A 106653-nucleotide genomic window follows, 5' to 3' on the forward strand; every position below is an offset into this window, starting at 1 on the left:
CCTGCAAAAAAACCCGCACCACCGCTGCCCTCCCACGGCGCGCGCGCTCCTCCTGCTTATGGAGGGGACGCTGTGAGCTCCTCAGTGGCTGCAGAGAGCGAGCGAGCGGTGGCGGTGGCAGCGGCCATAGCTGAAGCCTTCAGCTATGGCCGCTGCTGCTGCCTCCGCCGCTCGCTCGCTGCAGCCGCTGAGGAGCTCACAGCGTCCCCTCCATAGGCGGGAGGGCACTGAGCTCTCCTTTTGGCTTGCGCTCCTCCCACCTATGGAGGGGACACAGGGGCATCAGTGGCATTGTGCGAGGGGCATGACACATGCGTCATGACGCATGTGCCGGGGGGCGCCAGAAGGCGATTTTGCCTAGGGTGCAAAAAGCCCTAGCACCGGCCCTGCTTTCTGTAGAGGGAAGTGAGGGGCAGATGGGGCTCGCCAACCTGAGAAGGTAGCCCATCTAGGAGAAGGAAAACTCTGGTCCTAAACCTCTGCTGCCTTGCGGGATATATTTGGGAGAAGAAAATTCTAAGGAGTACACCCTACACAATTCATAGTGGACTCCCTAAGATGGTTGGATGGTGCCTTGTACACCTCCTTCCAAGTTGGTGCCAAACGTATTGCTCTTCTTTCCTCTGGACCACATCAGTGAGGCTGGTATTGTTGTCTGGGCATCCCAGGGCCTCCATACACACTGCCCAGGCTTGCGCCCCAGGGAGGCCGATTTGGTACTCGCAGTGATTTGACTTCACCCCCAGCGGTGCATGCCATTGCCTCTCGAGACAGAAGGATGCCAACAAAAACAAACGGCAAGCTAATATTCTGTAGGGATGGATTCACTCCTGTGTTCCATTAAATGCCCAGCACATTGCTAAAGTAAATACACCCAAAGCTGTAACAGGGATCCTCTAGGGATGAACAAAGAGGAGCAGTGGACAGAAGGAACCTTACTGACCACCCCGGAACTAATATTTATTGATGGGCAGCATATATACTCTTAAAATAAATGCTCTCTGAGAAAACATGGGTGTAGACAGGGGGGGCAGGAGGGGGCAGCTGCCCCCCCCTAGAAGCAAAAAATTATTGTATTTTACAGACCATAACCAGCACTTTCCCCCTCCAAAAATTGAAGTGGAAAGGGCTTTGCTTTAGCAAGAGCAGCTCTCCACTTGCTGGGGGCGGGGGGGGGGGGAACACAGCTGTAACAAAAACACATCAAATAAATAAAGCAAAGTGGCTACCGGTACTTAAGCAGTTAAGACAATGGAGCAGAATATCCCTTCAGGCAAGGTTCACCCTATTCACCCTATTGTTATTCAGTGGGAGTTGTTAATGAGCATTCAGGGATCGCATTAACAGTTCTATTGGCGATTTAATGAGGGTGCAGAGGATTCAATTTGACTAAGGTGGCCCTGCAAGGCTAAAAGGAAGTGAATAAGAAGGGGGGTGTAGCTTTGATAGACACAGTGATGTTTATAAAAAGCAGTGGTGTTCCAGTCTGCCCCTCCTCCAGCATCTGTATACTGTAAATCAGGGGTGGCCACCTCCCAAGAGACTCTGATCTACTCACAGAGTTAAAAACTGGGAGTGATCTACCCCCTTTTGGGGGGTTCAGGTCAAAGCTGTTGAGTTTTTTTAAGGAAGGGAAGCCCTGTTTTGGGGGGTTTAGGTCAAACTTGTTGAGCTTCTTTTAGGAGGGAGGGAGGCCCATTTTTGTTTAGGGCTTCAGGTCATAGTTCAGCTTTTTTTAGGGAGGAGGAAAATTTTGGGTGAGCTTTTTTTAGGGGTGCCAGTGATCTAGCAGTGATCTACCACAGACATCCAGTGATCTACTGGTAGATCACAATCTACCTGTTGGACGTGCCTGCTGTAAATCAAGCAGAGAGAAAGCTGCTTACAAGGCTCCTGTACAGGTGTACCGGTATCTTCCTCTTGCTGCAGAGTTCTAGCATCACAGCGTCACCCAGAGGCACCCACAAATATGAGTTATCCCTCTCTCTATTTCTTCCTTCCTTTCCTCCCTCTTCCATCCTCAATAAAATACTGGGGGGGGGCAGATAAGCTCCACATAGAAAGCCCATCAACATGGGGGGGATGACTCTTTAAAATACAGTATTTACCAGTAATTCTTTTGGGGGGGGGCACCTAGGCCTCTAGGATTTGGCTGCTATGCCTAGGACAATTCAAGAAAGCAGAATGATGCATATGCTATGATAATATATCAATAGAATCATGGAATAGTAGTCGGAAGGGACCACAAGGGTCATCTAGTCCAACCCCCTGCAATGCAGGAATTTTTCCCCAATGTGGGGCTTGAACCCACAACATGGTTGAAATATTATGCTGATATGTAGCAACGCCTCGGAGCCATCGAGACTGCGGCCCTGTCTTGCCTCACCCTCGCCCGCCCTGCCACCCCCTCTCCCCTGCCCGACCCTCCCATCCTCTTGCTGCAGAGTTCCAGCTTCACAGCATCACCCAGAGGCACCCACAAATATGAGGTATCCCTCTCTCTATTATTCCTTCCTTCCCTCCCTCTTCCATCCTTAATAAAATACTGGGGGGGGGCAGATAAGCCCCACATAGAAAGCCCATCAAAATGGGGGGGGTTGACTCTTTCAAATACGGTATTTACCAGTAATTGGGGGGGGGGGGAGAGAGGCACCTAGGCCTCTAGGATTTGGCTGCTATGCCTAGGAGTAGGACAATTCAAGAAAGCAGAATGATGCGTATGCTATCCTATATAATAATTTCCAAGTTGTCCCTGCGTCCAAGCTGTCCCGTGTGTCCCTGGGTCACTGCGCATGTCCCCCAGGGACACAGGGATTGGACAGCAGAGACTGGACACACACGCGCGCGCTCTCTCCCCCCCACCTACCGTTTCCCTGCGGCCGCCAACCGCTGATCCCAGCCGGACTGAGCGTTGGCGGGGGGGGGGGAGAGAGCGCGCGCGTGTGTGTCCAGCAATGTCTCCTTCCTGTCACTTCCCGTTTCCCGGCGGCGGCGGACCAAGGGGACCACGTTTCCCGTAGGCGACGGGGAAAGCCTGGCCGCCCTTGAGGAGCCCGGCGCCTCGCGGACAACCCTCCCTGTCTCCTTGCTGTCGGCGGCTGCGGGAGAGGTACGGAGGAGGAGAAAGCAGCGCTTTCTCCTCCTCCGTTCCTGTCCCCCTGCCGCCAACAGCAAGGACAGCAAGGACAGGTCCCAGGGTTCGGAGAAGCGCTTGCGCAAGCGCTTCTCCAAACCCTGGGATGTCTCCTTGCTGTCGGTGGCTGCGGGAGAGGTACGGAGGAGGAGAAAGCAGTGCTTTCTCCTCCTCCGTTCCTGTCCCCCTGCCGCCAACAGCAAGGACAGGTCCCAGGGTTCGGAGAAGCGCTTGCGCAAGCGCTTCTCCGAACCCTGGGATGTCTCCTTGCTGTCGGTGGCTGCGGGAGAGGTACGGAGGAGGAGAAAGCAGTGCTTTCTCCTCCTCCGTTCCTGTCCCCCTGCCGCCAACAGCAAGGACAGGTCCCAGGGTTCGGAGAAGCGCTTGCGCAAGCGCTTCTCCGAACCCTGGGATGTCTCCTTGCTGTCGGTGGCTGCGGGAGAGGTACGGAGGAGGAGAAAGCAGCGCTTTCTCCTCCTCGGTTCCTGTCCCCCTGCCGCCAACAGCAAGGACAGGTCCCAGGGTTCGGAGAAGCGCTTGCGCAAGCGCTTCTCCGAACCCTGGGATGTCTCCTTGCTGTCGGTGGCTGCGGGAGAGGTACGGAGGAGGAGAAAGCAGCGCTTTCTCCTCCTCCGTTCCTGTCCCCCTGCCGCCGACAGCAAGGACAGGTCCCAGGGTTCGGAGAAGCGCTGCGCAAGCGCTTCTCCGAACCCCAGGATGTTCTAGCGCCCGTTATTGAACGGGCTGAAATACACTAGTGGTAATATATCAATGGAATCATAGAATTGTAGTTGGAAGGGACCACAAGGGTCATCTATTCCAACCCCCTGCAATTCAGGAATTTTTTCCTAAGGTGGGGCTTGAACCCACAACATGGTTGAAATATTATGCTGATATGCAGCAACGCCTCGGAGCCGTCGTGACTGCGGCCGTGCCTCGCCTCGCCCTCGCCCACCCTGTCACCCCCTCTCGCCTGCCCGACCCTCCCGTCCTCTCCAGCCAAGCAGGGTAGCCGCCGCCGTTGCCAGCCCCAGAAGCACAAGGTGGCCGCTGCCGCCCCTGCCGCCACCACAATGTCATCAGGCCAGCTGGCCCTGTAGCCCCGCCCACATTCCCACTTTGTGGCCCCGCCCCTGAATGACCATGGCTTGCCCCCCCCCCTAGTTTTGATCCTGGCTACGCCCCTGTGAGAAAACCTTGCTTCCTAAACCTAAACAATGCAAACAGGCAAACACTTTTTGCTTCTCCTGTCACTGTTTCAGATTATTGGTTGGTAGGAGCAGGGATGCAGTATTTTCCAGAAATTAGGCAAATGAAGTATGCTGCTCCAAAAGCACACTTAATTTGCATGATTATCTTTGATTTGCCTGTTATGCAAACTGCATTGCAGAGATTTTTTTTCTTTCTACTTTCCTTTTTTGTTTTTTTGTTTTTTATTACTGGGAGGTTGTGATAACTGCAACTTAACAGTCTGCCGATGATGTTTTCATCCCACCTGCTATTGAGCATAGGGAGAGTCTATCTAGGCATTATCTTGTGAGTCCTTGGCTTACACTTGTATTTCAGGCAGGAAAGTTCTGAAATGATGGAATCAACTGTAGTTCATCAGATTAGTTAAACTACGGAACTCGTTCCCATAGGAGGCAGCGACGGTCACTAACTTAAATGGCTTTAAGAGTACTGTACACAAATTCATGGAGACGAATATCCATGACTATTAGCCATCATGGCTATGCTCTGCCTCCGCACTAGGGGGCAGTACTGTAATGCTTCTGAGTACCAATTGCTGTAAATTGCTCGGGCCTTCAGGTCATGCTTAAGGCTTTCCGACAGGGATCTGGGTGGCCACGTGGAGAACGGGATGCTGCAATAGTTGGGCCATTGGCCTGATCCAGCTCCTCAAGTCAGTTGGAATGAAGACTTCCTTCCGGAGATCTTGCATTTAGTAGTGTTGTCAATTGGTTTGTTGGATCAATCCATTTAAAAATATTTGTCTAAGCAGATGCTCCCGATGAATCAGGGGCTCTTCTGATTGTGAGGCATGGTATTTTTGAACGTTCCCTTTTGTTCAAACACCCCCTGCAAATAGAAAGCTAGCACCACAGCAAGAAGCAACTTAAAACTAGAAATGTTTATGCGTGATGGGCTGGCTTTCTGTTTGCAGGGGGTTCAAAAACAAATAGGCGAGAGGTGATTAAAAATGATCATCTCCCTACCCAAGTGGAGTGTGGTTCCCCCCCCCTTTTTCTTTTTGCAAAGTCTTTTATTATTATTTCATTTAAGTGGAGCGGTATTAACCTCAATCCGCTGCACACGTGTAAAACCGAGCGTCGTTTCTTTCTTATAAAACTCGCAACGTGCCAGTGCCAAAGCCAACGCAGCAGCCACCGAATGGGCAAACCAACCAGCCACAAGGAACAGCAGTCGGCAAACTTGAGCGAAAAACGGAGTCCGGTCGCCAGGGGGCGCCGCAGCCTCCGCAAGCACAACGAGGAAACGCAAAAGGGGAGGAAGAGGCGTCTCTAGCCGCCGAGCGAAAAAGTTCCTCTATGGTTACATGCCGGAGGCGCCAGAGCGGAAGTGGGACGCCGGGCAGCGGCGGTATCTTGGTAACGCTGGAGAAGGGGCGGGTGGGGGAGGGGGAGCGCTGCTGGTGGGGATGGCGGTTGGTGGTGGTGCCTGTCGGGACTGGATCACGTGGCTGGATCAGGGCTGGGAAGGAGGAAGGGCACCCCTCGCCCTCCCACCAGAGAGGTCCCATGGGAGATGATGAGCCTCATGGACCCACTTGCCCTATTCCCTCTCTCCCCGACCCTTGGGAGTCCGGGGCTGGGTGTGGAGAGAGGGCCTCTGGGGCGAGGGATCCTGTGATGGTGGCTAAGAGGAGGATGCGATGAGAGGGTTAGAGGCAGCTAAGGTCAGGCTGGAGGAAATAAGAAGCTTAAGCAAACTGCTGCCATGCCTGTGGGATATCTCAGCTGGTAGAGCATGACACACACACACTTTCTCTCTCCATATATATATAATTAAGGTGATTTCAGTTAAAAGAAATCAAGTGATAGGCCTACAGGAAAAAAAGAAGGAAAAGTGAGAGGGAGAAAAAACAAACAAAGATACATATAAAAGCGAAAATACACACAGACACAAGGAAATATTCGATATTCCCATACATTATTGTATAAATTGGTATTGTGTTATTAAGAGCGTGAGATTCTTAATCTCAGGGTTGTGGGTTCGAACCCCATGGTGAACAACAAGATTCCTGCATTGCAGGCGGTTGGACTAGGTTGACCCTCGTGGTCCCTTCCAACTCTACAAATCTATGATTCTGTGACTTGTGTGGGCTGACCTGTGGGACTCCCCGAACTGGTAATCTCCAGCCTTGCAGTACAGGTTTACCCTGCTGCAGATCCGCTCGGCTGTGTTCGGTGAGCTTTATTCCCAAGTTAGGGTGTGTACATAAAAGAGGGCAGCCTTAGGGTTCAGGAGCTGGCTTGAAAGCAACAAGTGCCGTTAAGCACAGCGGAACTGCTGGCCAACCTTGTGCAAGTCTCTGGTTAATTTGCTTGGTTTTTAAGCTAAGGCGGGTTTGTGTAGGAGTAAAGAACAGAGTAGAATATTTAGCTTTCTCCTGATACTTGCGAGAAAATATTGGGTGGTTCTGTTTTGCCTTTGATGTGGAATAACAGTCCTCCTTACATATTGTATGAAATGTATTTGCCAGAGGTGGAAATAAAAACATCAGTTGCATTGCCCTTCTTTGGATCAGACCAAAAATCAATCAAGTCCTCTCCAACTGGCTATCTTGTTTTGCTTTTGGAAAACAGAAGCAGGAAGAATGGGAGGTAGACTCTCCATTAATCACATGGTAATCAGAAATACACATAGAGAAGATCTCTGAACGTTCTTGCAAACAAATGTGCCCTGAATGCTGAGGTTCCATGTTAAATTGTGGCAAGTAGTGGACTCTGAGTGGTAGACTCTACCTTCATATGTTTGGCAGCAGCCAATCCTTTTTTGAAGAACCCCTCTCTCTGCTAATTGTTTCCCACAAATCTTGTGACAATGATTTTGTTTGTGAGCAGGTGGCTATGGAATTTCCGCAAGCTGTTGCTTTTGGTTGTCTGCTTATGTGGGACAGAGTGAGTGTACACCAACACATCAGGTAGGAGAGGAAACAGATGAGCAAGGTATGGTGGGAATTAGTGGTTGGGCAGTTTGAAAGAGGGACATAAAGAACCCCAGGAGAAGCTTCAGGTGAATCTAAGGCGCTGGGTGTATCATCCTGGTCAGGCCTTGTATGCTGGAGTCTCTAGTTCCTGAATTGACAGCATCTACTGGTGGGTAAGAGGGACGTGGGTGGCGCTGAAGTCTAAACCACAGAGCCTAGGGTTTGCCAATCAGAAGGTCGGCTGTTCGAATTCCCACGACGGGGTGAGCTCACATTGCTCTGTCCCAGCTCCTGCCAACCTAGCAGTTTGAAAGCATGTCAAAGTGCAAGTAGATAAATAGGTACCGCTCTGGCGGGAAGGTAAACGGCGTTTCCGTGTGCTGCTCTGGTTTCGCCAGAAGAAGCTTAGTCATGCTGGCCACATGACCCGGAAGCTGTCTGCGGACAAATGCCAGCTCCCTCGGCCAGTAAAGCGAGATGAGCGCCGCAACCCCAGAGTTGTTCACGACTGGTCTTAAGTCAGGGGTCCCTTTACCTTTACTGGTGGGTAAAGTGTTGGATTCAGCCTGACAGACTAGAAACCTTGTTTATTTTAGTGATTACCGTATTTTTTTGTTTATAAGACAAGGTTTTTTTAATTATAAAACAATGCTAAAAATTAGGGGTCTTCTTATACACGGATAGTGCAGAGGTGGGATGGGCGATTGGTGGCCGCCATGAGTAGGAGATTGTCAGTGGCGTTTGGGCAGGTGATTGGTGGCTGTGTCGTCAAGGTATGCTGATGATTTGCTGCTGCGGCAATTGGGTGGGCAATTGGTGGCTGCTGGCAGTGAGTGGGCAGACGATTGGTGGCTTCCTTGATGTGTGCGATTGGCAGTGGCAGTCAGACGGGTGTGTGATTGTCGGCAATCCCCCCCCCCCAAAAGCTCAACAACTCTGGGCAATCTCCTCCCATTTCCTCAATTTGGAGTCCCAAAAAATAGGGGTTGTCTTATACACGGTGTGTGTGTGTGTGTGTGTGTGTGTGTGTGTGTGTGTGTGTGTGTGTGTTATACACAGATAAGTATGGTATATAGCATTTTAGAATAAATTTACCAGACGCAGTAGATAAGAGAGTAGGTTGCTTGTGTGATCTAAAAAAACCATGTGAGAGGAAGGGTCATTTCTCAATGGCAGAGCATGTGTTTTGAGTGCAGAATTTTCCCTAGCATCTCCAGGTTCTGAAAACCTTGGGACGCCACCGCCAGTCATTATTGATCATCTTGAGCTAGAAGTAGCAGTTGGGTAAAAAGGCAGCTTCCTGTGTTCCTTCCTAAAACTAGAGTTCAGAACCAGCTCAGTTATTGATCAATTGATTAATTAGAGGCAGGTTTCTATAAATGCATATCTTTCAATGTACCTTCTTGCTGGTTTCTTCTCACACATGCAAACCTCAGGAAGTCAATACGCTTTCTCCACAGTATGATAGCTTTGCTAAATTTGTGGATTGGCTTTCGCTGGGGTGGTCTGGGGAAAGTAAACATTTTTTTCTGCTTCAATCTCCCATCTGTAAAAAGAAATGGCACAAATTAGCTCAGGGTGCAGATTATGAAGTTGATCAGAGCACACTGTTTTATTCCCACAATGCCTCAGTCTCAACAATTCACCATGCTGAGTAGTAGAAAGTCCATGTAGTGGGGCTTTGTAGCTGACTGAACCTGGATCTAATTATATAAGCTTCTGCTTCACATTGAACCACCTGTCTCCTTGATCCTTGCCCATCCTGGCTTATAAAAGCCAGCCGGGAAGGGCTGGGGGATGGGCTTCGTGGGTTGGTGAATGCTTCTCTCTGCGAGGGAGCCTTCCCAGTCCCGCTGAAAGAGGCGGTTATTATACCGCTTCTTAAAAAACCATCTTTAGATGCGGCCAATATGGCCAACTATCACCCAGTCTCAAATCTTCCATTCTTGGGCAAGGTGATTGAGCGAGTGGTTGCTGAACAACTCCAGGCACGCCTGGAAGAAGCGGACCATTTGGATCCCTTCCAGTCGGGATTCAGGCCTCATCATGGGACTGAAACTGCCTTGGTCGCACTGGTTGATGATCTCCGGCGGGCTAGGGACAAAGGTGAGAGCTGTTTCCTAGCTCTGCTGGATCTCTCAGTGGCTTTTGACACCATCGACCATAACATCCTTCTGGACCGTCTAGAGGGGCTGGGAACTGGGGGCACTGTCATACAGTGGTTCCGCTCCTTCCTCCTGGGCCGTGTTCAGAAAGTGGTGGTGGGGGATGAGTGTTCAGACCCCTGGGATCTCACTTGTGGGGTGCCTCAGGGTTCTGTCCTCTCCCCCATGCTTTTTAACATCTACATGCAGCCGCTGGGAGAGATCATCAGGGGGTCGGGGCTGGGTGTTCATCAATATGCGGATGATACCCAGCTCTACCTCTCTTTCAAATCAAAACCAGTGAATGCGGTGAAGGTCCTGTGTGAGTGCCTGAAGGCGGTTGGAGGATGGATGGTGGCTAACAGATTGAGGTTGAATCCTGACAAGACAGAAGTACTGTTTGTGGGGGACAGCAGGTGTGGAGGACTCCCTGGTCCTGAATGGGGTAACTGTGCCCCTGAAGGACCAGGTGTGCAGCCTGGGAGTCATTTTGGACTCACAGCTGTCCATGGAGGCGCAGGTCAATTCTGTGTCCAGGGCAGCTGTTTATCAGCTCCATCTGGTATGCAGGCTGAGACCCTACCTGCCTGCAGACTGTCTTGCCAGAGTGGTGCATGCCCTAGTTATCTCCGGCTTGGACTACTGCAATGCGCTCTACATGGGGCTACCTTTGAAGGTGACCCAGAAACTACAACTAATCCAGAATGCGGCAGTTAGACTGGTGACTGGGAGCGGCCGCTGAGACCACATAACACCGGTCTTGAAAGGTCTACATTGGCTCCCAGTACGTTTCCGAGCACAATTCAAAGTGTTGGTGCTGACCTTTAAAGCGCTAAATGGCCTCGGTCCAGTATACCTGAAGGAGCGTCTCCATCCTATCGTTCTGCCTGGACACTGAGGTCCAGCACCGAGGGCCTTCTGGCGGTTCTCTCGTTGCGAGAAGCCAAGTTGCAGGGAACCAGGCAGAGGGCCTTCTCGGCAGTGGCACCCGCCCTGTGGAACGCCCTCTTATCAGATGTCAAGGAAATAAACAACAATCTGACTTTTAGAAGGCACCTGAAGGCAGCCCTGTTTAGGGAGGCTTTTAATGTTTACTAGATTATTTTATTTTATTTTTCTGTTGGAAGTCTCCCAGAGTGGCTGGGGAAACCCAGCCAGATGGGCGGGGTATAAATAATAAGTTGTTGTTGTTGTTGTTGTTGTTGTTGTTGTTGTTGTTGTTGTTGTTGTTGTTGTTGTTATATGACATAGGGGGAAATAGTGACTCTTTACTCTTCTTGTCCATACAGTTGAGCCTGAGGCGACATCTCCCTCCTAATTCATCCCAGCCCATGAGTGACCCAACAGCTTCAAGGGAGAGAGATCTCTCTGGCAGCTGCACTGCAGGAGATGATATTTCCAACACCGATCCGAACGATTTGAAACCCAAGCTGATGACCATATGTGCAGAGATGGCTCCTGGAATAGTTGGCACACAGTCCGTCTCCAGTAGCGCCAGCTCGCTGAAAAGAAAAAAATCTCATTCTGAGACTGACGGTCTTGGGAATGGCGTACGGAATTCTGCAGAGGAGGACCAGGTCGCCAGTCTCAGCTGTGCAGAAGGGCAACATGGCCAGTCTGCCCAAAGAGAAGAAGGTGAAGAAATGGACTGCCAGCAGCCAAGAACTAGCACCAGCTTAGTCCCTCTTTCCGGAGTGAGCTTAAGCCCTAAGAAACGGAAGCTGGTTCTACACATAGACTTAAACAACACGATCGTAGTGTCTGATGCTGTCACTGGTCAGGACCCCAGAGCTGCTCTAAACTATTTCCTGAGCACTGTGACCTGGGGGGAAATCAGCCCAACAGGTAAGACCATGCGAGCAGCTGAAATCCCAGTTCCTGTGACATAAAACCTAAGTTCAATGGCTGGATGAAACACTGCAAGAAAGAAGAATTGCTTGGTGTGTTTTTTTAAAAAATCATTTCTGATTTTCAGGATAGGTGATGCAGAGAAACACAGTATGGCCAAGGGGTGTGTAGGGAAGGAGGCAGAAGCCTGGGGGGATAATTTAATGTAGGGCTAAGGAGATTGCTCTGTTAGCACAAGCATCTCTCCTTGTCTGATGGAACAGTCTCCCTTCTCCTACCCCCATGTGCTGTTCTGTGGGGAGGAGGTGGGGCTGGGGGAAGCCCCCCCCCCCGTGGTGCTAGTGTGTTGATTCTCAAGCTTTTTTCTCTGGGCCATCCTTTCAGAATAAATTTTTTACAACCCCCCGTTTTTTAGATATTAAAAAAGTTCGCAAGCAAACCACCAAAAACAAAGTGACAACCCTCACAAGCTGTTGAAGAAAATAGTATTCATTTATTTACAAATGCGGGGACCCAGGTGGCGCTGTGGGCTAAACCACTGAGCCTAGGGCTTGCTGATCAGAAGGTCGGCGGTTTGAATCCCCGCAACGGGGTGAGCTCCCGTTGCTCGGTCCCAGCTCCTGCCAACCTAGCAGTTCGAAAGCACATCAAAATGCAAGTAGATGAATAGGAACCGCTATAGCGGGAAGGTAAACGGCGTTTCCATGTGCTGCTCTGGTTTGCCAGAAGCGGCTTTGTCATGCTGGCCACATGACCTGGAAGCTATACGCCGGCTCCCTCGGCCAATAATGCGAGATGAGCGCGCAACCCCAGAGTCGGTCACGACTGGAGCTAATGGTCAGGGGTCCCTTTACCTTTACCTTTATTTACAAATGCACTCCCAGTTTTCTATTATTGTGCCTAACACATTTTCAGGTATGGTGTCCTGTTCATCAGAGGCAACAAGCGTTACTTGTGGGGGTTTCTCTTGTCTCTTAAGAGAGCACTCCAGATGCATTATACGTAATGATAGAAATTTGAGTGTTTTTGTAAATAAAAAAAGTTTTCTTCGACATCTTTGGATGATTGCCTTGCTTTCCCCCCACCTTGAGTTGGTACTGCCCTCTTTCTGGCAAGCTGCGAGCTCCCAACCTGTACTCTGCATCCCACAGAGGAAAAGGGGGTTGGACAGGGAGGTGGGAAGGTGGGTTAAAAATGGACTGGAAGTAGCCACCCACCCTCTCACAACACCTCCGGTTGCCCTCCCCTCTCAGCATCAGCATTGAAAAGCAAACGGGGCAGTCCTGCCCATTGTATCTCATCTCAGGCTCAGGGCCAACTTGCTTACATCCTCGGCTCCCTGGATCTGGACCAAGAGACTACTACTGTAGCCTGGCACTCTGCTGCAAGGCAGCGCCATGCCCCTATTATGCCGCCCACGAGCCAGCTCTCCTTATAGATCAGGCTCTTTTGTTCTCTGCGAAGGGAACCTCATCAAAGGAGCTGTTGCATCCTGTATCTCTCCCAGGCACATTTACGTATTGTTGGTCTCTTCAGAATTAGGTTAAAGCTGCCTGCCAACACTCTCGCATGCACACATGCAGGAGCACCAAGAAGTTAAAATTAACATGTACTTAGCTAAGCTGTTTGACTTCAGGTGCCCTCTGTCTGAACTATTGCCACTTGCCTGAGAGATTTGTATTCTGCTGCACTGCGCATTGTTCTCTTCCTTCCACTGCCCCCCCTTTTTAAAAAAGGTGTTCAATAAAAGGCTGTTGCGGAAACACTGAAGCAGCCTTTGCCAACCTGGTGCCCTCCAGGTGTTTTGGACTCCCTATTCCCATTAGGATGTGCTAGCTGGGGCCGATCAGCATCATAGACCAAAACATCCGGAGGGCTGGCAAAGGTTGCTGCAAAGGAGGTCCTTATTTAGGGCACTCTAGGCCAGGCATTCCCAAACTTCAGCCCTCCAGATGTTTTGGACTACAATTCCCATCATCCCTGACTACTGGTCCTCATAGCGAGGGATCATGGGAGTTGTAGGCAAAAACATCTGGAGGGCCGCAGTTTGGGGGTGCCTGCTCTAGGCACTGGCACTGGCTTTCCAGGATTTCATGCAGGGAGTCTTTCCCAGCCGAACTCTGAGATTCTGCAGGAGGGGAGAGTGCTCTTGTGCTCAAATCCCGCACCTGGTTGGCCACTGTGAGAACAGGATGCTGGACCGGGGGGGGGGGCATTGGTCTGATCCAGCAGGCTCTTATTTTCCTATGAGATGCTGGTGCCTTCTGCATGCCAAGCAGATGTTCTGTTGGCAAGCTCTGTCCCCTTCCCAGGCTTCGGGGTTGGCTCTGAAGGTGTAAGCGAAGCTGTGCTGGGACTTTGGGCCCAGGATAGAGTGTGAGCCCATCAATGGAAGAGAGAGAGAGAGAGAGAGAGTTCCTCCTTCCTTTAGTCCCTAAACTCACCTCCTTCCTCTTTCCTTCCAGGCAAGTGGCAGTGGCTGAGCGAGTCTCCCTCCTTGCTCCCTCCCTGCCCGGGGGCCGTGACTTTTTACTCCCAGTACGGCCGTAACACCCGATTCACAGACACGCCGCACGGGCGGAAGTTCCGCGATCTTCTCAAGCGCCACCTGCAGCTTCTGGAGTGGCAGGGGCCTCCTCACCCGCTGCTCTCCACCCCCGGTGAGCGTGGCAAGCACTACCACTTGGTGCTGCCTTCCTTCTTCCGCCTCTTGGAGAGCCTGCACCGGGAAGGGAGGCACTTTGCCGTCGTCTTCCGCACCTTTGGCACGGACTTGGCTCGCGTCCTGAAGGCAGTGCGCTGTGCCCTGGAGGGGGAGCACCCCCACTTCCCTGCGCTGCGGGATGTCTCGGTGAGTGGGCAGAATAAGAGCACCCTGGGACAGACTCCCTCAGGGAGCTGTGGACTCTCCTTCCTTGGAGGTTTTTAAGCAGAGGCTGGGTGGCCATCTGTCATGGATGTTTTAGATCAGGCACCCCCAAACTCACCCCCCCAAGATGTTTTGGGACTACAATTCCCATCATCCCTGACCACTGGTCCTCTTAGCTAGGGATGATGGGAGTTGTAGTCCCAAAACATCTGGAGGGCCGAGTTTGGGGGTGCCTCTTTTAGATTCCTGCATTGCAGGGGGTTGGACTAGATGATGCTTGAGGTCCTTTCCAATTCGACAATTCTATGATTCTATGGATTCCTCCATTGCTTTTGCTCTTTTAGTCACGACCTGCCTTTTCCGCAAGCCTAGCAGGTGTTCAAGCAGCTCTCTCGGCTGAGGCTTATTGATCCCAGTGCCCTCTGCTTTTTTTGTTTGTTCAGTTAGTTTTCTAGATGCCTTTCAGCTGAAGACACCTTTTTATTTATTGCCTTTGTATCCCACCAAGGAACTCAAGGTGGCGTACCTGGTTCTCCCCTTCATCCCTACAACAACCCTGTGGGGTAGGTTAGGCTCAGAGGCAGTGAGTGGCCCAAGGCCACCTGGTGAGCTCCATGGCTGAGGGGGGATTTGAACCCTGGTCTGCCATGTCCCAGCCTTCCATGCAGCCTCTCGGCAGGCTTTAGGAGTCTCTTGTTGGCGTCCCATGAGATGCAGGTTGTGACTGCCTGATTCTACACCCCTTCCCTTCTCTAGGAAATCCTGCCAAGCTCACAGCTGATTGCTTCCTCTCTCTGAAGGGCAGCCAAAATTAAATCCGGCATTATTTAATTAGGTTGCCCGATAAGAAATGAATATAATACCGGAGGTGTGGAGCTTTGGATTTGATAGGGACTCTCCTTTGCGCTTTGGGGACCAAGGCTGCCAACATTATACATTGCAATATCTCGTTGGAAAGTGAAGAATCCTGGTGGCTTTGCTGGAATCCTGGAGGAATTCAGCTTTCATTAAAAATAGCAGGTTTTTGGTCTCTGTACTTCCAAAGTGAAGCTTCTGAATAACGGGCAGAGCCCACTAAATATTGAGGAACCGGGGAAAGCCTGGTTATGACTTAAACGATCTTGGGGTGGTCTGTTTATAGCTTGCAGATTGCTATGGGCCCCTGTACTGTACCTACCTTTCCATTCTTAAGCACCTGTGCATCCTCCATTTGTCACATTTCTCTGAATCCTAGGTCCTATTTTATTTAGCTAGGTGTGTGAGCATGGGGCCATTAAGAATTATAATGGGTAGAGCACTGCAGACTTTAGCTTGTGCTCCTTGTGCAGCTTGGGGCACTTAACGTTCCCATTTTACAGATGAGAAACTGAAGCAAACAACAATGAGCTTGCCAAGGCCACCGCATCAAGATTGTGACTAAGGCGGCATATGATTGAAGTCCAAAACACTGTCCACAAGATTGGACCGTGCTGGCTCTCCGCTTAGACAGAAGGCATTTGATGCATGAAAAGAAATGCTTAGTTGATGCTTAGTGGGATTTGAGAGGACCAAATAAATATTTTTGACACCGCTAAAGCCTTCCTTTATAATTGGAATTAAATGTGAGTAAAATTCAGTGTTGTTAAGGACTGAACTTTTGCCACATTCATCAGTTCTGGTGCACTGCCAGCTGCCGAGAGAATTCAGCTATGGCAACCTTTGTGATCTGTTAGGGGATGTTTGATGATAATGCAATTGTATTTATTACTTAATGTATTACATTTCTATCTCACCATTCCTCCATTGTGCTCAGGGGGCGATCCCATTTTTATACTTCTGAGGTAGAGGCATCTGGTTATGGGAAAGGGAATTCTAAAGCCCGCTTGGCCCTTGCATCCATTTCAGCACCAGGCTTAACATGCAACGCTGTTTGCTGGGGGGAAGACCATTCACACGCAAGTCGAGAAAGTTTCTGTTGGTCACATGGAAGCAGCCCAGCCGAGTGCCCAATGTTGTTGAACTCCAACTCGTGGCATCCTAACCATTTGCCAAATTGGCAGGGGCTGATGGGAGTTGTAGTCCAAAACAGGGGCAGAGCACTAGGTTGGGGAAGGCTGAAGGAGCCCTTAATCCATTTGGTGGGACAGCCCCCTTCTGCATCCAGGTGGTGCAAGGCGGGGCTAGCCAGCCCGCGGGGTGGGGCTAGTCGCCCATGCGATGAGCATCGAGGGGGGCGCTGCTAGCCGCCTGCGGCAGCATCGTTCCTAGCAGCCCACCGCCCACGCAGTGAGCATCTGGGGGGGGCCGCCCACTCAGCAAGTGGGGGTGGGTGGCACAGCGATGTCACGCGCCCTCATGGCTGGCTCCCGGTGCCCACCGCACCTGCCTTCCTCCGCCAGTGCAACGCCCTTGATCCCCAGGTGCAGCTCAGGGTGATTCCTCATCTCAATGCACACAACGCTCTGCTTTGATGACCTCAAGTTTGCTGCTGAGAGCTTGACAGGAGAGTGATCTGTGTTTCATTTGCTTTTTTTCACCCCTCCTCTGCCTCCCTGCTACGCTATGGCAGCTGCCGGTGGACATCAGTCCTGGAACGATACGTTGCAGCAAGCGAAAGGTGGTGTTGACCCAGGGAGCAGGGCGGCTCTCCAGTGAAGATGGCGACAGGGAACTGTACCTCTACATCAGCTCCAGGGAAGGCCTTTGTGGCTTCCAGGATCACTTTGACTGGTGAGGAATAAGAACGGCAGCCTGCTTCTTAGCCTATAGTGACTGATGTGCTTTTACTTAGGGTGATGTCACTGATTCATTTATACAGGCTTTCAAAAAAACCCCAGCTTGGCCAGACTTTTAAAATTGCCCCATCAGCACACAAATTTCTTGCCTCCTGGCCTTGCGTGACAGTCGACAGTCGCTTCTGAGCCAGGCAAATGACTGTGGTCTAAAACCGCCTTCCCAACGTGTCCCCCCCCCCCGGATGCTGTTGGACTATAACTCCCATTATCCCTGATTATCCTGGCTGGGACTGTGGGGGTTGTCGTCAGGAACAGTTGTAGAGCATCAGGTAGGGGACGGCTGGTATAAATTAGGGTATTTTTGAGCGTCCAATGTTTTTAGAAGTTTTAATTGCATTAGTATTGTAGGGCGGGATTCAGCTAAGTTGCTGCATGCATGGATCAAGGTCCCTTTGTGCAATGGGACTCCCACCCCACCCCCCACCCCCACACCTGTGCCCCTAAATCTGCTCTGGCAGGTTGGAGGAAAACCCAGAGCAGGTTTAAGGGGCATAGGGTAGTAGGATTGGGGAAAAGTCTCAGTGCACAAGGAGACTTTGTTGCATGCACACAGTTAGCGCTTAGTTGAATTTCACCCAATGCATTGGGCTCCTTTGGAGAAAGATGGTGGGTATAAATCCTAATGATAATAAATAAATAAATAAATAAATAAATAAATAAATAAATAAATAAATAATAGAAGAAGAAGAAGAAGAAGAAGAAGAAGAAGAAGAAGAAGAAGAAGAAGAAGAAGAAGAAGAAGAAGAAGAAGAAAGTGATTCTTCCCTTTTTCCCTGTCTCCAGCCTGACATTCCTGCAGGGTTGAGACATGTTTGCTTGCCTCTTCCTTTTCTTTACTGCCAGGATAAAGAACCTGATGCTCTTGGACTCCAACTCCCATGATCCCTGACCAAAGGCCATGTTGAGTGGGCCTGATGGAAACTGTAGTCCAAAGACATCTGGTGGTCCATAGGTTCGCCACCTCTCCCTTACTGAACTCACATCTGCCAAGAGCAATTGTTTAAAATGCAAAGTCACCATTGGTTCTTTAAGATCCACCTGACTCTGCCTTGTTCTGCTGCTGAGATTAGGACTGAGGACTCATGTCCTGTACCAGAGAGAGAGAGAGAGGGAGAGAGAGGGAGGGAGGGAGGGAGGGAATGAACTGTGCTAAATCCAGATAGTTCTGTTGGGAATAACTCTCTTGCTTCAACATGCAGCCTGAGCCACTGGAAGCTTTGAGCAAACCTGTTAGTTTTGTGATCTAGAGCAGTGTTTCCCAACCTTGTGCCTCCAGCTGTTTTCGGACTACAATTCCCATCATTCCTGACCACTGGTCTTGCTAGCTAGGGATGATGGGAATTGTAGTCTCAAAACATCTGGAGGCACAAGGTTGGGAAACACTGATCTAGAGAAGATGGACTCTTGGGCCATCTGGCAATGTAGCCAGCCAAAGCTGAGCACAACCCAGTTGTAATATTTGAGCATCTATTTGTTTTGAGTACTGGAAGGCTTGCCCTAAGCCCTTCAGCAGACACTGCCAGCCCTTCCTGCACCCTTTTCTGGGTTCTGTTCTGTGGTACACGGAGCACAAACAGCTGCCATTGCATGTGAAGTCCTGCACTGAGAATTATGCATACCCCTCCTATGCAGGGTCCTGTGGTGGTAGCATAAGAAGCTTTTCAAATATGATTTTGAAGAAGCAGGTTTCTTTTGCACAGGAGCTTGGAAATATTTTTGCATTCTCACGGGAGAGCTCTGAAATGAGAGGGAGGTTCCCGTGGTGAAGAGCTGGGTCGTGAACAGCCAGGGCAACTTCTATCTGTCTTTTGTGGCTCTTAGTCCCTGTCCCCCATCAACTCTGCTGTCCTCCACCTGAATCTCTTCTTTTTTCTATCATCTCATTCCTTGTCAAAAGTAATCTAAATCTTCTCAAATGCTGAACCGTGAAAGCAGAATAAATTGTGTGGGATAAGAATAGATGTATTAATTGAGTTGGTATTTGTATGTGGAAAGAATATGCCAGCTTGACCCTTATGATCACGGCATTCAATACATTTCTTGCCTTCTTGTTTCCGTTTGTTGCATTGGAGGGGACAAGGTGGGCTGGTGGGGTCTTTGCTAAGATTCATTGCAGACTCTCACTTCAACAACCTAGGAAAAATCCCCATAGAAGTTCTGATCCCCCCCCTCCTCTCTCTCTCTCCCCCCATGTGTGTGTTTGTTCCAGGTGGGCCAGGAACCAGTTCTCCAGCCGAGGAGGGAAGCCCCTTTGGATTGACCCTCACGACACAAGCACCCACCATATCTGTATCGATGACAACATTCGCCTGAACGATTCCGACACCATCATCCACCCTCGGGTATCGTTGCCATGGATCGTTGCTCTAAAATATTTCAGTGTGGAAATAAACAAAAACCACCCCACTTAATCAGATCATATCCTCTTTATAATTCTCTCTTCCTCACGACAGCCCTGGGAGGTAGGCTAGACTGGGCTGGTGAAGGATTGTGGCCAGAGCTTTGAGGCAGAGCAAAGGCATGCGCCTCTGACATCCACCTCTGGAACCCTGTGCCGCCCTTAGATGGCAGAGCTGCCTTCCAAACGCCTAGCTTGGTGAGAGGAAACCCTTGGGCAGCCCCAAAGGAGTTGCAGAACTGGGTGGAAGGGATAAGCTAGCTGCCTGTTTTAACCACAGGTGAGTAGAGGAGACTTTGCTGGCGCAGAGCAGCCGGTGCGTGCTGCCTGCTCTTGCTGGCGTGAGTCATCCCCGCTGCCTGCCGTAGCCCAGCATCCTGCCTCCGAGCGGTCTGAAGCTCATTCGCAGCCCTCTGTGCTTAAAGGGCAGCTTCCCCAGAGGAGCATGCTCAGAAGTGAGATTCCAGGGAGAGGAGTGGGAAGGATCTGGCCATTGTGGCAGCTCCCTTTGTACATGACTGAGAGTGCGCCCTCCCAAGAAGAGGAGAGGGCATGGGAGGGAATGCGCTGGCAGTGGCTGGACTGGCAGAATGAGGAACGGCTGGGCAGGAAAGGTTAATTGGTTCCTGCTGGAGTCCAGCCACCACAGTGGCCTCCTAGGGCTCTCTGCTGCGCATGGGAAGGGATGCTGTCGGCCCCTCAGTGCTGTTTTGGGAATAAAGGAAGTTTCCTTCCTTTGCATTCAGTACTTAATAGCCGATCTTTGCACTAGAGGCGAGGAGCTCCCAGCACCTCCTCTGCCCTATCTGCAGAAGGTTGGAGCCCCTGTTTTGCTGAGCAGGGCAGCAGTTCCTCATCCCCACCCCCACCCCCCCAGCCGCATGACCCTGGGCCAGATTATATTTAGAGAGAACGCTGTGGAGGTGACCTCTGGCGCTTCTGGAGACTCCCGATCAAATCTCTTGGCTTCGGAGGCCAGCCTCAATCTCGATCCCGCTTTTTCCTCTTCGGTGCGTGGATCACACTCCTTTATTTCTGGCCGTTGCTATTTTTATCGCCGGTTTTACCGTCTGGGCTATTTCTGTTTTTATTGTGCAAGTCGCTTTGAGACACCTTAGCGTAAAAATGTGGCAGATAATAATGACTGTAATAATACAACGTGCTCCAGCTTGCTCTCCTCTGGCTATAGCTTTTTGGCCTGCTCTTTGCATCCTGGAACTTGCTTGCTGGATTCAGGACAAGAGAGGGCTGCTACGCATTTCCTAGCTGTGCAGAAGGGAAGACTGGGGGCCTGTGCATGTTTTCAGTCAAGGGCTCCAGCAAGAGAGGTGATGTCGGTCCAGTTTCCCCTTCCGCAGCCCGATGCTTCTACAGATCGGGCTACTTTAGGTGCTGTTCAGTAAGGACATGAACCAAGATTGACGATTATACTGTACAGGGAACAACGTTCTGTGTTTTCCTTAGGAGTAGTCTATATGCAGATCGGGGCAGGAGAGGATCCCGCTGCCACGCAAGCTGAGAGCCAATGCATTTGAAGGGCTTTGCCATTCTGCATCTTCCACAAGGAGTGCTTTCAGGAAGAGTGGCTTGCAGAGTTCCTTCTAGTGCAATGGATTCAAACTTCAAGAAAGAAGATTCCACCTAAACATTAGGAAGAACTTCCTGACAGTAAGAGCTGTTCGGCAGTGGAATTTGCTACCAAGGAGTGTGGTGGAGTCTCCTTCTTTGGAGGTCTTTAAGCAGAGGCTTGACAGGCATATGTCAAGAATGCTTTGATGGTGTTTCCTGCTTGGCAGGGGGTTAGACTGGATGGCCCTTGTGGTCTCTTCCAACTCTATGATTCTATGATTCTAGTGAGAGGGAACCCAAAGCAAGTTACTACAAATTCTCCCCCCTCTCTGCCCTCCCATACGAGTTTGAGCCACAGCTTGCAGCATTCGGTCCCCAAAGGCCGCTCTTGAGACCCCGGGACTTGAGCCGCTTGTGATGTATTTGTTGGGATGTAGGACACTCTCTTGACTGAATGCTTGCTGGAGGAAATAGTGTCCGAGAGGCTGAAAGTTCCCTTTCCCTACTGTTGTCCTAGCCAGCCTCAGTTTCTAATGAGGACGCAGGCCTGCTGGAAGCCACAGGCTCTGTTCTGGAATTCCTTCCTCCTAACCCCTGATCATAGGCAGGTAGGTTCTTATTTCTCTCTGTATTGAGGGGGTGCCACTCTGCACACGCTCAGTGGCATCCTCTGCCATTACTACTTGTGTTCCAAGAGCCTTAATCTGTTTCCCGTTCCTTGGGTTGGACCATCTCCAATTTTGCGGCACCCAGACTGGCAGGCTTCTGAAGAGAATGGGCTTCTGGGTTACCCACCTCTCTGTCTCAACAAAGGAGCCATGTTGCCACCCAGAGTGAAAGAGGAGAGGGGTGGGCTGGCTGGCTGCTTGTTCTTCTGGTGCCACCTTCTTTGGGCTCCTCTGTCGCACCCACAGCCTCAGAACTCTGGCTCTCTCTCTTCTTTTACCTGGCAGGTGTTCTCAGGGCAAGGAAGCAGCTGTCTCCGCACGACCCCCACCTCCGAGCTGTACGACATCTGCCTGGTTCAAACAGACCTCCTGGGGGCCATTGCCGACCCAAGCTATTTCTGCCGCTGCGTCCGACGGTGCGAGGAGAACTATGAGAGCTACCTGGCCAGTGCTGGGGGGAGTTGTTGCACCTAAAGTGGGGCTGGCCTGCGGGAAAGTCTCCCCTCGTGTACCATGTGGAGTTTGCAAGAGGAGAATCTTCTGTTTGGCACCTCTCTCTGGGTGTCGGGGGTTCCCACTGGAGTCGCCATGCTTCCTTTTGCTTCCGGCTCAGAGCCCTGCGTGGGAAATTCTTTGGTACAGCCTGCAAGCCCAGAAAGCAGGTTTTCTGGTGCTGTCTGAACCTGATCACCTGAACAGAGGCTTTCTTCCTATTAATATTGATTCAGATGTCGGAGGACGAGCTCATGGAGAGATGGCTGACCTGGGCAAACCTCTGTCTTGAAGCACTTGCAACTGGCCCGTGGGCCCAACCTCGCTGGTCTCAGCCACAGCGTGGAGAAAAACCGCTGGCCTGTGAACACAGCCCGCCTTTCCAAGCATTAAACTCCACTCCAGCTGCTCTTGTTTGTTTTTTGCCTGCAGCAGTGGCTGACCCCAGCGCATAAAACCTATTGCTAAGTGGGTCCCCATGGGAGAGGTCCAGGGGTTAAGGCTTTTTTTCCCCTGGCACAGCTGAGCTAACTGAAGTTCGGCTGCTTGTGAATTTTCCCCGTTTAGAGGATTGTTCATCTCTTCCCTGTTCAGGAACAGGACAGCTGCGAGATCATCCAGCAACCACCTTCCAAAACCTTTTGCTTTCAGAAACGAGAGCTTCACTTCATTTCTCTCTGTGTGTGCATGGACAGAAAGAAGCCGGTCCTCATGATGCTAGGGGGAGCTCCTAAGTCCCTGTGGTCCAGGGAAGGTTCTGTGGCTCAGTGGTAGAGCATCTGCTTTACATTCAGAAGGTCCCAGGTGTTCAATCCTTGACATCTCCAGGTAGGCCTGTAGAGACCCCTTTCTGAAATCCTGGAGAGCTTCTGCCAATCAGTGCGGGCACACTGAGCTGGATGGCGGACAGTCGGATTCGGTATTTTTTATTTGTTTTGTTTCTTCATCGCTTTTCATTCAAATGAATCCCAAAGCGGCTTACACACAATATTCGTTATTTATTTATTTATTTATTTAAACCAATCTTCATCAACACAATACACACAATATTCATTCATTCATTATTTATTTTATCTATCTATCTATCTATCTATTTATTTTAGCCGATCTTCATCGAGAGATCTCGGGGCAGTTCACGGAATAAAATAATAAATAAATAATAATAACACGATAGAATGTAAAAGCCCATCACAAATGCAGCATAAAACATATGGAACAATTAACAAATCGCCAGTGAGGCAACGCCGCTAACCGAGCAGCAAACTGAAAAATTAGCTGAACATCACAGCTAAAGCAAAAGTTGCACCATGTGATGAACAAGCAACACAGCCCTTATGAGCTATAAAACAATATCAACAACATGAATAGAACAGCAGCCAAAAACACAAACTTAGCACTAGGTTCGCGCACAGCCCCATGGCTCATAATCTGCCACTGTCTAGCTCCTTCCTTCTGGAAGCTCCTTGGGCTGGAGGTGGGGCAGCCCAGGTGAAACCAGCCACCCTTGATGGCAAACAGAGCCTCTCCCCTCTGGAAACAGCTCCCTTGCAAAGGCTCCCAGGGCTGGAGGGTGGGGCAGGTCAGGTGGGAAAAGCCATTGCCTTGTGGCCAGCAGCGATTCTCTCTCACACACATCGTACAGTATCTCATACGGCAGCTTCCTAGCTTCCCATCAGCCCCAGTGAGCCTGGCCCAACGGCTGGGGTGATAGATGTGCTCTAAGGACAGCGGAGGGCCCCATGTTTGCCATCCTTGCCTCAATTCTGCTTGCTTGCCCAGCTCTTCCTGTTGTACGGGAGGAGGGTTTTTCTTAAAAAGCAAGCAAGCAAACAAAACCCGCACCCAATTCTTTATAGAACAGCGAGAGCAGCCTTCTGACTGTTGTAGCTCTTTGTGGCGAGCTCTTGTGCTAGCAGGATTCCCACCCACCCCGCCGAGAGGCTGGCTGTGCCTATTGCTGCTGCTGCAAGGCCACAGCTCCTGTTTGCTGCTTGAAAGAGGAGTTTGACAGAAGAGCTTTACCTCCCCAGCAGCGGGAGGCTGAGCCCAACTCCTTTGCCCAGGCATTGGCAGAAAGCCGGCAGAGGACCAGCTTGGGGAAGCTATTGTTCCTAGTCGGCTTCAAGTCTTTTCAGGTTGTACACACACACACACACACACACACACACACACACACACACACACACACACCCTTTTGCTGAGCTGCTGAGCCAAATGTAGCATAAAGTGCGAAAGAGCCTTGAGAGAGCAGGGATTTTGCTCATTTGAAGATTGTCTTGAAGGCGAGATCGTAGAATCGTAGAGTTGGAAGGAACCCCAAGGGGCATCTAGTCCAACCCTCTGCAATGCAGGAATCTTGGCAAAAGCATCCATGGCAGATGACAACCCAGCCTCTGCTTAAAAACCTCCAAGGAAGGAGAGCCCACCACCTTCCCAGAGAGTCCGTTCCACTGTCGAACAGCTCTTACTAGCAGAAAGGCCTTCCTGATGTTGAGTGAGAATCTCTTCTTCCCTTCCGCCTGCATATGCCACAGAAGAGCTTCCAGCAGGCAGTTTCAAAGTTGGAACAGAAACCTGGTGGATTTTCACAGACCAAACCAGCTTATTCCTTTCTGTTAGGTCCATCTCTATCGCACCCCTTTTTGACTGTCACAGGCTTTTAGGAAGAGAAGCATCTCAAAATATATGTTAGATATGCAACTAAAGAAACTGCATGGGCACTAAATGCTATCTTGCATTTGCCTCTTGGAGGTTGTTATGTTTTGTTTTACCTTTAAAAACTCATTGGATGGATTTGAGGAGGATACACGGATCCATGATGATTAACCATATTAGGTAAAAAAAACCAACCCCTCCATATTCAGAGATGATATACCCCCGGATATTGAGCCCTGCAGAAGTCCTCTTGCTTCCATGCTTTGTTCCTGCATGTCTCAGTGGCATCTGTCAGGACAAGGGGTGCTGGGTTCGATGGATCCTCGCTTTGGTCCAGCTTGTTCTTTGGCTCTTTGGAAGAAGGGTGCGCCAGAGCCTGGGGAGAAGCCATCAAGTGTACTTTTCTGGGTGTCATTCCTGTTCATAATGTGTGGAGGAGAATGCAGTTAAGGGGTTGCCAAGGAGTTGTCAATAGGAGTATAGCATCTAGATCTAGGGAAGTAATAGTACCACTGTATTCTGCTCTGGTCAGACCTCACCTGGAGTACTGTGTCCAGTTCTGGGCACCACAGTTCAAGAAGGATACTTACAAGCTGTAACGTGTCCAGAAGAGAGCAACCAAAATGGTCAAAGGCCTGGAAATGATGTCTTATGAGGAACGGCTTAGGGAGCTGGGTATGTTTAGCCTGGAGAAGAGAAGGTTAAGGGGTGATATGATAGCCATGTTCAAATATACAAAAGGATGTCATATGGAGGAGGGAGAAATATTGTTTACTGCTGCTCCATAGAAGCAGACACGGAGCAATGGATTCAAACTACAAGAAAGAAGATTCCACCTAAACATTAGGAAGAACTTCCTGACAGTAAGAGCTGTTCGGCAGTGGAATTTGCTACCAAGGAGTGTGGTGGAGTCTCCTCCTTTGGAGGTCTTTAAGCAGAGGCTTGACAGGCATATGTCAAGAATGCTTTGATGGTGTTTCCTGCTTGGCAGGGGGTTGGACTGGATGGCCCTTGTGGTCTCTTCCAACTCTATGATTCTATGATTCTAAGGAAGCAGAGGGGAGGAGGTGACTTATTTAGTGCATAGGATTCAAGGTGTTGCTGGCATAAAAGGTTCGTCAAGCAGGCAACAGACATAACCAGCGTGCTCCGTCCTAAGGGTGTCTGTGTGTAGATGGGAAAGCATGGAGAACCAGCCTGATCCCATGAAGGCAGCTGCAGAATCAGCTCAGATTTCCACCTCGGTCTGATTTGGGCCCACCCACACATCCACGCCGAGGCCGGAAATACGGGTTGGGTGGATCTATGCAAAGCGCAATGCGTGTTTTGATTCTTCTTCCAGCTTATAGGGGCACCAGTGCTTGCTGTGTCACCTCCAGCTCCCTTCTGCAGCAGCGCACTGAGTGGCAGCTGGGCGACCCACAAGGGCTTCCCCACCAGCTGAAACCTGGGCACGCTCCTGCTGCTGTGGGCACGGCATCAGCTGCGAATGGAAATGAGTAATCTCCTGTCTCACAGGAGTATTATGGAGATGCTTGAGGCTCTTGCAGGGCAGTTTGCACATTTAAAAAGTGTTCTGCAAACTGTCCTCTCGGGGTGACTGATTCAAGGTGTTTGCCTCCCTATTTTTGCCCCCAAAGATACCCAGAAGCGGCTCGCTACCTTGGCTGTTGGCAGCGGCTGCAATAATAATAATAATAATAATTTATTTATACCCGCCCTCCCCAGTCAAAACCAGGCTCAGGGCGGCTAACACCAATAAAATTAAAATAAGACATAAAAAGCAATTAATTAAAATACAGATTAAAATACAATATTAAAATTTAAAATGCAGCCTCATTTTAAGTAGTCCATAAATCCAAACCATGAGGGAGGAAAACACAGGGGCCAGACTGAATCCAACCCAAAGGCCAGGCGGAACAGCTCTGTCTTGCAGGCCCTGCGGAAAGATGACAAATCCCTCAGGGCCCTGGTCTCCTGTGAATCATAGAATCATAGAGTTGGAAGAGACCACAAGGGCCATCCAGTCCAACCCCCTGCCAAGCAGGAAACACCATCAAAGCATTCTTGACATCTTTAAGCCTCTGCTTAAAGACCTCTGCTGAAAGAGTGTTCCACCAAGTTGGGGCCAATACTGAAAAGGCCCTGGCCCTAGTTGAGGCCAATCTAGCCGCCTTATGGCTCGGGATCTCCAGAATATTGTTGTTTGTGGACCTTAAGGTCCTCCGCAGGGCATACCAGGAGAGGCGGTCCCGTAGGTACGAGGGTCCCAAGCCGCATAGGGATTTATCATCTGTTTTGAAACCAGTCCGAATGGAAAGACCCAGTCGCTTAATATTGCGCCAGGGCTGTGCTGGAGTGCGGGGGGAATGGCACAGTTCCACTTGCCCCCATTTGGCCGGGGGACTATCTTTGAAAAAAGGGCCTTGTTGTTCTGTGTGCCAGATGCAAATTCCCTCTCCAAGCAGAGCGCTGCTCCTTCAGGAAGTGTGTGGTCCTGTCCCTCCACCTGTTTCCCTGCCTGACAAGTGACTGACAGCTCTCTCCCCGAAGCCTCTCCTCATCAATTACGAATTCAGTTGCCATCGAGACTGAGGGATTAAGGCAGCTGGAGGCTTCCGATTTCGCAGCCTGCCGTGCAAGGAGGCACCTGTGCAGAGGTGGCACTCGGCAGCCCTCGGCTCTTGGGCAAGAAGGAGAATGCCGCGATTCTCCTGGGCTGCCATTTCTGAAGTGGCCCCTTGGCAAACAGACCCACTCATCTAGCAGCGCCAGCGCCCAGATCGTATCTTTTATTTCAAGGCTGATTAATCCCAAACAAGTACCGCTCCCCCGGCTCCACAATCTCAGCTGCTGTGCACACAAGACACTTAAGACAGGGCTAGTGACCATTTGTTTCTATGTCCAGGGTTGTGGCGGGCGGCGTGTTTGAATTTTGTTGGGGGGTGAAACCAAAGCTATCAGTGAGAGCATACAGAGCCCAAAGAGGGCGCCCCATTTCTCTCTCTTGTCCCTTTTCTCTCCCTTTTCCTCTGTCTCACACATTTTCCCCACCACCTTGTTCTCTGCCCATAGCTGCCAAGTTATCCCTTTTTTAAAGGGATTTTCCCTTATGCTGAATAGGCTTCCTCGCGAGAAAAGGGAAAACTTGGCAGCTATGTCTCTGCCTCTTTGTGTGACACCCCCCTTTTCTCTCTCTCCAACATCCCCTTTTCTCTCTCTTCAACATCCCCTTTTCTTTGGATACACACAAAACACCTTTTGAATGCATGCTCAAAACCTGAGCTCTTGCTTTTAACCCACCCTTTTATATTCGCAACCCACATAGCAAGAGTCCATTTGCCCCCCCCCCTCTTTTCAATGTTACCTTGGTAATGGGAATTCTAAATGCTTTTAGGCTGCACAGTCCAATACATCCCTGGGGGTAAGTCTCCCTCAACTCAACGAAACTTACTTTTAAGTCGTTACACGGATAGGATTGTACCGGTAGCAGTTTTGATTGAAGACTTGGGTGCCATCGTTATGCCAGATGTCACAGCATCATCCCATTTGCTCCAGATGAAACAAGAAGAGGGACATGCAAACTGCTCTCCAAGCATAAACGTGCATCTAAAGGCTTTTCGTGTACAGAGCAGGGCAGGATCATTCCAATTTTTGCCACCCTAATAATAATACTAACAATAATAACAATAACAACAACAACAACAATAACAACAACAACAACAATAATAATAATAATTTATTATTTATACCCCGCCCATCTGGCTGGGTTTCCCCAGCCACTCTGGGCGGCTTACAACAGAAAAATGAAATAAAACAATTAAACATTAAAAGCCTCCCTGAACAGGGCTGCCTTCAGATGTCTTCTAAAAATCTGGTAGCTGTTTTTCTCTTTGACATCTGATGGGAGGGCGTTCCACAGGGCAGGCGCCACCACCGAGAAGGCCCTCTGCCTGGTTCCCTGCAACTTGGCTTCTCGCAACGAGGGAACCATCAGAAGGCCCTCGGCACTGGACCTCAGACATTATGAATTTGTCAAGGATTAACCCTGGGGCATTGTAAATTATAGCACTTTCTTACATCTGGGATAACTCGGTCGGTTGAGCATGAGACTCTTAATTTCAGGGTCATGGGTTTGAGCCCCACTTTGGGCAAAAGATTCCTGAATTTGCAGGGGGGCTTCCACTGCAGTTCTATGATTCCCAGGGAGGCCAGCAGGAGCCATAACCTTGTTTTTGAAACAAAATTTAAAAAATCCTTCCAGTAGCACCTTAGAGACCAACTAAGTTTGTCATAGGTATGAGCTTTCGTGTGCATGCACACTTCTTCAGATACACTGAAACAGAAGTCACCAGATCCTGGTTGGTCTCTAAGGTGCTACTGGAAGGATTTTTTTTTTTTTACTACGTCAGACCAACACGGCTACCTGTAACTTGTTTTTGAAGGCAGGTTTATTCAAGCACTCTATTGATCTGAGATATTTATGTTGAGCCAGCAGGCATGGCCAAACTCGGCCCTCCAGAAGTTTTGGGACTGCAATTCCCATCATTCCTGACCACTGGTCCTGTTAGCAAGGGATGATGGGAGTTGTAGTCCCAAAACATCTGGAGGGCCAAGTTTGGCCATGCCTGGGCCGCAAGCATTTATAGGGGCCCTTTTATAAGTGTTTACATCGGAAGTTTGTTCCTCGTGGCGTTCGCTGCGCCAGGTTTCTGTCGAAAAAGAAAACTTTTATTCTAGAAATAAAAGTGATGTTGGTATGTGTACCCCCATCTAATAAGTATGGGCCCCTCCCTGCTCCTTTCTCCTTACCCATTTCTCATCTTGGGAGTTAATCATCCATTTTCACCCTCTGTGTCTGAGCATCATTCCAGGACTTGCCTCCTCCATGCAGTGGATTACGCAGCTTCTGTTGCAAGGGTTGTATTTCATTTGCTTGCCAAAGCTATTTGCCCTTGCTGCCCGAACTCATTTTGGACCAAGGTAATTGGTGTCCAGAGTAAAATCATGCAGATTATATTTTGGGGGACCAAATGAACCTTGCAAATCAATGATGTTTATATCAATTTTCTGCAAACTTCCCTTGCAGTGTACTGTGTACAATCATAAGAGTTGCTAGACTAACTCCTCTAAAGGACTCCTGTGTCTTTAAATAGTATATACAAGAGGAGGGAGTTTTAATAGGCACAGATTTCCCAGTCATGATCTTGCAATGGTGGGGATAGCTGCTTTTCTCCCCCACCCCCAAATCTTCCAATTATCTCACTAAAGGCACAGGTGCCCTGTTTTGTTCTGAAGATGACTATAGGATATGAGTTGCCACTCAAGACGTAGAAGTTCTGACCCTTTCATATGTAGGGTTGCCAAATTTGTTTCCTAGCAGGCAGTTGTGCATGGAGACAAAATATTTCACCTGTGATATTTTTGCATTTTGAAAGCCCAGGAGCCTTTCCAAAAAGAAAAAGGAAAAGTTGGGTCCACTTTGAACAGAACTAGCTTTTGCACATGGCATCTAGAAAATCTTCAGTGTTATCCTTGTCAGAACATTCTACAACTGCTCACCCGTTGCAAAACACAAGGGGAAAGCACTTTGCACCAGTTTAATGACTGCCACGGAAGCTGCCGTGACTTTTGAAGGCTGTAACTTACTTCATCAAGTGCAAATCTACTTGTCATGTTTATGGAAATAAGGTTTGAAAGATGGTGACAAAGTATACACAAATGCTTCAAAAGCACAGATCTATTAAGTTATTAAAATGTCAATTCTAATTGGTTTGGAGTTGTGGGGTTTTTTTAAGACTCGAGTGGTGCTTTTTATATATTTATTCATGCACAAAATCTTTTCCTCCAAGATGGGAAGGTGGCTACCAGTTTATAAGACTTAAAAAATAAATAAATAAAATTAGACAACTTCATGGAGGAAAGGACTACCAAGGCTACTAACCACGACAAGTAAAAACAAAAACACTTCCATGTATACAAGCAGTATATCTGTGATTACCCATATGCTAGGGACTAGCAACAGGAGATGGCATACAAGCTAAATGTGCTGCTTGTGAAGTCCCAGGCTGGCTGGAAGCAGTGGACAAAATCTTGTGTTCTTACATACAGGTGGCTTATGATTCCAGACTAATAATGCATAATAAATCCAATATGTCCGACATCTCTGGCTTGTTGTTCATCACATTCATGCAAACGGTGCACAAGGTAGGTTCAATGCCTGTCCCTAAATGAACAAATTAGCTGCAGCCTTCTCACTAATTATGCATTTCGAGTGAGGCCCTCAGTCCTGAGCCAGTTGCTCACCTCTGGCAAACAGTCAGCATATGACAGATGGATGCAGACAGCTGCCAGAGAACTGGATAGCCAGAAACCAACCGGATGTTTCATATATTTAATGCATTTTAACAACAACAACACCTTTATTGTCAATGTACAACCTGTGTACAATGAAATTAACCGAGCCTCCCCCGCCAAAACACTCAATCTCATTGCACACTGTGCTTGTCGCACAACACACCAACCCCGAAAGTCAGTTGCACTATATTATTTTCCGTTCAGCAGCCTAACAGCCCACGGATAGGAACTGTTTTTTAGCCTGTTGGTATGACCGATTATACTTCTATATCTCCTGCCCGAGGGTAGAAGGTGCTGCCCGGGGTGTGAATCGTCCCTGGAAATTTTCATATATGCATTTCTTCATGGAGATAAAATTTGATGGATTGGATTTATATCCCACCTTATCCAAGGGAACATGGTTCGCCCTGTCAATTTAAGCCCCACGACAACCCTGCGAGGTAGGTTAGGCTGAGAGGCAGTGACTGGCCCAAGGTCACTCTGTGCATTTCCTGGCAGAGTGGTGATCTGAACCCTGTTCTCCTGGGTACTAGCCTGACACTCTAACCACTAGGCCACACTGAACGTTTTGTGTGATATAGGGATTCCGCTAGGTACTTTATGACTTGGGGCATATGCTGATATACATGTGCCTATTTAAATCTGAGCAAATCAAGGTGCTGGGTTGCCGTGTGTGTGTGTCCCTGATGAGGCCTGCATGCGCAGAAACCCTGTAAGCATAGTAAAACGGTTTTAGAAAAGAGGGAAGCCAGGCTAGGCGGGACCCAGCATAAAAGAGCAGCCTCAGGCCCCCTGGCCCATCCCCTGATGATGGTTGCAATGCAGGGGCAGCTTTTTCCATGTTGTACCACCCAAACAAATACTGTGTGTATATGACACTGCCTACCCTTTTAAGGAGAAATATACTGCATGCCACCAGCCGGCTGGAAAGGGAGCAGTACGGAAAAGCAGCTTCTCTCTGAAAAATTGCTGTGTTTCGTTTTGTTCTTAAAGGAGCTGCAGTTCTGTGGCAGATCCCATGCTTGGTATGCAGATGGATCCAGGATCAATACTGCAGGCATCTCCTGGTAGGCTTGGGGGGGGGGATTTGTATTGGAAACCCTGTAGATCAGGACCGGGGTGTGTGTGTGTGTGTGTGTGGATCTCTGGCTCTCAAAAGTTGCTGGGCACCAGCCCAAACGGAGCCAATGGGCCAATGGTTTGCGATAGCTTCCTAGGATATTTTCATTAAGTTTCCTAGCTTGCTTTTTTCCCCATCATGGAATGCTACTGAGTTTGTACAGCTGGGAAGCCTATGAGCCGGGTGGGGGTGGCGGATCGCTGCCAAAGGAAACGGGTGCTAAGTAAGCAAGAGGCAAATCATCCGAGATCCAGGAAGGAACCATAAAGGGAGCACATGGGGTTGTGTGAGATCAGAGCTCTGGGTTAGTGGGCAAGAGCATTCCTCGCCAAAGCAATCTTCCACATGCAGGACATCGAAACAGCACAAATTAAACACAGAAGACAGGTTACAGAAAAGAGGGTGGTGGCGGTGGGGCTCCATGTTTGCACTGTACAAGCATATAATTTTTTAAAAAAATGATCTAGCCTGCTAGGGGCTGGCAGACGGTGGTGTGGTGAGCATTTCTCTGCTGGGTGAAAAGCAGGAGACTTTCCTTCTAGCCGGCTTGGTTTCTATGCTAAAAGACAGAGGAGGAAAGGAGCATCTCACCAGCCCTCCCTCGCCAGCATGCCTTGACCGTACCATGCAAGTGCCTAAATGCAAGGCTGCATCGTCCCTCCAACTGTGTGTGAAAGGAGCGCCTCACAGTCTCTTTGGGTGGCCTTTGCTGCCTTTCGCTTTTATGAATGGAGATCTGGACCTAGCGGCACAGGATCATAGCATTGAGCTGGAAGGCACCCGGAGCTTCATCTAAGTCTAACCCCCTGCAGTGCAGTTCCTGCATCCACGTCCCAGTCCAACCCCCCCCCCCTAGTGCTATGCCGCAAGGGCCTGAAACAGAGGTTATAAAAAGCGAAGGCCAGCAGCCCCTCCTGTTCCTTTAGTTCTGGCTGATGAGTGAGCACACAGCAGTAGTGCACCTGCTTTTCATGCAGGAGGTTCCAGGCTGAACCCCTGGCATCTCCAGCAGGGCTGGGAGTGCCCCCCTGCCAGAACCCCTGGAGAGCTGCTGCCAGTCAGTGCAGACAATATGGAGCTCGATGGACAAAGGCAACTTCCTATTTTTTTTTAAAAAAAAAGGTGGAGGAGGTATGTTTCTTCATGTGCTCCGCCATCTCTGGATCTTTGGGGTGGGGGTGGGGGATTACACCGGCATTCAGGGAAAGATGCTGTTGTTTTGTTCTAGCAGCGTCTTTCCTTGAGTTTTCTCCGCTTCTCAAAAAAAAAAAACCCAACTCAAAACACACCATCCCACTCCGTTTATGTAATTGTTCCACATAGGAATTTTTTTAACCGTTCAGAAAATGGAAATGTTAAAATCCTCACTAAACAAAACGGGATGATGGGTGGGTGCGGGGTAGGGAAGGAAGGAAGGAAGGAGAGGATCCGGGAGAGGAGAGGCCGTCGCATTTCGACGCGGAGGGGCTTTCGGCCAGCTCAGCACCGCGCGGTCCCCGCTTTCGCGGGGCCTCGGGCGTCGCCGCCAAGCGCCTGTCCCGAGCGCGCTGCTGCGCCCGGCGGGGGAAGAGTTAAGGCAGAGAGCGCGCGGCGTGTGTAGCGGCGGCGGCGGCGGCCGCGTCCCACCCCTCCTGCCCGCCGCCCACCTCTCCCCCTCCCTCCCTCCCTCCCTCCCCCTGCGCGGTATAGAGGAGCTCGCCGAGAGTGGAGAAGCTGGATCGGAGCAGAGGAGCCGCGAGCGGGGAGAAGAAGGGGCGATCCCCTCCCTTCCAACAACACCCCAACCAGTCCGGCGCGCCTGCAGAGTTTGGACCGCGCAGTCCGGGGAGGTGAGCGCGGCGCGCGGTGCTGCCCGCCCGGGGCCGTCGGGTGGAGAACTCCGATCGCCGGACTGTGGCGTCGAGGAGCCCTGCGGTGGCTGGGTGAGTGGGGAAGGGGCGAGCGACTCCTCCTCCTCCTCGCCGCTCTGCAAAGTTTTTCCTGGGCGAGCCGAGAGAGGCCGCAGGGAGCTCGGGGACGCTGCGGGTCCCCAAGCGCGCCCCGCGCACTCCCGGGCACTCGGAGAGAGGCAACGGGGCGCAGGAGCCGGAGCTTGGCGCAGCGCGCCCCTGGGCTCCGCGCCTCCTTCTGCGGCCATTGGGTGTGTTATGGAGGGTTTCGGGAGCCCCCGCGACTCCTTCGAGCTGGAGGGTGGCTACGGTGGCGGCGGCGCACGCCCCGGAGCCGGCCCAGCCCTTCCTTCAGCCGCCCGGGGCTGCGAAGTCTCCGCGCCGTCGAGTAAAGGCGAGCCGGAGACCAGCCGCCTCCTGCCAACAACCGACGCGGCGCAGTTCTTCCCCGGTGTGGCGCCCCCTAGTCTACTTTTCCTTCTGTCCTGCCCCCTGGGGAGATGTGTGGGTGGCGCTGAGAACTGAGTTGGGCTTAGGAGGTGTGATTTGGGTTGGCGTTAGTCCTTGGCCTGTATTCAGCGCCGCGCCGGCGGTGTCCCTGAGCACGTGCAGAGTGTTCTGCTGCCAATTCTTCCCTGCAGTTAGGTAGCTTGAGCCTCTATATTTTGGCAAAGAAGGAAGATGATCTACTGCAGCTAGGTAGGTTGATACACGAGAGACTGTGAAGACCGGATTGGAAGGTAAAAGATTGGAAGGTGAGAAATGATATTAACTATAAATGAAAGCCTAGAATAGAGCTCAGGAGGAAACTCCTGCTTGCCTTCTTAACCAAGCTAAAATGTTGTTGCCCACCCGCAGCCCTTACGTCTTGCTAAACTCTTTGCCAACCCGGGCTACAATTCCGTGACCACTAGTCCTGATGGTCATGCTCTACCTCCCCTCTTGGAGGTTGCCTCTGAATTGCTGGGCATGGCAAGTGGGCAGAGAGGTCTGCTGCCTTCGGGTCTTGCTTGCTGGCTTCCCACAGGCATCTGGCTGGCTGCAGTGTAAACAGCACATAAAAAGAGCTTGCAGGATCAGGCCAATGGCCCATCATCTAGTCCAGCATCCTTTTCTCACAGTGGCTGGCCAGCCAGCCTGGATGGACTGGATGGGCTTTTCTTAAGCAGGTGGTGCACGAAATATCAGGAGTTTTCTGTCTTATTTAACCCCTCCAATGTTTCATTTTTAACGCCCGCCACTTCTATAGTGCTTCCCCTTCAGACTTTAGTTTTTCCTCAAACTCCTGGGGAGGAGAGCTTCTCTTCCATTAGCCTAACAGCTTGCTCTCACTCGTCCTTACGAAGCACCCTGTTGAGTCAGAGCAAGCGCTGCCTAGTCTGGCACCCGGATTCCTACACTCGCCAATCAGGTGCCTCGGGGACTGGCCCACCAAGCACAGTACAAAGCCCCTCCTCCCTGTGCTCCCCCCCCCTAGCAAGGGGCATCCAGACACAAACGGACTCTGATCCTGGAGAGAGCGTATATTGCCATCGTGACTTTCTTCTCCACGATACCGTCTGATCTCTCTAAAGCTGTCCCCGAATTGGAGACAACGTGTTCTGTAGTTTGACTGTGAGCCATGAGGACAAGAACTTATTTATGTCTGCCCTTCAACCTCCTTGGCTGACCCCAGTTCTTCTGCAATGCTTCGTTTGCATAGATGAAGAGAGACTTTTCTGGATGAGGGCTGTAAGGGAAAGAAGTGAGCTGGTCACAATGAGGGTCCCTCCAGACAGCTGTTGATGTGAGCGTTCTGTCCTGATTTGTTTGCACCATTGAAGCAGATGTTATCCCACACTTATCTGCGTTATTTCCCCTTCACTCTGGCAAACAGTACGATCTTTTTGGGGAAGCAGGTTTGTCGAACCAGACCTAGAATCATAGAGTCATAGAGTTGGAAGAGACCCCAAGGGCCATCCAGTCCAACCCCCTGCCAAGCAGGAAACACCATCAAAGCATTCCTGACATATGCCTGTCAAGCCTCTGCTTAAAGACCTCCAAAGGAGGAGACTCCACCACACTCCTTGGTAGCAAATTCCACTGCCGAACAGCTCTTACTGTCAGGAAGTTCTTCCTAATGTTTAGGTGGAATCTTCTTTCTTGTAGTTTGAATCCATTGCTCCGTGTCCGCTTCTCTGGAGCAGCAGAAAACAATATTTCTCCCTCCTCCATATGACATCCTTCCATATATTTGAACATGGCTATCATATCACCCCTTAGCCTTCTCTTCTGCAGGCTAAACATACCCAGCTCCCTAAGCCGTTCCTCATAAGGCATCGTTTCCAGGCCTTTGACCATTTTGGTTGCCCTCTTCTGAACTGGACACCACAGTTCAAGATCAGCTGTAGTTGTTGTACTACCCTAATTTCCTGGTATGTGTTTGAATCCTGCCCCCAAAATAGCAACACTCTGGAAGTGAGTAACCTAACTGAGTAACTCGATTGGGTTGTGTTTTTACTCTTTTTTTTGTTGGGAGCTGCCCACCCTGGCTGGGGCAAGCAAGTCAGATGGGCGGCATATAAATATTATTATTATTATTAATGAAGGCATCAGGCTGGGCAGAGATGGTTGCAGCTTCTCATTGGCTCCAGACTACAGCCCAACAGCACAGTGCGTTAGGTTAAGCCATTCAGTGATCTTGGTTGGGGAAAGTGTGATCAGAAACAGTGCGGACAGCATGCATCAGTTCAGCCTTCTGAGTCCATCTGATGATGAAGTCTTGGAATTTACACAGCCTCAGCTCCGGTCCATGGGGCAAGAAGTGGGGCTCCAGGCAGTCTATAAATGGCTAGTCATTGCACTGTTTGAAGCTCACCCCTTTGGGAAAGTAGGGATTTAAAAAGGCATGGATGTCCGTTCCAAAATGTGTTCGTTGCATGCAGTGCTGCTTCCGTTCCACTGCATTTCAGCTTCCAACCAAAAACTACATTAGTCCGTCTTGCTGTCCACGGCGACATAATTTTACATAATTACTTACATTATCATTGCGTTGTTTTATTTTACACAATGTATATACCCCTTGATTGCAGCAAAACCTCCAAGTGGTTTACAAGAAATGTTAAAATTATCAATTAAAAAAAAACCACCAGTTTAAAATATTAATAAATAATAAAAATGAACAGCAAAAGGAGATTAAAATTTGACAGCATCTGCATGTCTGGATGTGTTTTTTAGCACGTGCCCCCCAAAAGTACAGCCTTTTTGGGTGCCAACAGGCATGGGGTTCCAAAGGTGCAGGTAAGGCCATGATGGATTACTTGCAACTACGGAACGAGTATTATGTGGCTCCTGTAACAGAGCCAGTTCCATTAATTTCGGAGCAACAGAAGCACAGTGGAAATGGGGATGATTAATTAGGTACCATTGGCAGACTGAAAACAGCAACAACGTCAGATAGCAACTGCATTTGCTGGATTGGTTTCCGTTCCGGACACAGGGCAAATAAGCAAACACTGGCAATTTCTGCTCCCGTTTCTGTCAGAATTCCCCGACATCTCTATTACAAACCATCAACCACTGACATGCATTATTATCTGCTTGAGAGTCACAGAGTATATGCTGAGAATTAAGGAGCAGTGTGGCATAGCCGTGTCGCCGGAAGAAGATTTGTACCAGACTTTTCTCGTCTTGTTTTTGCCGATTGTCACCTTTTTTCCAGCAGGATTCCATCACATACCGGCAAATTTTGGTTGTGCAATTTCAGTTTGATGGGAAGAATCTTGGGAACAAACGCGCCTCCCAAAAGATCGGGCTTTTTTTTTTTTTTTTTTGCATTAACGAAAGCACAGGGAAAATGCAGGATGACCCTTGTTTTGACACAGCATCGTCTAACCTCCCTGCAAACCAATCAAAATAATGCTCAATAAACAGCAGGTTGCCTGGAAATGCTCTTGGAGAAGGACCAAAACAAGGGAACATGGAAAGAAGCGAAGGCAGGTCTGGCTGGTTTCATCTTGGCCCTGGAACCGGAGATTAGTTTGGCCCTTGGGTGTGTTTTCAAAGCCAGAGCTTGGCCTTAGAGTCATAGAATTGTAGAGCTGGAACTGGCCCTGAGGAAACACAACCCCCTGTAATGCAGGAATATGCAGCTGGTGGTGATCGCGTGGTGATCGAACCTGCAACATTCGCTTTATCAGCACCGTGCACTCACCAACGGTGCCATCCTGGCCTCGGAACATGCATTGCAAGGAAAGGAATGCCTGGCTTGATCATGTGCGCAATATCTCTCTCACATGCACCTGAGGATTGAGGGAAAGGCTTCAAGGAGAAAGGATATGCAGTGTTCTCTGCAGGGGTTGAAACCCAGCACTTCTTATTACAAATTAAGTGCTGGTCGATCAGATAGCTGACCTATCGGCTTCCTGCAGTCGCTGTCAAGTTGGCTGAGGTCTTAATTGAAAGCCTGTTGGCGTCTTACCCGAAAATGGGAGAGGGGGTGGGTGATTGGAGAGAGCAATCCCCAGCTCTTTGGAAACATGCCTGTTCAAAGTGGCTTCTTATACCCTGACCCTAAGCAAAACCTGTTATTTCACTGCCACATGTTCCACCGTGGAACATACTTCCCAGGGAAGGGGTTTAAGATTAGAGTGCTGTGCTTTTCGTGAATGAGCCTCTGAACCGCAAACAGTAAGCAGAGCTGGGGATTAGGAAGCATGCCCCTGGCCACATGGACACAGTGGGCAGAGCCAGGTACTTTTAGAGTCTGGACTGAACGGTCCTATCCTTCCTGCTTAAATGACAAATGTGTATTACTTCAAAACACGGGCAAGCCAGCTCTTCTGCATTCGGGGGCCCTGCTGCTTATTCTGCTGATTGTAGGAGATTTGATTCAGTCCACCCTTAAAAGGCAAAGCTGAGACTCTTGATCTGAGGGTTGTGGGTTCGAGCCCCGTGTTGGGCAAAATATTCCTGCATCTTTTGGGACTAGATGACCCTTGTGGTCCCTTACAACTCAACGATTCTGTCCACCTAATTCGCCCTTTCCAAAACAATTTGCAGATCTTCGAAATTTGCACTTCTCTGAATTGTGCGACACTATTCTGCAATCAGTGGATGTGCGGTGAAATCTGTGAACGAAGGAAAGGTATCCATAACAAGGCAAATATTAGCGAAAGCAAAAATCAGTCAGAGTAGGGGGAATTGCTTTGCAAAATAAAAATAAAAATGTGCGTATTGGACAAAGATGGCATACCAACCTTTGTAATATTATGAGGAATTTGCACTAAAAGGCAGGTGAATTTTCACAAGAATCGTGTGTTGTTGTTTTTAATGACAAAATGAACTCAAGATCGGGGAGGAGGGGAAGAAATCGAGAGCATCCAAAATGGACAGATTGGCTCATCCCTGGCTGAGGGGGGCTCTGGACATCTGCCCCAAAGTCCCACCTTGACAATGCCACTGCACATGCGCACACTGAGAAGTCACATTCCTGTTCAGGAAGAGGCCCTCCTCCTCCTCCTCCTCCTCCTCCTCTCTTGATCCTGTCCCTCAAACATCACTAATTAACCAGATACTCTTCTCCTGCTCCCTGTTAATTCATGCGTTCGAAATGCCTTCCCAGTTCCTGTTTGCATCCTTGGTTCCTAACATACCTGATCATGGCAAATCCCTTCTCCCGCCCCTGCCCCCCGCAATGTATTTTCCTCCTTCTGTTTTTTGTTTACTTCTCCCAACATGATCCCAGAGGGGTTTCTATCAATGCACAAAGTACAATATTACATACAACATCAGAAACGACTCGGCCAATACAAACAAGCAAGAAGACAAGAGCAGGGGAACACGGGAACCAAAGAATGCTTGCAAATTTACTCCAAAAGCCTGGGAGAATGGCATAGCTTCCCCTTGCCATCAGAGTCCCCATCATGCAAACTGCTAGAGGGGAGGCCTCTCTTGAACTGTAGGGCAGGTGGCTGTGCCCCTTTGTTAACTCTTTGTTGTTTAGTCCTTTAGTCGTGTCCGACTCTTCGTGACCCCATGGACCAGAGCACGCCAGGCACTCCTGTCTTGCACTGCCTCCCGCAGTTTGGTCAAACTCATGTCCGTAGCTTCGAGAACACTGTCCAACCATCTCGTCCTCTGTTGTCCCTGTTGTAAAAATTTTGCAGAGCTACACGGCCCTAGAATTAAGTGGATCCTTGACCCAGGAAGAGTCCAGGTATCCTGGCAAGCAGACAAAGTTTAAGCGTCTCCTGCCCACCAAATAACAGAGACCAAACCAGGACGTGCGAAGCAAGGCACTTTTATTTTTGCTGTTGCAACAGGGTCCTTCCTCTCACACAGGAGAACAAGGAAGGAACCCCAAACAAAGATGTCTTGCCCTTAAAAAGAGATTTGAAATTGGTTTCAGCCCACCCCCCAGAAGCATCATCCATATGTCACAGAAGGGGTGTAGCCCAAGACCCCCCCTCCCTAGATTCATCATAGGTACATCATGAAAGGGGAGGTCTGGTGGCAGTAATCTGAGCACCCTGGACCCTGCCCCCTGCCCCCAGAACCTAATCAACAAAATTGAGAGATATTTACATTTCCCTGTTTCCCAGCCAAGTTAATCACACCCTTTTGTCTGGCAGTCAGGTATCAGGATGCCAGGGATTATCACTTTAATTCCTGAGACAATGAGAAGGTTCCCCCCACCCCCCTTCTTCCTTGCAGAGGAACACCTGGTCAGAGAGAGTCAAAATGGTGTCAGTCAGGCCTGTTTTCCTGTGCTGCTTCAGACATGTTTCTGTACATTCATGTACATGTTTTATGAACAATTATTATATATATATATATGACCTCAAAATTCTTATAACATCCCCTTCTCCTGGTGCCCTCCATCTTTCCCAACATCAGGGTCTTTTCCAGGGAGTCTTCTCTTCTCATGAGGTGGCCAAAGTATTGGAGCCTCAGCTTCACGATCTGTCCTTCCAGTGAGCACTCAGGGCTGATTTCCTTCAGAATGGAGAGGTTTGATCTTCTTGCAGCCCATGGGACTCTCAAGAGTCTCCTCCAGCACCATTAACTCTTAGTTGGCTTAAAAATTCAGTGCATTTGCTACAGTGCCAGCCTTTTGATCTGTTTCATCAGGAGCTTGTAGCCGGTGGTTTTGTTGCTGCTGCTGCTGCTGCTGCTTTTCTCCTTTCCATCATATGTGTCTCTCTTTTTACGTGTTTTAAGGGAGACAGATGCCCCTGAAGATGGCCTGTACGTGCCCTCCTAGCTAGGCCATCTTTAGATGCCATGGGATATTGTTAATAGTGTGGGTTATAAATCCGTTTAGCATTACAAGGTACAGAGCCCTGGCTACTGAGCTGAAGAGGAGGGTGGATGCCGCTCTCACTAGCAGCAACCAAGTCCTGTGGTCAGAAAACCACAGCGATGCACTACATTCCTGTTCAGGAAGAGGCCCTCCTCCTCCTCCTCCTCCTCCTCCTCCTCCTCCTCCTCCTCCTCCTCCTCCTCCTCCTCCTCCTCCTCCTCCTCCTCTCTTGATCCTGTCCCTCAAACATCACTAATTAACCAGATACTCTTCTGGCCCTGGGACTGGTCAGCCGCTGCACAGTACTTGCCTTGCTTGGCAACTCGGTGGCTCTTGCATGGAGGAATGTTGCAGAATGGTGTTCTTGTCGGGCCTGGTGCTGAAATGTCTGTTTCCCTCTCAGCTAGGATTGTGTGTGCCCATCTTTGCTCTCAAGCACCTAGTCCTCATGTTTGTGGGAAATATGTAACTCGGATCAGTATTTGGCATGGGCTCAAAGGAAGGGTAGGCAGGAAGTGGTTTTGAAAGTGGTCAGAGGCTTCAGTCCCTTTTGGAGTTCTCTTTTGTTCCTCTAGGTCTACTCTTGGTTCAATCCCACCCACGGACAGCTTTGGGCAGGATTCCTGCATTGCAGGGGGTTGGACTAGATGACCCTCAAGGTCCCTTCCAACTCTACAATTCTGTGATTCCTCCGTACCTTTATCTCCCTGTTCTGCTAATCTGCACCTATACCTCTTCCTCTGCGCCCTTCTCCTGCTCCCCATCATATTCTAGTATTGCCTTTTGTTTTTCCAGCTCTCGTTTTACAATTCCAAATTATCCGCTAATCCATATCTCGGGAAGCAGACTTTGATATGCAAATCATGCACTTATCACTGACTTAGTTTGCATGGGGGTGGGAGGTGGGGGTAGGAATTTCTGCGGATATGGAAAAGAGGCCTCTCTCTCCCTTTCGTGTTATGTTGTTGTCTCTCTCGGAAGACGCTTGGCTCCCTAACCTTCCTTTACCTGTTGTGAGCGTGATCCTTCAAATCAACTGAGGCTTATCTGGCTCAAGTTAATAAAAAAGGAATTTCCTGCCGGCTTAAGGCTGAATCCTCTGGTCTTCCTTTGTGGGATGAGATGGTTAAGGTGCCAGCAGCAGAATTATCGTGGCAGCCACTGGGGTTTAGCTTGCTTTCTTCTTCTTCTTCTTCTTCTTCTTCTTCTTCTTCTTCTTCTTCTTCTTCTTCTTCTTCTTCTTCTTCTTCTTCTTCTTCTTCTTCTTTTTAAAGATACAGGTTCCAAATTCTTGGCTGCTTGCACTGAACTGCAGGGGTAGCCAGAGCTGGGGATTGCTGAGTAAGCAGTGCTAGCAATGCAGTCAAAAGCCTCTGTCTGCATCAGATCAAAGCAAAGCGTGGCCGGACACCTTCTTCAGATGGCGGCACCCTGTTCAGCTCTGCCCCGAAGCCCGCGGGCTTGCTCTTCAGCTACATAGGGTGTGCAGGGTCCGTGGGAGTGGGCTGCTGTTGTACAGCAAGGGAGCAGCAAAACTGAAGGTCTGGATTGTAGGATCGGAGGCTGCTCTTGAAGTATGGTGCTCAAAGCCGGCACTGCCCCCTTTTCAGAAAGGTAGGCAGTCTCAGATCTGAAGTGGCTGCATACATGATGATAAATATTCAAGCGTGCAACGCAGGGGTTCTCAACGGGTGTGGCGGGAGAGGGTGGCAGGTGTGGCAGGAAGATTCAAGGGCAATCAGAGAAATATGTAAGCATTTTGGTGTAGTATAGTTATCAAAATTAATTTTTTCATTTGCAGAATTTTGGAAAGGATTCATGTTCTCATGTAGTTGTGTGGTTTTTTAAAAATACTTTCTGGGTGTCTCATAAAGTTGTTGTGTTCTGTGTTAAAAACCAGTCCCTACTAGCAATTGTTTTATCCCAGTGCAGCGCAGGTGGCGCTGTGGTCTAAACCACTGAGCCTCTTGGACTTGCCGATTGGAAGGTTGCGACGGGGTGAGCTCCCATTGCTGTGTCCCAGCTCCTGCCAACCTAGCAGTTCAAAAGCACACCAGTGCAAGTAGATAAATAGGTACTGCTGCGGCGGGAAGGTAAATGGCATTTCCGTGCACTCTGGTTTCCGACATGGTGCCCCATTGCACCAGAAGCAGTTTAGTGATGCTGGCCACATGACCCGGAAGCTGTCTGTGGACCAACGCTGGCTCCCTCGGCCTGAAAGCAAGATGAGCACCGCAACCCCATAGTCCCCTTTGACTGGACTTAACCGTCCAGGGGTCCTTTACTTTTTTAAAATCTTTATCCCAATGCATTTCTTACCAATAAAAAAATTGGGTGTGACGTGAGCAAATTTTTTATTCTGAAAGTGTGGCCCAGAGAAAAAAAGTTTGAGAGCTGTTGCTGTAAGGAAACAGCCACACGTTGATTTATTTATTGTGGCCTCAGTGCCTGCTAGAATATTGGAGTGCGTCAGTTCACGCCAGAAGTAGCTGAGTCAGCTCCCTTCCTAAGGGATGGATGGATGAGATGGGAGCTCGTCTGTGGAAATCAGGTGTTGTCCCCCTGCGCTGTGCTTCCCCCTCCTCCCCCCTCTCCCCCAAGGACTGCCTTTCCGCACATCCATTTCCAAATGATGCTTAAAGGTAAAGGGACCCCTAACGGTTAGGTCCAGTCGCGGACGGCTCCTGGGTTGCGGCGCTCATCTCGCATTATTGGCCAAGGGAGCCGGCATACAGCTTTCGGGTCATGTGGCCAACATGACTAAGCCGCTTCTGGCGAACCAGAGCAGCACGCGGAAACGCCGTTTACCTTCCCGCCTATTTATCTACTTGCACTTTGACGTGCTTTCGAACTGCTAGGTGGGCAGGAGCTGGGACCGAGCAACGGGAGCTCACCCCGTCGCGGGGATTCGAACCGCCGACCTTCTGATCAGCAAGCCCTAGGCCAGGGGTCAGCAAACTTTTTCAGCAGGGGGCCGGTCCACTGTCCCTCAGACTTTGTGGGGGGGGGGCGGACTATATTTTGAAAAAAATATATGAACAAATTCCTATGCCCCACAAATAACCCAGAGATGCATTTTAAATAAAAGCACACATTCTACTCGTGTAAAAACACCAGGCAGGCCCCACAAATAACCCAGAGATACATTTTAAATAAAAGCACGCATTCTACTCTTGTAAAAACACGCTGATTCTTGGACCGTCCGCTGGCCGGATTGAGAAGGCGATTGGGCTGCATCCAACCCCTGGACCCTAGTTTGGGGACCCCTGCCCTAGGCTCTGTGGTTTAACCCACATCACCACCCGCGCCCCTGATGCTTAAGGGACAGCTAATAACACTATATATTTCTTTTCTTAACAGGATAATATAGTTTCTACATATAGCAGCCTTTCTCAGGGATGTCCAAAGTATACACCATTTACAGCCAGGATAGATTTGTTATCCAGGTAAGTACTTACCGTATCATTTAGAGGTTTCTCACCACCAACAAAGAATTGTAGAGTTGGAAGGGGCCCTGAGGGTCATCTAGTCCAGTGTTTCCCAACGTTGGGTCTCCAGCTGTCTTTGGTCCACAACTCCCATCATCCCAAGCTAGCAAGACCAGTGGTCAGGGAGAAGGGAAAAAAAAGACCAGTGGTCAGGGATGATGGGAATTGTCGTCTGTAAACAGCGGGAGACCCAAGGCTGAGAAACACAGATCTAGTCCAGCCCCCTGCAATGCTGGAATGCAACTAAATCCCCCATGACAGAAATGTAGTTTTAATTATTTGTAAGATAATTTTGTTCCCCAGTGACTGCTGTTCAGAGGTACATTGCTTCTGAACTTGGAGGGTGTGTTTGACTGGTAGCCCTTGATGGATAAAGTTGTCTTACACCAAGTCAGAAAAGGAACCTTTTCTGGCCAGTGGCCCAGATCCTTATCTTCCCACTCCCCGATGGTCAACTTTGACAAGCAGGTGGGGCTGCCCATCTGTTGATCACCTGACATCATACTGTCGATGCTACAAAGCGCAGCACAGGCTGCTTGAAAGCCCTTTTTGTAAGCCTTTGGTGCTGTGATCTCAACCTGCAGATTTCAGGGGCTCGGAAAGCACCATTGGACTGTTTGCAAAAGGGCTTTCAAATAGCCCTGCGCTGTTCTTTGAACCTCCAAAACCCAAAGGTTTCAAGAGCAGCGCAGAGCTGTTTCCAAAAGGGCTTTGAAGAGCAGTGCAGAGCTGTTTGCAAAAGGACTTTAAAACTGGTTTGTTTGTTTTTTTGCATTGGACTTTGGCTATGTGCGCCTGCTCCGAGCAGGGGAGCATGTGGAGCCATACTGAGCAGGATTTAACCCCTCGCTTACCAGCCCCAAATCTCCTAGTGACCACTCCTTAACATAACTGCAGTATATTAGGTGGTATAAGAAAGTTTTATAAGTAGACATGCACCATTGAAATAGCCTGCTATCTTAGGTTTAAATCCCAGTTTAGCTCTATGGGTGGTTACATATGCTGCTGCCTTGCTTTCCTTTCCTCATCTTTTTACAGGCGCTTGCAGAGGCTTCTTTAACTAGTTTTCTAGCATCCTGACTCCAGGCCCTTCTGCTGCACAACTCTCTAGCCTGCTGAGCTCTGGGCTTCTCACAAATGAGAATGCTGCAGCTGCCGTACACCTGGGAACAAAAGCCAGGCAACGTTGGGGGGTTCTTGTTCAATGCGATTATGGCGTTGCCTGCTGATTAAACTCCCTCCTTTCTCAACAATTCTCAAGAGCCAGCGTGTGCCAAGTTCCCTTGGGTGCTGAAGATGGCAAAATAAGTGCCTTTCCTTCCGTCTCCTTAAGAGCCCCGGAAGACCCCCCCAGAGGCAAAAGCTATTTCTGATCTGGGGACTGGCTATCAATATTTCATGCCTGCGTTGCTGAATTATGCAGCTCTTGGCTATTAAGCTACCAGAGCTCCTAATTTTCGCGGGGAGGAAGATAAATGAGCTGTAGAGTCCTGGTAGTTGACAAGATTTAAAAGGGGGAGATTTATTGCTCAAATTAAAAGCTCCAGGTTGGGGGCACAGATCACGACGGGGGTCTCTGTGGTGGCATGTGGAACCAGACCTGAGACTCCCCGAGTCTCAAAGGCAGCTGCTGCTGCTGCTGCTGCCGCGGCCACCTCTCTGCTCTCTTTCGTCATCTCACAATGATCTGACAAATTGCCTTCAAGGCCAGCCTCACTCGGGTCTCCTTGATAGCTTCTGCAGAGGAGCCGGTGTCAGAGGAGGCACCCAGGTTAGTTGACCCTGCAGCTGTGCAAATAAGATTGCTGGCTGACCTGGCCTGTGGCCTGTGCAGAAATAAGCAGGCAAAACTTTCGCAGAATCACTTGCTGACGTCTGCAGATCCAACTGCTGCGGAAGGTGCGGGAACCGTGTGCGGGAAGAAGCCCTGCTTTCCTCTTTCTCCCCCCCCCCCACCCAGCCACAGAGCAGAACGGAGAGCCTATTGTTTGCTGTATTTTTATTTATCTGTCCTGGATGCTTTAGCTGAGAATTCCTGCCATCGCAGGGGGTTGGACTAGATGACCCTTGGGTCCCTTCTGACTCTTAAGATTCTACGCTTCTATTTAACACATGCATTTTTATGTCACCCTTCAGCTATATTCCCAGGGTGGTTTACAAAAAAGCATACATCGAAATCAACATGCAAAAAAAATTGCGTACAATATGCAAAGCCACAAAATCATAAAAGTGGCATGAAGCAGTTAAGATGTTTAAAATGGTCCCTTAAAAGTGCGGGGGGGGGGGGAGAGAGAGAAGGTATTTGTGTAGTTCTGGGAGGGAAAATACTGTAGGCACCATGTGGGGAAGAGCATAACTGGGGCACCACCACCAAGAAGGCCCTCTTTCCTGTAGCCAGTTGACCTGGCTTAGGTGACTGGGACACCAGGAGGGAGCCCTTCCCCACCGGAGATTTTAATGTGTGGACAGGTACAAAGGGAAATACTTTATGCATGGGCTTTGCTCAGTTTTTGTTCCTGGGTGGCATCTATTCTGCACCATCACGTGTGAGAGTAGTAACTGTTGTTGTTGTTTAGTCATTTAGTTGTGTCCGACTCTTCGTGACCCCATGGACCAGAGCACATCAGGCACTCCTGTCTTCCACTGCCTCCCGCAGCTTGGTCAGACTCATGTTGGTGGCTTCGAGAACACTGTCCAACCATTCCCTGTTTAGGGAGGCTTTTAATGTTTAATAAATTGGGCAGGGTATAAATAATAAATTTATTATTAACTATTATTATCATCATCATCATCTCGTCCTCTGTCGTGCCCATCTCCTTGTGCCCTCCATCTTTCCCAACATCAGGGTCTTTTCCAGGGAGTCCTCTCTTCTCATGAGGTGGCCAAAGTACTGGAGCCTCAGCTTCAGGATCTGTCCTTCCAGTGAGCACTCAGGGCTGATTTCCTTCAGAATGGAGAGGTTTGATCTTCTTGCAGTCCATGGGACTCTCAAGAGCAGACATCCCCAAACTTCGGCCCTCCAGATGTTGGACTACAATTCCCATCATCCCTGACCACTGGTCTTCTTAGCTAGGGATCATGGGAGTTGTAGGCCAAAAATCTGGAGGACCGCAGTTTGGGGATGCCTGCTCAAGAGTCTCCTCCAGCACCAAAATTCAAAAGCATCAATTCTTCGGTGATCAGCCTTCTTTATGGTCCAGCTCTCACTTCCATACATCACTACTGGGAAAACCATAGCTTTAACTATACGGATCTTTGTTGGCAAGGTGATGTCTCTGCTTTTTAAGGTGCTGTCCAGGTTTGTCATTGCTTTTCTCCCAAGAAGCAGGCGTCTTTTAATTTCGTGACTGCTGTCACCATCTGCAGTGATCGTGGAGCCCAAGAAAGTAAAATCTCTCACTGCCTCCATTTCTCCCCCTTCTATTTGCCAGGAGGTGATGGGACCAGTGGCCATGGTCTTGGTTTTTTTGATGTTGAGAGTAGTAACTATTACGCTGCTATTTGCAGTGCCTTAAATACATCCCATAAACACGTTCCCTCTCATTCTGCACAGTTTCATTCAGAATGCGTTAATGAGTTAAATGAGATGCAATGGTGCACCTTCTGGGAATGTTATTGTTGTCGTTGGGAGACAGCCCTATTGTGTTTCCTTAATTTTCCTGCAGCAGCGGGTTGCCTCTTCTTCTTCTTCTTCTTCTTCTTCTTCTTCTTCTTCTTCTTCTTCTTCTTCTTCTATTAAGGCTTTTTTCTTCAGACCTACAAAAATGGAAAGGAAGGGAATTTAGCTGGCGGAGTTTAAAAGGGAATGCGGACGAACAATGGAAGGGCCCTTCATCACTTACCTATGGCCATTGGTCCATTACTCTCCGATTGTTAAGAAGCACCTGCCACATTTGCTGGTTGTAAAGGGTAAAGGGACCCCTGACCATTAGGTCCAGTTGTGGACGACTCTGGGGTTGCGGCGCTCATCACGCGTTATTGGCCAAGGGAGCTGGGGTACAGCTTCCAGGTCATGTGGCCAGCATGACTAAGCCGCTTCTGGCGAACCAGAGCAGCACACGGAAATGCCGTTTACCTTCCCTATTTATCTACTTGCACTTTGACATGCTTTCGAACTGCTAGGTTGGCAGGAGCAGAGACCGAACAACGGGAGCTCACTCCGTTGCGGGGATTCGAACTGCCGACCTTCCGATCAGCAAGCCCCAGGCTCTGTGGTTTAACCCACAGCGCTACCCGCGCCCCGTGTCCCTTTTTTGCTGGTTGTAGGGATGGCTAAATAAAGTAGACTCTTGGGGGGCCCCTTGGACATCCTTTCCATTGCGCATCCATGACGATTTGTGCTTATCGCTCTGCTTCCTTTCCAAATCAGTGTATGCCTTGTAACTGAAAACCTGCATTTTTTTACACCAGAAATGCTCAGTGGGTGTGCTTGCCCTGCTTTTGTTGTAATGCAGAAAAAAGAGTGCCTCTGCAGGTGGCGATAATGGAGGGAGGGAGAGGTCAGCCTGGTGTAAAGCGCTGCCGCACCACCTCCTCCTGCCCCCCACCTCTCCTGCTCTACCATCTCCCAGGACCAGGTGAGGGCTGAAGAGGGAGGAGCAGAAGCAGTTTGCACACAGACACAGTCTTTGCCTGCTTGCAGCTCGGGTGGGGGGGAGATACATAAGCAGAGGTCAGGGGCAGCTGACCTTGGTTGTGGCAGCTGCTTCCTGGGGCGCATGCCCAGGAGAAGCTGAGAGATGTAGGGCTGATGGGTCCCTTTTCCTAACTTGTAAGTTAAGACCTTGGACAACAACAAGTTACAGTGGCCCAAATTGTGGGAACCTTTTGGGGAAAGTGTATTTCTGAGGTTTGATGGCTCGTAACACCACTTTCCTTTGGAGTAATACTATAAAATTATATATCACTGGAAATATAATTTAATGAAGAACGTAATGCAACAAAGTTGGTTCAATTATCTGTATTCTATCAAAGGTTATAGCCAAATAACCAGAAAAAGGAAACACAACTTGCTTAGGTTGACAGTAGCAGCAGCTTTCCTTCATTTGAATGTTGCCAATGAGCACGAGTGTTTATGAGGTGTTATGAGTCATCGAACCTCAGAAATACACTTTCCCCAAAAGGTTTCCACAATTTGGGCCACTAGTGTAATTCCTTGCTCTGGACATCCATGGCTGGACAGCGCTGTGACAATAAGGCAGCAATATTGGGAAAGCGACTCAGAAAAGCAGATGGCCTGCTTCTACCTACCTTAATTGCTTGGCACGGACTTCAAAGGCCTCTTGCTGTCACGGCCAAAGTACGATACACATGCCTCATAAATCCCTGGAATGCTGCAGCAGCCAACAGCAGCCCTACTCTGGTGTAAAGCCTCAGACCTGGGCCCATAACCTTGATGTTGGAATCGGGGGATGAAAAGCCAGCTGGCTCGGCCCCAGTTGGAGCGTCTCCCCTCTCAGCCTTGCCGCTGCGGAGATCCATCAGTCATCCTCCTCCGACGTTCGTCAGCAACTCAAGCTGCAGTGCAGGCTTGAGCACACATTACTCAGCAGTGTAAACTGCACAACAGATGAGGCTTGAGGCGTGGATACAATACTAAGCTACGCATTTATTATACATAAATCAGGACAAAGAAAACATGGCTTCTCTCCTTGCCGTTCTTCTCGGAGAGAGTGTAAACGAAAGCAATACAGAGCGGAAGTTCCACTCATGCCAGCAATCGGTGCTGGAATGTAAGCAGACATGTGACATGTAACAATCCCACATATCTGCAGCAAAGGGTGGAATGGAATTCCCAACAGGTCCAGTATAAATCCACCACTATTACTGCGTCAATGATACGTTGCAGGATACACTTACCAAAAAACCAAAAACAAACAGGCTGTAGGAGCTGTAGGTGAGGACCGTGGCTGAGGCTGTGGTCGTACATGGTGGTAACCTACAGAGGGAGCTCTTTATTGGCAAACCGTTAATTACCAGGTTCCTGTTACAGTGGTACCTCGGGTTACAGGCGCTTCAGGTTACAGACTCCGCTAACCCAGAAATAGTACCTCGGGTTAAGAACTTTGCTTCAGGATGAGAACAGAAATCGTGCGGTGGCAGCATGGCGGCAGCGGGAGGCCCCATTAGCTAAAGTGGTACCTCAGGTTAAGAACAGTTTCAGGTTAAGAACGAATCTCCAGAACGAATTAAGTTCTTAACCCGAGGTTACCACTGTATTTCGCTTTCCCAGGCTATGGCAGTGTCACGGTCTGGTCGGCGGGAGGTAGCAGTCTCAACTAAGGACGTCAGGCCCGGGGGCAAGATGGTGGTGTGGAAGCAGGAATGAAAGTCCAGGTGGCGCGGGGCTGAGGGTCAAGCAGCAGGTCGAGGAGCAAGGCGTCACGAAGGCAAAGGTCCGACGGTCAAGGAGCAAGAGGCCAGGTGCAACAAGGCAGGGATCGCGTTGCTGTGGCAAAGACCCGAAGGGAAATCCTGGGCTTATATCCCTCCCTGCTCTTGCCACCAAGTGGCTTCACCTGAGCAGCCGCGCCTTGCTTCTCCAGAACAAGCTCAGGAGTCCGGCAAAGCCCATCCTCCTGACAGGCAACTGGAGCGGATGTGATTCTGGGAATGGGGTGGAGGCTGTTGCTTGGATTGTCCTTCCAACTCCCACAGCTGCCGTTGCCACATCCAGCTTCTCCTATCCTCTGGTGACCCTCCTCGCTGTTGTCGTTTTCTTTCTTTTCTTTCTTTTTTTGCAGTTAAATGTGTTTTGAAGCTGTCTCCATCCCAGCAGGGACCTTTCACATTCACTTAAGTCTGCCTCTCTCCCGTGTGGACTGCCTTTGCACCGGAGTGTGAATGTACCTGACAGGCCCCTGTTGCGTCTTCTTGGGGCGCCTGCGATTTGTTTGACCACAGCCATCCTGACGCCAGGTGGCCTTGACCCCAGGGCGCCGGAAGTTGCTCTTGTTCTCAGAGGGCAGTAGGCCAAGCTAATTCTGCCGCTGTCGCTGTGGTCACAGGGGGACTTTGCAGAATAGGAATAAATGGGCTTCCCTGCCCCAGCCCCAACTTTGGCTGCGTACACTACACACCATGTAGTTAGAGCACATTCTCTGGGGGGAAGCCATGTGCTTTAAACGTATGGTGTGTAAGCAGCAAATGTTGTTCTTTTGCATAGCTGCCAAGTTATCCCTTTTTTAAAGGGATTTTCCCTTATGCTGAATAGGCTTCCTCGCGAGAAAAGGGAAAACTTGGCAGCTATGCTTTTGGTTTCTGTTGCCCTATTCAGGGGTACCCAAACTTTTTTCAAAGAGGGCCGGATTTGATGAGGTGAATATGCATGTGGGTCAACCAAAGTTGTTGAGCTTTTTTTTTTTAGGATTGAAGTTTACCTTAAAGTTGCTGAGCTTCTTTTAGGATTTTGCCCCCAGGACATACACTGCCACGGGGGCCGGCGTATTAGGCCCCCGAAACGGACTTTGGACATGCCTGCCCTATGTGATCCTGGGGCTGAAGAGGCAAAAAGGAGGCATGTGTAAGACTGCATATATCTCACAGTTACACGTTGAAAATGTAAACCGTTAACAAATATTAAAAGGAACTTCTCTCTCTATCTGGTATTGTGAAATCACTTTTAAGGTGGTTCAGAGGAAGCGACTCATAAAGGAATAAATAAACAAATAAATAGTAACTCTTGATTCTGGCATGCTTACACCTCGGGTGTTTTTAGGGATAGGGAGGATCATTCCCCAATTAACTGCTTTTGGTAGTGTATACAAAATGGGGGAGAAAGGGGCGGTTAAGGCAGAGTCGGCCTTATCCTTTGGCGGAGTGAGGCAGCCGTCTCAGGGAACTGGCTGTGGGTGTTCTAAAAAGACAGCAAATCCTTCATTTTTTGTTTAATCATTTTTGAGTTTTTACTGGCGGGGGGAGGAGGAAACACTTAATGGGGTTCCTTTTGCCTCAGGTGCCAAAATCACTTTTCTGGCCTTGGGTACTCTGGTTATTTTGATTTGTGAGGTGGGAGGCGCCATGCCTTGCTCCGCCACAGCTTTTTGGGGTCGGCCCTGCTTCTCGTGAGAACACAGCAGTGAGGTGGCTGTGTGGCCTTGTTGGGAAGGTCTTCACGTGGCAGATGAAGCTTGCAAACTGTGCCTCAGTTTATCTGGGATGCCCTGAGCTGATTCTGGGGAATGTGTAAATTAATCCGAAGCCCTGGGAAGCTGGAGACATTAGCAGCTGCCAGATTGGGGATTTCTGCCCAAATGTGAAGGGCAATGTGAGGCCTTGTGGGCAACCCTTTGGGAGATTCCACCGTGGCCTGTTTTGTCTGTAGACAGATTCCTCAAAATGGCTCCCGTGGTAGTTGCCAGTAATCTTGTACCTCTCCTTCCTTAATGCGCTCTCCCTCTCTCTCTCTCTCTCTCTCTGCCCCTTGGAAGCCGTATTAGGACTCATCATCTGCACAAGACCTGACAAGACAAGCAGATCCAGAAGACAACTTGCCGAGAGAGCCGTACTTTCAAAGACTGGCTTGTGTATATTAGACATTTCGTGGCTACCTCCAGTATTTCAGGCCCGGAACGTTCTGGTTAGGAATGGTTCCCTCCCCACCGGAGACAGCATCCCTCGGGCATCACGGCGTTCCTTGCCTTCTCCCTCAGGAGTCCTTGGCCTCTCCTTGCGGCCGTATTTGCCTCCCAGTCTACTAATGCCTTGTGGATGTGGAGTTTCAGCTGCGCAGGAAGGAAGGCCTACCAACTGCCTCAGGCCGATCCCTATAGGTCTCTGGGGGGCTGCCCCACGGAGACACTGAGCCAGCGCAGGGGCCGTCGCCATGTCTCCCTCCTGAGATGCCAGGCTGTTGGGCGACATGGAAGCCGCCAGTGCCAAATCCTTCTTCTGGGAGGCTTTCCCGCCCATGCCAACTTGCCGGGTGTACTGCAGCCCAGCCTTCCAGGATGGGCACCTCTTTGTGGTGGGGGGCTGCAGCCAGCAGGGCCAGCCCCTGGACACGGTGGAGATGTTGGATATTGTTTCACGCAAGTGGACGGCGCTGCCTCCTATGGCCACCCCGCGGGCAGGGGCTGCGGCGGTGATGCTCGGCAAGGACGTGCTGGTAATTGGAGGGGTGGACGCCACGCAGAGCCCGCTGGCCTCGGTCGAAGTCTACCACGTGGATGAGGGCAGGTGGGAGAAGAAGGCAGACCTTGACCAGGCTTCCATGGGCGTCTCTGCGGTTGAGAAAGGTAGGTGCGGCGAGAGACTGGGGCTGAATCTACACATATATAAAAGACGCTGTGAAAACGCTTTTTTTAAAAAAAGTTTAAAAATATATATGGCATTTCCCATTCTCTCACCAACTCCATCTAGTGTCACATTTGTATAATGCGCTTAGAACACACTCGAACGGAATCCATTCCAGGAACGTTCGGGAACCAAGGCACGGCTTCTGATTGGCTGCAGGAAGCTCTTGCAGCCAATCGGAAGCTGCGATGGACGTTCCAGTTCCAAAGAACGTTTGCAAACCGGAACAATCACTTCCGGGTTTGTGATGTTCAGGAGCCAAAATGTTAAGTCTCGCAAGACATTCGACTTCCGAGGTATGACTGTATATGATATAAATATATAAAGGACTTTATACGTATTTTTTCCCCTCTCTTTTTTCTTTTGCTTTTATATCGTTTTTAAAAATAATATTCTTGTTCTGTAGACTGGTTTGATTCTTACTGTATTTTATGTGGAAATTTTCAGTAAAAAATACTTTTTAGAAAAGAGAAAGGAATGTGCAGATTCGCTTCCATGTAGCTCAGCAGGGTAGCATGATGTAGAACAAGAATCTCACAGCGTGTTTCTGTTTTGAGCATTAGGAGCCTGCAACAAATTTTTGCAGCATGGTTCTCCTGGTGAAGCCACCAACCAGCCACATCCTCATCACGACGCTCCATTCTGCCCTACCCCAGTTTTCTCGATTCCTAATCAGCGTTCCGTTCCACGGAGCATATTCAGTTCTCATCGGTCATTTTCAGCAGCCCCCTCATTTTTTTGTTCCTCTGCAAACCTTGGGGTTCCGCCAAGCCTGTCTCTTGTGTACGGGTTGTGTCCTTTTGACTGCACAAGGACGCACACTCGGCAAATGAGTTGCTGTTGGTGTACTAGCTGCTTCTTTAATTAAGCACTCGGCGCATGATGAATGGAGTTTCGGGTTTTTTTTAATGGGAGTCAGGCAGGGAGGAATAACTTAAGTGCAATTGCAGACACCTGGTGCTTCATTTCAAAAGCCGCTTACTCGGCTGCTTTTAAAAGGAAGCCTGATGGCTTCTCCGTTGCAATGTTTCCCGGTGTTTAATTTTGGCACTTTGCAACCTGCCTCGAAAATGCCTTTGCTAAAAGGTGGGGATTCAAGCTATGCTGGGTCCTTAGCTGATCTTTGTGCAGTGTTTGTTAGCGCATAAGCTTAGAGCAGACATCCCCAGACTTCGGCCCTCCAGATGTTTTGGACTACAATTCCCATCTTCCCCAACCACTGATCCTGTTAGCTAGGGATCATGGGAGTTGTAGGCCAAAACATCTGGAGGGCCGCAGTTTGGGGATGCCTGGCTTAGAGCCTTCTTGGGCTATGAATCCCTGATATGTGTGCTGACTCCCGTTTCTGTAGGGAAGGCAACTCGATTTTAATGAGATGCTGGGCATACACAGTGTCCCGTAAGTAAGTTTTTCTTGCTGACACAGCATTACGTTCAAATCAGGCCTGAGATTCACATTTGTTCAGCTTGGGCAAGAAGAATTTGTCTCCAGACAGGGAAGCCTTACAAATATCATTCTTGTTTTTTTAGTGGCCAAACTATGCATTTACACAAGACATCCATTATTCAGTCTCTTTCTCAACCATCACCTTGTAGCTCAGGGGTCAGCAAACTTTTTCAGCAGGGGGCCGGTCCACTGTCCCTCAGACCTTGTGGGGGGCCGGATTATATTTTGAAAAGAAAAGAAAAAGAACGATTTCCTATGCCCCAGAAATAACCCAGAGATGCATTTTAAATAAAAGCACACATTCTACTCATTTAAAAACACGCTGATTCCTGGACAATCCGCGGGCCGGATTTAGAAGGCGATTGGGCTGGATCCAGCCCATACCTGCCAAGTTGCTGTCAGAGAAATAAGGGACCGGGCGGAAGTAGCAGACCGGAAGTCGCACTGCAGCCATTTTGGAACTGGGCAGAGCAGCATCAAAAGTCGCTTCTGAGCATGCTCCGCCCAGTTCCAAAATGGCCGAATAAACTGGGAAAAAAACAAAAAAAATCCGTTTTTTCAGCTAGGAACAGCTGGAAAAACGGGGATTTCCTGGGGAATACAGGAGACTTGGCAGCTATGATCCAGCCCCCGGGCCTTAGTTTGTCTACCCATGTTGTAGCTGCAATAAAACCATATAAAACAGGGGGGTGATACAATGACTGCTGCAATTGACAGAATATAATATCACCAAGGCTACTATCTGTAAACAAACAACAAACGTCCATAAAAGTGGCAAAACTAGTTTCCTTCCCAAATCTGTTTTATCTTAAGCAATTGCAAATGCAGTAAATAAAAGAGTTCACATGTGATGTATCAGTGTTCCAGTGCTCATTTCTTCTCTTTCCCAAATAAATTTTATCTTGAACAATTGCAAACGCAGTGATAATGATTCCACTTGGTGGTATACCAGTGGTCCGGTGCTTGGATGCTGTTCTGGTAATCAGACATTTCGTCGCTAAAGAGCTTAGTCATCGAGCTTTGTAGTAAATATAGAAGAGAAGACTACATGTATACGATACGACTTGAAGCAGGTTTAACAAACTGAAGGACATCGTCCTCTTTCTATGCTCCTCCCGATGGAAGCATGCAGATGGGGACAGATATACCCCTGCTTTTATCATCTTGTGATATTATCTTGTGAAATTTGCGGTCCCATTAGGCTGTAACAGAGGCAGAGATGAGAAGCAGGGCCACTCCATTGGCTCTGCTGAGAGATCCACCCCTTTTGACTCCAAACTCCTCCTCCCTGAACCGTTTCCATTCCCAGCTGATGCAACTTTAAGAATTGATGCCTGAGCTCCATTGCTTTCCTCTTCCCTCCCCATTGCCCTTCCTTTCTGTGCCATGTCTTTTAGATCATAAGCCCAAGGACATGGGCTTTCTTGTTATTTCTTATTTCTCCGTAAGCAGCTCTTAAGAGTCTTTTCTGCTGAAGAGAGTGATAAGAATGCTTTTAAATAAATAAAACAAACATTGCTGGCTTTGACGTAACGCTGCTGAAGGAGCTTGCCAGTTTGATTGGAGACAGGGCACTGGGAAAGCGGGTGTCTAAACCTCTCCTCCCCCCTGCACTTCCTCCGCCAAAATTGTACACCCTTAAGATCTTGTTAGCCCTGCTTGGGGGGGGGGCTTGGGCCGCCTCTCCTCTCCCACAGGACTTAACAACAGCTTCAGCCTGGAGAAGAGAAGGTTATGATATGATAGCCATGTTCAAATATATGAAAGGATGTCATATAGAGGAGGGAGAAAGGTTGTTTACTGCTGCTCCTGAGAAGCGGACACGGAGCAATGGATTCAAACTACAAGAAAGAAGATTCCACCTAAACATTAGGAAGAACTTCCTGACAGTAAGAGCTGTTCGGCAGTGGAATTTGCTGCCAAGGAGTGTGGTGGAGTTTCCTTCTTTGGAGGTCTTTAAGCAGAGGCTTGACAGCCATATGTCAGGAATGCTTTGATGGTGTTTCCTGCTTGGCAGGGGGTTGGACTGGATGGCCCTTGTGGTCTCTTCCAACTCTATGATTCTCATTTAGATCGTAAAAATAGATGGGACAAGTGTGGAAGGGTTTAATACTCCCTCACCCAGTACTGCTGTTCTGATTAAGATTTGGGAGCCATCCACAGCTGCTGTAAAGTTAACCCCCCCCCCCGCCCTGAAACAGAAGATCTGCTCATCAATTGCCCACGTAATGTGTAGCTTGGCGCTCACATCCTCCCTTATAATATGCAGTTAGCAGTTTCTGCAGCTGAAGACATTGCTTATTAAAAGCTTGACATGCTTAGAATTTTTTAGGGTATCTGTTCTCCATTTTTGGAGTCTTTTTTTAGTGTGCGTGTCAGTTATCTCTCTGTTGTTTTTGGAGCTGGCTCTAGTCCTTTTAGTTCTTTGCTTATCCCTTTCCTCTTTTCCCTTTCCTTGTTTCCTTTTAAAAAACAAAACAAAACACACACACCCTAAAACTTCAGTGTTTCATACAATCAGGAATAGATTCAGAAGCCTTGTCTGATAGGCATGAAGACAATAGTTTCATCACTAAGAATTTTAAGTGTACGTGTTACTTTTCATTGTCGTTTTTGTTTTACTCATCTGACACTAGCAAACATAGCCGCTGATATTTCATGCAATCACAGGAAGTTTTTGCCTTTAAAAAATCTTCGGCACTTAGTTGTTTTCCACGAGAACCTGAACCATTCTCTTTTAATTCATTTACGCCGGACCTCACTTTAAACCAGAGTCAAGCCTAGATGTGGTTTAAAGGTGAATTCACATTGCGCTGGTGGGTGGAGTATAAACCGTGCCTGCTTTATCCCTCCCTGCTGCTGCTGCTGGAGCTAATCCATGGTTTGGCTTCGCGTTCTGTCTCAAGCTGGGCTTATGGTTTGTCTCCCTCCCAAAGAAACCATGAGCCTGTAACCAAGGTTTGTTCTTGGGGGGGGGGGGAGACAAACCTTTGCCCCAGATTTGGACAAAGCATCGCTTCCACCACATCATGGGTGATCTATAATATGTATTCCGCCCCCTCTACACACAATAAATGCAATAAATAAATAAATTAAATCCCCAGTATCTCTAGGTAAGGTAAGGCTGGGGACGTCTCTTTCTTGAAACCCAGGAGAGCTGCTGCCATTCACTGTACCCAATGCAGAGATAGTTGGACTGGAAGTTTGACTCTTTACAAGGCAGCTTCCCGATTTATTTATTTTTACTCGAAACGTAGCTTCAAGCTGTGGAGGGAAGTGGTTTCATGATTGCCACAAAGGCCAGCCAATTAGTACCCTGAGCGCTTAAGTGTTTAAAGCTCAAGGTTTCTTACATGGTACCCCCACCCAGCTCCTCATTTAATCCCCACCACAGCCCTATGACGTAGGTAAAGCTGAGAGTTAGTGACTGGCGCACGGTCACCTTGAGAGCTTCACTGGCACAGTCATACCTTGTGTTGCGTCCACTTCACATTGTGGCTTTTCACATTACATCCCGCGGCAACCCGGAAGTACCGGAACGGGTAACTTCCGGGTTTCGCTGCTCGCGCATGCGCAGAAGCACCAAATCGCGCCACGCGCCTGCACAGACACAGCACTTCGAGTTGCGGGCATTTCACATTATGGACGGGCCTCTGGAACAGATCCCGTCCGTAACACGAGGCACCACTGTATAGCGTGAGACTCTCAATCTCCGGGTTGAGGGTCCGAGCCCCACGTTGGGCAAAAGATTCCTGCACTGCAGGGAGTTGGACTCTAATGACCCTTGCGGTCCCTTCCGACTCTACAATTCTATATGGGCCAAGTGAAGATTTGAACCCAGGACCTGGTCCAACACTCTTAACCACAACACTGCCACTGTTTGGGAACGTGGGAACGTGGGAACTTTTGTACATGTTCCAGAGCTACTGGCACTGCAGTTGGATGAGGCCAAATATTTGTGGCTGTAAGGCCCATTTCGAAAAGTAAGTTTGTAAATATGCTATCCGGGCTGTCTTTTGTTTCAAAAAATGTGAGCGCAAACTTGGTACCCTTTAGATAAAATACTTGCTCGGTGAAATGTATTATACAAGCAGCACAGAAAAGCATAAAGCGCCGTTGCCTTTCATCACTGCTTGGCTTGGGTGCAATTTCCAGGCAGAGATCAAAACACGCAGCTCTGTCTACTGGCTTTTGTTCATTGCGTATCGCAGGAGTTCAAAGCGGCACCCAATAGCTTCAGTGTCAATTGGAATTTGGGGCAACTTCAGCCGAACTGCATTTCCATTCTGCAGGTACCCGATGTGATCCTGAAGGGAAGGAGGGAGTGGATCTGGTCAGCCGTTAAGCTCACTGAGTGACCCTAAGCCCATCGCTGCTTCTCAACCTCATGGCATTGTTGTGATGATAAACTAGGAAGGAGGACCGTGTGTGTCCAGGAAAATTTGGTGGCCTTTCATTATGGCCTTAAAAACTATTCTTGCCCATATTCTCCGCCGCCCCCGCGCTACCATATTGTTGTTTAGTCATTTAGTCATGTCCGACTCTTCGTGACCCCATGGACCATAGCACGCCAGGCACTCCTGTCTTGCACTGCCTCCCGCAGTTTGGTCAAACTCATGTTCGTAGCTTCGAGAACACTGTCCAACCATCTTGTCCTCTGTCGTCCCCTTCTCCTTGTGCCCTCCATCTTTCCCAACATCAGGGTCTTTTCCAGGGAGTCTTCTCTTCTCATGAGGTGGCCAAAGTATTGGAGCCTCAGCTTCAGGATCTGTCCTTCCAGTGAGCACTCAGGGCTGATTTCCTTCAGAATGGATAAGTTTGATCTTCTTGCAGTCCATGGGACTCAAGAAGATTACAAGACATTAAAATAGATTTCACTGCTGTTTTAAATCCGAAGTGATTTTCAGTTGATTACAGTTAGCTAAATTGCAGCTAGGAAGCCAACATCAAGTGCAATACTGGCTCTTTTCTTGAAATTAAAACAATGTCCAAAATATTCAAAAAAGCTTTTATTTGCAGAGCATATAACTAAAGAGGAATATATGCAAAGTATTTACATTCACCTGCTTATCCAAGCATGGACTTAGTTCTTCTTAGCTGAAGATTGCAGCTTCTTCCTTAAACATTCAAGCTGTGTCTTCCCCTCTTTCCAGCGCTTGCACTCAGCCTTCTGCAAATTGTCCTGCTAAGCCATGCAATTCCTTCTGAGAGGTTTCCACTTTTTCCTCCCAGCAAACTTCTCTTTACTGCTTCTTTGGGAGAACATCAACTTCTGTACTTCTCTCTGTCACATATATTCACACAGAAACATTGGCACTGCTCTTCTCTGTTGCGTTTAGAGAGTGAGTTATCTAAGGGTGTCTCTTCTTCGGTGCTCAAGTCCCCCCCACACAAAACAAAATGGAGAATGTAATAAGATACACAGTGATGCATTTAAGCATGCCCAATTTCAGCAAATTACATAAATCAGTATGCTTAACATACGGTATGGCCAACGATTTCAATGAAAGGGCAAGTCAATATGCGTAGATGCAGCAGATCAGCACGTTGGGAGAGGAGAGGGCAGATCATTGCATCTCGCAGGTCGAAACAACCCCTTTCTCAGAGCTGGTTGGTGCCAGGAGGAGAGGGGGGAGAGCTTGTTCCTACTGCTGGCGCTGTTGGAGAACCCTAGCATTACAAAGTTGAAAGGGACCTTGGAGGTCATTTCCAGGAAGGGCCAGGGCTCAGTGGAAAAGCATCTGCCTAGCATGCAGACGGCCCCGGGTTCAATCCCTGGCGTCTCCAGGTAAGGCTGGAGATCCTACAGAACTGCTGCCACTCAACATAGACAATACTGAGCTAAATGGACCAGTGATGCATTCCTGACATCAACATCGTTGTCGTCGTCATAGTTTTATTATTTGTACTCTGCGCATCTGACTGGGCTGCCCCCGCCACTCTGGGCGACTTCCAACATATATGAAAACATAATGAAACATTACACATTAAATGGCCCAACAACTCCCAAGGGAGTCTGTTTCATTGATTAACAGCTATTCCTGGTTAGTAGTTTCTCCTGATGTTTAGCTAAAATCTACTTGCCTGCAGTTCCCACAGATACACACACACACACACACACACACACACACACACACACACACATTTAAAACAATATCCTGCCTACTTTTCACTGAATCCAAAGCAGCTAACAAGCCGCAATATGAAAAAAAATCAAAATATAAAACAAACCCCAAATTAAACTCCATCAGAAAAAACCAATAAAACAAAGAAGCCACAAATGATGATGATGATGATGATGATGATGATGATGATGATGATGATGAAAGTATGTGTGTGTTTGCCTGCTAGCAAAGCACCTGAGAGGGGAAAATTTGTGGCGGGTCTTCTGCAAACAAAAACACAGGCTAAATGTCAAGACCCACTGCGGGGCAGGACCTTTTTATTAGAACAAACAAACATGTCAGAAAATGGCGGGTAAAGGCTTTATTTTGCAACTCGTTGGTGTGCCCTACTTGCCAGACTGCGATTTGAGAATTTTTTAAAGAGAACATCATGGTTTCCTCTGGTTTGTTTGCTTTTAGTGTGTCTTAAAGAATACAGGATAAAGATATCTTGGCTACTTAGGCCCTAAGGTGGTTGAACTCCCCCCCCTTTCTGGACTCAGTAGTGGTTTCTGCAAAGAGCTACGCTTGCTCCCAAACAACTGCATTCTGCAACCACCATGCAAATTTGCTTAATCTGCCCAGGAAGTTGCCTTAAGTACAGGTATTTGTCTCTCTTGCTCAGGCAGTGGCTGCCCAGGGCCTCCGTCAACTACTACCAGATTCTTTAAACTGGAGGTGCTAGGGATTGAGCCTGCGCCATTCTACATTCAGGGCATGTGTTTTACCACGGAACTATGAAGCATAAATTTGCTTTTTTTCATCAAGAAAGGAAGGCTTCTGGCCTGCCCCCCTCCAACATATTCCCTGTTGGCTTTTGAGATTTCTCCATTATTTGCCCCCCCCCCAAATATATACATAGGACTTAGTGATGGCCGAACTTGGCCCTCCAGCTGTTTTGGGACTACAACTCCCATGATCCCTAGCTAACAGGACCAGTGGTCAGGGATGATGGGAATTGTAGTCCCAAAACAGCTGGAGGGCCAAGTTTGGCCATCACTGATAGGTGAAAGAGAATCAGTGTGATGTAGTGTCTAGAGTCTCTGACTAGAGCCATGAAGCTCACTGGGAGACCCTGGGCTAGTCACTGTCAGCCAGCTCTACCTCGCAGGGTTGTTGTGCAAATAAAGACAGGGGAAAGGGGAAAAATTGAGGGTGATACTAAAATGCAATGTAAAATGTAAATAAGTAATATTATCGAAGTCTTTTTCAATAGCAATATACTGGCTCCTTCAAAAACAAAAGCCAAGGTACACTGATTTTTAACGCACTGCTCCAAGCAAGCTTATTCAACTATGTGCAGTAGTTTGTTGTTGCAAAACAGCCATTGCACACTTTGTCACATCCCTGCTGTTGATGTGCACACGGCACCTAGCAGATGGAGAAGTCACCGCTACTCTTAATGGCAGAAATGAGAAAGCCACAGCTTTCGATGCAAGGGTGAAATAATCATAAACCCAAATTTTAAAAACATGAATACAACTGGTCATATTAGCCCTAAGGTGCTCAGACAAACTATCCACCAACCCAACCAACATTTTAAGTGGAGATGCCGCCAGTTAAACTCGGGACTTTTATATATGCAAAGCAGGTGCCCTTCCATTGATCTGTGGCTTCCCAACATGGGTCGACGCATTGATTTTATTCAGTCCATTTAATAATTTTTACATTACAGCCAGACAGTACATATCTATAAACCTCAACTTCACAGAGTTAACAAATCAAAAACTCTAATGGCCTGGATAAGATATCCTCAATTGTCTAGAATTTAATTGCTCTGAACATGCCTTTTAATCTTTTTTTCATACAGTGGTACCTCGGGTTAAGAACTTAATTCGTTCTGGAGGTCCGTTCTTAACCTGGAACTGTTCTTAATCTGAGGTACCACTTTAGTTAATGGGGCCTCACGCTGCCGCTGCACCGCCGACACTCGATTTCTGTTCTTATCCTGAAGCAAAGTTCTTAACCTGAGGTACTATTTCTGAGTCTGTAACCTGAAGCGTCTGTAACCTGAAGCATCGGTAACCCGAGGTACCTCTGTATTTGGGTTCCATTTTTCTTGACCAGCAGATCACAGAACAGGTTCGTTGTTGTTGTTTAGTTGTTTAGTTGTGTCCGACTCTTCATGACCCCATGGACCAGAGCACGCCAGGCACTCCTGTCTTCCACTGCCTCCCACAGTTTGGTCAAACTCATGTTCGTAGCTTCGAGAAGACTGTCCAGCCATCTCGTCCTTTGTCGTCCCCTTCTCCTTGTGCCCTCCATCTTTCCCAACATCAGGGTCTTTTCCAGGGAGTCTTCTCTTCTCATGAGGTGACCAAAGTATTGGAGCCTCAGCTTCAGGATCTGTCCTTCCAGTGAGCACTCAGGGCTGATTTCCTTCAGAATAGATAGGTTTGATCTTCCTGCAGTCCATGGGACTCTCAAGAGTCTCCTCCAGCACCCTAATTCAAAAGCATCAATTCTTCGGCGATCAGCCTTCTTTATGGTCCAGCTCTCACTTCCATACATCACTACTGGGAAAACCATAGCTTTAACTATACGGACCTTTGTCGGCAAGGTGATGTCTCTGCTTTTTAAGATGCTGTCTAGGTTTGTCATTGCTTTTCTCCCAAGAAGCAGGCATCTTTTAATTTCATGACTGCTGTCACCATCTGCAGTGATCATGGAACCCAATAAAGTAAAATCAATCACAGAACAGGTTACAACAATTTAAAACCCAGTATTCTGTGACTGCCATCTGGTTATCTCCCGCTTGGACTACTGCAATGCGCTCTACGTGGGGCTATCTTTGAAGGTGACCCGGAAACTACAACTAATCCAGAATGCGGCAGCTAGACTGGTGACTGGGAGCGGCCGCCGAGACCACATAACACCGGTCTTGAAAGATCTACATTGGCTCCCAGTACGTTTCCGAGCACAGTTCAAAGTGTTGGTGCTAACCTTTAAAGCCCTAAATGGCCTCGGTCCAGTATACCTGAAGGAGCGTCTCCATCCCCATCGTTCTGCCCGGACACTGAGGTCCAGAACCGAGGGCCTTCTGGCGGTTCCCTCGTTGCGAGAAGCCAAGTTGCAGGGAACCAGGCAGAGGGCCTTCTCGGTGGTGGCGCCCGCCCTGTGAAACCTATCTTTTTCCTTGGACTGTGATTCATTTTAACTGATTTAATATTATTGTTATCACCACAGTAATTTACTAACAACTTGCTGTTATTAGTAATTTTTTTGCCCACCCTTACACCAAGCAGGTCCCAGGGCGAGTTTCGAGAATTTAAAATTCAGGATTAAAAACAGTTAAAATAATAATAATAATAATAATAATAATAATAATAATAATTTATTATTTATTATTTATACCCCGCCCATCTGGCTGGGTTTCTCCAGCCACTCTGGGCGGCTCCCAGCAGAATATTAAAAATGCGATAAAGCACTGAACATTAAAAACTTCCATAAACAGGACTGCCTAAGATGCCTTCTAAAAGTCAGATTGTTGTTTATTTCCTTGACATCTGATAAGAGGGCGTTCCACAGGGCGGGCGCCACTACCGAGAAGGCCCTCTGCCTGGTTCCCTGTGACCTCACTTCTCGCAGTGAGGAAACCGCCAGAAGGCCCTTGGTACTGGACCTCAGTGTCCAGGCAGAACGATGGGGGTGGAGACGCTCCTTCAGGTATACTGGGCCGAGGCCGTTTAGGGTAAGGTTACCAAATGTCCCTGTTTCCTGGGGACAGTCCCCGGATTTACAAATCAGTACCCTAACAAATCTATCTATTTAGTAGGAAGTTGAAAAGTGTCCCTAGATTCTCCACCTCCATCATTCTGCCCGGACACTGAGGTCCAGCACCGAGGGCCTTCCGGCGGTTCCCTCGTTGCGAGAAGCCAAGTTGCAGGGAACTAGGCAGAGGGCCTTCTCGGTGGTGGCGCCTGCCCTGTGGAACGCCCTCCCAACAGATGTCAAAAAGGGAAACAACTACCAGACTTTTAGAAGACATCTGAAGGCATGTTCAGGGAGGCTTTTAATGTTTAATAGATTGTTGTGTTTTATTCTTCTGTTGGAAGCCGCCCAGAGTGGCTGGGGAGACCCGGCCAGATGGGCGGGGTATAAATAATATATTATTATTATTATTATTGAAAAAATCTGGTCACCTCAAGGTTTTAAAGGTCAGCACCAACACTTTGAATTGTGCTTGGAAACGTACTGTTCCCAGGCCTCTACTGGGACCTGGGGGCAAGAAGACTGTACTCTTTTGGTCACCATCACCTCTCTCAGCTGCGCTTGGATCTCGCCAGCCCTGCGGATTGGGGAAGAACGCAGGGAGAGAGAGAGACAGTGCATATCTGCAAGAAATACGACGGTCCCTACATAACAGTTTCTGCTGCAGTCCACTCCCCATCTCAGATTTGGAGAGGGGCATGTCTCTGAGTCTGCTGTCTGTAGAACGGTGGGCAGGCTACACGGGAAGCAGAACTTGGCAGTATGGCTGGGTTGCCATGGCGTCTCCAGGGATACAACACGGCAAGTATAATTTGATGTGATTGCCTGGTATCCCTGCGATGTTCATTGCTGATCATGTTGGGAAGCAGGTGGGGGCGTCTTTTGGGGAAGGGCAGGTGTTGGGGGGGGGGGCCTGCCAGAGGGCCTAGAGTCTTGGTGGCAGTTGGGAAGATGGCATGCAGTACGAGATAAGGGACTCTTCTTGCTCAGTGTGGGGAATGAAGCCGGAGGGTTAGGGAGCCTCTTCCCCCAGTCTCCTTACCCAGGGGGGTCACTTGGGAAGCTAGTGTCACGATTTCCCCACGAATACTCCCCCACCTTCCGAATGGGCGGTGGAAGCCTTATACAGTGGTACCTCGACTTCTGAAGGTTTCGACTTCCGAAGTCCGCAAACCCGGAAGTATTTTCGCCACGTGCACGTTCTGCACATGCGCAGAAGCAGGGCGCGCAGCAAAGCCGCGGAACGGATCGCCTTCGTAAGTTGAGGTACCACTGAACTGTAAAGTGGTAGACAGATGAGATTCAACTTGAGCGCTCAGGGAGGGAGGGAAAATAAACATTGAGCTATGCTTGATAGTGAGTGCAGCGATGTCAACTTATTCCCACACCCCTTATTTTAATTATTTTTACCCAGAAACTTCTCATCTTGTAGGCCTTTTTCCTAACCTCGGCTCCCATCTATCTTCCCCTCCTGATTGTCAGCTTTTACTGACAAATCCTAACGGCTGCTTCCAGCTTCCCCTTCATTCCCAATCTAGTTACACTCCAGAATTTCCGGAGAAACACGGTAGTTCCGGCTTGTTCTGATGCATTCTCTGTTCTTGAATATTCATAACATGGTTATAATTAAAATATATTGTGGTAAAACATATACAGTTCAGCACATTGGTGTGGCATGCAACGGCAGCCTTAGTGAATTTGTCCTGCTGCCTATTGAAGGCACCCACGTCCTTGACCTTTAAGACAGTTTACTAAGAAGTGTGCAATGCCGCAGGTCTTACACAGCACTCAAAAGACCTGACTGGCCCCCTGGACCTTGTGCGACGCCTTTGCTTTAAGATTTGGGTATCCTTAAGCCTCTGCTAGTCACATTTTGAATTTCACGGAGTCCTTATTTTAGTGCAGGTGTGGGGACACTGCCCATCAGCCCCAGCAAGCATGGCCCAATACCTGGAGGGCCAAAAGTATTGTTTCAGCGCCCTGCAATTTATTCTACACTTCTCACTCTTGTGTTCTGGGTTGGTTAGTGTCGGAAGCTAGGCAGTGATTACACACAGCAGTGACTGTTTTTATGACCTTGTATGTTGTCTGCTGCCTGACTTACACTCACTGCTTTTTTGTCAACGTCGTCTGCCAGCCTCCGTCACCTGCCTGTTCCTTCTCCATTTCCAGATGGTGCCGTCTACGCTCTAGGCGGGATGGGTGCAGACACCTCTCCACAAGCTCTGGTGCAAATGTATGACACAGCAAAGGATCACTGGCAGCCCCTGCCTTCTATGCCCACCCCCTGCTATGGGGCCTCCACTTTCTTGCACGGGAGCAAGATCTATGTGATGGGTAAGAAGTAAGGAAGCAATGTTTAGTTGACTAATCGGCTAGATGGGTTAACTAAAACCATTATAATCAGCTCGTAGATCCTGAGAAGGACAAAAGCCAGAGTTGAGAGTGGGAGGGATGTGGCTTAGATGAAAAGCAGCAAGGAGAGAGAGAGAGAGAGACAGAGACAGAGAGACAGAGAGAGGCCTGCTGGATCTTTACTCAAATCCAGGGCTGTGGCTATGGGAAAAGCAATAGCCTTTGGGGGGTACTGAGGCTGTGAACCCCGCCAATGTAGGCCCAAGTTGTTATACAGGTGACTCTCCTACTTACAAGGTAATGTTCCAGGCCCCCGCACGCATAAACAGAATTGCGTAAAGAGGGGAGCGCCCTCTAAGCGCCCTCTCTGCTGCTCTCTCTTCAATCCATGCCAAAAATACTGTATCCAAAAATATCCACAACTAGAATTGAAGCTCTGAGGCCAGCAAGAGTTTGGAGGACATGCAGGAAAGCAGTGGTGGCTGTGCTACCTTGCACATCAACTGTTAGCCAGGGTGGCTTACCTGAAAGTAACCCCTTCTTGAATCCGACAGAACTTACATCCGAGTAGACATGGTGTGGGTTGCACTGTTAATCCTTTCTCTCTGCACCGGAATCCTCAGCTTTTGCCTTTGGAGCCAACACGGGTGGCTGAGCTAGTATTTTGGCATTTCCTTTTCCCACAGGAGGAAGGCAAGGCAAGCTGCCCGTAACGGCCTTTGAAGCCCTGGATCTGGAAGTGAGGAGCTGGACCCGCTACCCGAGTGTGCCCAGCCGGCGTGCCTTTGCCAGCTGTGCCATGTTGGACGGCTGCTTTTTCAGCTTGGGAGGGCTGCAGCAGCCGGGACCCCACAACTTCTACTCCCGGCCCCACTTTGTCAACACTGTGGAGATGTTTGACTTGGAGGAGGGTAAGCTGGAGTCATGTTGTGCCTGTTTAAAGGAAAGCGGGTTTTAACGCAGAGACTACGGTGGATCAACAGCAACTCTTGCCTGAAAGTGATGGCACAACAGCCCTAACCAGCTCAGCAGCTCCTTGTGCTTCAGCCCTAGTCTCACTTTCACTTCCCATGCAATACCATATAAGGCAGCCTTCTTGAACTCTGGTCCTCTCCATGTTGTTGGACTGCAGCTCCCATCACCCCTGGCTGGAAACATCTTAGCAATAGACTTGGCCGTTGCTTGTAGATGCATTAAGGCCAAGGTGGCTGGAGATGATGGCAACTGCAGGTCAATAACGTCTGGGCACCAAAGGCTGATGAGCTCCGACATACGGCCTTCCCTGGCTATCCAGCATCACATTTCAGTACAAAGTGAGTGAAGACAGGGGACTGAACTCCCTGAGATTAATTAATTATTGCCCCTGATTAAGATGGGTGGATAAGGGTTGTGAGTCATCTCTCGCTTGACCTATCTTGTCCATGTCAAGAGATGTAAATACCCAAATTAGAGCCCTTTAGTCGAGATCCATCTGTGCATCTGTAGGTTCTTGGCCAACTGAGTTGAGTTCTTCCTCTCTGTCATCTCCCATCCAGGGTCCTGGAATCGACTGAGCCGTGCCATCCGCATGAGGGACAAGAGGGCTGACTTTGTGGCTGGCCGCTTGGGTGGGCGCGTGGTAGCAGCAGGCGGTCTTGGTAAGTGCGACAGACGGGCCACTTCTGTGCTCTTGAGGTGTGCGGAAGATGGAGATGCACAAGAACTTGTCCCGAGCTGGGGATATATTGGATTGCATGTGAGATCAAGCCCCTGGGCTTGAGGGCTTGTTGGATGGAACGCAGCTCCTTAAAACATCTGCACCATCTCTTTCAAGGTGTCATCTTCCTTTACCTGCCGAGAGACATGGATCTGATTTGTGAAGTTGCTCCTTTCTGCCTCGTCGTTTGGTTCTCTCTCTCTCTCTCTCTCTCTCTCTCTCTCTCTCTCTCTCTCTCTCTCTCTCTCTCTCTCTCTCTCTCTCTCTGCGTTCCTGTTCTGGATTAGCCTGCAACTGTCCCTGATTCTATGCACTCTTGTGGCATATGCCATATGAAAAGATAAGAACAGCCTGATGGAGCAGGCCAGTGTCCTATCTAATACAACTTCCTGTTCTCACAGTGACCAATCATATGCGTTTTGGAATCAGCCACTCGAAAGTAGGATTCGATTGCAATACTTGTGATTCCCAGCAACTGGCATTCAGAGGTTTACTGCTTCCACCAACCAGGGGAGCCATAGAGATGGCTTCCCCTGCATCTGGCAACCAGGGTATTGACTCTGTTTCTGAACATCAAGGCTAATGCAGTTCTCGTACAACTATATGGGTGTGCACAAGATTTTCAGGGATATTCCCTCCCCTGCAAGCTACCATTTTGGCAGCAGTTGGCCCAACCCATTTCACATACCATGGTCAGCCATAAGCCACAGCTCACCGGGAACCATAAGCCACAGCACACAAGTGATAGAGCACACCGCATGAGTGCTGGTTCACATGTCACACTAAGCCAAGGTTTGTGGTTGGTTGCTCTTTGTTCCAAGCCGCGCAAGGCAAAATGGGAACAATGTGAGCAGTTGAGTTTGGCTTACTGTGATGTGTGAACTAGCCCATTACATGAACAGGACTTTAGTTGTCCCTAAACACAGGATAACTGCCTTTTGGTAGATAGAATAAAAGTGAGGGAGAAGGTGGCAGTTTCCCATTTTTGCAATCCGTGCCAGGAGCACATCGCCAGAACCAAACGCCATTGGAAGGATGTGTTGGGGCGCCATGTTGCTACCTAACATGAATGAGTGGGACAGGCATCACAGCAGGAGAAAATACAGGGGGTTGAGCCTTCCCTTCCTTCTGCACTGAATCTTGTAGGTCTTTCCTGCATTGTTGCAGTTTGCCACTGATTCGCTCATCTTTTCAGATACAGGTAGGTTTTGCATGCCATTTTCTCAATGGAGATATATGCTGCACGGTGCCCTAGGGTCCATTTCAAAGATGGAAAATACTGCTTTCCAGATGTTGTTGGACTACAAATCCTATCATCCCTTGACAATGGGCCATGCTGGCTGGGGCCAATGAGAGATGAACAAGATTGCAAAGGCTTACACATTCCCCATCTCTCGGCTAAATGGTTTGCTACATGTCACTGAAACCGAGCATGGGGAGAGTGTGCCTTTAGCGACCTCTGTTTTCTGCAGAAACTTTCTCTGAGAGCCAGTGTGGTGTAGTGGTTAAGAGCGGTGGGCTCATAATCTGGGGAACCGGGTTCGCTTCCCTGCTCCTCCACATGCAGCTGCTGGGTGACCTTGGGCTAGTCACACTTCTTTGAAGTCTCTCAGCCTCACTCACCTCACAGAGTGTTTGTTGTGGGGGAGGAAGGGAAAAGGAGATTGTTAGCCGCTTTGAGACTCCTCAGGGTAGTGATAAAGCGGGATACCAAATCCAAACTCCTCCTCTTCTTCTTCTTCTTCTTCTTCTTCTTCTTCTTCTTCTTCTTCTTCTTCTTCTTCTTCTTCTTCTTCTTCTTCTTCTTCTTCTTCTTCTTCTTCTCTTCTTTCTGTTAACTTTCTTGCCTTTCTTAAAAACTACCCTAGATGTCCTAACAAAATACAATAAAAAGAAGGCGTAAAAGTTAAACTGCAAAACTCCAACCAGGTTGTCTTTGGAATGAGAGTTAGAGGCAGGGATTACCTGAAAATCGGCTGTCTGAATGCTATCAGCATAGGGTCTCTGGCTTTCATTCAGACCCTCTCAGTGTAGTTGGCAGTCCTGGGGTGCTGGCGAAGAAGCCTGCTGTGAGAAAGCATGCCAGGATCCGCTTGCACTGTTTCTGGCATCAGTTTGAGCTCCAAATCCCTGCCTTTCATAAGCATCCCCTGGGCCTGTAAACGAAACCTTTCGTTCCTGCTGCAGCAGGATGTGCCAGTGTTGTTCATGGGAGATGTTTGCCTTGGAGCCTGGCTCAGCCACAGGGTACTCTTGTACTAGCAAAATCAGTAGATATGCCAGGTTTATTATTATTATTATTTGCAATTGCTGACTACCACTTGGCTCATGGATCCGCCTCTCCCCCCCCCTTTTTAGGGAACCAGTCAAGTGCTCTTGGATCTGTGGAAGGATTTAACTTGGCGAGGAAGAAATGGGAGCCCTTACCACCCATGCCCACCGGCCGCTGCTCCTGTTCCAGCTTGGAGGCTGCCAACCTGCTCTTTGTGATCGGAGGGGTGGCCCAGGGTCCCAGCAGCGCCGTGGAGGCTCTGTGCCTTCAGGAAGGCGTCTGAGCGATGCTTGCCGGTGGAGAGATTTCCTGCCAATACAAGCCAAGAGGACTAAAGTGCCTGACGACGACGGTGACAGGACATGCGTACAAGGGAGCAGGGAGGAGAGCATGCGCTCCGTTGCCGACGCGGCGCCCTGCAGCAGCGACCTTTCCCTTTGCTGTTCTCCAAGTAGCTCATTTCATCTTTGCAAAGCATAGAGTAGTAGCTCAGAGACTGGGGCAGCCCTGCACTGTCAGCAGGGCACAGGCCAAGCACAGCAGCGCACCCAGCCAGACGAAGCAAGATCTACTCAGCGGAGCTCGCTCTCTCAGTGCCACAGCAGGCGCAGAAGGTCTCCTGCTTCCCAGCCGCGGCTTCTTCGTTGCGCACAGCCTTCCACCTCCAAAGGAACATGGCAAAAATATGGGCTGCGCCGTGCTCAGGTTGAAGCGGCGGAGCGATGGCCAGCCGGAACGCTCCATTCAGCACCCTTCCCTTTCCTTGTCTGTCCCGCTGTTGAACTTTATAGATTGTAAGCTCTCTGGGGCACAGGCCTCCCCTCCCCTTTCCTCCCTCTCTGCTTATGCTACTCCGTAAACTCGCCATGTATAACGGATATCGGTAGTGCTCTCTTAACAGCTCACATTTTACAGCGCCGCTGTTAAGGCTGCCAGCAAAAGGGCGAGCGATGACACACAAAGTTGAGCCTGGGAGACGAACACAGCAGTGAAGCAGCTATACAGCCCAAGACACAGCTCCACCATTGGGCTGCGTGGGTCTGGCCCTTGACTCCAAAGGACAGCAAGGTTTCCTCAGCAGGCTCTGGGGAGAAGCAGTGCAAGGTGCAGGCACTAAGCGGAGCAGGCACTCCAGTGTCTCTGCTTTTGAGTTGCCCTTGCTATCCTTGTGCTGGTGTCTTTTACGCTGCACCGCTGAGTTGGCTCCAGGGAGGCTGGGTGCAGCCACGACACCCTCTTGTGTGTTCCTAACTTGGTCTGTGTCTCATGTAGCACATAAGGTGCCCTCTAGCCCAGTGCCTAGGAGGTGGTGTAGCACCTCATGCCAATAAAACCAGTGGATTTTCTCTCTCTCTTCTGGCTTTCTGTCTCCTATAGATTGGTCCTGTTCCGAGATGTGCTCTGTCTGCACTGAACTTTTAGCTGCTGCTGCTGCTGCTGCTGGTAGGCAGTCATTGTAAGATCAATTGCTAGCAGGTTGTCAAGCATTGACATAGGTGAGAGGGAGAAAGAGGGCCCAAAGGCAAATGTAAAGCTCACGTTGGACAAAGTCCTAAGGTTGTTAAGGCCCAACAGCAGCTTTACTTCTCACCAATCCTTACAATCTGCCAGATGCAGGTCAGCACTCAAACGCAGAGAGGAGCAGGAAGTTTAATTCTTTATTCAAGAAAACAGCAAACAATGCAGAGAAGCCTCAAGGCAGGGCCAGCTTCCATAGCACAGTTGCCAGGACTGACAGTTCCTGTTTCCCACTTCCCCCTAAGATCCCTTCCTCTTCCGGAGGTTGCCCATGTTGGTGTACACTCTTGTTTATTGTTTAGCCACATGCATGTTCTTCTGGGGGAGGGGGGCGGAGTCAAACTAGCAAGCTCCTGAGAAGCTTCATGTGCTGAGTCTGAACTGCTTTCTGCCCTTGGCTCTTCCCTCTCGCTCATGCCTGCTTTTTTTTTTTTAAGCAGCCAACCATTCCTTCATTTTCTGACCTGTCCTCAGTGTCCCACCACCATTCCCGGTGCCCTGAACCTTCCTCTTCTGAGGCTTCCCTAGGGGGTTCGTCAGCTGGTGCCTCCTGCCGCTTCTCGTCATCCAGCCAGTCTCCTCCTCTGCCGGACATTGGTCCAAGCAGCCTCAAACTGTAGCGACCCACCTGCAATCTCTGTTCAGCTCTGGGCATTGCCCTGTGTGATCTTGGAGAATAATGGGAAGGGGAGCTCGTCACAGCAGGAGAGTCATACTCCTGGGATTCTCCTGCAGCCTCTTGCCCTCCCTGCCTCTGCTTCAGCCTCTGAGTCTAAGCTGCACCCTGCACTCTTAAGCTGCTCTCCTTGCTCACTAAAGCCTGTTACTTCTTCAGTATCCAACCATTCACACACACACCTTCACCTCTGATCTCTCTTCAGTGTCCCCTACCAATCCTGGGCTCTGAGCCTTCCTCCCCCGGGGCTTCCCTGTTTGGTGCCTATTCGTCCCTACAAACCAACCCTTTGTGCTTAGTCTTAAAAACAAACAAGTCCAATGACAAAATAGCAGAATTAAACAAGCATACCTCCGCACAACTCTTCTGACCGGCAAAACAACTTAGTGGCCAAAATCAAAAGAGTTTTGTGGCAAAAAGGTTTCCTGGCAGAGGGGAAATAAAGGGGAATGCAAAACCCGTAGCATCTGCTTGTGTCACAGTCCAGCAAGCTTTTATTTTATTTTCCCATATTTAACCTTGTACAAAGGAGCATTTAACTGTTCTCGCAGATAACCGAGGAACTCTCACGTGCGATCAGCAATTGTGCCAGCGCAAACAGTCTGAGACAGTCCACCGGGTTGGCCTGTAGGTGGCAGGACGCACATAAATGGGTCCTGTAGCAAAGGCTTCTGGGGTCTTGCTGGTATCTGTTGCAGTGGGCTCACATGAGCCTGGAACGGTGGCGGCCTCACTGGAGGCAGGGGCGGTGGGCTCACTGGAGGTAGGCTTGGTGGGCTCACTGGAGGCAGGCTTGGTGGGCTCACTGGTGGCAGGCTTGAGGGGGTCGGCATTTTTATCCACCTCATGCTTGAATGTCCTGAGGTTGGGTTCATACAAACAGTAGCTCCGGTACGTGTGCTGGTAGGTGGTGCTGGGTGTGCGTTGGAGGGGCTGCCCTTGCCTGTAGGAGTGATGAACTAACAACTGGGGGACCTTTTCTCTGGGGTGGAAGTCATACTGGTAGCTTGAGATGAGGGGCCTCTCGCGTCTTAACTCCTCCTTCAAGGGAACCCAGTCAATTATGTTCTTGGTGTCGGGAAGGCTTCCCTCTATTCTCCTCCTTCCTAAGCCCTGCCGTGAAACAATGACCAGACTGTTCATACCTGCACTACGAAAGGAGCCATCTAGCACACCATTTTAAACACAGGACAAGAAGAAGCCAGGAGGTTACCATGGGTGGAAGACAGGTGCAGTATTCTGAGAGCAGGGGAAGGGCACTGGAGGAAAGCCTTGCCACATTTTATCGAAACTAGTGATGGGTGAACTACCTTGGAATCGAGGGACAAAATTTGCGACTGATCAAGTGCTTGACGTCTCTCACACAAGTTTTGAAGAAGGGTCCACAACTCTGTGATTGCTTTTTTTAAAAATCTGTCTTCACACCAAGCTGAACTCCTGCCCTCAGTACTTGATCCTGCATATATTAACCCACAAGGTAGCTAGTATGCCACAAATTGCAATTATTTGGCATTTGAGTGCAAGTTTCTCCTAATACAGTGGTACCTCTACTTACGAATGTTTCTACTTACGAACGGAGCTCCGTCCGCCATCTTGGATGCGGTTTAGATAGGATTTTTTCTACTTACGAATTTTTAGATGGGATTTTTTTCTACTTACGAATTTTTTCTCCCAATGCATTCCTATGGGATTCAACTTACAATTTTTTTCTACTTACAAATGTGCGTTTGGAACGCATTAAATTCGTAAGTAGAGGTACCACTGTAAATACATTCTATACACATTTTTGCAACTAATTTATCCTAACGCATGTTGTATGCTATTCTCACGAATATATGCATTTCCCCCCAACACATTACTTGGCTGCAGGACTGCGCTGCAAAATTCGGACGTGCAAATTTCAAAGGATGGCTGTGCTTTGGTTCTCCTATTGTCTCAGAAAGTGTGGTTTCGCTAGACTAATCTTTGAGTTCAACCTTAGTCGACTTTCCCTCCCGGCACCAGGGAGGAATCTTACAGAGCACGCCTGCCTTAGCAAAGGATGATGTGGCATGGAGCCCTCCAGTGCTGAACCTAATGCTTGCCCAGTTCTGTCCTGTCCATGCGGGACCTGACCCTGACTGCTCGAGTGCATCAGGTACCCACTAGACATGTAAGGCAAAGCCTCAGGCTACTTCCTGCATCCAAGAGCACTTAACTAGTGCTTCTGCAGAGGCAGCCGGCTGGTGTCATCAGTTCCTGAGGGAGCCCTGGAGCCTGCCAAGGGAGAGCTAATCACATTAGGAATGAAACTGACGTCTCTAATCAAGCACTCCTCTGATTAACTTCTCTACCGGCTCTATTGCTGCATAAGAGGAAAAGGATAAAAACCCTTCCCCCCACACACACATACTCCCGCCCCCCGAAAGCAAGCACACTCACGTTCTCAAAATATGTAGCTGATCCTGGGAAGGAGTGCCTGTTGTCGTGCTTAGAGAATATGTGCTTTGAAGGAGTTTCCTGGAAAAAGAGCACAAGCAAGATTAGCCCACGGCTCCCTGCAAAATGCCACACCCTGCAGTCGTACCAGTGGAGTAAGGATGCGATCTGCTTTCAAACACCAGGCGAGGGCAAATTTGGCCCAAAGGAGAGGGATTCTGAATAGGTACTGGGGAGCTATGGATTTAGGATGCTATATTCCAAGACAATTGGGGACCCAAGGCTGAGAAAGACTGCTGAAGTTGGTAGGGTAGGGTTACCCAGTTTCAGAGCCACAGTTTAATTTGTATTCTGTTTTCACCCTGAGCCTGCTCCCCCCTCCACCTTTTATTTCTAGTAAAGTTTCACAACTGGGCCATTAAACTCTGCAATTGCCAGCCTCGGGATTCTGGAATCCATGCTACTGTTTAGATCAGAGTTGTAAGAGACCAGCCCCCTTTTTTTCTGAGACCTGGGAAAGACATGAGAAATGTGGGCTGCCTTTACACACTGAGTAACTTATAAGGGAACTTGCCTGGGAAACACGGGGTGAGACTGAGTTGTTCTCAGAGTTTCTGGGCTTTGGGAAGTTATGGGGGTGGGGAGGCTGCCAGGGTAATGAGCAAGCTGCTTTGATATTGGGATGGGTAAAGACAGCTAGAAGCTGGCCTTGCTTTCCCCAGCAAGTTTGTGTGTAGGTTGAGCCAATGAGTGCAGGCTGTACTGGCTTGAAGCCTTAAGAAAAAACAACATTTTGGTGCGCCCCAGGTGCACCTTGGCTGCAAGAAGTGGGAGGATAATGGCATCAACTACCTTAGGGACGCAGGTGGCACTGTGGTCTAAACCACTGAGCCTAGGGCTTGCCGATCAGAAGGTCAGTGGTTCGAATCCCCGCGATGGGGTGAGCTCCCGTTGCTCGCTCCCAGCTCCTGCCAACCTAGCAGTTCGAAAGCACGTCAAAGTGCAAGTAGATCAATAGGTACCGCTCCAGCGGGAAGGTAAATGGCGTTTCTGTGTGCTGCTCTGGTTTGCAAGAAGCGGCTTAGTCATGCTGGCCCCATGACCCTGAAGCTCCCTCAGCTAGTAAAGCGAGATGAGCGCTGCAACCCCAGAGTCGTCCGCGACTGGACCTAGTGGTCAGGGGTCCCTTTACCTTTACCTTAGATTAAGACTCAACTGGCAGCCCTGTAGAGCTGTTGAGTTGCAGTTGGACAAGCGAGTGTGATAGGCTCTCCTTAGCACCCTCGCTTCTCCACAACCTAGTCCTGGGATAATATAGGGCCTTATAGGTGGCAGATTCGCAGCTGGTGAAAATCCTACAAACAATGTATTATATACTGGCAGTAGTTTGCCCCACAAGCATCATAATGTTACTAATGCATGGACAAGTGTGGTGAAGCTATCCCTATCCAGTACATACCATACTGGGCAGACTGGGGAAGACTTGGAACGAAATCTCCACTCAGTCACGATTCACGAAGCTGGCTGAACTACCTTTAGCCAGTCACGCTTTCTTACCGTTTTGTACCTCACAGAATTGTTGTGAGGAGAAAATTGGGTAAATCCCTGCACAAAAGAATATCCCTGAAATCCTTTAAGGAAAGGTTTGATACAAAGGTGGTAAAATAGAATAAATATTGCAGGTGGTGTTGTTTTTTTGTACGGAGTACTTTCCACTATGCATTCAGGTAAACTGGCCAAGGAAACTGTAAATCTGGGCTTCAGTCTATCCTACATTGAAGCCTCTAGGATTCTTTCTATAAGGCCAAGCCCCTTGGATCTAAAAAGGGTCAATTGATTGCTCCACAACTGTTCCACCCTAGCAACAGCCAATGGCTATGCCTTTTGTTTGGTGTGTTGCATTTGGTATGTACTGTATATTTCTTCTGCTCAGGACTAGTAGAGAGTGAAGAATAAAAGCATCAGTTGCCTGTTCCACAGCTTCCATCAAGAAACAAGAAATGACTCATAGATACGTAACTTATCCAAATACTCACAACTGTCAATGACAACCGGTAAGTCTCTACACAGTCTTTTTGTTTTCACTCTATCTCATAAGCCCACCCATGTTGATAGACAAAAAACGGTAATTAGTGAGTTTAATTTCCCCCTTTTCTCTTAATTAGTGATTTCATTGTATTTATTTTCAAAACAGAATGTAATGCAAAACAAAAGAAAACACACCGTTCTGTTCCTAGGCATACAAGGCCTAGTCTTAGGCTCGCGGTCCTCGCATAAGGTCCAGCCTCTACTCAAGTGGGGAGTAATAATAATAATAATAATAATAATAATAATAATAATAATAATTTATTATTTATTCCCCAGCCACTCTGGGCGGCTTCCAACTGAATATTAAAAACAGTACAGCATCAAACATTAAAAACTTCCCTAAACAGGGCTTCCTTCAGTTGTCTTCTAAAAGTAAAATAGTTGCTTATTGCCTGGACATCTGCTGGGAGGGCGTTCCACAGGGCAGGTGCCACTACCGAGAAGGCCCTCTGTCTGGTTCCCTGTAACCTCACTTATCGCAATGAGGGAACCGCCAGAAGGCCCTCGGTGCTGGATCTCAGTGTCCGGGCTGAATGATGGGGGTGGAGACGCTCCTTCAGGTATACAGGACCGAGGCCGTTTAGGGCTTTAAAGGTCAGTACCAACACTTTGAATTGTGCTCGGAAACGTACTGGGAGCCAGTATAGATCTCTCAGGACTGGTGTTATGTTTGTCCGGCGGCTGCTCCCAGTCACTAGTCTAGCTGCCGCATTCCAGATTAATTGCAGTTTCCGGGTCACCTTAAAGGTAGCCCCACGTAGAGCGCATTGCAGTAGTCCAAGCAGGAGATAACCAGAGCATGCACCACTCTGGCGAGACAGTCTGCAGGCAGGTAGGGTCTCAGCCTGCGTACCAGATGGAGCTGGTAGACAGCCGCCCTGGACACAGAATTAACCTGTGCCTCCATGGACAGCTGTGAGTCCAAAATGACTCCCAGGCTGCACACCTGGTCCTTCAGGGGCACAGTTACCTCATTGAGGACCAGGGAGTCCTCCACACCTGCCCGCCTCCTGTCCCCCACAAACAGTACTTCTGTCTTGTCAGGATTCAACCTCAACCCGTTAGCCGCCACCCACCCTCCAACCGCCTCCAGGCACTCACACAGGACCTTCACCGCCTTCACTGGTTCTGATTTAAAAGAGAGGTAAACTATCACTGGCAATCCTCTCTCTCTGCTGGTAGGTAGCAAGAAACCTGTAATTGGGGCATCTTGAGATGGGAGTACCAGACACTTTGTCTTTGTGGGAAGCTGAGCTGAACAGGCCACCCAAGGGCCTCTCAGGCTGGCACATCAATAGGATAAACAAAATTGCTCCCTTTTTCCACCCTGGCTGGCCGATGGTAGGGCTTCAGGTGCTGTGGTGTGTTAGTCACTCTGTATGCTCTCTGTCTCATGAGGAGTGCTCTTGCCCACCCACATTATCAGAGTGTACACCTGCGAGGCCTTATCCTGCAAAGTGGTGGGCTAAGACCCTTTCCTCTCTTGAATCCAGAGCTCCCCAGCATATGACAAAATGGGAGATGTGTTCTCTGTGCAGATGTCAGCTTCAAGGGATGCTCTGTTAGCAGACAAATTTCATCAGGAGGAATCATTCTAAGGGAGTCAATTGTGCCATTCACTGATGTCTGAAAAGCTCTTGCAAGCTGGCAGCTAGAGATCAGTTTTGCATCCTCCAGGAGCTTATTCTGTTGCCTTAGCTGGCATCCCTGTGCATCCCTAGGAGCCAACAGGGCGGTCAAGCCAAGGAGCTGAAGATGCACAGGTTGTATTTATCCTATTGAAGTAGCCAAACACATATTTTGCTACAGGTCTCTGATTGTTATATGCCAACATTTATAGGCTGCCTAAAAGTGAGGTCTGTGAGGTGCTGGCTCTTTTAGAGCAACTTCTCCCTCACAACTAATCTTAGTCAGTCTGGCTAGAGGGAATTTCTCCGTTTTACAAGCTGAAGCCAGAATTGCTCTCCTGCGTTTTGTAATGCACTGCCTATACAGTCATACTTCGGTTTACAACCGCCTCGGTTTAAAAACACCGCGGACCCATCTGGAACGGATTACTCCACTTTCCCTTACTTTCAATGGGAAAGTTCGCTTCAGGTTAAGTACAGACTTCCGGAACCAATCGTGGTTGTAAAACGAGGTACCACTGTACTTCACTGATTCTCCATGTCTCTCCGAATCATGCTGAAAACTAGTGTATAAGGTACTAGCTAGCACCTCATTGTGAAATACAGTTTGTATAGGTGCCTGTACATTATACAGGCTGCAAGTTTTAGTTTCTGTTTCTTTTTGGACGAAGGGTCTCTCTCCTAGTGCACGCCTTGGAGTGGAGGCTGCACCATGTGGTTCTTCAGAAGCAAATGTCTTCTCATAATAAATACTAATAGCAATAAATTTTTATTTATACCCCGCCCTCCCTGGCCAAGACCGAGCTCAGGGCGGCTAACACTGAATATAAATACAGTAAAAACATTAAAAACAAGACCACCACCCCCAAACAAACAGTTGATTAAAATGATAGCAATAAATAACCTTCTTGTGAGGTACCTTTGCCTGCTCAATCTGCCCAGGACTGCTGCTAAAATGAATCCCTGTTTTTGTCGCTCTGACATTGCAATGCCCTTGCCTGTGTTATAAGAATTTTGAGGTCATATCTATATATATATAATAATTGTTCATAAAACATGTACATGAATGTACAGGCACATGTCTGAAGCAGCACAGGAAGACAGGCCTTTCTGACACCATTTTGACTCTCTCTCTGACCAGGTGTTCCTCTGCAAGGAAGAAGTGGGGTGGGGGGAACCTTCTCATTGTCTCAGGAATTAAAGTGATAATCCCTGGCATCCTGATACCTGACTGCCAGACAAAAGGGTGTGATTAACTTGGCTGGGAAACAGGGAAATGTAAATATCTCTCAATTTTGTTGATTAGGTTTTGGGGGGCAGGGGGCAGGGTCCAGACTGCTCAGATTACTGCCACCAGACCTCCCCTTTCATGATGTACCTATGATGAATCTAGGGAGGGGGGTCTTGGGCTACACCCCTTCTGTGACATATGGATGATGCTTCTGGGGGGTGGGCTGAAACCAATTTCAAATTTCTTTTTAAGGGCAAGACATCTTTGTTTGGGGTTCCTTCCTTGTTCTCCTGTGTGAGAGGAAGGACCCTGTTGCAACAGTTAAAATAAAAGTGCCTTGCTTCGTACGTCCTGGTTTGGTCTCTGTTATTTGGTGGGCAGGAGACGCTTAAATTCGTCTGCTTGCCTGGATCCTTGAGCTCTCCCTGGGTCAAGATCCATTTCTCTGGGTTCATAGGAACCAGCTTAAATTTTACAACAATTTGGCGACCACTTCGGGGACCCAGTTTTGCCTTGAGCTCCGGGTTCACTGAGGAAGGGGAGCCCAGCGCGCCCTTGCCTCTTTTGCAGGGGGGTAAACCAACCTCAGGACCCGAGGCACTTGGTAGTAATTGAGAGTCCAAGCGGGACCCCCAGGACGAAGCAACGTTTAAAGGGACAAGGCTGTTTTTTTTTCAGGAACCAGTTGGAAGCTGGAGACAACGGGATTCGACTGAAAGGATCGGTCGTGAGTATTAAAAGGGGACACCTTGGGTGAGCTAAGAACCACAGCAACTAAAAATCTATTTCTCCACTTGGACTATCCTTTTCTACTCTCCTCTTTGGACCTTAGTTGCAGCAAGGCTGCCAGGCACAGTTACAAGGTAGAACTGAGGTCCAGGGCAACAGTCTTTACGTTAAACGCAGAGCTCAGAAAGACTGTCCCAGCTCCCTTCTGCCAAACTGAGCAGAAGTCTGAGCAAACTGTCGCTTTTCTACCAATCTGGGAATCTGGCTATCCCAGCTCTGTTTCCTATTCCTCTGCTCTTAATCTTCGGGTGAAGACGCCCCCCTGCCATGGCGACCTTTGTTAGGTATGACCCATGACCAGAGATTGCAAGTGCGCCCGTTCCTTTCCTACTACTCTGTATCTCTGTATTCCTCAGTTCCGACCTGACATTGCGTAGGCAAGCGTTCAGTAGGATATGAGTCTAGTGTGTAAGAGGCAGGGAAGTTGCTGTGGAACCCTCAGGCAATTGATGACCAGTGGGAGGGTTCCAATAGGGTTTTAGCTGCACCAGGCCGCCTAGTAGTTAGTGCACGCGAACGGCAGGCAGGAACACCACTAGGACGTGGGGGTGAGTCATAGACTCGGGAAGTTAAGAGTGTCCAGGAACAGGGTCGGGGACCCAGAACTGCAGTATAAAAAGGCTTAAGTAAAATGGGTGCAACCCACTCTAAGGAATTCCTTTCCCAGACTCCCAACCGAGGCAAAGCACAACTGAGGCTTGGCTCCGGTAAGGACTTTGAGGATGAAAGTCCACTCCAATTCGTTCTCTTAAATTGGCACGAAATCCCCGGGGCGGACAAGCTTGAAGGGAACCAATTGCAAAAACTTTGTAAGAAAAAAACACTGGGTCCGCTTTACTATGGACCACCCAGATGAGGGGAAATGGCTACCAGGAGGTTCCTTTAACATACAGTGAATCTCCGCTTTAAAATTAACCCTGGTGAACTCTGAATGAGAAAAGTTTTGTGAGGAATCCTACAAAGTATGTTATGGTATAAAATTATATATGTTTGCATGTTACATGTTGTCTGTGTTGTCTGTGAAGTGTATGTGCGTCTGATCCTTGTGTCTGCTATAGTTCATTGTTCCCCTTAAAGTAAATGAGAGATATAATCCAGGTTTAGGAAATTAGGGGTTTGTGTAAAATTTGGCCATGACACCCACAGACTGCCTTTTTTAAAGCATGCATAGTTTAAAATAATATAATAATAAGGCAAGCTTGCTTAAATAATCTTATGTAAGGGCTTGATCAACCCAAAAACAATGGCAAATATTTAAAAGAGTGGAGGTAGTGTGTAAAGGTTTGTTTTAAAGAGGCTGTAGAAGGCCATTTTTTCCTCTCCAAAAGTAAAAAGAGGGGGCAGGATGAAGGAAAATAAGAGTAGTAAGTTTGAAAATGCTTGCTCAATGCTTTGAAAATATTTTGAAACTTGAAAATGTTCACTTCATGAGGTGTGCAAATGTTTGTTATTGAGAGAGGCTCTAAAAGGGAGTCTTCCTCCAAGTGACTAGAGGAATATTGACTAAAGGAAAATTGAACAGCTATTCCTATAAAGGTGAATTGTTTGTCAAAAGTAGAGCTTCCTTAGCCAGGAATTGTCTATCTGAGTCTAGTTTTAACTTCAATTGTGTTGGGCTCCTGATATCACCTCTTAAGGAAAAAAACTCATCTGCTAAAGGGTTCTATATAAAGTTGGTATTTTCATTCAAATCTTGTGAATCCTGTATCTTAGAGGGTTAGACTAAATGACCTCAGGGTCCCTTCTAACCCCCATTTTAGAGCTATGTGAAAGGCAATGTGTCTGATGTGGTGATGGGTTGAAATTCAGCCCAGCTCTGCTTTCTGGCAAGGAAAGATTATTGGTTTTCAGAGTTGGAACAAGAGTGTAATTGTTGTTTTTGTGGAGTGATTATATAAGTTTTTATCACTTTCTCTATTAAGGGTTAAAGTTTAAGCACATATGAAAGTCTTGAACATTTCCCAATCTTTCTCTAGAGAGTAAAAGTGGGGTGTATGTGCATACCTACCCCTTTCTGTACAGAAAGGGGGAGCGGGAAGGGAAAAGGGAGATTGTAACCTTGAAAATGTTTGTTTGTGAACTCATAATATTTAAGGTCTGTGTCACAAGGGAGCCATGTGCTCTGTATGTAATGTTTCACCATGTGACTATGGAATATGGTGTTCCTTCTAGGGAAATGTTATTAAAAGTAGAGGATCCATAGCCAGCAAATGTCTATCTGAGTCACTTTAACCTTGATTCAAATGGACAGAATGGTTTTAGTAAGGAAGTAAATTCCCTCTTAAACTGTTTATCCAATCTTAAGGTTTGCTAAAGGCTTCTATATAACGTTGGTACTTTTAATCTTCCCCTTCCTTATTTTTCCCTTAGTACACACATGTGCTTCCGTGATAGGGCATAGCCTGTGTTTCCTTCCCAGTCAGGCGTCTGTACTCAAATGTATGTGTATCCTAAGGGCAGTGATAGTGTTGAGATCCCCATATTTCAGAAGGGGTGGACTAGATTACTCAAGATCCCTTCCAACCCTTTCCAAACTTGCAAAAAGGAGGGAGAGAAAATGTGTTTGTAAGCACTGAAAAGTGAGTTTCTGTGTAAAATCTAACCCTATTTTAAAATCTACTCTTTCCCCTTCCCTTCCTTTATTCAGATGGTAATTTTGTCAAGAGGTGCAGCACTTTAAAAAATGGTACAATAGACTGCCGAATCATGAACTCTGTACATGCACAGAGGCTATGTCAGCTTGAAGAGGAAAATAGAGGAGAAAAATGAGGTTTTAACTAAGGGGCGAAAAGGTTATAATCTGCTCATGAAATATTATTCAAATTTCTTAATGTAAAGCTTTGAACCACTGAGGGAAAACAACCTCATGTGTGTTACTGGTCCATCAAGGTTAAGTGGTTGCCAAGTTCCAAAAATCTTAACATGCCAGATTCTTTCCACAGGTATAAATAGCAGAGTACTACTATAAGTCTGTCTCTTGAGTAGTTTATAAATTAATTAAGAGGTTCAAGGTTATGCTTTGCACATGAAACTTAAATTTAAATTTCCTTATGTAAAAATAAATAGATAAAGAACCATTGAGAACCATCAACTGTTTAGAAGCTGCCAATTCCAGTTCAACATGCAAAACTCTGTACATTTTAGGAACATTTCCTGACTGATTTTCACATGAAATAATTTTCCCTTTCCAGCAGAATACTGAGATTCAGGGTGTGGAGAAATTCTTTCAGAACCTTAATGCAAAATTATCTCCCAATGGGGGGGGGGGACGCCACCTAAACAAGCCCCTCCACACTTGGAAATTCATAGAAAATTGCTGTCTACCAGTTGACAGACTATGCAAACAAAAGGCTCCATTTCTTTCCTAGCAGGTACTCAGGATGGATACTTATCTCCCATTTGCATTTCACCCCGAAGCATTACCCTATGTTAATATAACCCTCCCTTTTCTAATGTAGCAATGATTGAGTGTTTTGCCAATTCTTTTCTTCCACAGCAAAAAAAAAAAAAAAAAAAAAAGTGAGGAGTGAGGAGATACAAACAGTAATTTCATTTCTCTTTGGCGCTTCTCTTTAGCTTATAAATAATCTGCTTCCATTTATTATATCAGTTTTTCCATTATGTCTATGAAATTATTCTAACAATAACCAGGTAAAAATTGTTGTGTGAGTGGTAATCTAAATTTTATTTTGTTTTATTTTTGTATCTTTTTTTTTTGGTATTTCTACTTTTTCTTTCTGTACATACAAATGTAGCATCTAAGTCATTCTTTCCTGTAAATAATAATAATAATAATCCCTTTCAAACAAGATACATGAACCTCAAAGAGAATTCAGAACCACATAAGGAAAATGTTAATAACTTATCGATTGTGTCCTAATTAACAAAATTTTTGTCCTTTGTTTCCTCCACAGCCAAACTAGGTGAAGTAAATTAAACTGACTGAGTAGACAATAACAGCAGTAATTAAATAACTATGATCTTATATTATTTGCAGCTCCCCAAGAAGAAATTTCTAGAATATTCTCCCCTTTCTTGACTATTTATCACTATTATTTTTTAACTAATTATATCTTCAGGCCCCAACCCCCTGCAGGCCTATTTTCAAAAGGATGTTTTACAGGAAACCAAATTGACATTTTATCTCTTTGATCACAACCTAAGAAGGAGGACCTAGAAAGCTATAACGTTTCAGCAAGGTTTAGAAGTGCTGTTATAGAAGTACTGTTAACTTCCTCCCAGTGACTCGAAGGCAGACAAGAAAACCCCCTTGTTGGAGATACATGCAAAAGCAGCCGGAATTGTCTCAAGATCATGATGGCCTCAAGACATACAACTGATATATAATTATTAGGTCTTATGTTGCGTGATATTCGACAGAAACATTGAACTATGTCTGACAGTATGTTATTTCCACAAGGAGGGGGAGGTGAACCAATTTTGTGTTTAATTGTTGGGTTTTTTTTTAAAAAAAAAAATGTATAGTGTCCCAATGTTTTTTTTTTGTATTATTGCCATGCATTGTATGCCTTTTAAAGGATCAGGATATTGCATAGTTCAGTATTTAGATTAGATCAACTTATGACCACATTTTCTTGTCCCACCTGGCACTCTGCAGTGTGCCAACCTTCTCTACACATTTTTTAAATTTGTTTTTACTCATTTTACCAAGAATAAGCTCCAAGATCCATGAAACACCAGATAAATGAAGGTATTTATGTCTTGATTTAACAGGAATGATCCCTTTTAGAGTTAAATTTGACTAATTTGGACATGTTTTATGGGGCTGTATAAATTTTAATTTGGCTTCAGTTCTAATTGGGCAAGTGTATCCAAGGTGCAAGTAGCTTTCTTCCTTTAAGAGCAACTGGGCAACTCCCTACAGTGCAAGGCCAGAGCCTATAATAAAGGCCCATAGAAAGCCCAAGGCAAAGGCATCTCTCTCATGACATGTCCAAACCTGTGGCAGCTATGGTGAGTGCCAGGCGACATGGTCAATATGAAAGCCCTAAGGGGATTCACCAGGGATTGTTGCTGTTGTGCCACGTTGGAGGTGTGCAACCAGAGGAGAGCTAGCTTTTGACACCTGAGAACACACAAAAGGGTAAACAAGCAAACTGCACTTTCCAGTCAATATTGGTGGACCATCCTGTTAAGTGTAATACATAGACCATTTTTGAGAAATGCTTCTCCCAAAGTACTAAAACAACACATCTGGTTATTCTTTTGTGGGGCAACAATTTTTAAGAAAAATTATAGCCCCAAATGGGGAATTGTTATAAGAATTTTGAGGTCATATCTATATATATATAATAATTGTTCATAAAACATGTACATGAATGTACAGGCACATGTCTGAAGCAGCACAGGAAGACAGGCCTTTCTGACACCATTTTGACTCTCTCTCTGACCAGGTGTTCCTCTGCAAGGAAGAAGTGGGGTGGGGGGAACCTTCTCATTGTCTCAGGAATTAAAGTGATAATCCCTGGCATCCTGATACCTGACTGCCAGACAAAAGGGTGTGATTAACTTGGCTGGGAAACAGGGAAATGTAAATATCTCTCAATTTTGTTGATTAGGTTTTGGGGGGCAGGGGGCAGGGTCCAGACTGCTCAGATTACTGCCACCAGACCTCCCCTTTCATGATGTACCTATGATGAATCTAGGGAGGGGGGTCTTGGGCTACACCCCTTCTGTGACATATGGATGATGCTTCTGGGGGGTGGGCTGAAACCAATTTCAAATTTCTTTTTAAGGGCAAGACATCTTTGTTTGGGGTTCCTTCCTTGTTCTCCTGTGTGAGAGGAAGGACCCTGTTGCAACAGTTAAAATAAAAGTGCCTTGCTTCGTACGTCCTGGTTTGGTCTCTGTTATTTGGTGGGCAGGAGACGCTTAAATTCGTCTGCTTGCCTGGATCCTTGAGCTCTCCCTGGGTCAAGATCCATTTCTCTGGGTTCATAGGAACCAGCTTAAATTTTACAACACCTGTATCCCCCAATATTATCTTTCTGTTCTGCCCTGCATCCACAACCAGCTTCTCATCCTTTCCTGTGAAACTCTCCATGGCCTTGCCCCCTTCCCCTCCCTGGGCTCATGGGGTTGTGTGGATTCTGATTGCGAGCAAAGCAAAGCGGAGGAAGAAGGTTTAAGGCCCCCTCCCTACACAGTATAGCCCTGATCCGGCTTGTGGGGTTGGGCTGTCCCAGCGATTTATTATTTTTTTAAAGATCAAGTGCCCCAGGGCAACCATATGATAAATATCACATCTAGTTTGGCCCTCGTATAGAAGTTGTTTCTAAGCCTGCTACCTGAGGTCCTTTTATTGGGAGAAGCGGGAGATGGAGCCTGGGATTATCTGCATGCGCAGCATGTACCTCTGCCACTGAATTATGACCCTTTGCTTCTATATTCTCGAAAGCCACCCTGTAATTTCAAGGTTGGGTAGGAGAGGCATTTTGCCAAGCCTTCATTGTTGCTCAGGCTTTATAAATAAAGTTGACCCCCCTCGATCAGCATGGACTTTGAAACCCAAAGAGACAGAGAGAGACTCTGCCTCTCGTCTCTTACAGCTTTTGAAAACAATATTTTCCGTACCAGTGAAACTGCTAGCAAACACTTTGCCACAACATAATTAAAATGTAGTACGGGGTAACTGGAGACCAGATAAAGTGCTTTGGGGGGGCTATATCCAGCCCGCAAGCTGTCAGGGGTCTTGTAAGTGTAATGAAATATTGCCAGAGAGGGATTTTCAACAGGTACAGTTTGTAATCCCAAAATGCTGCAAGGGTTGGAAAACAAGCACTTGCTCAAACAGGCAGAACTATTAAGCAAACACAAGCCCCTGCCTTTGCATCCGATCACCCTCATTAGATCTCCCACAGATAAAATACTGAGCTATATCATTTCTCCCCTCCATGAAATGAGCTGAGAACGAACACTTGGGCTTGGGAATCAGCAGTGGGAGTTCTCCCTTGCGAACCGAACGGATCAGAGAAAGAGATTATCCAAGCAGCACAGATGCAGAGTCACATGAGCTAAGCCCCTTGTCACAACACGATGCTCGGTTTCCTGCCTGTCCAGTGCTGCGAGGTGACAGGACTCCAGGCGCAGCGGCACAGAGGACGAGAAGCAGCCGTGGCTTTACCTATTGTCAAAACTGCTGTGGGTCCCGAAAGAGAATTAAGAGGCAGCTGTCTTCATCGCTTAATGGGGACAGATGCCAAGTCTCCAACTGTCAGTGCCAGGGTGTGGGGGCAGGAGGAGCCTAATCCACAACATGCCGCTCGAGATATTGCAAAGCAATTAAATAGGTCTTAGCTGCTACCCGAAATCCCAGCAGATAGATTTAATAAAGAGGAGGGCTAGCACTTCCGTACCACAATAACAAAGGACAACCTGGTCCTCCCAAAGACAGGAAAGAAACTACCGACAACGGATTCCTCTCGTGAGCAGGTGGCAGAGGCTTCTTCCAGACTGTAGCTGTTCTCGGGTGGGATTCAACCATGGACCTGCAAATTCAGGTTCCACAATTATAGCTGACTGGGAGGCTTTGCACTGGACCTAATGGTCAGGGGTCCCTTTACCTTTTTACTCAGTAAACAGAGGATTGAGAAGCATTTCCACTAATGTAACCTTGGGCACATGGAATTTTTGCTTTACCTTTCATTTTTGTTTTATTTGAGAAATTTATATCCATCTTTCACTATAAAAGCGCTCAAGGCAGCTATTAAAAACAGCAAGAAGACAATTAACAAACAATTAGCTGCATTTTAGTTATTAAATCATAATAACATCTAGTATACGTAAGTATCTAGCATAATAGCATCTAGCATACATAAGTTCTAACAGTGTGATATTCACAACCTCCTAAAACTGATCGTAACGGAAGCTCAAAAACCTACCCACACCTTCCTAAATAGATTTTTCCGATCAGAAAAGCATTTTACTTTACAGCATGACATATTATGCTTTACAGGAAGACATATTCTTGCAACACCATACAGAAAAGTTGAGCACTAGGATTCAGGAGCCTGCCTACTGTTCCAGCTCAAATTAAGTTCACATCAGCAAATGGGATAAAATCAGCAGTTTGGGACAAGCAATTTTATCCAGGTTGAATTAGGATTTTAATCCCAGGCTTCACACATATACACAAAATGCAAGCGAAAGAGTCAACTACGTGATGGGATCCATCAGTTGCCATCCCATATCTACCATAGTATGTCTCTTGAGTACTCTGGATAGGACCTAGGGCCCCGCTGCAAAAGCTCCTTTCTAAACTCGGTGGTAAAATGGCAAATGCAATCCAGTGTAAACAAGTGTAAAAGTGAAGCATGTTCATCTACAGTATATCCTCATGAGCTGACGGATCAGAAATGAGACCTTGGGCTCATGGTGCAAGAATATCTTGACCCAGTGTGTGTGGGGAAAGGCACATTCCATGACAGCGATCACTAGGAAGGGAACTGAAAATCATAGAATCATAGAGTTGGAAGGGACCCTGAGGGTCATTTAGTGCAACCCCCTGCAATGCAGGAATCCTGCCCACAGCCATCCCTGGGTGGGCTTGAACCACCAACTTTCTGGTTAACACCCAGATGGGCTGTTGCGAAAATTAAACTGCCAATATTGTAATGCTGCTACAGAAATACATGGCGTGGCTGCATTTGGAATGCTGTGTACAGTTGGAAAACAAATAGGGGTTTTTTTTTAAAGGGTAGCCACAGGTTGAAGGTGGGTCTCAGGTATAAAAAGGCTGAAGACTTGTGGTCAAATAGTTAAATACCCGAAGAACTTGAGATGAGAACTTTCTCTCCCAGATCTTAACCACACCAATGCACACTGAGGCCTACTTCCAGTACATTTCATGCCTTCCTCTGTGCAAAATGAGATTAGTCACACAGCACGCCCATAAGGCCCTTTCATTGCATTTCTCCTTATTAACAACCAGATAGGAGGTCTGGTAAGGATGAAGGCTTTCATTTGCCTTCTTCCCAGTGGGAGCCTGTCGAAGACCAGTCGGAGATGACCTGCCACTCACCTTCATTCTCCTCAGGAAGAGTTCAGGAGGTTGTGGCTGGGCTGCTTTGCGATACTCCTGGGTGAAGTCGCTCCTGCATCTGCTTCTGTAGTTGCCATAGAAACCGTTGGCGTGCTGGAGCAAGAGAGGCAACAGGGAGCCCCTAATTAGCAATTGAGCAACATAATCCAGTCGCCTCTCCAAACTTGCTGGTGAGCTTGATAGGGGCCAGTGGAGGTCACACTTTGTCTCTGACAACTATGAAAGGATTTTATGGGGGTTTGTCATTATTCTTATTACCGACAAGAAAAGCGGCTCTTCAGACGAGGGCAAGAAGCAGACAGGCGAATCTCTTGGCCACGTTACGCCAGCCAAGGACTTGTCAAGAGAGCTTCATTTAGGAGGGCAGAGAGTAATGTTTCGACAGTCTTGATCAGGCATCCCCAAACTGCGGCCCTCCAGATGTTTTGGCCTACAACTCCCATGATCCCTAGCTAACAGGACCAGTGGTCAGGGATGATGGGAATTGTAGTCCAAAACATCTGGAGGGCCGAAGTTTGGGGATGCCTGGTCTTGATCATCACCACTGAGCAGACATAAGGGGTGCTTCAGTCTGAGCTGATCTGCGCCAGTCTATGTGGCTGGTAGAGAATGCCCAGCTGCGCAGGCTGCCTTCTTGCCCTCACCAAAACAGCATTCTGCCTGAAAAGGTATTTTTGGTTGTGTGCAACATCATCCAGCCATCAACGTGGGACTGGAAACCCATAATCTGGACCAGCCTTTACAACAAAATAGCTATTTGGAACACTGAGTACCGTATACAGTGGTACCTTGGTTCTCAAACTTAATCTGTTCCGGAAGTCCGTTCCAAAACCAAAGCGCGCTTTCCCATAGAAAGTAATGCAAAATGGATTAATCCATTCCAGCCTTTTAAAAACAACCCCTAAAACACCAATTTAACATGAATTTTACTAACCAACAAGACCATTGATCCATCAAATGAAAGCAATAAACAATGCACTGCAGGCACACAGTCAATCAATCAGTAGCTGAACTGGGTTCCACACAGTCGCAAAAACAAAACAAAAAAGCTGCCGAAACAAAAACGTAAAATAAATAGCAAAAACACACAGGCCTCAGCTTGACACTCAAAATAGAAACACGGCACTCAAAATGGAGCACGTTCGGCTTCCGAAAAGAGTTCGCAAACTGGAACACTTACTTCCAGGTTTGCAGTGTTTGGTTTCCAAGTTGTTTGAGTACAAAGGCATTTGTGAACCAAGGTACCACCAGGGCCGTCCTTCCTATTGGGCTGACTGGCGCCTGCCCAGCACCTACACCTCCGCCTTGCCCGCTCCTTTCCCAGCAGTGGGGGCTGAAATTAGGTGGCAGCAGAGCTGCCTCCGTCGAGGAAAAGCTGGACCTGGGCTACCTTCCGCCCACACTCCTTCAAGTCACAGCGAGCATAGACAGTGCTGCCCCACAATGCTCTGCGGCACCTCATTTGCATGCCGTCTTGCTTCAGCCAAGCAGGCGGAGGTGGAGCACAGCTGCCCACTGTGCCTGGCCCTGCCCGACAGAGCGCGAGGGGCACCGGAGGGATCATCGCGCCATGGCGCCCGGTACACTTAAGACAGCCCTAGCTACCACTGTACTCTGCATTAAAAACGAATCAATCAGAACACTGCACTAAAGTAACCATTTAGTGCCAAGAAGCTGGAATCTATAACCAGTGTTCTCTGTTGTCAAGAGGCCTGTCTAGCACAGCCACTATAGCAGATATGGGAGGAGTCAGGACTAGCCGCCTCTTTCTGCGGTTCCTTAAATTTATTTTTTAATATCTTCTGCATATCCAAATTCATTTGATTTGCTCATTTAATTATCTACTTTAAATATATACTCTTATTAATATAATCCTGTCAATGTTTTTATCTGTTTGCCATTTTTCTGTAAATATTCAATAAGCCATTTCCATTCTTTTATTAAAAAGTTTGTTATCTTGATTTCTGATTCTTCCAGTAAGTTTCGCCATTTCTGCATATTCCATAAGTTTTTGTATCCATTCTTCCTTTGCTGGGTCTTATGCTTCTTTCCATTTTTGAGCGAGTTATGAGTAACATTCTTGCTGCTGCAGTAGCATAACATACGGTAAATAAATTTCTATACAATTTAGGTAGTTCTGTCCCTATAATGCCCAAAAGAAAAGCTTCTGGTTGTTGTTGTTGTTTTTTTACAAATGTTATTTTAAACATCCTTTTTAATTCATTATAAATCATTACTACAAGACCACCACATATGATTTAAAAAAACCTTATTTCTCTTTACATTTCTAACACTTGTTTGATTTAGATTTGTACATTTTTGCCAGTTTACTCAGTGTTAGATACCAACGATATATCATTATCATATAATTTTCTCTTAAACCATAACTTGCTGTAAATTTTATTATTATTTTTAAATAATTTTTATTGATTTTCCAACAAAATCAGCAAATTATCCATCAAATCATAATCATAATCCAATTAAAAACAATAAACTAAAACTAAAAAACAACCAAATTACAATCCAAATTATTACCGTATTTTTTGGACCATAACACGCACTTAGTTTTTAGAGGAGGAAAATATTTTGAACGAAACAGTGGATGTATGTTTTTGTGGTTCATGCTTTGGCCACAGACATGATATGTGATTTGACGGTGAATTTGGGGTGAGCCAATGCAAAAATCCTGAGGATCCATGTGGATCTGTGGCTTTGTAACCACGTTTATGTGCCATTGCGGCCCCACGAAACAGTGGCTGCGTGATTTTTTTTGGTGCAGGCTATAGCCATGGACATGCTATGTGATCTGATGGTGAATTTGGGTTGACCCAATGCAAAAATCCTGAGGATCCATGTGGACACGTGGCTTTGTAACCACATTTTTGTGCCATTGCAGCTTTGTCATGCTGACCACATGACCCAGAAGTTGTACACCGGCTCCCTTGGCCAATAACGCGAGATGAGTACCACAACCCCAGTGTCAGTTATGACTGGACCTAATGGTCAGGGGTCCCTTTACCTTACTTTAGTATCACTGATGTAGAATGCTTAAATGTTGAAGAAAGAATTGGGGGAGGAAACATTTGGAAGGTTTTCATATATTAGAGTGCTGCTAAACGAAAAGGGAGAATGTTTGTTCATCTTATCTATCAAGAAAAGGGCAATGAAATGTGGGTTTAAGTAGGTGAGTTTAGATCAGCATTAGAAAAAAACATACTGGCAGCCTCTCGCTTGGGGTGTGCATTTGGTATGTGTATTTCTGCTGCTCAGGACTGGTAGAGAATGAAAAATAGGAGATCAGATGCAAAAGGAAGACTAAGAAGTCCAGATGCAAGAGGTAAAGATTTGAAGTGTGGGTGAATTTTTAACTGCTTGACACTCATACGTAAGGACTCTGTAGGACAGCCATGTCCAAAGTCTGTTTCAGGGGCCTAATCCGGCACGCCATTCGGTTTAATCCAGCCCCCGTGGCAGTTTATTTCCTGGGATAAAATCCTAAAATAAACCCCAACAACTTCAATCCTAAAATAAGGTAAAAAAAACTTTGGTTGGCCCTTTAGCTGGCCCTCATGACCCTTCACTTCATCAAATCTGGCCCTCTTTGAAAAAAGTTTGGACACCACTGCTCTAGGAGGCCAAAGACTCTCTCCAAGAGCTGATGGAGAATAGAACATACTCATTAGCAGTCGTTAACAGTCATCAACAGGTTTACCACTCCTATCAGCCCATCACCCATTCCCATCACCCCCACCCCCCCACCCTCTGAATATACATAAGGCTCTGGTGACTTCTGTTTCAGTGTATCTGATGAAGTGTGCATGCACACGAAAGCTCATACCAAAATAAAAACTTAGTTGGTCTTTAAGGTGCTACTGAAGGAATTTTTTTTATTTTGTTCCTCACAGTAGTTTACCCCTAGCACTGAGTTACAATTTCCATCAACCCTTAACACAAACTACAGTGCCCAGAATTCTTTGAGGGGGAAATGTCCTTTGATTCTGATTTAAAGGTGTAGTGTGTACCTAAGTTCCCAGCAAGGGGAAAGCTGCCATTGCTGCTAAAATAATGGAAAAATTAGTGCGGAATTTTGCAGCTCATAAGACAGCAGTCAAGATTACAGTATGTTGCTAAGGGAGGAGCGAAATTTCCATTTTTATATTTGGCCTAGCATCAATACGCCTAAGGCCACTCCTTTTTCCTGCCCGGGATGCTATGGTTGCCAGGCAACCATAGGCCTTGCTCCCTAACCCTTTTCTTGTGGTAAAAGTAGTGGACCAATGGGGAGCAAGTGGGAGTTGGAGTCATCCAGAGTGCCTCACTGCTTTGTGCTGGTCCTGTTCAGAAACAACTGGCTGGATCTGAGCCAAGCATTCCTGTCCTATTATAGAGTCTAAACATACCATGCACCCATCCTGCTGTACAAAACCCCCCATCATTAGAGTGTCATTTCTGAGGAAATGGGGACATTGAGCAGAAGCCATCCCTCCTACCCATACAGATCGGAATTGATTTTTTGCAGGGTTAACCTGACCTCAGCCAACCCACTTGATTTCATTCCATAGACTTCTTTATGGCTCAACCCCTTATTTAATAACCTTCAGTTCATGTGCAGGGCTTAATTTGCACCAAGGCTTCCCAAAGCTCAGGCCTGGAACATGTGAAGTAAGGACAAAACTGAGGGAACACTTGAGCTAGGGCAGAATGCATTTATCTTTACACATTATACCGGCACTTTCCAAACTTTCCATGATGGTTACACACTTTTTAGACATGCATCATTTCGTGGCACAGTAATTCAGTTTTACCAGCAAGCCAGAGGTTAAACTAACCCCTTATAAGAGCATTTGTGCGACACACCTAAGACACTGCAGCCAACACACTAATGTGTCATAACACACAGTTTGGAAAGCTTTGCACTGACCTTCAAAGCCCATTATCTGCCTCAAGTAATTATGGGCACTGTGATTTGTTAAAAGTTCCTGAGAATTTTACTACAGTGCCCAAGATTCTTTACAGGAAAGAATGAGCATCAGATATGCTTTAGAGCAGGGATCAGCAAACTTTTTCAGCAGGGGGCCGGTCCACTGTCCCTCAGACCTTGTGGGGGGCCGGACTATATTTTGAAAAAAAATATGAACGAATTTCTATACCCCACAAATAACCCAGAGATGCATTTTAAATAAAAGGACACATTCTACTCATGTAAAAACATGCTGATTCCTGGACCTTCCGCGGGCCGGATTTAGAAGGCGATTGGGCCGCATCTGGCCCCCGGGCCTTAGTTTGGGGACCCCTGCTTTAGAGGTAGAGTGTATATATAGCCCAAGTGAATACAAAGCATGCCAGATCCCATAGATTAGAGGGTAGCATACCTAGACACACCTGGTCATCTTTTTCTAGAATATAAAGTGTTTGTGAGGCCTTACAAACAGCCACGGACAGCATTTATCACAAGCACTGGACTCACCCATGTCCCTACAATCGGGCTAGGCATCCCCTCAGGATCTGAGGGGAGCCACGTAAAAGTGGCCTGTCCCCTCAGTTATTTGAGCCGCCACCTGAAGCTAGCTGGTATCTGGGCATAGGGCTTGCCACCCATGTTTACATGGTTGCCAAGCAACTGTTATATGCGGAAAGCATGGATTGTTAGATCAGAGACAAGATGTCTGCCTGATGCTCAATGTTACATTTCAGCCCCATTCTCTGCTCTTGAGAAAGGAACCTGTATTATTAAAATGTGGTGATTAGTATTCAGACAGTGTTTGGGGTAGTCAGAAGGGCAGGTAGATAGGGTTGCCAACTGCTCTAGAGACAAAATAAATAAATAAGGAACCTTGCCTGGCTTATTCCAGTACCTTTGAAAGGGGGTTACTTGTTGTTGTTTAGTCTTTTAGTCGTGTCCGACTCTTCGTGACCCCATGGACCATAGCACGCCAGGCGCTCCTGTCTTCCACTGCCTCCCGCAGTTTGGTCAAACTCATGTTCGAAGCTTCGAGAACACTGTCCAACCATCTCGTCCTCTGTCGCCCCCCTCTCCTTGTGCCCTCCATCTTTCCCAACATCAGGGTCTTTTCCAGGGAGTCTTCTCTTCTCATGAGGTGGCCAAAGTATTGGAGCCTCAGCTTCAGGATCTGTCCTTCCAGTGAACACTCAGGGCTGATTTCCTTCAGAATGGAGAGGTTTGATCTTCTTGCAGTCCATGGGACTCTCAAGAGTCTCCTCCAGCACCATAATTCAAAAGCATCAATTCTTCGGCAATCAGCCTTCTTTATGGTCCAGCTCTCACTTCCATACATCACTACTGGGAAAACCATAGCTTTAACTATATGGACCTTAGTTGGCAAGGTGATGTGAAGTGTGCTAACCAATCACTTAAATATTAAATACTGTAGTCCAGGCATCCCCAAACTTCGGCCCTCCAGATGTTTTGGACTACAATTCCCATCTTCCCCGACCACTGGTCCTAGGGATCATGGGAGTTGTAGGCCAAAACATCTGGAGGGCCGCAGTTTGGGGATGCCTGCTGTAGTCACAACTTTAAAATGGCACTTTGGCTTGGCACTGAGATTTGATCTTCAGCAGACATTGTCATACAACTTGTATTCAAACATATTTCCATAATCATGAGGGATAAAACATTTGCTAGGTTCTGATCTATCTTATCTATTTATCATCTATCTCCATCATACTGCTGAGTGCCACAGTGGAACTTACGTTCTTTGAGATGGGGACTAGGATTACGATACAGTTACGTGTGCCACTAAAATACATCCTCGGGAATGTCTGCAGAACCGTAGCCGTAGAACGGCATCTTGTCACGCAGCCATATTCATTGGATATGCCTTAAGAGAGTGAATTTAGGACCAAAAAAACATTTTATATGGTCAAGATCAGGCTTCCTCAACCTCGGCCCTCCAGATGTTTTTGGCCTACAACTCCCATGATCTCTAGCTAGCAGGACCAGTGGTCAGGGATGATGGGAATTGTAGTCTCAAAACTTCTGGAGGGCTGAGGTTGAGGAAGCCTGGTCAAGATCCTTACCCACCACAGCCATTGAAGTAGAGAAGATGGATGGATTTATGAAATAGTAACCTGCCAACCTAGCAGTTCGAAAGCACATCAAAATGCAAGTAGATTATTGGAACCGCTATAGCGGGAAGGTAAACGGCATTTCCATGTGCTGCTCTGGTTTGCCAGAAGCGGCTTTGTCATGCTGGCCACATGACCTGGAAGCTATACGCCGGCTCCCTCGGCCAATAATGCGAGATGAGCGCACAACCCCAGAGTCGGTCACGACTGGACCTAATGGTCAGGGGTCCCTTTACCTTTACCTTTACCTAACTTTAAATATTAAAGTTATGGCTTTTATGTCAGGTTGAACAGCAACCTTTTTAGTGCCCAGAAAAAACTACGTGTTTTTGTAGAAGATTTTGTAAAACAAAAAAAAGGCAAAATGCTTAAGAACATCCACTAAATAGGAGACCAGTTGCTTTCAGGCAACTCCACTGCTTCTTAATAGATTAAAGGCTTCTTGTGTCTCACTACAGAGGCAAAAAAAAAAGCCACATCCTTCAGATATATACTTGAAGACAGTGCTTGACAATAGCCCTAAGCTCTGTGCTGTGAAGGAGAGAAACTAGAGACTATAACAATGAGGTTAGCTGTCATAGATGGCTATGAAGGAAAATGTCCTTCTTTAATGAAATGTTACCTTTTTGCACATAAGCCCACTGAAAAGATCAAATCTCATTTTCTGAGCCCCAGAGATCCAGCTAGCAATCAGCACAAAACTGAATCTCCACAGCCACTTCTGAAGCAGGGAACATTCTGTGTAATAGCAGAAAATAACACAACAAACTGGTGCCAAATCTCACTGAAATTGTACAGGGCCAAAGCAACTCATTACCGCTATTTCTTAACGGATATGGAAATGTCTTCAATAGGAGCCAATGAAGCTTTGTAAGAATAGCATGGATTTTTGTCATAGTTTGTGGAATGGTGATAAAATAGTTTAATAGAATAATTTAATAGAAATTTTTTTGTTGCACAGATAGCCAAAGGGAAGAATCCCACAAAGAGAACAGCGAAGCATGTATGCAGCGTTTAGTTCCTACACTGGTTGGTTGGCATCCATTTGTATCGGGAGACTATGGAGGAGTGCGCCTTGGAGGGTGAAGTATGCACTGATAAAAGCATGAAATCCATTATCTGGCATAGATTTTGACTTGTTGAGAATCTACTTTCTAAGTCATTTTAATAATGCAATTATAAAAAATACCACATTTTCATATTTCACGGTGGCAAAGGAAGGCTTAAGTCAGAAGCCAGAGGGGGGGCTCGCCAAGCACAATTATACTTGGTACCGGGACATGCTTGTGTTATGCATGGATCTGGATCTTTCACCATGACTCTTAGACCCTATTCCAAATGTCTTCTTCTTTGGCGATCACTCGTAGCCGAGTAAGATTGTCTTTCATAAACACGGTTTTAACAATGGGTCCATAAGTGACTGTGGAGGCCAATTCTGGATCCACACGTGCTTCCACATTGGGGACATTGGTTTCCAGGCGGGAGTTGATCACGGTGTGGATTTGCCAAGCGTGCCTTCCTCTTAGCACGTTTCTCCCTTGTGTCCTGAGATCGAGTTTCTTCAAAGCCCATGACACCTTTGGTAAAGGCTGTTCTCCAACTGGAGCACTCTCAGGCCAGTGTTTCCCAGTTGTCAGTGTTTATACTACATTTTTAAAGATTTGTCTTGAGACAGTCCTTAAACCTCTTTTGTTTACCACCAGCATTACGATTTCCATTTTTAAGTTCGGAATAGAGTAGTTGCTTTGGAAGACGATCATCAGGCATCCGCACAACATGACCAGTCCAATGAAGTTAATGTTGAAGAATAATTGCTTCAGCACTGGTGATATTTGCTTCTTCCAGTACACTGATATGTGTATGTGTAAAATTTTTCGGAGACATCGTTGATGGAATCTTTCGAGGAGTTGGAAATGGCGTTTATAAGTGGTCCATGTTTCACAAGCATATAATAAGGTTGGTAGTACAATAGCTTTGTAAACAAGCATTTTTGTTTCCCTGCGAATGTCCCGATCCTCAAACACTTTGCACTTCAATCAGGAGAATGCCGCACTCACAGAGCTCAGGCAATGCTGGATTTCGGCATCAATGTTGGCCCTTGTGGAAAGGTAACTGCCTAGGTAGGAGAAGTGATCAACATTTTCCAACATAGTTAGCCTGTGTCTCAATATACTCTCAAACTCGGTTTCTTTTAGTATGTGTATTATTTGCTGGCATGTACATAATTGGATTTCGAAAGGGCAGAGGAACCAGAGACCAAATAGCAAACATGCGCTGGATTATGGAGAAAGCTAGAGAGTTCCAGAAAAACGTCTACTTCTGCTTCATTGACTAGGCAAAAGCCTTTGACTGTGTCGACCACAGCAAACTATGGCAAGTTCTTTAAGAAATGGGAGTGCCTGATCACCTCATCTGTCTCCTGAGAAATCTCTATGTGGGACAAGAAGCTACAGTTAGAACTGGATATGGAACAACTGATTGGTTCAAAATTGGGAAAGGAGTACGACAAGGTTGTATATCGTCTCCCTGCTTATTTAACTTATATGCAGAATTCATCATGCGAAAGGCTGGACTAGATGAATCCCAAGCCGGAATTAAGATTGCTGGAAAAAATATCAACAACCTCAGATATGCAGATGACACAACCTTGATGGCAGAAAGCGAGGAGGAATTAAAGAACCTTTTAATGAGGGTGAAAGAGGAGAGCGCAAAATATGGTCTGAAGCTCAACATCAAAAAAACCAAGATCATGGCCACTGGTCCCATCACCTCCTGGCAAATAGAAGGGGAAGAAATGGAGGCAGTGAGAGATTTCACCTTCTTGGGCTCCCTGATCACTGCAGATGGTGACAGCAGTCACGAAATTAAAAGACGCCTGCTTCTTGGGAGAAAAGCAATGACAAACCTAGACAGCATCTTAAAAAGCAGAGACATCACCTTGCAGACAAAGGTCCGTATAGTTAAAGCTATGGTTTTCCCAGTAGTGATGTATGGAAGTGAGAGCTGGACCATAAAGAAGGCTGATCGCCGAAGAATTGATACTTTTGAATTATGGTGCTGGAGGAGACTCTTGAGAGTCCCATGGACTGCAAGAAGATCAAACCTATCCATTCTGAAGGAAATCAGCCCTGAGTGCTCCCTGGAAGGACAGATTGTGAAGCTGAGGCTCCAATACTTTGGCCACCTCATGAGAAGAGAAGAATCCTTGGAAAAGACCCTGATGTTGGGAAAGATTGAGGGCACTAGGAGAAGGGGACGACAGAGGACAAGATGGTTGGACAGTGTTCTCGAAGCTACGAACATGAGTTTGACCAAACTGCGGGAGGCAGTGCAAGACAGGAGTGCCTGGCGTGCTATGATCCATGGGGGTCACGAAGAGTCGGACACGACTAAACGACTAAACAACAACAACAACATAATTGACACCTGTCCCTGAAATATATTTAGCAGATGATTAACATGTGTGTGTGTGTGTGTGTGTGTTATTTTATTTTTTGTTAAATAATTTTAATTAATGTTTAATTTCAAAAATCCAATATGGTGTGTGTGTGTGTGTGTGTGTGTGTGTTTTAAAGTAGTTGTAAGAAGCTTTGGGGTTCTGCAGAGATCATGCTATTTGGGAACAAGATTTGTATAGCATACTAAAAATGATATTCAGTCTTATGGTAGATAAATATTAAAGTAAGTTTTTTTTTCTGGATATGGTGGAAATGTATTCTTGAAGGTAAGACAGTCAAATGGACTCACAGGATCAGTATGCATAGCATAGAAACTGTGGTGCAAAGTAAGCAATGGTAGCATCAATTTCCTATATTTTTTAGTATCTCTTCTGAGAGGTACTTTTGAACCTACTTTGTTTTTCACTCTACCAAACCCGGGGGCAGCAGCCAGCAGGAAGAGCCCAGAGTTGAACATAAAACGGATCTTTTTTTCACATAAGTGTCTTAACTCAGCTCAGCTCAATATATAATTGGGATTTTAAAAAAAACACAAAAACCCTGTGGCGGGAATGTACTTTCTCTTTCATGTTGTATCATCCTACTTTAACAGTATTGGCATTCACATGTAAAAGCTGAAAAAGAGCATACCATCTCTTCAGTTTACACAGGTTGGCATTATGGTGTACTGCCTATATACCATCATACTCAAAAAATAACTGTATTAAAAAAGGAAAGGAAAAGAAAAGAAATTACTGCATCTAGTAATAGTACTAACACCAACTTTTTTATTTTTTGGGGGGTGGGATCATTACAAAGAAAAAAAACAGATAAATATTATTACAGTACTCCCTTTTCAGCTCTTTAGCAGGATATTGAAACAATGAATAGTTAATAAGTCATTACATCTGCACAATCAACGCTGATAAACTTTCCCTTGGAGAATATGTAGCTCATGGATTATTTACCCAGTTGTTGTGATGGGAAAATTTAGCTCCCTGTAATTTCCTCAGTAAGTGAAATTCCCATGGTGTTTATATATTACAAACATTGGTTTTGCTTGCATATTTGCATGCCCTTCTGACAGCAGGAAAAAACCAGAAAGTCTTACCACCCCAAGGCTAAAGTAAATCATTGGTTGCATAAATTATAAGCCTACAATGGGTAAAGCTTTCACTTTACTCTCTGTAAAGTCAGTATGAATTCTACAATTCTTGTGCCCAGTACGATAGAGATAGTGACCAAAGTTCTTCAGACTGCAATCCAAAATACAGGTAACTAAGTCCTAATGAGGGATGCGGGTGGCACTGTGGACTCTAAACCACAGAGCCTAGGGCTTGCCGGTCGGAAGGTTGGCAGTTCGAATCCCCGCAACAGGGTGATCTCCTGTTGCTTGGTCCCATCTCCTGCCAACCTAGCAGTTTGAAAGCACGTCAAGTGCAAGTAAATAAATAGGTACCGCTCCGGCGGAAAGGTAAACGGCGTTTCTGTGTGCTGCTCTGATTTGCCAAAAGTGGCTTAGTCATGCTGGCCACATGACCCGGAAGCTGTCTGTGGACAAATGCCGGCTCCCTCGGCCTATAGAGTGAGATGAGCACTGCAATCCTAGAGTTGTCCGCGACTGGACCTAATGGTCAGGGGTTCCTTTACCTTTACCTTTAAGTCCTACTGAAATCAGTGGGACTAGAGTTCTAGGGAAAACTTGAAGAGGATGAGACTCAGGCCCGGCTCACCCATGAGGCAAGCTGAGGCAACTGCCTCAGGTGGCCAGATCCATGGGGACAGCAGATCTGGCCTCCAATACAGTGGTACCTCAGGTTAGCTCCTGAATTGGTTCTGGAAGTCCGTACTTAACCTGAAGCGTACTTAACCTGAAGAGAACTTTCCCATTGAAAGTAATGGAAAGTGGATTAATCCGTTCCAGACGGGTCCGCGGAGTACTTAACTTGAAAGTACTCAACCTGAAGCGTACTTAACCCGAGGTATGACTGTTATATGACTTGCCTCCTCCTCCTCCTGCTGCTGCTGCTGCTGCCGCCGCCATGGTAGCAATAAAGGCTTTGGCACACTCCTTGGAGGCTGGATCTGTCTCTTTCTCTTTCTCTACAGCAACCTCTTGGTCTCCCTCCCACTCCTAGGGAGGAAATGGTGGGGGCTGCCCTCTGGGGTGTTCTGAGCTCTGCGCCCACCCAGCTTGATTCTGACCTCCCCCCCCCATGACCTTTGGTTCCCATTTCAGCTGCTGGGTAAGGTTGCTTTGATTCCCCTCCATCTTGCTCCTGGTGTTATAGATCTTCACCCAGCCCCTCTTCCCTGGCCAGTGGATGTGAGCACCATGTTGTGGTTTGCCTCAAATGCCAAAAGGTCTTGGGCCAGCGCAGATCAGACTGTATGTATAAGAACAAAAACTTATCAAAACTTAAGACACCACATTGCATCACTTCAAGATTGATTTGTAATTTGTAATTTACACTTTGCTACTTCTGTTTCAGTGTATCTGAAGAAGTGTGCATGCACACGAAAGCTCATACCAAAATAAAAACTTAGTTGGTCTTTAAGGTGCTACTGAAGGAATTTTTTTCTATTTTGCTTCGACTCAGACCAGCACGGCTACCTACCTGTAACTAGAACTATGGAAATGGATTGAGTGAGGGTCCATGGGGCAATTTAACTAGACTGAACTTTGCCCCTCTCCAATATGGCCTGGAAAAAATATGCTATAGCTTCTTCTGCCTTTATATATTTTGAAGGAAGCCCGTTTGCACGACCTGCTTTGAGGGAATGTCTCAGACTTCTTCTATCATTTGAACTGTTGGAATGAGATTTCCTACCTTTATTTTGTTCTTTATGGGATAAGCAGAGGTTAGTAAATGGGGAGATTGCAATCATATGTTCCCCTCACTTTCACCCAGTGAGAAGCAAGCTAGAACGCCACGTCTTAATTTTTGGAATATCAGGGGCTGCCTGCCAAAACTCACTTTATTTTGCACACCTTTGTTCTGCCCTTTGTCGGGGCTTACTGCAAAGCGCTTTGTGTAACATAAAGGAAAAAAGAATGGGAATCCTGAATCACAGGGGCTAGGATTAATGGAATGGCTCATTAGGAACCGAACAATGTCATCCTATCCCCAATTTATGCTTGCTGGGTAAAGTAGGATTGCTCCCAAATCCCCATTCACATTGGCAATCAAAAAGGACACTTTTCCCAACAACTCTTCTGTCTGCAGGACACTGACAGTCCGGGGGGGGGGGGATATGGGTGGAATGAACAGCATATTGATGGAGGAGCAGGAATCAGGATCCTATGCTTGGGTCAGATCTGCTCATGCCCAGTTTGAATAATATCATGTCTGTAAGAGGTGGCATACATACATGCATCATATTTGTATTGCTGTTGTTAGTTGCCTTGAGCACCATATTGGTAGAAAGGTCAGTATCAAAACCAGTCTATCAGTAAGTTAAGACACTTATTTAAAACCCTGATGTAAATGGAGAATCTAACATTGCCTATCATCCCTTTTCCACCCTCACATATTTCAAGCCACACAGCATGCCAGAAAAATAAAAATGGTGAGCCTCACGAGGTGCTGAAGTGAAGGAAGCAATACTGTACGTTACAACCGCATCTGTTCCAACTCTACAGACAGAGAATCTCACCTAAGAGATCTACAGCAAACCTTTTTAGAACTAAAATATCCACCTGATGAAGTTAAACAACAGATCAACAGAGCCAGACTGATACCTAGAGAGAACCTGCTGCAAGACAGACCCAAAAAAGAAAATAACAGAACACCACTAGTCATCACATACAGCTCTCAAGTTAAAACAGTACAACACATCATCAGAGATCTACAGCCTCTCCTGGACAATGACAGCTCCCTTTCTCAAGCTCTGGGAGGAAGACCTTTCATTGCCTACAGACAGCCACCCAATCTTAAACAACTCCTCACCCACAATAATACAACCACCAGACTTAACATGGACACTGGTACCAGAGCCTGCAATAAACCCAGATGCCAACTTTGCTGCCACATACACCCGGACAACACCATTACTGGCCCCAATGACATCCAACATACCATCTCAGGACTATTTAATTGCTCATCTTCTAACATTGTGTATGCCATCAAATGCCAACAGTGCCCTTCAGCTCTCTATATTGGACAAACAGGCCAAACCCTACGCCAAAGGATAAATGGACATAAATCTGACATCAGGAACCATAAGACGGAGAAACCAGTAGGAGAACACTTCAGTCTCCCAGGACATTCAATACAAGATCTCAAAGCAGCTGTTTTATTACAGAAAAATTTCAGAAACAGACTGGAAAGAGAAGTTGCTGAATTGCAACTCATTAGCAAGCTTAAAACCATGGAGCCACCTGGTATGAATAGGATTAATATCTCATTATACATGATCAAGCTTTCCTTAGCACCTCAGCCCTTGCTTCCCCCCCACCCGCAAGACCAATTGCAGTCATTAACAGTCGTTAACAGTCATCAACAGGTTTACCACTCCTATCAGCCCATCACCCATTCCCATCACACACACACCAACCCTCTGAATATACATAAGGGTCTGGTTACTTCTGTTTTAGTGTATCTGAAGAAGTGTGCATGCACACGAAAGCTCATACCAAAATAAAAACTTAGTTGGTCTTTTAAGGTGCTACTTTTAAGTACTTTTATTTTGTACTTTATGAGTTATTCACAAAAGCACCCAAATTTTCTGTTATTGCGTGTAACACGTTTTGAGTACTGTATCTCTTTGGATTAGCCACTTTTGTCTCCAGAATCAGACGTACAGTACGTTTCTGTCCTTTGAGAGGACCACCTTGCTGGTAACACTCTGCCCCCATTTATTTCATGACCACATAAGTGTCAGCTTTTTGGGGTGACTTTGCATAAAAATTATGTGGACCGC

General features: G+C 47.5%; 3 protein-coding genes across 9 annotated transcripts; 2 read left to right on the forward strand and 1 right to left on the reverse strand.

Moving 5' to 3' along the window:
- The first annotated feature begins 5501 nt into the window (after positions 1-5501).
- LOC118079432 (uncharacterized) lies at positions 5502-23054 on the forward strand. Of its 2 annotated transcripts, none has more exons than XM_060271259.2 (6): positions 5502-5742; positions 10738-11293; positions 13762-14147; positions 16714-16874; positions 19149-19281; positions 21860-23054. In XM_060271259.2, the coding sequence occupies exons 1-6, from the start codon at positions 5683-5685 to the stop codon at positions 22046-22048; spliced, it is 1485 nt and encodes a 494-aa protein (XP_060127242.2). In that variant the 5' UTR covers positions 5502-5682; the 3' UTR covers positions 22049-23054. The 2 variants fall into 2 exon arrangements, with proteins under 2 accessions (XP_060127242.2, XP_088518762.1); XM_088662636.1 differs by having other exon boundaries at positions 5705-7001.
- An 8963-nt stretch (positions 23055-32017) lies between these two features.
- Positions 32018-73147, forward strand: KLHDC8B (kelch domain containing 8B). Of its 6 annotated transcripts, none has more exons than XM_088662637.1 (7): positions 32018-32145; positions 44730-44815; positions 53287-54093; positions 67645-67809; positions 68514-68738; positions 69363-69464; positions 71882-73147. In XM_088662637.1, the coding sequence occupies exons 3-7, from the start codon at positions 53718-53720 to the stop codon at positions 72076-72078; spliced, it is 1065 nt and encodes a 354-aa protein (XP_088518763.1). In that variant the 5' UTR covers positions 32018-32145; positions 44730-44815; positions 53287-53717; the 3' UTR covers positions 72079-73147. The 6 variants fall into 6 exon arrangements, with proteins under 6 accessions (XP_088518763.1, XP_088518765.1, XP_034962762.3 ...); XM_088662639.1 differs by having other exon boundaries at positions 32019-32145; positions 53296-54093; XM_035106871.3 differs by lacking the exon at positions 32018-32145 and adding an exon at positions 33703-34120.
- Positions 73148-74565: 1418 nt separating this feature from the next.
- Positions 74566-91204, reverse strand: CIMIP7 (ciliary microtubule inner protein 7). The gene is made up of 3 exons (XM_035104999.2): positions 91184-91204; positions 76411-76488; positions 74566-75102 (listed from the first exon to the last, which is right to left on the reverse strand). The coding sequence occupies exons 1-3, from the start codon at positions 91187-91189 to the stop codon at positions 74566-74568; spliced, it is 621 nt and encodes a 206-aa protein (XP_034960890.2). The 5' UTR covers positions 91190-91204.
- Between the last annotated feature and the right edge of the window lie 15449 nt (positions 91205-106653).

The sequence above is a fragment of the Zootoca vivipara genome, chromosome 2 (assembly GCF_965207765.1).
Source record: "Zootoca vivipara chromosome 2, rZooViv2.hap1.1, whole genome shotgun sequence".
In the NCBI taxonomy this organism is placed as follows: Eukaryota; Metazoa; Chordata; class Lepidosauria; order Squamata; family Lacertidae; genus Zootoca; species Zootoca vivipara.

Excerpts from the sequence above, each read along its gene's own strand:
- LOC118079432 (XM_060271259.2), top strand. The coding sequence starts at position 5,683 with ATGGTTACATGCCGGAGGCGCCAGAGCGGAAGTGGGACGCCGGGCAGC. Across the intron at positions 5,743-10,737 it reads CGGGCAGCGGCGGTATCTTG|TTGAGCCTGAGGCGACATCT; the intron begins GTAACGCTGGAG and ends TTGTCCATACAG. Across the intron at positions 16,875-19,148 it reads TTCCAGGATCACTTTGACTG|GTGGGCCAGGAACCAGTTCT; the intron begins GTGAGGAATAAG and ends TGTTTGTTCCAG.
- KLHDC8B (XM_088662637.1), top strand. The coding sequence starts at position 53,718 with ATGGAAGCCGCCAGTGCCAAATCCTTCTTCTGGGAGGCTTTCCCGCCC. Across the intron at positions 68,739-69,362 it reads GATGTTTGACTTGGAGGAGG|GGTCCTGGAATCGACTGAGC; the intron begins GTAAGCTGGAGT and ends TCTCCCATCCAG. Across the intron at positions 69,465-71,881 it reads GGTAGCAGCAGGCGGTCTTG|GGAACCAGTCAAGTGCTCTT; the intron begins GTAAGTGCGACA and ends CCCCCTTTTTAG.
- CIMIP7 (XM_035104999.2), bottom strand. Across the intron at positions 75,103-76,410 it reads CAGCTACATATTTTGAGAAC|GGCTTAGGAAGGAGGAGAAT; the intron begins GTGAGTGTGCTT and ends GTTTCACGGCAG.